The sequence below is a fragment of the Vulpes lagopus genome, chromosome 21, assembly GCF_018345385.1.
Source record: "Vulpes lagopus strain Blue_001 chromosome 21, ASM1834538v1, whole genome shotgun sequence".
NCBI classification, from domain to species: Eukaryota; Metazoa; Chordata; class Mammalia; order Carnivora; family Canidae; genus Vulpes; species Vulpes lagopus.
In genome coordinates, this window is record NC_054844.1 from 18,030,365 (window position 1) to 18,174,543 (window position 144,179).

At 38.4% G+C, this 144,179-nt stretch overlaps 1 protein-coding gene across 3 annotated transcripts; it reads left to right on the forward strand.

Moving 5' to 3' along the window:
* Positions 1-11,166: 11,166 nt before the first annotated feature.
* Positions 11,167-98,593, forward strand: AEBP2 (AE binding protein 2). 3 transcript variants are annotated; one of them, XM_041736139.1, is made up of 9 exons: positions 11,167-11,961; positions 35,798-36,005; positions 44,722-44,829; positions 62,886-63,072; positions 67,501-67,625; positions 72,381-72,448; positions 74,590-74,703; positions 76,920-76,946; positions 97,997-98,593. In XM_041736139.1, the coding sequence occupies exons 1-9, from the start codon at positions 11,300-11,302 to the stop codon at positions 98,076-98,078; spliced, it is 1,581 nt and encodes a 526-aa protein (XP_041592073.1). In that variant the 5' UTR covers positions 11,167-11,299; the 3' UTR covers positions 98,079-98,593. The 3 variants fall into 3 exon arrangements, with proteins under 3 accessions (XP_041592073.1, XP_041592074.1, XP_041592076.1); XM_041736140.1 differs by lacking the exon at positions 97,997-98,593 and adding an exon at positions 81,138-81,299; XM_041736142.1 differs by lacking the exon at positions 97,997-98,593 and adding an exon at positions 77,494-81,105 and having other exon boundaries at positions 11,168-11,961.
* The last annotated feature ends 45,586 nt before the right edge of the window (positions 98,594-144,179 follow it).

Consider the following 144,179-nt stretch of genomic DNA (forward strand, 5'->3'; position numbering starts at 1 on the left):
CTAAGGCAAAGTCCAGAAGGGTCCCAAATGCTGCAGCATCTGTCCCTGCAGAGTTGGGGTACACCATCCTTCTGGCACATGGATGTATTTACCAACCCATAGTTCAGGCATTTTTATGGAGACTTCATCACCTAGGCATGATAAATTACTAACTCAATATCTATTCCCTCTTTTCTCCCCAGAGGATGGGACAGAGGCTGGAAGCTCCAGGCTTCTAATCATGGCTTGGTCTTTGGTGACCAAGCCCCATCCTGAATTTATGGAGCCCACCAAGCATTGCTTCATTAGAAAAAATATGCTTCTATCACCCAGGAAATGCCAAGTGATTTAGGAACTCTGGTTCAGGAACTGGGGTTAAAGACCAAATTTTAGAACAAAAGATGCTTTAGCACCTTTGTTTCCTAGGAAAATTTTTTTTGAAGAGTTTATTTATTTATTCATGAGAGACACAGAGAAGCAGAGACACACAGGCAGAGGGAGAAGCAGACTCCCCACAGGAAGTCTGATGCGGGACTCGATCCTAGGACCCTAGGATCATGACCTGAGCCAAAGGCTCAGTCACTGAGACACCCGGGTGCCCCTATTTCTTAGGAAATTATAAAGGTTTTAGGACCTCTTGGCCAGGAGTCAGGGATGAACACCAGAATATATATTTCTTATTATATCATAATAAGATATGGAAAATGTCATTGCTTTAAAGTAGCAGTTATTAATATTACCGATCATCTGTGGAACTATATATATCTATATATCTGGACCAGAACACATAGCATGTCAAGTATACATTGATACCTCTTTTGATATAAATGATATTATCTACTACAAGTTATTTAATAAAGTCCTGTTTTTTTCCTCAAATAATCTCTATACCCTACATGGGATTTGAATTCACAACCCTGAAATCAAGAGTTACACACTATCAATTGAGCCCACCAGGCACCATCACAAAGTCTGTTTTTACTTCCTTTCCTTTTTTTTTTTTTAAAGATTTTATTTATTTATTTATTTATTTATTTATTTATTTATTTACTCATGAGAGAGAGAGAGATGCAGAGACACAGGCAGTGGGAGAAGCAGGCTCTCCGCAGGGAGCCCGATGCAGGACTCGATCCTGGGTCTCCAGGAATACGCCCTGGGCCGAAGGCAGGTGCCAAACTGCTAAGCCACCCAGGGATCCCCTTTGCTTCTTTTTCTACCCAACTTAAATTTCCTTGTTTAGTCTCCTGCTTATATCTTTAACTCTTTTGTTTCTTTGCCCTTTTGATCTATTCTCCTGGCAAAACCCTGATACTAGAACAATCCAATACGCTTGTCATCAACTCCTAAGAATTTCTCCAAGCATCTCCATCATCCCACTGAAGAAAAATGTAAAGATCCTATAGCCTTACCAATCCCAATCAATTTTGGCATGAATCTCAGACCCAAACTAAGACAGTTATGATTTCTTCCTTGAAGTGTTTGGAGTTGAAATTCAGAGTCTTGTCCATTTCTTCATGCGTAACAATTTGAGCAAGAGTGTTATTGAACATACTCAATGGTTAGAATGGTATGGGCTTTGGCCATTCAGGATGATAGTTTACAGTCATGACTGTATACCACGTTACACTACAATTGTCTGGAAGCCCCTGATATACCATGTGTTGTTCTTATAGTTGCTGGATCATGAGGAAAACCCAGAGGTCCTAAAGGAGATGGTGTCTTTCAGTATTTTAAAACCTGTGTGTGACACTTGAGAGCCCTGTACAACCAAGCTTCTTGCCATGTTATTATATTATTTCTGTTATAATTTACTTTAAAACACTTTCTTATAAACAGTATAATGTCCTAGTGTGTAAATGAGCTTTCATCTACACTCTAGGGAAGGTTAGTTATCATTAGAGTTACCCTATTAGGAATTCACACTCTAGGGGAAGTTAGTTATAATCTGAAGTGCCCTAATCAGGGATCCATACTCCCTAGGTGGCTACTTAAGCATTTCAAGGATCTTTATTGAAATTTATATCAGAAGTTTCATTAATTAGCTAAAGGGATGTTAGAAATATATTTTCATTGGTGAAATAAATGATGGCCCAGATATATGGCTGGCTAGAAAGATTTCTCAGCCCTCTCACTCCTGTGAATGAGATATAAGAAGATGCCTGACCAAAAACCAAACCAAACCAAACAAACAAATAAACCAAGAACACACCTGACCAGAGTATAAGTTTCACAGGAGCTGGGATTTTATTGGCTTTATTCGTAGCTACACACCCAATGCTAAGAACAGTGCCAGACACATAATAGACACTCAATATATTCAATACATGGTGAACAAGTTGGTAGGAAGCCTAGCAATCTACTACCTTCTTGGTCTAAGTTTTATTTGATTCAGTGTTATCCACCTCTCCCTTCTATTCCTTCTATTCAATTTTTTGGAGTTATCTGCTGACAGCCCTGAATAGAAGGCTGGCTGATTCTCTGTTTGGATATTGCTGTCACTACCTCACGGTGAACCTCTCATACAAGATGCTTCTGGGCAAGCCTGAGGACAAAGAGTGAGGATTTCATGATCCTTATATCAACATGTTATGTGACTTTTTTGCCCACTTGCCAATAAAAGTTTATACGTTGGAAGAATTAGGATGAAGTCTTTCCTTGTAATCTACCCTCTGATATTAATGTTGGGAGGAGAGCACATCTAGGTTGCAGCTAGTCCAAATGATGGATGCTGTTGACATTTACTAAGAGAAACTGACAGTTGCTGAAAGGCCAAATGGACTGAAGTCAATTTGCAATACACAGGGAAAACTGAGACAGAAGCACATACCATTTTGTATATTGGTGCCAGTAGAAATCAAGGGTTTTCTACCTCATGACAGAATAAATGCTGTCCAACTGTATGGAGGATGAATCTAGAAGGCGCTCGTCTGAGATCAGAATTAGCAGGACAGATATTATTGCCAGGCAGACTTTGTAGAACAAAAAGGGAATGGGCCAAGGATGTAGACTTGGGAACCAATATTTCAAAAACAGAGAGATCAAGAAGAAACCATGAAAGATATCAGCAATCTAGAAGGTGTGGTGTTGTAGAAATAAGAGAGGAAAGGAGGATGGAGCAGAGGAGAAAATGCAGCAAAGTGCACAATGCAGAATTTGGTCTGAGACTTATTTTCATTGTAATGTGATAGCAAGTTTGTAAATGCAGAACTGAGGAGTACCCTCCAGATTTAGTTAATGGTTTTACTGAAAGTCATCTTAAAAAAATGTGGGGATGGATATCATTTTGCAATGGAAAGGCAGTATATGGAAGGTAAGAAAGTGGAACAAGAAAGTATAGTTAGTATTTTTAGGGTTTGAATGAAAAAGAAAGACATACTTGGTTTGTAAGGATGGAAAAACTTGATCATGGGGGTGCCTGGCTCAGTCAAGTAAGCCGCTGGCTCTTGGTTTCAGCTCAGGTCATGATCTCAGGGTTGTGAGATGGAGCCCCGTGTCAGGCTCCATGCTCAGTGAAAAGTCTGCTTGAGATTCTCTCTCCCTCTGCCCTTCTCTGTACCACTTGCACATACTCTCTCTCTCTCTCTAAAATAAATAAATAGGGCACCCCCGGTGGCTCAGCGGTTTAGCGCCGCCTGCAGCCCGGGGTCTGATCCTGGAGACCCAGGATCAAGTCCCGCCGCGGGCTCCCTGCATGGAGCCCTGCTTCTCCCTCTGCCTGTGTCTCTGCCTCTCAGTCTCTCTCTCTGAATAAAAAAAAAAAAAAAAAAAAAAATCTTAAAAAAAAAAAAAAAAGAAGAAGAAGAAGCAGCTCGAATCTCTCCCTTGTAGAGATGTTTGTGAACTCAGTTTTGTGTCTGTGGATCATAGCCTCCGGCCATAGTCATTGACAACCTCCCCTCTGGCCTGCCTCTGACCCATGGACAGTCCTTGGCCCATACCCAATGGGCATGGGGCCTGCTTAAGATTCTCTCTCTCTCTTTCCCTCTGACCCTCCCCTTTCTCTAAAACAAACAAAAATTTAATTGAGAGTTTATTTGAGCAAAATTGATTCTTGTCAGGCAGCACCAAACTGGAAACTGGAAGTGCTTCAGAACACTATCTATTTGTTAATTTAAGCTGCATTAATTAGGATATTGATCTGGCTGGTTTAGAACACACAGACTACATAAAAGATTTCTTTCTCAGTACAAAAAAATCCAAGTTATTAGTCCAAGGGAGTGGGCGGCCTTGTAAAATGAGACCTTGATTCCTTCATCCTCATCTGGAGACAGGTCTCTTCTCTCTGTGGCTCTGTTATCCTAGGGTGTGGTTCTGGTATGCATAGTTGTATCCATGAATCACCCCCACATTCAAGTCTCTGCCCCAGCCCAAGAACAAGACACAGGAAGAGTGAGAGGAGGGAGGGCCACCAGCTTTCCTTAGGAGGATGTGATTCCTCTGCTCAGTGCTCATTGGTCAGAACTTAGTCACATGGCCAGATCTAGTTATAAGTGATGCTGGGAGGTCTAGATACCCACAGTGGGAAGAAGGGTGAGAAGGATTAACAGGTTCTGCAAAAACAAAAACACAATAATCCAACTAACCTCGCTTTAAAAATTAATTTGGGGGGGTGCCTGGCTGGCTCAGTCAGTGAATATGCAACTCTTTTTTTTTTTATGATTTTATTTATTTATTCATAAGAGATACTGAGAGAAAGAGAGGCAGAGACATGGGCAGAGGGAGAAGCAGGCTCCATGCAGGGAACCCGACCCAGGACTCAATCCTGGGTCTCCAGGATCACACCCTGGGCCAGATGGCAGGCGCCGAACTGCTGAGCCCCCCCCACCCACCTGAATATGCAACTCTTGATCTTGGAGTCCTGAGTTCAAGCCACACGTTGAGAGTGGAGTTTAATTTTTTTTAAAAAATTGAGATAATTTACCAAGATGTCTAAACAGCCACAAAGTAGATATAAAAACAAGTAATAAAATAAGAGAGAAAGAAAGAAATGGGGAAAAAAGTGAATGAGTAAGGTTAGTGGTCAAAATAGATGGCATACATTCTTCAGGAAAAGAAGGATGTGGTTATGCCTGTTTTTGGCTTGAAGTCAAGGTGATTTATCCAAACTGCTGATTTGCTTTTTTAAATATTTCACCCATTACATATTTTGTTTAGATTTTCCCCTGGCTTCGTAGAAATTTGATGGATAAAGTACTAACTGGTACTGTAACCTGTATGCTACAGTAACTAATCCAGCAAACTCAAATGTAATAATCGAGAGCATTTTGAACATTGACAAAAGTTATTTGGTTAGCAAGTCAGATGTAAAATACCTGAAAGGACAAAAAATGTGGTGTTTATTTCACATTTTGCCTACCCGTTGACTGATAGCTTATAGGGAAGCATTTTTACTATATTCAAAATGAAGAACTATCCAGACATTTATCAGACACGTATATGATCTCCTTATTGTGGGAAGTTGCCAGCCAAAAGCAGTTATGTCTCAAAATGGATACACTGACAAATTTTAACTGTAATCTGTATGTGTATATGTAACTATAAAACTATACCCCAAACTATAATCATTATTTGGTTGTGTTTTGGTTGGATTACAATCCACAGGTAGGGGGAAGCTTCATCAGATTTGTAGTTCTTTCCAGCTTTACAATCTTTCTGTATGATGTTCTGTCTTTTTTTTTTTTTTTTTTTTGTTCTGTCTTTTAATGCATACTTTCTTCAGACTCCAAGTCCACCAGAGAATGAGGTCACTGTGCTGCTGAGTGATCTTGTTCACTGTGACTGTATCAACGCGCAGAATGAGGAACCTGAACTAAAGGAGGAAAATGTGCGATGGCTTCAGGTTTTAGAGACGTTGTGTTCAGGAGTCTCTTGCACATGGTGTAGCAGGAATCTCAGCTTGATTCTAAACTGGGTCTGTTGCTGGGTTCAAGCATGTCTGGGCATGTCTGACAAACTGGTGAGGCAGGCCTGAAAGAAACCTGCTGACATGGGGGCTGAGACTGCTTCCTAGAATAGAATTCATTTTAGTGGAAGAGAATTAGACAGAGAAGCTCTATAAGAAAGACTTAGTCATTGGATGGGGAGTAATAAATACAGCTTGGGGTAGCTGTTACTCAAATCTGTCGCCAATCTAGCTAGGCCCATGAAAGCATGTCTGGGTTTCTAAGAGAAAAAGAGCTCTGAGTAAAAACATAAAGAGCTGTTTCACTGAACCTTCCATGATAGCGGGCACAAGCAATCTGCCTCGGGGTTCCCCTAAAGGAGGCCAACACCATGATCTCCATTTCTGCAGGCTACCCCATGGCTGTGGCTGTTTTGCTTGTATCACAGATTCTGGGAAGGAGCCTACAGCACCTAGGAGAGCAGGGGAGGGGGGCAACCAGGAGTGAATGTACTAGAGATCTCACATCCCAGAGGCTCCCGGAAAGCTAGAGGTGTCCTCATTTCCTTAGTAGGCCTGGTAGGCAGAAAAGCAGGGGAAATTCAAGTCATTATTGCTAATCTGACCCCATTAGTACTGTGGTCGATGAGTTTGAATACTATTTCTAATCAAATAGTTCTTAGGCAGTGATGTGTTATTAAGCATAGAATCATGCACTCTCCTAGTGCAGGGAAGCAGGGAACTCTGCAACAGTGATTTTTAATCTGTAAAGGACCAGTATTTTCTTTTTTGAAAACTTCCACTGGACTGATACTTTTTGCTAAATACAGTAAAGGTAGGGATGCCTGGGTGGCTCAGTGGTTGAGCATCAGCCTTCTGCTCAGGTTGTGATTCTGGGGTCCTGGTTTTGAGGCCTGAATTGTGCTCCCTGTAGGGAGCCTGCTTCTCCCTCTGCCTATATCTCTGCCTCTCTCTGTGTGTCTCATGAATAAATAAATAAAATCTTAAAAAAAAAAAAATACTGTAAAGGTAAATTACCAGAATAATAGAAAAAACTGACATCAAAATATGAGCCCCAATTGTTTATTCTTAGATTCAAGTAGGCATAAAATTACTCTGTCAAGGTGTTATAAAAGTTTCCATAAGCTAATTTCAGTACTTGTCTAGCTACAGGCAGGTAACAGTTTATGGGGGTGTTCATGCATGTGCACTGGTTGGTAGGCACTGCTTCTTGCGAGTCATGTTTTCATCCTACCTCTCACCTGATGCCATCTGAAGGAGTACCATCATCCACAAGTCTGTCCTCCAGCCACACACTTCGGTGAGTGGTTACGTAGGAGAGTGGCCTTGTTCTAAGGAGATACATGCAGAGTAATGACCTCTGCACTTGAATCCAGGCCCAGAGACAGACAGACAGAGAGAGGGTGGGTAGAGGTGGAGTTAGAAGAGAGGGAGAGGAAGGGACAGGGGAGAGGGAGGGGTTGGAGAGGAGGGAGAGAACTTCTGGTTTTTGATATTTGCCACTTCTACACGTTTAATCCCCATTCACTTTCACTCTCTTCACATTTTTCTTCTAGGTCCTATACATTACATACCATTACAAATAACTTTAATCGTATCATCATACCTTTTTTTTTTTTTTTTTAAAGATTTTTATTTATTTATGAGAGACACAGAGAGGTAGAGACATAGGCAGAAGGAGAAGTAGGCTCCTTGTAGTGAGCCCCATGCAAGACCCCAGGATCATAACCCAAGCCAAAGGCAGATGCTCAACCACTGAGCCACCCAGGTGCCCCTCATCACACCTTTTGGAAAATATCTCAGTACACGCTAGTTGTCTTTCAAAATTAAATTTTTTATTCAAGATTTTATGTGATCTGGGGATCCCTGGGTGGCGCAGCGGTTTGGCGCCTGCCTTTGGCCCAGGGCGCGATCCTGGAGACTCGGGATCGAATCCCACGTCGGGCTCCCGGTGCATGGAGCCTGCTTCTCCCTCTGCCTATGTCTCTGCCTCTCTCTCTCTGTGTGTGTGACTACCATAAATTAAAAAAAAAAAAAAAAAAAAAAAAAAATTCAAGATTTTATGTGATCTGATCTTTAACTCTTTTTTAGTTTTCCAGATTGCTTTCTCATACCTGATTAACACTATCGTGAATAAATTTTTATTTTTTATTTTATTTATTTTTCATGAATAAATTTTTATGCCTTTCCATGTTATTTCTTCTCAGTCCTAGAATTCCCCCTTAAGCAGAATTCTGTTCACTCTCCAAGATTCAGCTCAAGTTAAACTTACACAGTCATATATTTTTTTTATTAATTTTTTATTTATGATAGTCACACAGACAGAGTGAGAGAGGCAGAGACACAGGCAGAGGGAGAAGCAGGCTCCATGCACCGGGAGCCCGACGTGGGATTCGATCCAGGGTCTCCCGGATCGTGCCCTGGGCCAAAGGCAGGCACCAAACCGCTGCGCCACCCAGGGATCCCTTACACAGTCATATATTTTATTGTATAAATTTGTTCAAATCCTACATTCTTCATGAAATTTTCCTTGATTAGCTCAGCTAAATGTTAACCCCAACTTCCAGGGTTTAATACAGTGCTTGGCACATACACTTTTCAGTTAAACTCTCTGAAAGCACTTACGTTACAATACAGGATAATACACTTCTGGTCTATCTCAAATAGTGGCTTTGAGGTTGAAATGTGTGAGGTGAATATTTTGCATTATATGTGCGTGGAAAGTTAACTGTAAACCATAATGCCCCATACTATTTTTTTTTAAAGATTTTTATTTCTTTATTTATGAGAGACACAGAGAGGCAGAGACATAGGCAGAGGGAGAAGACTATAGGCTTCTGTGAGGAGCCCAATGCGGAACTCCGTCGCAGGACCCCAGGATCAGGCCCTGAGTCAAAGGCAGACGCTCAACCACTGAGCCACCCAGGCGTCCCTAATGCCCCATACTATTATTTTTTCAATTTTTGCTTTCCCTTGAGGAACATATGGGACATATAACAGCTGTCCAAAGGCCAAAGGTAGTGGGTATAATACTTGGGTACTCATAATCTATGAAGCAGGAGACTCTGTTTTTGTTTTATAAAGATTTTATTTATCTATTTGAGAGAGAGAAAGAGAGAGAGGGTGTGAGTGTACATGAGCATGAGCTGAGAGAGGACAAGCAGCTCCCCACGGAGCAGGGAGTCCAACACAGGGCTCAATCCCAGGATCTTCTATCCCAAGCCCCTAGGATCATGATCTGCGCTGAAGGCAGATGTTTAACCCACTGAACCACCCAGGCGCCCCCTAACAGGAGACTGTTTTAATGCAATCAGTTCTCAGATCTGCACTTCCCTTAGGTGGCTGTCCCTAAAAGTGATCTGCCTGAAGATACACCTCTGGTGTCAGAGTGTAAAGTTCTTTCCACCCTTCCTTATCCCAGTTGCCCCTTCCCTACTTTTTTTTTTTTTTTTGCCCCTTCCCTACTTTACAAAAGAAAAGCATAATTCTTCTCCACCCCAAATCCTACCAAGGTGCAATACCCCAGGGGTGAAACAAAAATCTCCAGGATGTCAAAAAAGGAACAATTGGTGAATGAGAATGGATAACACAACCTTAGAAGTCAGATGGTTTTCAACAACTTGCTTTCAACAATTGAAAGAGAACCTAATCAGGGTTGTCAGCTGATGGATCATTAAAAATATTTTTTTTGTTAGATCTTTATGTGATTCTTTTGGCATATAATTTGGAAGGAGTTCAAGTTACTAAAAACTTCATTTTCATCTACTTATTTATTGTGAACAAGTTTCCTCACTGAGTACATCCATGGAATTGAAAACTTGGAATAGAATTGATGTTGAACTTGTTCTCATTCTAGTGATACTCATCCATCAATAAAATAAACTAGTTGGGGGCATCTGGGTGGCTCAGTTGGTTAAAGGTCCAACTCTTGATCTCAACTCACGTCTTGATCTCAGGGTCTTGGGTTCAAGTCCTACCTTGGCCTCCTCGCTGAGTGTGGAGCCTGCTTGAAAAACAAACAAAAAAGTAGTGGGAACTAGCAGTTCTATCTTTGTAAGATGCATTTCCAACAACATTTTACTTCTGTGTTTAATATTTATGTAAGTATTTAAAGATTTATTTATTATTTTAGAAAGAGAGAGAGTACAGGCAGGAGCGCTGAGGGGCAGAAGGGAGGAAGAGAGATTCCTAGCTGAGCCAGGAGCCCCCTACCTAGGCCTCAATCTGAGGACTGAAATCTTGATTTGAGCTGAAACCAAAAGTCAAGGCTTAACGGACACAGCCAGCCACCCAAGCGCATAACTATTTAAAAACGTGTTTTGATCATTCGAAATAATAAAGCTTTAAAATTTTATGATCGCAAGAAATTCAAAAACGATCCTTAATTTCAGTTTATTTCATTTTATTACAAGGGACCAGAAGATGATTAATAAAACAGACATAAAAATCTATTATTAGGATGAAATTCTGGAGGGATGCGGAATGTAAATACGGAAGATAAAGGAAAGATGGACATTGCCCAAGTATCAAAGAAACTGTATTTTAAAAAGTGGATTTGGTGGGTCTCAAAACTGCAGTATTTGGAGTCGGCTGGCTATATTTAAAAGTGTGACAATGATAAAATATTCATAACCAGTTGGGGGAAAAAAAAAAACGTAGATGTCTTTTTTAAACTGCATAAGGATGTACAGAATTTAGGGGGCTCGTTAGCTAAAAAGTTTGAAGATCCTGAACAGAACACACGTTGGCAGGGAGGCGGCTCCGACCGTTTCTTGGGGGGCGCTGAAATCACGGTTGGCCCGAACCTGTGGCTGCGCTGCGCGTGGGTTCAGGGCTCGCGTCGTGCTGCTCGTTTCCTCCCGTCGCAAGCACCTGCCCTCGTGGGCTGCAGCTCTCGGGAGAGCAGGGACTTGTTTGATTCCTGGCTCGCCGCCCGCACCCGGGGGGGGGGGGCACTCCCCAAACATCCCCGGAATGAATGACTTTACCGTGAGAACTCGGAGGGCTGTTAAAATCCCCGGCCAGCGCCCAAGCTTTCGTTCTGCGTGTCCCGGCGGCCGCGAGGCCCGGAGCAGGCGTGGGAAGACCCCGAGGAAAGTCTGAGCCCTCGGCGGGGGGCGGGGCGGGGCGGGGCGGGGCGGGGCGGGGCGCGGGCGCCGCGGCCGGGGGAGGCGCCACCTCGGGCCGCCGCGCAGGCGCGCAGCCGTCTCCGCGTGAGTGCGCGCAGCGGCGCGCCTGTCCCCGCGCGGGCTCCGTAGCGCGTGTGCAGGCTGACGCAGCTCGCGGGCCCTCCTCCTGCTCTGCGGCGGCGGCGGCGGAGTTTTGGGCGTTTGGGAGGGGGCGAGCGAGGGAGCTCGAGTCGGGAGAGGGAGGCGGCGGCGGCGGGGAGGAGGAGGAGGAGGAGGAGCAGGCGCCGCCATGGCCGCCGCTATCACCGACATGGCCGACCTGGAGGAGCTCTCTCGCCTGAGCCCTCTGCCCCCCGGCAGCCCCGGCCCGGCGGCGCGGGGCCGGGCTGAGCCCCCCGAGGAGGAGGAGGACGAGGAGGAGGAGGAGGAGGAGGCCGAGGCCGAGGCGGTGGCAGCGCTGCTGCTGAACGGCGGCGGGGGCGGCGGCGGCGGCGGCGGAGTGGGGGGCGGCGAGGCGGAGACGATGTCGGAGCCGAGCCCCGAGAGCGCCAGCCAGGCCGGCGAGGACGAGGACGAGGAGGAGGACGAGGAGGAGGAGGACGAGAGCAGCAGCAGCGGCGGGGGCGAGGAGGAGAGTAGCGCCGAGAGCCTGGTGGGCAGCAGCAGCGGCGGGAGCAGCAGCGACGAGACGCGCTCGCTGAGCCCCGGCGCCGCCAGCAGCAGCAGCGGGGATGGGGACGGCAAGGAGGGCCTGGAGGAGCCCAAGGGACCCCGGGGCAGCCAGGGCGGCGGCGGGGGCGGCAGCAGCAGCAGCAGCGTCGTCTCCAGCGGCGGCGACGAGGGTTACGGGACCGGGGGCGGCGGAAGCAGCGCGACCTCCGGGGGCCGGCGAGGCAGCTTGGAGATGTCGTCGGACGGGGAGCCCCTGAGCCGCATGGACTCGGAGGACAGGTCAGTGCCCCGGAGGGCGTCCCCTTCCCTTCTCCCTTTTGCGCTCGTGCGCCTCTCAGAGGGGGGCACGAGGGCACTTTTTTTTTTTTTTGACTGGGATCCCCTGCGCCCCGAATCCGCGGCCCCTCCCCCCGGCTCCCAACTCGGAAATCCCTCCTGCCCGCCGCGCCCCTCTCGCCGCGGATGGCCGCCCGCAACTCTCCTTTCCCCCGCCCTCTTTCCCCCCTCGGCTCTGCGCCCCGGACGGACCTACGGACAGCCCCAACTCCCAAACAGCCCTCAAAGTAGGCCCCGACCCCCTGGCGGAGCTACCGAGGGCCTCGCTCGGTCCGACCGTGTTCGCGAACACTTGTCAGAACGGTAATTGACAAGTGTTTTCCAACATGGCTGGTCTCGCCTGGACGTAACAGAACTTCCTTGTTCAGGGAGGAGACCCCCCCCCCCCCCGCCCCAACTATCACTTTTCGCCACTTAGAAGGAAAACGACTGGCCTTTTGTAACTTGGTCAGCGCTTCTAAAATTTCTCACGTGTAGTCATTAAATACGCTCTCCAAAGGGATTTTGCTAACTCGTGTTTTGCTTTGTGACTGAACGTGGGGAGAAAGTTTAAGAACACTTGTAGGAATTGTAGACGAGGATACTGGATTGATGTCCTTTAAGATGATTCGAAGGGACCAAAGAATTGGGAGTCGTAATGAGGTGTACAGCCCGGAAGGCACACCATATTGGTACGTGGTTTATGATCTTTAACAGGAATGTCATGATTTTTTTAGACGGTAATTCTAAAGTCACGGATCGGAGAGAGCTCTGAAGAAATAAGTAGCCCTTTTCTAAAGCTTGTTAGAAATAACATGAATACAGTCGAAAATACGCTTCATTTTTTGGAGACATTAAAATTTATTGCATTAGTGTGTTTCAGTAATTACTTCTCATCACTTTGGAAGACTTCCTATTTTAACTAATTGGTTTTTAATGTACTTTTTTTTTTTTTTTTAAACGCAGAGACAACCATGTCATGCCTATTATACTGCTCCTGGCCTTTATTTTGACCATCTATTAATGTTTTGATGAACAGTAGAATTTTTAACCATCGGTATTGATTTGTCTCTAAAAGTTTAAGTATTCTGAGGTTTTAGGAATTCGGATTGGTAACTAATAAAACGAACACTTTGGTTTATCGTTAATGTTACAAGGAATACAAAACTCTAAATAACATGAAAATATAGCACTAGATTCAGTTCGACATTTACTTTAATATCTAGAGAAGAAAATACCTTGGATGGATGGAGTAAAGCAGACTGTACAAACCCTAGAGAGACTGTGCTGAGCTATGTAGGTATGGCGGGAAGGAGAATCTTTAAGATGATTAAAAATTGATGTGACCCACACAATGAAGCGTATGTTATTTATCATTTTATTATATCCTCATCCATTGGTACCAGCAGATATTTGAAAGTTGACATCAGTTTATACAGTTAACATCTAGCACAGTTCTTCCATTTATCCAGCGTGTGTGGGCACACACAGGTTTAACACTGCACAATTTAAATGTCTCTATTCATTCTCACAACTCTGGTGCAAGATAGGAATTACTTTGACTTCCATTTAACAGGTGAAGCAAATTGTCTTACTCAAAAAGTAAGTATGGAGTGGAAGAGCTGGATCCGAACAAAGGTTCTCAAGCCTCCTACTTCCACTTCACAAGAGTTAGAATACTCAACTCAAATAACAAGCTGTATGTGCCAGGATTTTTTTTTTTTTTTTTTTAAGTTACTATTTGCTACATCCATTTAGGAGATGAACTATTATTGGTCAAGTAATATTTCAGGAAGTGGAGTTTTTGGCTTCATTTCATATTTATAAGATAATCACTGGAATATCTAATTTTTACATCATATTTCAGAGTAAGGACTAAGAGATTAGTGCCACAAGTCCAAATAAGGTTAAAGCTTGATAATCAAACATACTTGCTTTTCTTAATGCTTAAACATTAGAGAGTGCAAAATATTGTAATCTTTTTACTGTTTCAGAGTGAAAGATTATCACTTGTATGAAAATGTTTTGCTAGTGAAACTGGATATGGTAGTCTTAATCTTCATTCTTAAATGCCCCCTTGTTGCCTTTAAGTTTTTTTTTTTCTTTAAGGGTCCTTTTTTTTTATTTTAACAAATTTTTATTTATTTATTCATGAGAGTCACAGAGAGAGGCAGAGACACAGGCAGAGGGAGAAGCAGGCTCCACGCTGGGAGCCCGATGTGGGACTCGATCCCTGGTCTCCAGGATCACGCCCTGGGCGGAAGGCGGCGCTAAACCGCCCAGCTACCCGTGCTGCCCTTAAGGGTCCTTTTAAATTTGGAAAGGATTCACAGTTTTTGGAAAGGATTCACAGTTTTTAGGAACTGTTCTGCAGATTACATTAATCTATGTAGATTTTATAAATTGATTTCATGGTAGGAGGCCGTAATTACTTTTGTAACTGATGTAAGGGTATCGTGATTTTAAAGTGCTTTTAAAAAATTTGGGCATTCCTATAAAAATAATTTTATTATTAAAATTTACTGTTTCTTCTAGAATACCTGTTCAATTTTTCTCTTACTTTGAAATTAGATCATACTTTTGAGTTTAACATACCTTGGAATTTGTTGAACTATCTTAAGTATTTTTAATTGTAAGTGCTTCTTTTTAAGAAACATTTAGATATAAAGACTTAGATATTTAAAGCTCAGTTCCAAGGTGTCAGTTTATAAACATCTAGTGGAAATGTTGTGTGGTGAAAAATGACTGACTTATAAAATGAATAAATGACAATTGCTACAGAAACATTGATTATTTTCCCCATGAGAAAGTGATTCAAAACCAGAATAGCATATTAGTGTGTTTATTTTGGTAAAGTTAGAAAACCTTAATGTTGATATCGAATTTATTTTCTTTAGGGGAATATTTAGCTGTTTGAGACCACTATGAACTAGTTTTTCTTTTACTTTGAACCTAAGCTTAAGTATTTTTTAAAAAATTACCACTTTAAAAAAATACCATCTTTTAAGTTAATTTCAGAGACTAACTTTTAAATAGAATTTTAGAATTTAAGATACTTCTGAAATTTTTTAAGTTCACAAATTCTAGCTATTGAATCAAATTATACACTGGAAGTATTCTTACTTTTTCTGTGTAAGTGAATTGATAATTTCTTTTGTAGTTGTTTCATTCATATATATATATGTATACATGTATACATACATATGAATGGAACAACTACAAAAGAAATTATATATATGTAATTTATATATATAATATATACACATACACACACATATAACAATGTATTATATATATATATATATATATATATATATATATATATATATACACACACACACATATGTATATGTGTGTTCCCCCTTTCCCCTCCAACTAGATAGAATAGAAGCCATGACTTGTTTTGAAAAGCCAAGACCACTATCAGCCACTTGTATCCGCCTTTCTGGATAAATCCATGCCAAGTGAAAAGTGCATGTGTAAGGATGGGGGTAATAGGGAAAGGCATATAAGTATGAAACTTAGTGATCAGGAAAGGCCACAGGCCCTTATCATTTTGTGGGTCAAGATTTGTAATCCCGATCTTGGGGGGTTGCAAACTTTGAGGTGTAACTGATACTGCTCTGATGCTGGGAAAACAGGCTTATATTGCCCAATTTCTCAGTGGTATGACTGGGAAGATCTTCCAATTTGGAGTCTAAATTTTTAAGTCCTGTTCATACCAGAAGGCTGCTTGCTGAAGTTATCATCAAGATTTATTAAGGATCTGTATGGTTGAGGCAATACAATACTTTTACGTAAAGTAATTTTTGCTCATACTTTATGATAAACTCCTTTCAGTATTTACCTCTTCAACTCCGAAGCAGCTGTCCATAGTCTCTAAAGTCATTCTTTTAAATGACCTTTTATTTTGATTAAGTTTAGGGAAAAGAGCTTTTAGTAGGTCTCAGTTTTCTTTGATAACCTGTAACTCCCAGTTAAGTAAGGCATGGTTCTGTGCATGAAACAAATCATGAAAAAACTACAGACTTCAGGACTGAATTTATGGAGAGATTCTAGGGGGTCATTTTACTTTTAAGAAAAGTTAGGGCTACTATGTTGAGTCAGAGAAGCCTGTAAGTTGATTTGCTAACCAAACAGGTATTTACTATGTGCAGGACTCTTTATTGAATATTGTGGAAGACGGGAAGAGAAAAATGCTTTCTGCTTCATCCATCTTGCGTATTGCTGTGAGACTTTTAATTCCAAGGTCTATGTTTTGCCCTAGTTCCTAGCACAAGACTTATTGAGTCTTATATAAACAGAGTCAAGTTTTACACCTTGCCAGTTGTATTAGCTATTATTTATTGCTGTGTAGCAAATTTCTTTCAAATTTAGCAACTTTTAAAGGAAGAGACATTTGTTATCACACAGTGGTTTCTGAGAGTTAGAAGTGGATAGGCTTAGCTGGGTGGTTCTGGCTCAGGGTTTCATGAGATTGTAGTGAAAAGGTTGGCCAGCACTGCAGTCATCTGAAGATTTGACTGGGGCTAGACATGTGTTTCCAAGATGGCTTACTTATTGTAGCTCTTGGCAGGATGCTTCAGTTACTCACCAAGTCAGAATCTGTGTATCCTCATGACACAGTAGCTATTTCCCCTCAGAGCAAGTGGCAGAAGAAGCCACAAAGTCTTTTTATGACCTAAATATACTTATTTTTTATTCTTCTTATGTTTTCATGTAGCAGGTAAGTTTTTCCTTTTTTTTTTTTCATTTATTCCCTGTTACACAATAATTACTTCAGATTTTGTTCACTTAAGGCCCATCAAAATGCCATAACGAATTCTGGCTTTAATTTCTTTTTCCATTTAATTCCTATAGATGTATTTTTTTCCTTCCTGCTTATGGCTCTATTCTAGGTGGTGGGATATAGAATGCTTGTATTAAAAAAAAAATAGAATGCTTGTATAAAGAGTGTGTATCTGAGTCAAAGGTCACAATTTAGATCTTGGTCTTGCTACCTGTGTTATGATTTTAAGTAATATCTTTGAGCCTTGGTTCCTTAACTACGTAAAAAGGTTAGATTTTACCATGAAGGTGTTCTAAAGTGCAAAAGAATCTCTGGTAGAGTCCTGTGAACTTTCTGAAGAATCCATGTTATTTGAATGCTTGCTTTATCCTTTTTGTTGTACAGTGGTGGTTTTGAGAGCAGAAACAGTTTTAGCTCATATAGATCTTTATAGTGTCTAAATACAGTACCTTGGATATGGTGAGTAGTTAATTGTTAGCATTAAATTGAAATAACAATACAATTTATATAAATAAAGGGAACTATAAACTGAAGGCCAGGATTTAGTGCCTTTGGTTGGATCATTGTATTTGATATTGCTAAGTTTAGTCGTTGGGTCAGTGTACTCCAGTAAAGCCAGTGAGAGTCTATGCAAAATTTTATGTGATTTCTCTGAGAAGATGTTGACAACTTCTAGCAGATTTTCAAAGGAATTTGGTCTAAGAGCTACTAGTTTGGGGGCACCTAGCTGGTCAGTTGGTAGAGTATATGATTTTTGATCTCAGGGTTATGAGTTCAAGCTTCATGTTAGGAGGTAGAGTTTACCTTAAAAAACGAAAAGAACAAGGGGCACCTGGTTGGCTCAGTTGGTTAAAAGTCTGACTTGGTTTCCCCTCAGGTCATGATTTCAGGGTTGTGGCATCGAGCCCTGTATGGGGCTCAGCACTAAGTATGGAGTCTGCATGATATTCTGTCTCTCCTTCTCTGTCCCTCCCGTGGCTTGTGCACGTGTGCCCTCTTCTCTCTCATATAAATGAATAAGTAAAATCTTAGAATAAAACAAAAACTACCAATTTAGAGGAGATCCAGAGATACATAATAATTGTTTATTAACTAACTGATTGTGGACAATTCTACCAACAAAAATGATAGGACAATTCTGAAATTGTTAATGTCTGTAAAAAACATTTTTTTAAATGAGTGTGAGTATGGAAAGTCTGAAATGGATAGTCACCAGAGGTTTTTTTTTTTCCCCCTAAATAATTGTTAAGAAGCATTTACTGTATAAAAATGCATAACATTTTATCAAAGTTAAATGGAAATTTTGAAGTTAAGGAGGGAGAAGGTATAGGGAGAACAGTGGTTTGAGACTGTGATTTGAGTCAGAATGTGTGGTTTGAATTCTGGTTTTCACTTAAACTGGGTGACTATGGGACAGTTATTTATTTACCATCTTACTGTTCAGGTTTCTCATCTGTAAAAAAGGGGCAATAATAGTTAACTATCCTATAAGATTGTTAAGGGGATTACATGTAGAGTATTTGGCACACAGTGTATTTTAAATGTTTTTACTGTGTGATAGGTATTTAGCCCACGGGTATACATAGAATCCCTCCGTTATGTGCCAGGTGGTATTCTAGGTACAGGGTACAGAGTAGTGAGTAAAACAGAGCCCCCTGACCTCACGAGTTGGGGAGACAAATTGCACAAATGAGCTAGAAATAGCTGGTAATGATCTTTTGTTGTAATGAAGCAGTATCAGATCTGAATGCCAACAAGTACTAGACCAACTGGTAATTGTGTGGCAAGTATCTGTAAATGAGTGCCACAGAGACTTGCAAAAGGATATGCCAGGCCAAATATTTCATTGCAAAATCTACATTTTAATCAGCTTTCCTTTAACATATATATAATCTATTCAGTGGTCGACCTAAAAGGTCACGTAATAGTTTTTAATATGTAAGTGAGCTACTCACCTATTAGTAAAACTCTTTGGAGTTTATTTTCTAGTACTGGTAATGGACTTGCAGTGATTTACTCACATGTCGAGTTCATTTTTATGACTGTTAGCATGCATTTGTGCAAATCACGGTTATGTTGGTCTTGGAACTAAATGGACAATTTTGGGCATCAGAGGAGATCAGAGGGATGTATGGATGTTTAAAAAAATCACATTTTGAGCATTTACTCTGATGCTTAATTTGGTGTTCTTTCTACTGATAAGAAAGAAATGTGATGATGCCTCCTCAGTTTTTATTTTTATTTTTTAAAGTAGGCTCCATGCCCAATGTGGGGCTTGAACTCACTACCGTGAGATGAAGAGTCACATGCTCTACAGACTGAGCCAGCCATGTGCCCTCAGATACTTCGTTTTTAATGACAAGACTAAAAAAGATGGTTCCGTTGTTTTCTAGTTTTTCTGTAAAGTGTTTGTGACACAGTACATTACATTAAAATAAAAACTGGCAAATATTGTAGTCAGTGGTTAAAATTTTGGTGGGTTTTAGAGTTAGGTGAGTGATGAGAAATTTTTAGAAAGTCTAAATGAAGCATAGGAAAGAGCCTACCATATTCAGGAGACTTCTTTCTAGGTCAGAGGCTTCACATTGGAACTGGGAAATAAGAATGGCTAAAGTGGGATTTCTTATGCCAACACAAATGAAGGCATTTTGTCAGTGTGGATTTGTGAATCAGATTCTTTTGCTGCTCCCCAACTTCTGTTTTTTTAACTCCTAATCACATTCAGGTTTTATCAAACATTTTCATGGGCTAACTATTCCTGATTCTTTGTTGAGGCACATTGCTAGCACTCCCAAGTTTTTTGTTGCCCTTGTTACAGTTTGAGTATTTACTGTTTTCTTTCCTGCTAGAATATATGCTCCTTGAGAATAGGAATCCTGTCTCTTTTGATCATTGTTCTATCCAGAACACCTGGCACAGTGCTTGATACTTATTTTAGGGATTCTTTTTTCTTTTAACATTTTATTTTTCAGTAATCTCTACACCCAGTGTGGGTTTCAGATTTACAACCCCAAGATCAAGATTGCATTCTCTACCTACAGAGCCAACCATGCATCCCTTAAGGTATTCTTAAATGCATTTTGGATGAATGATGAATCTCCTGTGTTATAGGAAAACGTGGCAAAGGTAGAGAGGAAATTATGGGAGCTGCGAGACCAATTAGGAAGTGGTAGGAATAGTACAGGTGTGAAATGAAGAGACTTGAGCTGGGGTAGAAGTTGGGGAAAAAGTCATGCTTAGGAAACTAAATCAAAGGAAAGAAAAACTAATTTCCTGAGTAGCTTATAAGAAAAATATTATGTTATTATTTTTGAGTAAAGTGTTTTTTTTCTTGAGGATTTCATTGGAACAATAGCTTGCTTATTTTTCCAGGCACATCCATCACTGAAATAACTCAAGGAAAAGTTGGGTAGTGAAGGAGCATGAACCTTAACTTAGGAGTTATAATTTACTTCTCAAAAGTTGCTTCCTTACCTGTAAAATAAGATATTTTAGTATTGTGATTAAATGAGATAGAATATGTAAAGGGCCTAGGGTTGTATTTATTTATTTAAAAATATATTTGTTTATTTATTTATTTGACAGAGATAGAGTCAGAGAGCACAAATAGGGGGAATGGCAGAGGAAGAGGGAGAAGCATGCTTCCTGCTGAGCAGGGAGCCCAGTGTTGGGCTGGATCCTGAACCCTTGAGATATGACCTGAGCTGAAGGCAGACGCTTAACCTGCTAAGCCTCCCAGGCTCCCCCCAGGGCTATCTTTAATTCATAGAGTCATTTATGCTTCCATTCTCATGCATATAGATGTGGAAAGAAAACTTGGGTGAGAATGAATGATATTGTAGTACTGGCTTTACTGGAGAAGGCTTGCAAATCATTTTATTTCTCTGAACTTCAGATTAGTTTTTTTTTTTTTTCCTTAAAAGTGAGAATTTAAATGATATAATTTGGAGCTCAAATGTGATGATTCTGAAGTAGACTTGGCAAATGCTCTCTATTTTATCCTTTCGATTTTATCCTTTCGACCAACCCAGAGTATTGCAAGCATGGCTTTCTAATAGCCAGGATCTCAAACATAGTTTAGATAGGTTCTTCTGCTTTCAAAAATCACCATAATTTATGGTATTGTATTAAAATACCCGTTTGTGTTTGTTTTTTCTAGGCTATAACATTTGTAAGGATTAAAATCTGGTTTTATTTATTTATTTATTTATTTAAATATTTTATTTATTTATTCATGAGAGGCAGAGAGGTAGAGACACAGGCAGAGGGAGAAGCAGGCTCCATGCAGGGAGCCCAATGCGGACTCGATCCGACTCGATCCTGGGTCTCCAGGATCACGCCCTGGGCCAAAGGTGGCACCAAACTGCTGAGCCACCTGGGCTGCCCTCCATTTATTTTTTATACTTGCATTGCTTACCAGCTGTATGCGCCTATTGCACTGCCTGTGTTCAGAATTCAATAATTTGTTGAATTCAGCTGAAGGTGGATGTACCTGATACATATTTTTTCTTTCTCACTATCATGACTGTATGAAACAAGGAGAATCATTCTGTGCCTCTTACATTCCCTCAATTCTTTTTTTTTTTTTCGTGTATTTACTCATTTAAGTAATCTCTATACCCAGTGTGGGGCTCAGACTCACAACCTCCAGGATCAAGAGTCTTGTGTTCTTGTAACAGAGCCACTGGGTACCCCTTCCCCCAGTTCTTTTTAACAGCATAGTTAGAAACAGTATTTGAAAAAAGTTGTGGTTTTTGAGTAATGTAAAAAGCAGACATCCCCAACTAATATTTTGTTTCCGAACAAAGAAATAAATTTACATACTATTTTAGGTGAAAACTATTGTGTGTGCTTTGCTTATGAATCTGAGACTCATGAGCTTATTGGAAGGATTTTATGAAGTTCAATTCATTGCATCCTCACAAACAACTGATGAAGCGAGGAAAGCAAGCAGGCATTAGAACTTACCCAGAGTTGCATAGCTCCTTGAGAATGTAGGCAGTCCTGGCGGATGTGCTTTAAGCTCTTATGCTGCCTGTATGACTCTTGTAACCAGCCTTGACTAGGGGAGTTTAATTAAAATAGTATTAAGTCAGTGGCTAGTTTAAATTTCAGCCTCTCTTACAAAGAATAACTTAGGAGCTTGAATTCGTTTACATTTCTGGGCCTGATTTTCATTGGTAATTATATAGCCTCGATTCCTTTGAAGGCTATGAAGTATAAAAGTTGATATTTAAGTGTTGTAGTTACTCAGTCTTCCAGGGAATAGAGTCTTTAGTAGCATTTTCTTTCTTTTTTTTTTCTTTTAAAGATTTTTTTATTCATGAGAGAGACATAGAGAGAGGCAGAGACATAGGCAGAGGGAGAAGCAGGCTCCATGCAGGGAGCCCGCTGTGGGACTCTATCCCAGGACTCCAGGATCACACCCTGAGCCAAAGGCAGATGCTCCATTGCTGAGCCACCCAGGCGTCCCTACTATTTTATTTCTAAATTATAAAATTTTTGTCATTACTTTTTATAAGTATTTGTCAAAGTACCAAGAATGGATGAGTCAGCAGTAGATTTTTTAGTGCTTTACATTTATGTTGACAGTCATTTGAACATGTCTTTTGAGGTGTTGAGGAGTCCTGTAGGCATTTTTGCCAGAAATGTGTGTATGAAATCATCTGATAAAATCATTTTTATGCTTTTACACCAACTTAAAAAAACAAATGTGATTGCTTCTGTATAAAATGAGTGTTATTCTTCATAGCAGATTTTTTTTACATACTGTCTTGGCATATAGGCATTTTCCTGGAAATCTTTTTGAAGGTAAAAGATTTAAAAAAAGGTAAAAGCTAACTCCTTATATAATGTAATTACATTGAAATAGAATGTTTTTAGTATTACAGTCTTTGAACATAATTGCTTGCTGAGCTGGTCTTAAACTGCGAGAAAAATGTGGGTGGAGTAATCTTAAAGAGCAATAGACTAGAAATGAGAAGCAAATTTCAAATGATGTGCATGTAAGAATGCAGCCTACTTGTTTTCCATAGGCTATATTTCATCATTGTTGCATAAAGTCCCTTTTGACCAATTTAGTGAATGCTGCTGGGTCTTGGGGAAAAAATCTTTTGTTTTTATTCAGAGAAATAATTGTAGGGATGGAAAGTAGTCTTTTTCTTGATTAGAAAAACCCATTTTAGCTTTTTAAATTACAGTGATAATAGCTTGTAATTACAGTAACAATAGTAATAATAATATCTTGGTTTTGGCTAATGATTTTTAGTGTGCCTCCAATTAATTTTTATGATTATTTCAGTATGACAAAGCCATATATTTTACTTGCCTTAAAAATGCTACTTAAATTTGTCACTAAAAGTATGTGAGCATTTACTGTGTGCAAGGCACTATACTGCTTAGGTTTAGGAGTTTACTCTAAATGAGAGGCTTATAGGTGATTCATAGTACAATCAATCAGATCAGAAGGAAACAGAATTCTTTCTACCTTAGGTGAGTAGGGAAGGCCTTAAGAATATGTGACTTGAGATATATAATGCATGTAATCAAACAAGCACTTTGGGCAGCCCGGGTGGCTCCGCAGTTTAGTGCCGCCTTCAGCCCGGGGCGTGATCCTGGAGACCAGGGATCGTGTCCCACGTCAGGCTCCCTGCATGGAGCCTGCTTCTCCCTCTGCCTGTGTCTCTGCCTCTCTCTCTCTCACTCTCTCTCTCTCTGTCTCTCATGAATAAATAAAATCTTTAAAAAAAAATAAAATAAGGACTTTTACTTTTTTTTTCTTTTTTACTTGTTTTTTCTAATTGCTTCTGAGTTTAAAGACCTAAAAGCCTGCAATACCATAGCAGTTTGGAAGGCAAAACCAGGTGGCCTTACTGAAATCTGATGTGATCTAAATTCTTTAATCCCATTTAAAATCAGTTTCATCATTTACTATTTGTTCTTGATAAAGAAAAGCCAAAGTCTCTGCCCCTTTATCCCTAGACAAATGAATATTTGGAGTTGGATTTTATGTTGACATTGTAGGCTCGTGTCTGTTTTAGTGGCTTAAGTTCTAAATTTGGGACAAGTTCTACTTGAGGATAGTGTTGCTTTCTATGACCTTGAATTAATTTTTTTATAAAGCTAATTGGCTTGTAGGATTTTTTTTTTTTTTTTAAAGAAATAGGAGGGGCAGAGGGAAGGGGAGAGGGAGAATCTTAAGCTCCATATCCAGCATGGAACCAGATGCCAAGCTTGATCTCACAAGCCTTAGATTGTAACCTGAGCTGAAATCAAGAGTGGGACACTTAACTGAGCCACCCAGGCACCCCAGGAAACTTGTTAGCAAAACTACCTATCTGCCTAAAAACACTTGATCTTAGCCAAAAGGCTGAGAAGTGATTCTGTCTGCCTAAATTAATCAAATTATATCTGAATGTTAAATATCTTTTGTGTTATGAATGTTATAGATGTACAAAAGCAAAGAAACAACTTTTTTTTTTTTTTTTTTTTCAAATTTTTTTTTTTTAATTTTTATTTATTTATGATAGTCACAGAGAGAGAGGGAGAGAGGCAGAGACACAGGCGGAGGGAGAAGCAGGCTCCATGCACCGGGAGCCCGATGTGGGATTCGATCCCGGGTCTCCAGGATCGCGCCCTGGGCCAAAGGCAGGCGCCAAACCGCTGCGCCACCCAGGGATCCCAGAAACAACTTTTTGTATGTGTACACCAAGTGAACCTGTCAGTTACTTGTGATACAGGCTGTATTTCAGTATTTCTCAAATCTGATTTGCTCAAATATTTCCTTTGTATAAATGTGGCTGCTGAGTTGTTTGGCATTTGTGTTTTGTATTTGTGTGACTTTGGGCAAGTCATATAATTTCTATATTTCAGTCTCTTTTATCTGTTAAGATGAGGGTACTGATAGTACCTACCTCATGTGGTTGTTGTAAACATTAAATGAGTTAATACATGTCAAGCATGCTTTCAGTTACTATGGCTGCATGACAACCAACTCCAACATTAATGGTTTTAAACAATTATTTTGCTTACAGATCTAAGATCTGAGCAGGGCTGGGTAGGAGTAGGTCATTCTTGCTCCATTTAGTGTCAGTTTAGAACTACAAGTGAACAGTTTAGAAAAGGTTAGGGACTCTCATCACCAGAAAACTCCCTTAACCACTCACAGGTCTGTCACATGCGTGGTGCCTGGACTATGAAAACTGATACAGCTAAGACTCCCTGGCATCTTTCTCTAGCTCTGTGTACTTTTCACAAGATCTTTTCTGCATGGTAGCTAGGGAAGTTTCTGAAGCTGTGGTAGTTCTGGTTTTTCCTTGGTAGTTCTGGTCTCTCAAGCTGTGTGTCCCAAAGTTAGGTTGAAGCTGTGCTATTGCCTTTTATGACCTCGTCTTGTAAATCTAGCAGTATCACTTTTGCAGTAGTTTCAGGCTTGTTGAGATTCCAGGGGATAGTAATAATGACCCTCCAGCACCTTGATGCCCTCTTGTAAGAAAAAGATGTGGGACAGTGTATATGGTGTAGCTATTTTTGGAAATACATTCAGTAAGTGTTAGCTGTTATGGTAAAAAAATAGGAGCTGAGGTTTAGAGTACCTTACTTTTGTGATGCAAATTTTGTTAAGTTACATGATACTTTTATTTTTTTCCTTGAGAGAAAGCCATAAAATATAACAGGTAGGCAGTTTATAATTTTCTTGAAGTGCCTGTTTCTTTTAACTGGTTTAGTTTTGGCTTTCAGTCCCATTGTCAATGTCTAAAATAAGGAGCAGGGCACAAAATTATAGACCAGTCCAACAAATGGAGGTGAGGAACAGTAAAGTTTCACTCTTTTTTTTTTTTTTTGAGTTTCACTCTTAAAGTTGTATATTATCCATATGATATCAGGTATACAGCTTCACACTTTTCAAGAATACAGGCTTGTCTGAAATGCTTGGCACTCTTTTTTTTTTTTTTTTAAGTTTCTTTATTTATGATAGTCACAGAGAGAGAGAGAGAGGCAGACACAGGCAGAGGGAGAAGCAGGCTCCACGCACCGGGAGCCCGATGTGGGATTCGATCCCGGGTCTCCAGGATCATGCCCTGGGCCAAAGGCAGGCGCTAAACCGCTGCGCCACCCAGGGATCCCCCTTGGCACTCTTTTGAGTTTTAGCCTTATTATAATTTTGATTATAAGTATGGTAGAGACATAGAGTAATCATTCTAGTAGTGAGTGTCAATTTCAGGGATAAGAATATCACCTGTTAACCAAATAACAACTTATCTGTTTTGTGATTAGGAATCCCTGATGTGCAGGTATAATGTTGTTTACCTACAATTTGATAAATACTTTGAAACTAAGTGCAGTATACTTATTTCTCTGAAAAGCTATTACCAGTTACAGAGTTAATAAGTGTATAATGCTTGCTCTGACCCTGTTAAATGTAACATAAATGAGTAGAATTTTTGTTTGCTTTTGTCTCATACCACTTTCTTCAGTACATGTGGAGGACCATGTTCCATTCTTTAAAAATAAGAATTACAGAATATTTGTTTTATAGTAAGCCAGATAGAAGCTTATGAACCTAAGACTTTATAAAGATGATATGGTTTTCATTGAAGGAAAAAAATAAAACATCTTGGATTCTTCAGAGATTAAGGAGGTTCTTTTGTGGAACCTCAATCAGTAACTTCCAAATCCTGAAGGAAGTGGTTAGATCATCCTTTTTCCTACTATATTCTTTTCATTTTTAAGATTTTATTTTTGAGTAATCTCTGCACTCAAGGTGGAGCTTGAATTTGCATCTTCAGGTCAAGAGTTGCACGATCCATGCAGGCACGAACCAGTCAGGCGCCCCTTCTAACTACATTGTTTTTTTTTTTTTTTTTAAGATTTTATTTATTTATTCACGAGAGCCACAGAGAGAGGAAGAGAGAGAAGCAGGCTTCATGCAGGGAGTCCGATGCAGGACTTGATCCTGGGACTCCAGGATCACATGCTGGGCGGAAGGCAGGTCCTCAACTACTGAGCCACCCATGCGTCCCCCAACTACATCTTTAAGTTTATGGCACTTTTTATCCTTTCTGTCACTTACTTCATAATACAGCTCCATGTTTTCTAACTTTTTTTTGGCTTGTTTCTAACTTTTTAATGTAAAACTACTCTCCATTTCACAGCTAGTAGTTTAACAATTTTGAGGTCTGTTCTTGAGAAAATAAAGAATCTAAAAACATTTTTCATTTTTTTCCCCAAATGAATTTTTGTGCAGAACCCCAGTCCCTAAGACATATTAAAATGATATTTTATTAGTACTTACTTTTTATAAGTTCAAAAATTTTACATTAATTTATAAATTGAATCAGAACAGTAAAACTTTTAAGTGAATTTAAATTTGAAGTAGGGGGCAGCCCGGATGGTCCAGCGGTTTAGCGCCGCTTTCAGCCCAGGGCCTGATCCTGGAGACTTGGGATCAAGTCCCACGCCGGGCTCCCTGCATGGAGCCTGCTTCTCCCTCTGCCTGTTTCTCTCCCTCTCTCTCTCTCTCTGTCTCTCATGAATAAATAAACAAAATCTTTAAAAAAAGAATAAATTTGAAGTAGGATTTGTGAACAAGTTTGTTTTTTTTTTTCCTTCTCTAAAAATTTCAGTTATTTGAGAAAGAGAAGAGCACAAGTGGGGGGATGGGGCATAGGGAGAGGGTGAAGCAGACTCCCTGCTGAGCAAGGAGCCCAATGCCAGACTCAGTCCTGGGACCCTGCGATCATGACCTGAGCCAAAGGCAGATGCTCAACCGACTGAGCCACTCAGGCGCCCAGTTTATGTCAGTTTTAGTATTCAAACAAAATTTCCTTGTTCTATTTTGGCAGCTTAGTCTTGAAAATTTGACTTGCAGATATGGGCACCTTGTTTTTCAGTCTTCATAGACTACATTTTGTTCTCCTGATTGAGAGCTATGAAAGAGGATTACTAGTATGGAAATTTGTTTGAAAAATACCAATGATACTTAAAGATCTTAATTGTGTTTATATCACAAATGCACAAGTCACGAGAACCTCAAATTTAAGCAGTAAAACTTTTTTTTTTTTTAAGATTTTATTTATTTAATCATAGGAGACACAGAGAAGCAGAGAAAAATTGGCAGAAGGAGAAGTAGGCTCCCTGCAGGGAGCTTGATGTGAAACTTGATCCCTGAACCCTGGGATCATGACCTGAACCAAAGGCAGACGCTCAACCACTGAACCACCCAGGTGCCCTCTTAGTATTGTTTTATGTTAGCCCTATAATTTGTTATCAGCGCCCTAGGAGAGGAGAGCATGTAGCAAGTAACTGCAAGTCTTGAAAGGTGTTTAATTGGGTAAAGCATAAGGGAGGGTGTGTTTTGCAGATCTAATTTTTATTTATTTATTTATTTATTTATTTATTTATTTATTCATTCATTCATTCATTCATTTATTTAAAAAAAGATTTTATTTATTCATGAGAGACATGGAGAGAGAGAGAGAGAGAGAGAGAGAGGCAGAAACACAGGCAGAGGGAGAAGCGGACTCCATGTAGGGAGCCCGATGTCGGACTCGATCCTGGGACTCTGTGGGATCATGCCCTGAGCCAAAGGCAGACACTCATCCGCTGAGCCACTCAGGCATCCCTTGCAGATCTAACATGTGGAGGCCTAAATCAGATTCTGCAACTTTGCTAATCAGTGACATAGGAAATTCTGATATTTAAAATTTTTTGAGGGATGCCTGGGTGGCTCGGTGGTTAAGTGCCTGCTTTTGGCTCAGGGCGTGATCCTGGAGTCCCACATCAGGCTCCCTGTGTGGGACCTGCTTCCCCCTCTGCCTGTGTCTCTGCCTCTTTCTCTGTGTCTCTCAAGAATAAATATATAAAATTAAAAAAAATTCCTTAAAAAAATAAAATTTTGTGAGTGACAAGAGTATAAATTAAACTTGAATTCAGATTATATACACATATATCTTCAGGCCCCTATTCTCATTGCTCATTTACAGTTAGACATTTTGGGCACCTGGATGGCTCAGCAATTGAGCATCTGCCTTCAGCTCAGGGCGTGATCCCGCGGTCCCGGGACTGAGTCCCACATTGGGCTCCCTGCATGGAGCCTGCTTCTCCCTCTGCCTCTGTCTCTGCCTCCCTCTCTGTGTGTCTCTCATGAATGAATAAATAAAATCTTAAAAAAAATAAAGTTAGACATTTCAGTAACCTAGAAATTAGGAGGGAGAAGAAAAGTATCCATAGCTACCAAGGAAAATCCACAGTACAAATGAATTTCCTTGTAAGTAACTAAAAAGAAGATTCCTGATAAGGCTTCTGTTCATTGGACCTCAGATTCAATGTCAAATTCAGCAATACATTTCAAATAAAATAAAAATGTTCCAGCTCAGAAACATAACTCTTTCCAATCTGTTTTATTTTTTATTTTTATTTTTAAAGTATTTTGTTTGTTTATTCATGAGAGGCAGAGACAGAGGGAGAAGCAGGCTCCATGCTGCGGGGGGGTGGGGTAGGGGGCCTGGGATCACGACCTGAGCCAAAGGCAGATGCTCAACCACCAAGCCACCCAGGCATCCTACATTTTGCTTTTAAAAACTCATTTGCTTCCTTAAATATTGAATATAACTTAGATCTCAGTAAAGCTGTTAAGTTTATGTGAGTTGTATTTATCACTATTCTAGGAATGGAAATTAAGACCAAGAACTTTAGAAGTATTAATTTACAAATAAGCCAATTATATGTAACACTATTTTCTGTCTTTTTTTTTTTCTTTTTAAGTAGGCTCCAGTGCCCATGATCCTGAGTCACATGCTTGGTACACCTGAGCCAGCCAGGCACCTCTAAACAGGATTTTTCTTAATGTAGAATAACATTTCCAGTTAAAAAAAATTGAAAAGTGATGTTTTATATTTAATGTCTTTAAAGATTTTTTTTTTTTTTAAGATTTTATTTATTTTTTCATGAGAGACACACACACACACAGAGAGAGAGAGAGGCAGAGTCACAGGCAGAGGGAGAAGCAGGCTCCATGCAGGGAGCCCTATGTGGGACTCGATCCCGGGTCTTCAGGATCACACCCTGGGCCGAAGGCGGCGCTGAACCCCTGAGCCACCCGGGCTGCCCTAATGTCATTAATACCTGTCTTAACAGCTAGTTTTCCATTTTTTACTTCTGCAGTCTGTTGCAATGAATTGTTTGGTTGAACCATGTGAAGACTATCTGGCCTCATACAGATACTTAGTTGGAAAAAGGAGTGTTTTATTTTTTTTTTAAGTTTTCATTTATTTATTCATGAGAGAGAGAGAAAGGCAGAGACATAGGCAGAGGGAGAAGTAGGCTTCACGCAGGGAGCCCCATGTGGGACTCGATCCTGGGACCCCGGGTTCATTCCCTGAGCTGACGGCAGATGCTCAACTGCTGAGCCACGCAGGCGTTCCAGAAAAAGGAGTATTTTAATAGCCTTTTTAGGTTAATTGTGTAACTATTTGATAATAATACTCAAACTTGACAAAGAATAGTTTTTTTAATAGTGTTTGCAATGTGGAATCTAAACCGTATCAGTGAACTTTTCTTATTCTGTTACATGAAGATCATGGTCTTGTCCTCTATGATGATAATACAGCATCCATGGATTGCTTCCTCTTTTCCTGTATCTTGTCATTTAGCAAGCTGCTCTTTACTTTTCAGTGTTGGCAACCCTGTCGGCTCTTGTCACATCCACCACACAGATGTTTTGCTTGACAGTAATCTGAGTTCTCAAAGAAAGGTTCTCTTCTTATAAGTATGAGTGAGTTGGCCCTTGAATTCTTAAGAGGAAGTCATTTTCATAAAATCTATGTACTTTAGATGTTGGGGTAGAAAAGTCTGGTGTGTCAGGTAGTTTCTTAACAAGAGGAAAATGACCCATGGAAAAGAGGGAAAATGGAATGTTATGTTGAAAGTGTCTCCTGTACTCTCCTAAATCTTGCATTTGAATTTCTAACAACATGTATTTTTTTTTAAATTTAAGAATTTTCTGTTGTCACTGGGAGCATGCGTGTTTTGTGTGTGTGCTTTTAGTCTATCATTTTGCGATATGAGATACTTCTTAGATAGTCTGTCTAATCAGTCTTACTTGGGTAATAAAAGATCTTTTTAGAGTCTTGCTACTAACATCATTGTAGCAGTAGTATCAACAAGTAGGTGTTTTTTTAAAAAATAAAGTATCTCAGGTCCTACTCCCTACCCCAAATCTCCCAAATCAGTATCTGTACTTAGTAAGATTCCAGGTGATTCGTATAACATTGAGAAGTACTGCTTACATTATGGTAGTTATCTGAATAGTAAGAGTGCTTTTTCTGGCTTCTGTTTTTGTCCATATACTAGGCTGCTTTTGTTCACATTTTACAGAATCAATAGGTGTTCACTGGGAAGACCTAATTGAGTAAAAAATTTTAACACGTATGATCCTAGGAATATTACAGGATCAAGTGGAATGTCCCTTTCTAGTTCAGATCATCTTGTTATCTTCCTGTTATAGGAAGAAGGAGGAGGGCACTGCTTTCTTACGAGATCTATAGCTAGCTCAGTGTCCTGTCAAAATAAAAATTAGCTACAACTTGTCTTCCTGTGCTCTTCTGCATCAGAACTGTTGTCTTTTGTCTTTATCAGTCTTAGGAATGGAAGGAACCATGGATTACAAATGTGTCTGGGGCCAGAGGGAGCCTGGGGATGTAGGATTTGGGCGCTTTTTAGAAGTTGGAGGAACCTAAGAGGGTCTATATGTGACAGGGCTCCAGTTGGCCCTGCTAGGGAATGGGAGGCTCTTTGGATACACACATCTGCAAAGGTCTCTTGAGTCTTCTAGGTCATACTGAGATACTTTATTTTTTAAAAGAAGCCTTAGTCTTCTTTCACCATATTTGCAGTTTAGTTGCCAATGATTGACAATTCATGTTCTTAATATCAGCATTATGCTATCTTTTTATGAGGATCTGTATTTACCTGAAGTACTGTTTCAAGTGTGCTTATTAGTGTTTATGGATATTTGGACTTAACAAGGTTCCCCTTCTGTGGTAAAATTAATAAGCAAAAGTACATTAAGCATTGTGTATAACAATTGCTAGTTTATTTTTTATTTTTTTAAAGATTTTATTTATTTATTCATGAGAGAGAGGGAGAGGCAGAGACACGGGCAGAGGGAGAAGCAGGCTCCATGGAGGGAGCCCGACGTGGGACTTGATCTCGGGTCTCCAGGATCAGGCCCTGGGCTGAAGGCGATGCTAAACTGCTGAGCCACCCGGGCTGCCCCCAATTGCTAGTTTATATACAATTGTGTATATTGCTAGTTGGATCTATTACAAGTAGAAGTCTCTTGACCTTTACTTTGTCTAAGGAGAAAATTAGTTTCATTTTCAACTAATTTTGGACTTACTACCTGTAGCAATACAGGTATCCTATTAAAAATTAAATGAAAGATGTATATAGTGAAAGTTTCTCTCCTCCTGACCCTCTGTTCCCCCATCCAAAAAAACATGGACAGTGTTTTGTGTATCTTTCAAAAGAAGTTTTTTCTTTAGACGATAGTTGTGTCTATATTGTCTCTCTCCCTGATCTAGGTATGGAAATTGGAGCATTACTACCCTGCATTTGTGTGTGTATATGTTTTTATTTTTTATTTTTTATACTTTGCTGTACCTTAGAGATTGTATCACAATAGGTCATTGAGATTTATCTCTTTTCCTAAGATCTGGGGACCCTGGGATCATGCCCCGAGCCGAAAGCAAACGCTCAACCACTGAGCCACCCAGGCATCCCCTAAGATTGTTTATAATTTGAATGTGGTTGGTTGTTCACTTAAAACTTAAAAATTTTATTTGCCTTTAGAGTTAATTGGTATGGTTTACAAAAGTATGAGATTTATAGCTAAAATGTTTAAATTTTTAAAATATATGAAACAAGGGATAAGGAAAATAGATAACCAACCATTTCATGGTTAAGGGCCTCATGAAATTTGGAATTTCTAAGGCTCAAATGAAAATATGCATTTCAGTATAGAAAAACTGCCATACTCACAATTTATTCCTGCCAAAATAAATATGAATAAATATTCAGCGATTCAAGAGCTGATTTGCATTTGAGAGTTCAATGGAAATTACAAAAGAAAAAAAAATGTCTACATCCAGTGTAGGGCTTGAAGTAACAACCCTGAGATCAAGAATTTCATGCCCAGGCAGGCTCAGCGGTTTAGTGCTGCCTTCAGCCTGGGGTGTGATCTTTGAGACCTGGGTGGAGTCCCACGTCGGGCTCTCTGCATGGAGCCTGCTTCTCCCTTTGCCTGTGTCTCTGCCTCTCTTTGTCTCTCTCTGTCTCTCATGAATAAATAGAATCTTTAAGAAAAAAAAAAAAAAAGGAATTTGGGCAGCCCTGGTGGCACAGCGGTTTAGAGCCGCCTGCAGCCCAGGGTGTGATCCTGGAGACCCGGGATCGAGTCCCATGTCAGGCTTCCTGCCTGAAGCCTGCTTCTGCCTCTGCCTGTGTTTCTGTCTCTCTTTCTCTCTCTGAATAAATAAATAAATCTTTTTTTTTTTTTAAAGGAATTTCATGCTCTACTGAATGAGCCAACCAGGTGCCCCAAGTTTACAAAGTTTTATTTTATTTTATTTTTTACTTTTGAAAGATTTATTTATTCATCAGAGACATAGGCAGAGGGAGAGAGGCAGGCTTCCCAAAGGGAGCCTGATATGGGACTCAAACCCAGGACCCCAGGATCATGACCTGAGCTAAAAGCAGATGCTCAACCACTGAGTCACCCAGTTGCCCCAAAGTTTTAGAGTTTTTTTTTTTTTTTTAAGATTTTATTTATTCATGAGAGACACGGCGGGTGGGGGGGCGGTGGGGAGAGACACAGGCAGAGGGAGAAGCAGGCTCCATGCAGGGAGCCTGACGTGGGACTCGATCCTGGGTCTCCAGGATCAGGCCCTGGGCAAAGGCAGGTGCTAAACTGCTGAGCCACCTGGGCTGCCCTAAGTTTTAGAGTTTAAATTTATTTATTTATTTATTTATTTATTTATTTATTTATTTATAAGATTTTATTTATTTATTCATGAAAGACACAGAGAGGCAGAGACACAGGCAGAGGGAGAAGCAGGCTTCATGCAGGGAGCCCGACGTGGGACTCAATCCTGGGTCTCCAGGATCATGCCCTGGGCTGAAGGCGGTGCTAACCCACTGAGTCACCCGGGCTGCCCCACAGAGTTTAAATTTAGAACTTACATATTGTCTGGTAGCCAGATAAACTTATGTGTGAATATTCTTTAAAGGAAAATCTTAGACATTTTTTATGTCTAAAATACCATATGAAAACATTTTTGCTAGTTTTTTAAAATATGTGCTTTGGATGTTAGAACTCAAATCATTATTAAGCATACTTAATAAGTGGGGGAGGGAAAAACAAAACACTTAATAAGTTAAAAACTTTTTTAAAAGATTTTATTTGTTAGAGAGCATGAGAGAGCACAAACAGGAGGAGTGGCAGAGGGAGAGGGAGAAGCAGACTCCCCGTGGAGCAGAAAACCCAATGTGGAGCTCGATCCAAGAAACTTGGGATCATGACCTGAGCCCAAAGCAAATGCTTAACTGACTGAGCCACCCAGACACCCCAATAAGTTAAAATTTATTTTGGCTTTTATGTATGAGCAAATAAGGTTGTGGTTATAGGTAAATGTTCTTATTTTTAGAAGGTATATGCTGAAATAATTGTGGTTGAAGTATCATGTTTGCAATTTGCAGATAATGGAGAAAAACAAATTACAACAAATAGGACAAAATGTAAATTGTTAAGCTTTCTGTAATAAAAGCTTGGGAGTAGGGAAGCATATTTCTTAAAAGTTAATACAGTTTTCAAAAATTACTTAAATTGTAAACAGATACATTGCTTTTGATGGATTTAGCCTGCAAACATTCTTGTTGTTGACTGTTGACCCCTCCGTGGTTGAAGCTACTTCCCTGTAATTTCTGTATTGGTAAGATACTGAAAAGAATTTTTTTAATGAATTATTTTTGATTTAAAAAAATTAGGATGACCTGAGCTAAGTTGGACACTTAACCAATTGAGCCAACCAGACACCTCTAAAGATTTTATTTTTAAGTAATCTCTACACCCAGTGTGGGGCTGGAACCTACAACCCGGAGGTCAAGTCACATACTCTACTAACTGAGCCAGCAAGGTGCCCCTAAGTGAATTACTTTGGAAAGGAAAAGTGTGTTACATTTTACTAAGATTTGAAATTTTGAGCATTCAGAATTACTTCTATTTCTACTAATATATAATTTTCTTAATAAAAGGATAACTAATGTGTAATACTTTGTTTAGTAAATAAAAAAAATAAAAAGAATTGATTGATTGGCTTTTCAGACCTCTTTTGTGGATTGTGAGTTTAAAAAAGTTGAGGGCCAGAAAAAGATGTTTTATTTGGACTTCGCAAAATCAGGAAAACTTTATTGTACTGTTTTGTTCTGTTTTTTTATTTAGAAGGGAAAATACACAATGTCCCAAACTTACTTGAGGTAGAAAGAGGTAGGATAAGACAAGAAGTTGTAGCCTCAGATTAGTGAATAGAAGAAAATATTTGGATTAACAAGTGATTTATACTGTAAAGGTACTCTTGATTCTGAATTATTTATAGCTGGAAACTGTTACTCTGTTGGTTTATTGTGCTGCTTAGAACTATGGAAGGGATGAAATGTGTTGAGCTGTGTGTATGTGTTTGTGTTTGGTTTGTTTTCTGTAGATTGTTGCATTGGGGAGTTCATGTCTGCCAAAGTTGCTTAAATTATCTCTTCCCTGTTTTGAGGCTTTTCCCTTGATTTGCACTTTATTGCCAACAATCATCTCAAAACCATGTTGTTTTCTAATAGAAAATATGGTCAGTATGCTTTATATGGAGCATAATGTCAAGTAGTAATCTTAATTGAGTATTTATAAGATCATATTCATGTTAGTGAATTTCTAGGAATAACACAGCCTTTTTTCTTCTTTTGTAGCATAAGCAGTACTATAATGGATGTAGACAGCACAATTTCCAGTGGGCGTTCAACTCCAGCAATGATGAATGGACAAGGAAGCACTACTTCTTCAAGCAAAAATATTGCCTATAATTGTTGTTGGGACCAGTGCCAGGCTTGCTTCAACTCTAGCCCAGACCTGGCCGATCACATCCGTTCCATACATGTAGATGGTCAGCGAGGAGGGGTTGGTTTTGTCATTTCTTTTTTTCACTCCCTGTTTTCATTAGTTTTATTAATTTATTCATGCTAGTTAGGCTTTCTTTCTCAAAGTAATTTGGGATTGTTTTTACACAGGCTCTATTTTTTATAAAGCTTTTGTATTTATTTCCCACATACTTGATGGAATCAAATAGAACATATTGTGTGTTGGATTTTAATTTGCTTTTAGAAGAAATTAGACTTCCTAAAATATAGTGGGAATATAATAAATGAATTCAGCCTATTCCAAGTTTGTGATGTTTTGACTAGAGGACAGCTAGGATTTCTCTTGTTAGAGTGGTCTTAAATTATCCCTGATGGTAAAATTAACTGGAGAGATTGTTGGTACCAGGATTAATATATACAGTTCTGTGAAATGACAGTTTGTACTCATTATTTGTGAAAGTGAATTGATCACCTTTTCCCAGGTCTTAACAGAGCTGGCTTAGACAGAAAGTTATGATTAGTGAGTATTGACCTATATCCTTTTGGGAATACATTTAAATGTGTCAGTTTATATAATTTTTATTGGATAGTGAATTAAGAGCTGAGTAGATTAGGTGAGTCAGTGTAATGGATCAAAGTATTATAAGGTTATAATTTTTTTCGACTTCACTAGGTTTGTCTTGAATAGTTACCACGTTAGTGCATTTTCCAGAAATTAACGTCACATTGTAAGTACACATAATTCTTAGGCCACATATTTCCTATCAGCCTGCCACCACTATTGAGATAAACTGATACTAAAATGGTTAAGATCATTATGGTTTAAGTGAGTGGGTAACTATTTCCAAGGTTGCATTGATATTTAGGTTGCATTATTGATCTTCTTTAAAAAAAACAAAACAAAACACGCAGCCATATAAGCACCTCTAATATTTTAACTAGTGTTATTTGCGCATTGAAATTTCTTTTAAGAAAACTTTGCCATTGTCACAATACGTTGTGATGTGTCAGCAATCTTTTGATTACTTAAATTTGGTAAGATTTGACTTACTAGAGTTGATTTTGACGACAGATGGTATATTAATGAACTTTGCCCATCATATGTTATTTTTACCTCCTAACCCAGCCCTGCTCAATGGTTAGGTTACTTTTGTAATAGTCTTTTCCCTTACCACATGTATCAGATTTTGTGTGAAAACCAAGTCGGTTTCCTAGTTATCACAGAGTTGCCTTTTGTGAGGCAGTGCTTGATGTCACTTGGTATGTATCACTAAGATAGCCTTTTGAGCCATGGCATGATGCTTTTTTAGCCACTTGATTTAGCTGTATATAGGGTCATGAACTATATAGATTATTGGGCATCTCTGGTAGGCGTTAGAGAATTTCATATTTCTAAGCGTTGGATCCTACATGTTGAGGAGTACACAGCCTTATGAGAATGTTTTCAGCCCTTTAAGGATCTGTAGAAAAAAATGGAGGTGCAGACTGAATGTATCTTGTAATCACTGCTGCTATGTTTACCTTATAGATATCAAAGAGCTAGGCATGAAGTCTTGGTATTTTTATAATAAGTATAAACTTGCTGAAATGAACCTGTCCCCCTCATGTCATTTCTTGCTTTATACTTATTCATAAAATTATTTTATTATGAATAGTAAGATTGTCTAGCTAATTTTAAGATTAATGCTGTTTTGACCACAGAAAGAAGGCCTGATCTTTGAATGACATTAGTTGCTGAACTACAAATGTTAAAGAATCAGAGGAGTGGAGAAAAAACATTCAGATTTTTTTTTAACATACCAGTCATTGGTATATAGAATAAGCTTTCAGAACGAAAGTATGAATGAAACTCTGAAAACTATACACGGCTATGTAACAGGAAATCTTGATCTGGTTTTGTGCTTAAAATAGAGTGGGTGTTGTTTGGACATTTTTTTTTTAATGGCCTCTTTAAAGAAAATTAAAAAAAATTGTAAATGTTTTTAAGTGTACAGTTCAGTGGCATTAAGTACATTCACATCGCCGTACAACTATCATCTGTGTCCATCTCTAGAATTTTTTCAATATCTCAAAACTGAAATCTACCCATTCAACAATAACTTCCTAATTCTCCCGAGCACCTAGTAACCACTCTTCTACTTTCTGTTTTCGTAACTTTGACTGTTGTAGATATCTCATATATGTGGAAAACAGCTAATTTCAAGACAATTTTTTTAAGATTTGTTTTATCTCTTCTTCTTCTTAAGATTTCTTCTTATTACTTCTACCCCAAGTGTTAAACTGTCCTGATGGAACAGAAAGAAATGAGGAAAATATTGGTACCTCTAGAGGATTTTATGCTTCTTAAAGCATATTATTAAAAGATGACAGTTTTATTGGAGCAGTAAGTTAGTAAGATCTAAATACTATATTAATTCCTGTTCTTGTTCTCATCCCACTATGAAAGTCACTGTGGGAAAACAAAACCATAATGTAACAGCTTAGAAAACTTCTTTCCCCCTCTTTAAGCTTTTTATGTTGCCATGTCACATGGACTATAATTACATTTAGAGGCTGAAATTGGATACGTTAGCTTTTTCTGACCTTTTTATGTATTAAAATGGGTAGAATCTTCTATTTCAAAAGTTAAACTAACCATTTAAATACCAATTGTGAATGTAACTTTTACTTTTTTAAAGATTTATTTGAGGGGGAGGGGCACAGGAAGAGGAAGAGAGTCTCAAGCTGACTCCATGCTGAGCACAGAGCCTGATGAGGGCCTTGATCTCACCACCCTGAGATCATGACCTGAGCCAAAACCAGGAGTCAGACACTTTTAAGCGAGTATGCCACCCAGGTACCCCTGAATGTACCTTTTTAAAGAAGACTCCTGAAAGTGTTTTCTACTATTTAAAAATATAAGGAGAAAGAAGCAAAAAAAAAAAAAAAAATTAACCTTTTTTGTTAGGTATAGTAGAATTGTGTTCTTGGGTCCATACTTGCATGCATGACTGGATTTCAAAACCTAGGCTGAGCTATTTTACTAATCAAATCTCAAATCCCCGTGTCCTCTTAATTTACACTGAAGACTCGGTAGGCAGGAAACTTCGTCTTGTAGGATTTCAGTGGTTCAGTAACAATCCGTTAGTGTTCTTTCTGTTTTAACTATTTCTCACTTTAAAAACAGTTGTCGGAAAAAAATGTGTTTCTTGATGCAGGAATTAGTTTGCACATGTCATTTTGTTAAGTTTATTTTTATATATATTCTTTGGTGTTTGAGGGCAGAGGGCCCAAGGAAGATTTGGGGAGAGGGCTGATATTCAAAGACTTGAATAAAGTCACTTACTTTTATATGCCATATAAAATGACATTTGTAGACACTCAGGGTTAAATTGGAAAGTTACTAGAAAGTGAAATCAGTCTTAGGAGGTCACACTGAGGCTGTTTTGTTTTGCTTTTTAAGATTTTATTCATCTCTTAGCATGAGTGGGGTGAGGAGTAGAGGCAGAAGCAGACTCCCAGCTGAGCAGGGAATCTGATACAGGGCTTGGTCCCAGGACTCCAGGATTATGACCTGAGCCAAAGGCAGACACTTAACTCACTGAGCCACCCAGGTGCCCCTCACATTGAGTTTTGATTGCCTATCTGGTATCTCCTGAACACAACATGAAATTGGCCATATATTTTGTAATAAAGGAGAAATGCTTAATTCATGTAATTTGAGTGTTCTATTAAATATTTTTGTTCTCTGTTTTAGTAAATATGCTTTAACAGAAAATTGAAAATACTCAATGTGACTCAGAATAGTAGGATACAGAATTATAACTGTCATTTTAGGTCTTAGAAGAGCAAACTGATTTGAGACCAAATAAATTATTTTGTTCAAACATTTTGTAAAAGAGTGAGATGGTTTTTTTTCTAAGAAATATTAAAGCTTAAGGGATCATCCAACACCTTCTTGAATTTAGATGGTGTATCTCTTGCTTTTTTTTTTTTTTTTTTAAACAGATTTTATTTATTTATTAATGAGAGAGACACACACACACAGAGAGGCAGAGACACAGGCAGAGGGAGAAGCAGGCTCCATGCAGGGAGCCCGACATGGGACTCGATCCCAGGATTCCAGGATCACGCCCTGGGCCAGAGGCAGGCGCTAAACCGCTGAGCCGCCCAGGGATCCCTCTCTTGCTTTATATAAAATCTTTTTGTATGATTTTAATTCATACAAAAATTCTTTGGTAAAACCGGCCCCTTTCCCCATGCCTACTTGTAAATTATGTTGCCTACTAGCTCTACTTAGAATATACTTGGTGATTTTAATTTACCTTACTACTAACTGAATTTTCCTTATACATACTTAGATTTTGTCAAGTTTGCAGTAGATTTTACAATTTACTTAAAATTTTGTTGGATTCATTTGTATACTTCCAAGAGTGAGATGTTAGTAACTAGATAGGGAGACTTACACTGGCCTTGGTTCCCAGGGTTGTATCAGTCTTTTTCATTTGGGGCATTTTGGAGGACTTCCCTTAAAGTAAAATTGACCTATTCTGACAGTAATGAGAAAGGTTTTCTATAGGGCTTCTCGATTGAAAGCCCAAACTTCCTTGTACATTGAAATTTAGACTGCTACATCTTTATAAGTTAGACTGTTACACATTTAAAGATTCTTTTAATAACTACATCTTCTCTCCTCTCTCTTTTCTTTAAGACGGGCAGAAAAATTTGGTGGCAGTTAATTTTGAGAAGGGACCTCCAATTATTAACATAAACCCAATTTTTCTGTTAAATAGTCCTACTGAGAGAATATATTATCTTGCATTTCATCATATTTTGGAGTTAGCAAATGTGTGCGCACAGTGTTTGATGAAAAAGGAAATAAAGGCTTAGATAAGTATCTTCCATGATTACATCACTGTAAAGTGTGAAAGCTCTGGGTTAGAGTTCAGATCATTTACTTTCGTGCTATTTCTATACATTTTTTTTAAAAGATTTTATTTATTTATGAGAGAGCACATAAGCAGGAGGAGGAGGGAGGATGGAGAGGGAAAGTGAGAATCTCTCAAATAGATTCTGCACAGAGCCCGACCCCCAGACTCGATCTCAGCACCTTGAGGTCATGAACAGACACTTAACTGACTAAGCCACCCAGGCACCCCTAATTTTGTTACCTCTAATTACAAACCTAATATAAATCTATCATGAGAGGGTACACTTGAACCTCTGTGCCTCAGCATTCTGATTAGTATTGCTAAAGCTTAATTCATTTTAAGATAATATAGAGGAATGACGGGTTTTATTTTATTTTTTAATATTTATTCATGAGTGACACAGAGGCAGAGACACAGGCAGAGGGAGAAGCAGGCTCCTTGCAGGGAGCTGGATGTGGGACTCGAGCTCAGAACTCTGGGATCACGCCCTGGCCGAAGGCAGTGCTAAACTGCTGAGCTACACAGACGTCCCGACAGATTTTATTCTTGAATAATTCCTTTCACATTTGGGTTGGATTCCAGTGGTGTTTGGTCAGTTTTCAGGGTTAATTTTTATAATGAGACAGTTTCTAAAAATTGGGTATGAAAACAATTTTTCACATATTGTGCCTCTAAAAACTCTCGTTTGAAGATGATCCTTTTGCCAGAGTTTGAACTCTTTTTTTATCAAAGTGTCTTTTTTAACATAGATTAGGAAATGAAATTCAGCTTTTAAACAGTTTTGTGGTTTTTGTGGATCCTTGGTTGGAGTTCTGGTGCCTCTTTTGTCCTTGTGCCAGGTTAGTGCTTCCTCTTCCCCTGCCCTTGCTCTTGGGAATCATTTTCCAAATATTTCACTCCATTATAGCTGAACATAGTTAGCTTCAGTCTCTTTACACTTACTTCATTTCCTATAAAATTCATTAGGTTGAAAGTTACGGTTTTTCTTTGAACCTGAAGGTGTTGCTCTAATAGTGTTACTAGACATTATTCCATCTAGAGTCTAGACCGTACCTACTCATAGTGAAGGCTATTATATCCAGTGAAATTACAGTGTGCCATTATCTCCATATTCATATTTATTCCTAGGAAAAAAATTAAAAGTCAGAGATTGTTGTTTTCTCTCAAATACAATGGTTGGCTAATGTTAGGTAGGGGCAGTGTTTGAGTATTTACCTTAATTGTTTCTTTGAGAATAATTCAGCACAGATGTTATTTAAGAGTTAAGAGACAGCAGAACTCTTCACTGTTATAGAAATTATTACATGAATGACGTTAATTTTGTTTCCAGTTACTTTTTAAGGCTTTTTTTTTTTTTTAATGTGGTATGGCTTGTTGAGGAAATTTTAAATCAACCTCTGATTCCCGAGAATTGAATATTTAAGACTCAGAGTCTAGTAGTCTTTTTTTTTTTTTTTAAAGATTTATTTATTTATTCATGATAGACACACAGAGAGAGAGAGAGAGAGAGAGAGAGAGGCAGAGACACAGGTAGAGGGAGAAGCAGGCTCCATGCACCGGGAGTCCGACATGGGATTCGATCCCGGGTCTCCAGGATCGCGCCCTGGGCCAAAGGCAGGCGCCAAACCGCTGCGCCACCCAGGGATCCCAGCACTAATCATTTGTATGTGATTTTTAAACATTACTGAACTAATTTCCACAACATAACATGAGTAGTTTTAAGAACTTTCTTTCTTTCTTTTTCTTTTTCCTTTTCTTTTCTTTTCTTTTCTTTTCTTTTCTTTTCTTTTCTTTTCTTTTCTTTTCTTTTCTTTTCTTTTCTTTTCTTTTTCTCTTCTCTTCTCTTCTCTTCTCTTCTCTTCTCTTCTCTTCTCTTTTCTTTCTTTTCTTTTCTCTTCTTTCTTTCTTTCTTTCTTTCTTTCTTTCTTTCTTTCTTTCATTTATTTTTAAAAATAGCTTTTAATTCTGGTAACTTGAAGAATCGTATTGTAAACATACATTAGTCTCAGGGATTTGAAGTGTGAAGGGGGAAAGGTTATGATTTCTGTATCTGCTTACTAAAAGAAATCTGTACAAAAATCAGGATATGTGATAACTCTAGTCGTGTCAAACAGCAATAACAGTATTGCCTTGTTAGACCTGATATAAAATGGTTTTAGTTATCACTAAAAACTGAGTTATTTTTAAGATAGCTGATTTTTCTAGACTTTAAAAAAAAGTTTATTTTTAAAAGATTTTTTTTCTTTTTCTTTTTTTCTTTTAAAGATTTTATTTATTTATTCATGAGAGACAGAGAGAGAGAGGCAGAGACACACACAGGCAGAGGGAGAAGCAGGCCCCATGCAGGGAGCCTGACGTGGGACTCAATCCCAGGTCCTCAGGATCCTGCGCTGGGCTGAAGGCAGCGCTAAATCGCTAAGCCACCCAGGCAGCCCCCCCCATATATATATATATATATATATATTTAAGCCACCCAGGCAGCCCCCCCCATATATATATATATATATATATATTTAAAGATTTTATTTATTTATTTGAGAAACAGAGAGGCAGAGACACAGGCAGAGGGAGAAGCAGGCTCCATGCAGGGAGCCTGATGTGGGACTCGATCCCGGGACTCCAGGATCATGCCCTGGGCTGAAGGCGGCGCTAAACCCCTGAGCCACCCAGGCTGCTGCCCTCGATTTTTTTTTTTTTTCCTTAAGATTTTGTTTATTTACTCATGAGAGACACAGAGAGGCAGAGACATAGGCAGAGGGAGAAGCAGGCTCCCCCTGGGGAGCCCAATGCGGGACTCAATCCCTGGACTCTGGGATCATGCCCTGAGCTGAAGGCAGATGCTTCGTCACTGAACTACCCCGGCACTCCTCTCTCCCCCTCCAAAAAAAAAGTGTATTTTAAACTCTTTAATGATTGTTTTCAGTTCTGTGTCCAAGTTCATTCTATTAGATGTGTAGTCTTCAAAATGTGGCTCTATTTATAATTGCTCTTCCTTAGAAAAGAGCAGAGCCTATTAATGATTCTTTGAAGATTATGATTACAATGGATTCATACTTCTACTGATATTGGGGTACAGTTTTCAGTGTTCAGTTTGATGGAAATATAATGTTAGAAAATTGGTATTTTATTAGTAAGAAGATGATAAAGATTAGATTGTTAGTTGTTAGATTAGTACTTTCTAATCCCAATCATACTCAATTATGTGAATCCAAGTATGTGGGTCTTTCATGATGATAGAGCAGTTTATGCCCATTTGCTTTTGCATTTGTTTAATTTAACATTTTGTATTAGATTTTGCTTTATAATGAAGATAAGTGGAAATAATTTTTAATGAATAGAACAATGTAAAAATAAGTATTAGTATGCATGTGAGAATAAGGAATCAAGAGCAGAATAATTTAATTTGGTAATTTAATAGCTTTACTCATTTTTTGAAGTTCCATCTTCAATTAATATTTGATTATTTTGATTTATTTTCATTGTTTCTTTATACCCCTATATTTTCCTGGTATTTCTAATTAATAATGCTTGTTCTAAAATAATTGTGTATAATCCTAGCTCTTAGGGATATGTTGTTAATATTTTGTATATTTCCTTCTGAATGACCTCTTGGGATTGGTTTGTCGTTCTCATTGAAGGAATTGGACAGTGGCCTTAAGGGGAAAGGGTTTAAAACCATATCTCTCATACCGGAAGTTCAGAAAGTTTAACTATTAAGCCTTTTTGATTGATTCATACATTAATGGTTCTTTTTGTTAAGACTTGCAACATGTTCATTTGAACTTACAAGGAATAAAACTTTGTTGAAATAAGTGACGAAAATTATTATGGCTCTTCTTTTAACAGGTATTTGTTTGCTTATGGAAAGGTTGTAAAGTATATAACACTCCGTCAACCAGTCAGAGTTGGTTACAGAGGCATATGCTGACACACAGTGGAGACAAACCTTTCAAGGTAAGTAAGCATATGTGCGTTATTTTATTTGACTTTTGGTTGTATATTTCTTAATGGGCATACTTTTGCCCTTCTAAAGATTTTTTTTATTTTAAGATTTTATTTATTTGAAGGTGAGAGAGAGAGAGAGCAGGAGCATGAGTTGGGGGAGGACCAGAGAGAGAGAGAAAGAGGGAGAAGCTGATTCCCTGCTGAGCAAGGAACCAGATGCAGGGCTCTTCCTGGGACCCTGGAATCATGACCCCAGCTGAAGGCAGATGCTTAACTGACTCAGCCACCCAGGTGCCCCCCCCCCGCCCCACTTCTAAAAATAGTTTTTTTTTTTTTTTTTAAATTTTTTATTTATTTATGATAGTCACAGAGAGAGAGAGAGAGGCAGAGACACAGGCGGAGGGAGAAGCAGGCTCCATGCACCGGGAGCCTGATGTGGGATTCGATCCCGGGTCTCCAGGATCGCGCCCTGGGCCAAAGGCAGGCGCCAAACCGCTGCGCCACCCAGGGATCCCCCTAAAAATAGTTTTTTTAAAACTTGTTTTAGCATTCCTGTGGATGCATGGAATTTAAAACAATAGATGGAGATGAAAATAATACCCAATTTTTAAAATTTGGAGAACAGAAAGAAAACTACTGAGGTGTAGGGTCTTGAAAATAGCTAATGAACAGACTGATACGAATACATACATGTCTTTAAAATTGGTGGCTTTTAAACCTTGTGCTTTTTTTTCTCACTGCCATAGTTTTCAGCCTTCTTATTAGCAAATAACTCTGATTATTATACAAAAAAGTGAAATTGTACAATATTGAGGCGTTTGATTGTTTTCATTCAGTTTTGAGGTCATATTACTGAGCTTTGGTAAATTATGTCAAATGATGTGTTCTGAAAGATTGTATAAAGAACAAGTGTCTATAAAAGCTATTTTTCTATTTATCTTCATTAAAAATTAAAATATTTTGGTTTTTAATTATGGAAAGCATATACCATAGAGGTTAAAATTTGTGTTTAGAGGTTTAATAGTAGTTAAACCATAATCTTCTGGTATGTAAATACTGTGCCAGAAACTTCCCTTGGGTTTCATTAGAGGAGATAATTCTTGTGGAGCTGCTTTTTAAAAATTACCCAGTTTTTTGAAAAGACCATCTTTAACAAGTTAAAAAAAATTTTTACATTGAGATATTTTGCTCCTTTTTTTCTTTCCTTGTTCCTTCTCCAAATATGTAATCACTATTATTAGTTTCTTTTTTTTTTTTAAGATTTTATTTATTTATTCATGAGAGACACACAGAGAAGGGGGGGGCAAAGACACAGGTAGAGGGAGAAGCAGGCTCCATGCAAGAAGCCTGATGTGGGACTCAAACCCTGGAATCCGGGATCATCCCTGAGCCAAAGGCAGATGCTCAACCGCTGAGCCAACCAGGCATCCCACTATTACTAGTTACTAGTGAATTCTTCTAGTATTTATGAAAGTATAAGCAAGTAGATCTGTAGTTTCATTCACCTTTCTTACACATAATTCAGTAAACTATATACTCTCAATGCCTTATTTTTTAAATGAGCTTTTTATTTTAAGATTTTATTTATTTATATTAGAGAGCATGAGTGTTGGGGAGGGACAGAGGGAGAAGGAGAAGCAGACTCCCTGCTGAACAGGGAACCCGACTCAGGGCTTGATCTCAGGACCCCAGGGTCACAAGCCAAAGGCAGATGCCTAACTGACGCCACCCAGGTGCTCTGAGCTTTTTATCTTAGAGCAGTTTTAGATTTACAATAATATTAGAAAGATTATAGAGGGTTCCCTTACACCCTATACCAAATTTTTCCCACTGTTGACATCTTTGTTTCATGTATGTGTACCTTGCTTTTTAAACTTACTTTATGCTAAAGATCTTCTATATTTGATCATAAGAATATTCTTTTAGTTTATTTAACCAAACTTGTATAGATACTTGGGTTATTTCTAGTCTTTGGCTATTTTAAATTGTACTGCAGTGATAAATCTTTAAACATAATGTCATTTTGTACATGCATAATTATATTTGTAGGAAAAATTCCCAAAAATCATATGAGAGGGTAGATCAAAGGCTATATAATAGAAGTATTGGTGATTTTGTGTTTTGTTTTTTGTTTTTTTAAAGATTTTTATTTGAGAGAGAGTGTAAGCGTGACAGAGACCATGAGTGGGGGAAAGGGGGAGGGTAGAGGGAGAAGCACTTTCCCCACTGAGCAAGGAACCTGATGTGGGATCTATCCCAGGACCCTGGGATCATGACCTGAGCCGAAGGTAGCCGCTTAACTGAGTGGCCATCCAGATGCCTAAGTATTGGTAATTTTGATAAATATTGCCAAATTGCCCTCCATAGGGTTTGTGTCTTCATCATCATTGTTAGAGCATCTGCCTTCTCAATAGCCTTGCTGAGAAGGTGTTATCAAACTTTTGAATTTTTGCCAATCTAATAGATGAGTTGTATCCTACTGTGTTTTAGTTTGCTTTTCTTTTTGCATCTTTTCATATGCTTAACTATTCGGGTTTTCCTTTGTTTTAAATTATATTTTTTATTTTTAAAAATTTACTTATTTATATTAAGCCAGCTCTGTGCCCAATGTGAGCCTTGAACTCACGACCCTGAGATCGATCAAGATTTGCATGCTATACTGACTGAGTCAGCTAGGTCTCTCTCTTCATTCATTCATTCATTCATTCATTCATTCATTCATACTGTGAAAGTTTTACTTAATCATTAAAGATTTTATTTATTTATTCATGAGTGACACAGAGAGGCAGAGAGAGAAGCAGGCTCCTTGCAGGGAGCCTGATGTGGGACTGGATCCCAGGACTCCAGGGTCACGCCCTGAGCTGAAGGCAGATGCTCAACTGCCACCTGGGTGTCCTGGAATACAAATTTTTTTTTTAATACAATTTTTTTTAAAGCACATTATTCAGCTGCTATTTAAGTAGTTTTATAAACAGTTTTTAAACTCCCCATCTAAAAAATAAAATAAAAAAAACTCCCGATCTAAGATGTAGCTGTTTTAAGACTAGTTACCCCATAGAATTACACAGTATGTATCCAATAAATGTAAGAGCTTATTGTTGTTAAACAATAGAATCATTTACTTTCTCATTGTGTGTATTTCCATTTATTTTTCTTTAGGGCAGCAATTCTGCTGGTTGATTATGATGTGCAGATTCATTTCAAAGCCTGTCAAATGCATTTTTCTCCCAGATCCTCTTTTTGGAAACTGTAGAAGATTCCCATTGGAGAGGGGGAAAGAAATTATCTTTAAAAGACAAAAATTAAGGGGTATGATTTAGCGAGGCATTGTTCTAGAAGTCATAGGAATCCTTGAAATCCAGAAAACATTTATTGATGTCTACAGTACATGGCAGTGTGCTAGGTACTTTGGAAGCAAGGTGAATAAGAAAGCCAGGCCTCAGCTCTTCAGGGAACTTAACATTCTTTAGGTGTGTACAGATCTAAATGGATTTAAGTAATGAAATGTTTTAAATGCTTTAATAGTGACCTATGAAAGGTTTCTGGGAACATGGATTAGGGATAAGTTAAAAGTATATAATGACTGAGAAGGAGTAGTAGGAAGTAAATGGGAGTCAGTTAGAGAGAGGAGGTCGTGAGGTGATGATGTTTTAGGGAGTCTTTTATTTATTTATTTATTTTTTATTTTATTTTATTTATTTATTTATTTATTTATTTATTTATTTATTTATTTATTTATTTATTTATGATAGTCACAGAGAGAGAGAGAGAGGCAGAGATACAGGCAGAGGGAGAAGCAGGCTCCATGCACCGGGAGCCTGACGTGGGATCCAGGATCGCGCCCTGGGCCAAAGGCAGGCGCCAAACCGCTGCGCCACCCAGGGATCCCTTAGGGAGTCTTTTAAAAAAATTTTTAGTTGTAATGTACAATAAAGTTTCTAAAGTATGCTTAAGTGTTCAGCAGTGTAAAGATTGTTTCATATGTTTGTATGCACCTGTGGCACCACCACCTGATGAAAATATTCTTAATAAAACAGAATTTCTTAATGTCCCTTTCCAGTCTATTATCCTGTCCTCTATTCTCCCCTTGCCATATTACAATTTCAGTCATCTTGGCTTAGTTCCAGCTATAGCATTTTATTTAACCTAACTTCTCTTGGCTGTTTACCTATGAATGGAGTTGCTGAGTCATAGAATAGGGCATTTTTTAGCTTTGGAAACTATAAACTCTTACCCAAATTGATTGTATCATTTTATATTCCCACCAGCAGTGAATTAGAGTTTAGTTGCTGTATATCTTGGTATTATCAGTCTTTTAATTTTAGCTATTCTAGTAGATTTAGATTTGTAGTGGTATTTCATTTTGGCTTTAATTTTTATTTCCCTGATGAGAAATGAGGTTGAGCTCATTTTCATGTGCTTATGGCTATTTGAATTTCCTATTTGAGGGAAGTACCTATTTAATAATAAGCCTTTTATTATTTTATTGAATGGCTTGTCTCATATATATATATATATATATATATATATATATATATATATTGCAGATACTTTCTTCCAGTCTCTATGATGTCCCTTTTTTGTTGTTAAGATTTTATTGTTTAATTTCTACACCTAATGGGCTCAAACTCACAACTCAGAGTTTGAGAGTCACATGCTCCACCAACTAAGTCACCAGGCACTTTTCTGTCTTTGGTTTCCTAATGGGATCTTTTGAATAGTTTTTAATTTCAGTGAAATCTCATTTATCAACTTTTTTTGATAGTACTTCTTGTATGCTAAGAAGTTTTTGTCTACCCTTAGTATAAGAAGGTGAGGGGTGTCTTATTGAAAACCTAAGTTTTGTCTTAGGTTTGTAGGGAGATCATTTCAGGCATATATTTAAATATATTTTGCATACTATAAGGTTTACCAAGGTTTTCAGTGGTTTTTTAGTGTGTTCATAGCGTTCTGCAACCATCACCACTAATTAATTATAGAAATAAGTGCTTCTGAGAGAAAGAAAAGGAGGCATATAAAAGAATGAGTAGGGAGTAGCATTTTTTTTTATATGATTTACTTGAGAGAGCAAGAGCATGTGGGGGCAAGGGTGGAAGGAAAGGGAGAGAGAGAATCTCAAGCTGACTCCCCGCTGAGCGTGAAGCCCCCCCCCCCCCCATGTTGGGGGATAAATCCCATGATCCTGAGATCACAATCAGAGCTGAAACCAATTGCCGGCCTCCTAACTGAGCTACCTAGATTCTCTTGGGTGATACTTTATTGTGGCAATTTGAAAGATTTTTAGAACTATTTCTGTAGATTGGTGAGCTTAGACTGTTTGGAAATTAAATATATAGGCAGTTGATTTCAAAAAGTTTTTTATATTGGCTGTTTTAGTATTTGTTATATAATGAACAAGTGAAGGTAGGGGTCAGAAATAGTCATGATTAGCAAAGGCTTTAATAATGTTATTTTCTGCCTTGCAGGTTACCTACATATTTTATTACATTACCTATTTTAACTAATTTAATTCTTTTTTTTTTTTAATAGACACCAAGCCTCTTTTTTTAAAAAAAATTTTATTTATTTATGATAGTCACAGAGAGAGAGAGAGAGAGAGAGAGAGGGAAAGAAAGAGAGGCAGAGACATAGGCAGAGGGAGAAGCAGGCTCCATGCACTGGGAGCCCAACGTGGGATTCGATCCCGGGTCTCCAGGATTGTGCCCTGGGCCAAAGGCAGGCGCTAAACTGCTGCGCCACCCAGGGATCCCAACTAATTTAATTCTTAAAAAAGTTCTTTGAAGTAATTACTGTTGTTGCTCTCAGTTTAGATATGAGGAGACTGAGGTAAGAAGAGATTAAATATTTTCTAAGGTTATGGGCAGTTAGTGGCAGATGGAAGGCTTCATAGGCGGTATAAATTCAGTCTTTGTCCTTAACCACTTGTGCTCTGGTGCCTCTTGATAATTTATAATGTAGAACAGCCCCTGTGCAATATGTATATTGTATATTGTGTTTAGATTACCGTTATTATCTCTTACTATATGTTAGCCTGCAATTTGATTATGCTATGGAGTTTGCATTGTATTTTTTGGCTTTTTTCTTTTTTTTTTTACAATATTCTTCAAACATTCACTAAAGAGTTCAGTTTTATTCATACCTTAAAAAAGTAACAATGTGGCTGCTCTATTGTTGGTCTTTGTGTGGATAATTGATAAAATCATCTTGATGAATTTCCTAAAATATGCACTGTCTTTACTGAAAATATTTGAAGTTGTTAATTCTTCAGGATGAAGTATGAATAAAGAAGAGGGATTGAGAAGAGGGAAAAAGGGCTTAGTATAGCACCTAATGTTGCCTAATTATGACAGACTTTGAAATTTCACAGCCAACAAAGTTTTTTCTTAATTTCTAGTAGGGTCTTGATCTTCCTCCACTTGGTCACATGGAAATAAGTATGTTAGAAATGTAATACCTGCTACTATTTTAAGAATTTGAAACTAAAAAGCTTCAAGAAGATAATGGAACTATAACACCTCAGAAAATCGTTATTCTTCTGTACATATTGGATTTCTTAACATAAGTTCAAAATAAATTGAATCATTTTGCACCTAAATGTAGCTTGCTTTTTCAGTTCTATATTGGGCAGTGTTTCATGTCAATAAGTTTATTACTTCTTAATGGTTCTACACTATTCCTTTTTTAAAAATTTTAAACTTTTTAAAAAAAGATTTTATTTATTCATGATAGACTGAGAGAGGGGGGCAGGCAGAGACACAAGGCAGAGGGAGAAGCAGGCTCCATGCTGGGAGCCTGACGAGGGACTCAGTCCCAGGACTCCAGGATCATGTCCCGGGCCAAATACAGGCGCTAAACCACTGAGCCACCCAGGGATCCCCCCACTATTCCTTTTAAAAAGATTTATTTGAGAGAGAGTATGAGCTAGCAAGAGCAAGCATGAGCAGGATGAGGAACAAAGGGAGAAACTCCCTGCTGAGCAGGAAGCCTGATGTGGGACTCACTCTCAGGACCTTTGGATCATGACCTGAGCTTGAAGGCAGATGCTTAACTAACTGAACCACCCAGGCCGTACTGGTTGTTTATTATTCTTATGTGATAGTTTATCTTATTTAATCAGTCCTTTTTTTTTTTTTTTAAGATTTGTCAGAAAGTTCGGGGGGGAGGTCAGATGGAGAAGGAGAGAGAAAGAATCTGAAGCAGATTCCCCATGGACCAAGGTGCCCAATGGGCATTGATCTCATGGCCAGGAGATCATGACCTGAGGTGAAATTAAGAGTCTGAGACTTAACTGAGCCACTCAGGTGCCCTTAACTAGTGCTTTCTTGATGTATCTTTTTTGGTCCAATTATCCCCAACATAAAGAACAATGTAATCAATGAACATATTTTTATAAACTGCTTTTGGGAGCTAATATAAATTCCTAGAAGCTATTTCATTAGTTCAAAGAGTAGATATTTAGGTTTGCTTTTTATAGGTATTATTAAACCCCCCTCTGGAAAACTGTAACAATTCATAGTCCAACCTATATATAATATAGTGCTGTTTCCCCAGTCTCCTTGAAGCTTGGCAATAATTATTGACATTAATAATTGGCATTGTTTTATCTTTGCCAAACACATTTTTTTTTATTACTAGCAAGATTTGAATATCTCTAATGTTCTGACTATTGGTTATTTTTTTCTCTAAATTGATTATTTGGTTACTTTGCCCTTTCTTCTGTTGAATTTTTTCTTATTTATATAACTTTAAATGTACATATTTTCTGCATGTAACAGATACTTTGTCATTTCTAATAAACTTCTGTTTTTTTTTTTTAAGATTTTATTTATTCATTCATGGGAGACACAGAAACAGAGAGAGAGAGAGAGAGAGAGAGAGAGAGGCAGAGGCAGAGACACAGGCAGAGGGAGAAGCAGGCTCCACGCAGGGAGCCTGACGTGGGACTCGATCCCGGGTCTCCAGGATCAGGCCCTGGGCTGAAGGTGGCACTAAATCGCTGAGCCACCCGGGTTGCCCCATAAACTTCTGTTTGTTCTATCAAGAAGTTTCTCTGTATTGATATTCCCATAATTTCTACATATATACATGTAGATATATGCAATGTAAACACAATGTAAATATATTTTTTATATATATATAAATATATAAAATTTATATTTTTGTATATTTTCCTATATTTTTCCTATATTTTTGTATATTTATCTTTAAAAGATTATTTATTATTTATTTATTGATTGATTGATTGAATGTGAGCCAGGGGGAAGGGCAGAGGGAGAAAGAGAATTTCAAGCCGACTCCATGCTGAGCTTGGAGTGCACTGTCGGGCTCTATTTCATAGGATCATCATCTGAGCCAAAATCAAGAGTCAGATGCTTGAGTGACTTAGCCACACAGGTGCCCCAAATTTTGTATTTAGAGGATGGAAATTTTTTTAACCTACTCATCTTTATCAAGTAGGAAAAACATCATTTCCTTGCTGTGATAGGAGTTCGATATTTTCTCCATTTTGATGTTTTCCTTGACTTTTTTTTCCAAAAGGCAGAGTTTTTAAACTTAATTTTGGAATAATTTCAACTAATAGAGAAGATGGAAAATTCCTATACCCTTTCTCTGTCACACATGAATGTATAAATTCCCTAACCTGCATTCACTAATTATCTTTGTGCTACATTTGTTCTATATCCATCTATCCATCCATCATCTATCTCTGTCGTCTTTCCTACTCCCATCTCTCCCTCTTTCTTCTTCCCTACCACCTACACACATTTTTTGAAAATTCTAGCAGAATCCCTAGATACTTCACTGTGTGCATTTCCTAAGAACAAGGGTATTCATAACTTTAGAATAATTATCAAGACCCAGAAATTTAATATTGATACTATTAAGTATTGAAGTTGTACTAATTGTCCCAATAATGTCATTCATAGCAGTTTTTATTCTCTACTTAGAATCCAGTTGGGGATCATGCATTGCTTTTAGTTTTGTGACTCGTTTAATCTTAATGTTTCCTCAACATTTTTTTATCTTTCATGTCGCTGATATTTTTGAAGAGTATAAATCTTTTATTTTGTATATTCCCCATTTTGGGGTTGTTTGGTGTTTTTGTAATGATCAGATTTGGTTTATGCATTTGGAGAAAATAGAATAAAATTCTCACTGTATCATGTTAAGGGATACCTGATGACAATTTGTTTGTCATAGATGATGTTACCAGATCACTTGATGAAGGTGGAATTTGCCTTCATATGTATCATATGAAAATAATTGATCATGTTAGCTTATTATGAAATTTTAGTTTTGTAAAATCAGCATATCCCTAAAATGTAAGTACATTTTCTTTGCCAAGGGTTTGTTTAATTAATTAATTAATTAATTAAATTTTATTATTTTATTTATTTTATTTTAGAGAGAGAGCATGAGCAGGGAAGTGGGGCAGAGGGAGAGGGAGAATCAGACTCCTTGCTAAGCAGGGCAGCCAATTTGAGACACTATCCCAGGACCCTGGGGTCATGACCTAAGCTGGAGGTAGATGCTTAACCACTGAGGCACCCAAGTGCCCACCAAGGTTTTTTTTTAATAATATTTATCTTTGATAATTAAAGTGCAGAGATCATTTCTAGATAACATTGTGCCTCCACTCTTCACTTGTCATGTATATATATCTGCCTTATACATTGAAGATTTGTGGGAAGGTGGAGTTGCTGCTGCTGTTCTGCTAATACATGTAGTGAAACATTGTTAAGGGTTTGTAAAACATTCCATGTTTTGGGGGATCCCTGCCTGGCTCAGTTGGTAGAGGGGGTGGGACTCATGATCTTCAGGTTGTAAGTTCAGGTCCCACATTGGGTGTAGAGATTACTTAAAAGAAAAAAAATTACATGTGTTTACAGTAGTAGGATGTGGTAATATTTTAAACTATTTTTAGTCTTTTTTTTTCCTTTTCAATTTTAATTTTGATTCTTGTTAATTATCTGGTATTTATGATTTATGTTTTATGATAGTTAAGTGGCTTAATCCTACCATGCTTAGAAATATATATATTACTTAACTGAAGAAAAGAAAAAGTAGTTAGATATAGAGTGGTGATTGTTTAGATTTGCTTACTTTACTGCTGATGAGGCAGTGGTTTGTCTTGATAGATATGTATGTGTTAAAAATTATGTAGTTGTACTTTTTATTAGATAAGTTTTTTTTTTTTAATATTTTATTTTTTCATGAGAGACATAGAGAGAGAGGTAGAGACACAGGCAGAGGGAGAAGCAGGGTCCCCAAGGGACTCGATTCCAGGACTCTGCAATCATGACCGAAGCCAATGGCCAGATGCTCAATCACTGAGCCACCCAGGCGTCCCTATCAGATAAGCTTATTAGTAATACGTGCTTTTACTTTGCACACACATTTCTCTCCTACTCCAGTATTTGTTTACTTTGAGCATAGTATAGTCATTTACTTGTTTTGGGTTAATTTATTTATTGTAACTTTTTTTCAGCAACTAGCCACCTATAGCTCAGCGTGATCGACTCCATTCACAATATTGACATACGTGAATAACTTCTCATTGTGTTAGAGTAGTGTTTGAATGACTCAAAACTTCTTCCAGGGCTGGTACATAAAATAGCCTATCTTTTCAGGTGTTTTGGAATCAAGACCCCATCCTAAATTGTTGATAAAGAAAAAAGGAATTTTGTCAAACCAAACTATGATATCCTTATAGTTGTACATACAGGCAAATTCTGGTAATTTGTTACCTAGTGAATGATACCATTACTGCGTCATTCACTGTGATGGATGATGAAATAATTTTCTTCTCCTTTATGACTTATTTTGTAATGGTAGTTGAGGCTGATAATTTTATTTATTCATTCATACATACATACATACATACTGCCTGAGCCCCGGCCCACCCTGCCAGCTCTGATGCTGATAATTTTTATATCATTTGCTTTTTAACCCCAACTTTTTTTTTTCTCTAATAAAGATTTTATTTATTCATGAGAGATAGAGAGGCAGAGACACAGGCATGGGGAGAAGCAGGCTTCATGCAGGGAGCCCGATGTGGGACTTGGTCCCAGGACTCCAGGATCACGCCCTGGATCCTGCCACGATCCTGGATCCTGCCCAGGATCACGCCCAAAGGCAGGCCCCAAACTGCTGAGTCACCGTCCCCCCCAACTTTTTTTTTTTTTTTTTAAGATTTTATTTATTCATGAGAGACACAGAAAGAGAGGCAGAAACACACAGGCAGAGGGAGGAGAAGCAGGCTCCATGCAAGGAGCCTGACGGGACTTGATCCCAGGAATCTGGGATCACGCCCTGAGCCAAAGACAGACATTCAGCTGCTGAGCCACCCAGGTGTCCCTGCCCCCAACTTTTTGAGGTATAATTGAAAAATAAAATTTTAAAATATTTAATTAAATTATATGTAATGATGATTTGGTATGTGTATATAGTTGTGAAAGGATTTTCTCCATCTAGTTAATGAACCCATCCATCACCTCATATATACATCTTTTTTTTTTTTTTGTAAGAATCTTTTCAATAGACGTTCTCTGTAGTAACACAAAGCATTAAATACCTTGTTCTGCTATCTTTAATTTGATATTTAGTGTGTCTGTGTGTATTTGAAGCTCTCATGTTCCTTAGCCTCGGTGGCCAGTGTTTAGGATGCTCCTGCTGACCTAACACGTAATGTTTGACTATACATAAGGATAATAACTGCAGTGATCATCATGATACTAAAAGACCAAAAAATGATTCGCTTTCTTCCCCCAAAGAAAACTAATTGGTCACCATAAGAGGATGATAGGGATCTTATTATTTGGAAACTGGTAAGAATCAAGTAGTTCTTCCTTTACGATATGAATTGTGCCACTGGGTGTCCAAATCCTGGTGCTTGAGTTGCAACTATGACCAATTAAATTAGAATTGGGGCATGCAGCCAGGCATTTTGCTATAATTAAAAAAAATTGGGTGACTTGGATGTGCATCTAGGCTTAAGAACCATTGTTCTACAAGGTATTTCTCTTATGGGGTACCCTATACTAAATAGCATTTCTTTGATAAATGTGACTATCAGTTCAGTGGTCTTTGCAAAGGATAAAATAAAAGAGAAGAAAAAGAGCTATGCTGTGTACTGTGTGCTTGTTGCATTTTGGATCTTGTTTTTGTTGATATAAACTTTCTTTTCTAGGCTTCCTTGATACCACACTTGCCTGTTCTTCATCCTTCCCACTCCTATTTCCGAACTCATTGGCTGCTCTCTCTAGTCACCTTTGCTGGCCTCTGCTCTACCTGACTTCTAGGTGTTGGAAAGTGCTCTCTTGAAGGTCTTACCCTAGGTGTCCTTTGGTTTTAAATACTATAAAATACTGTATATTCCGATTATTCTCAGTTGTTTATCTCTAGCCCTACCAATATTCCCGCTTGTATTCTAGAATGGAATATTTCACTTTGATGTCTAATTAGAGTATTTTGAACTTATATGTAGAAAATCTTAAGGTTTTTTATTTCAAATGTGGTTCTACTTTAGACTCAGTAAATAGTAAGATTGTCAAAGGCTCTCACTTTAAGAACCCTGCATCATTCTTGATTCCTCTCTTCTCCTGTACTTCCTTTTTTTTTATTATTATTATTATTATTATTATTATTATTATATATTTTTAAAGATTTATTTATTTATTCATTCAGAGAGAGCGAAGAGAGAGGCAGAGACACAGGCAGAGGGAGAAGCAGGCTCCATTCAGGAAGCCCGATGTGGGACTCGATCCTGGGTCTCCAGGATCAAACCCCAGGCTGCAGGTGGCGCTAAACCGCTGTGCCACCGGGGCTGCCCCTTCTCCTGTACTTGCATAAATGCCTTAGCAAATCCTCTCAATTTGACCCTCAGTATATTTTGAATATGACTACTGCTTCTCTTTCTACTCTTTTATCTTTGATTTATCATCATCTTTTTTTCTTTTTTTAAAGATGTTATGTATTCATTTGACAGAGAAAGAGAGCACAAGCAAGGGGAGCGGCAGGTAGAGGGAGAAGCAGGCAGAGGAGAAATAGGCAGAGGAGAAACACTTCCAAGCTGAGCAGGGAGCCTGATGCGGGCCTTGATCCCAGAACCCTGTGATCATGACCTGAGCTGAAGGCAGATGCTTAGCTGAACCACCTAGGCATTCCCCGCGCCCCACCACGCTGGGAGCCTGACATGGGGCTTGATCCTGGGTCTCCAGGATCATGCCCTAGACAGAAGGCGGTGCTAAACCACTGAGCCACCCGGGCTGCCCTGTTTCTTTTTTTTTTTAAAGTAATTTCTCATTTTAAATTCTCATTGTACTTTTGGGCTTTCTTTTTTAGATTTGTTTATGATTCTTGGTGGATAAATGATCAAAATCCAAGATAAAACTGTTTTCTATTAGAATTCTCATTATTTATGTTCAGAACATTGAAGCATTGCTCATTAAAATACACTTGTGAAATTTACTCAGTTTTAGATGATGTCAGGGCCTATTTGTTGAAGTCTTGAAGGGTTCTAGGACAAAATGAATCTGCTAGCCTCCTAGGATTCTTATAATTAAGGGCAATCCTAGGTGGAGTTCTATCATAAAGTCCTTCTGAATTTAAACCCGAGGGCTTGGATCCGAACTGTTAAAGTTATCTCTACCTTAATTGTAGTCAAGTAGCTTTTTTAAAATTTGAAATACAGAGTTTTTCAACAAATTTGTTTGAATAACCTATATTAAACTGGGAATTCCTGGAGATCCCTGGGTGGCTCAGTGGTTTAGCGCTGCCTTTGGCCCAGAGTGTGATCCTGGAGTCCTGGAATTGAGTCCCACATCAGGCTCCCTACATGGAGCCTGCTTCTCCCTCTGCCTGTGTCTCTGTGTCTCATGAATAAATAAATAAAATCTTAAAAAAAACAAAACTGGGAATTCCGAGGCAAAGACTTATCTTTTTTTTTTTTTTTTTTTTAAGATTTTATTTATTCATGAGAGACACACAGAGAGAGGCAGAGACACAGGCAGAGGGAGAAGCAGGCTCCTTGCAGGGAGCCCAATGTGGCACTTGATCCCTGGACCCCAGGATCATGACCCAAGCCAAAAGCAGATGCTCAACCACTGAGACACCCAGGTGTCCCAAAGACGAATAGTTTATTGTATTCCTTAAAGTCCCTGACACAAGGGCTGCAAAAGACAATGTATGTTTTTAAAGTAGATATTAGGAAATATAGGAGTAATATCTTCTAAAATTGAAAAGTAAGGAAAATAAATACCATATGGCTTTATTCTATGGCAGTATTGTGTAATAGAAATATACATGAACCAAATAGATCATTTTAAATTCTCCAGTGCTTCATTAAAATAATTGAAACAGATGAAAATAATTTAAACATCTTTGACTTAACTTATTGTATTATTATTTCAACATCTTAGCAGTATACAAAATTAATGAATTTTTTTGCTTTTTTGGGTACTGAATCTTCAAAATTCAGTATGTATTTTATTTACTTTTCTTAAATATTTTATTTTGAGAGAGAGCGCACAAGTGAGGGGGAGGGGCAGAGAAGGAGAAGCCAATTCAGCTGAGCAGGGACCCTAAGGGACCTGAGGCTCAGTCCCAGGACCCCAGGATCATGACTTGAGCCGAAAGCAAACACTTAACCTACTTAGTCACCTAGGCGCCCCCAGTATGTATTTTATACTTATAAGTCTTTTCAGTTTGGAATAGTCACATTTCAGGTACTCAGTAACTATATGTGTCTGATGCCTAAAATATATTGGACAGTGTAAAACTAATCCATTAGGGTGATTCTACTTAAGCACTCTCAGTTCAGATGCTAAACCTTTGATCTTTATTTAGATTTCACAAAATTAGCAATTGGAGAGGTAGATTCACATACCAAGCTATTTTAGATACTAAAAGTTTTTTAGTAGTGAAATTAAGTATCAGATAATTAACTGAAAATTAAAATGGAAGGGCTAGTTTTATTATTATAGTAAAAGACATTACCTTTTTAAAAAAATGTAGATGGCAGTTAAGGAAATACTAATAAAAGCCACAATGAGGTACTACTTCATACTAGGATGATTTTAATATATTAAACTGAAAATAACAAATGTTGGCAAGGATATGGAGCTAGCTAATGATTATACAACATTGTGAATGCACTAAAGACCACTGAATTGTATACTTTAAAATGGCATGTTATATGAATTTCACCTCAATTAATAAAAATTAAATAAAATTAAAGTTTGTTTCTTGGTTACAGTAGTCTTTAATTGTTAATAATGGATTTTGTAGTGGATAGTATTCTATTGGTAATCCATAGGATATAAAACTTTCATTATTTCTTTCAAGATTTAATTTATTTGAGAAAGAGAAAGCATGAGTGGGGTTATGTGGGGTAGAGGGAGAAGCAGACCCCCTGCTGAGCAAGGACCACCCCTCTACCCCCACCCCAGGCTCAACCCCAAGACCCTGGGACTGCGACCTGAGCCAAAGACAGATGCTCAACCATTTGAACCACCCAGGCACCCCAAGAGATGGAAACTTTTAAAAAGCATTATTTTTTTCTTGGCACTCAAAATCTACCTAGTAAATTTTTAAATTCTGAGAATTCAGTAACCATTAGATGTTAAACTTGTCATTGTCATAATATATAGCTGAACATTTGATGCAGGCACTCTGAGGACCACATTATTGATAAGGTCATTTTAAGAATTAAATATTAATTTTAAAGCACTGGATATGGCTGATTGCTCCTGTTCAAGGTTCCCATAGCATTTTGTCCCTTACTGCCAACTTTGAAGTTGTCATTTTATATGTCTCCTGACTACATGTAAGCTCTTTAAGGGTGGGAAATTAAGTATAATTAAGTGTAAATTATACTTAAGTATAAGCATTCATCCTTATGCTTTTAGCATCTTACATAGTACTTTGAATATATAAATATTTGAACTAAAACTTTGGATCATTCCTCTGCCTCTTAATGTACACCTTAAAATGGGCAAAGATTTTTATTAGTAATGCTGAGTACCATTAGAGCCCATAAAAAGTCTCTTTTGTATCAAAACAAATAGATTATGAATGGCACTGTATAAGGAGATTGCTGTAAAATGTTTCAGCCAGCATCACTTTTATTAGAATCTGTAAGTAGTTTAGTTTTCAGGTATATTTAGAAATAGCTATGATTTATAAGGTGCTTCTGGATATGTATACATGCATGCATGCATGTGTGTATATATTCATAAAAGTATGTTCTTCAGTATATATAGGGAAAGGATAAATTGGGATAAGTATCTAAATAAGCAGTGAAACTGTCAGGATATCCTTAAAGGAAGATTAGTTAGTTTGGAAGATTAGTTAGTTTGTTTTTAAAAGATTTTTATTTATTTATTCATGAGAGATACAGAGAGAGGCAGAGACATAGGCAGAGAGGGAGAAGCAGGCTTCCTGCAGGGAGCTCGTTGTGGGACCCCAGGATCACACCCTGAGCCAAAGGCAGACAAAGGCAGACACTTAACTGCTGAGCCACCCAGTCGTCCCAGAAGATTAGTTTTTAAAAAATTTGCATAGATTTAGAGGAACTTTGTAAACCAAGTTGCGATCTCTACTAACAGAGTTGTATTGTATTTTTAGAAGTTTAAAATGATAAAGGTCCCTGGATTAAAAGAAAGAGCCTGAAAATTTAAATTTTTTGTGGTATTATCTAGATAAACTCTAAGTTGAACCACCTAGGACTAATGTGAGGATTTATTTGGTATTCAGCATGACAGATTTCTATGCTTGGAGTTTGGTTGTCAAGTCAGAAACTAAGTATATTGGATAAGTTACTACTAGAGAAGCTACTGGAAATTCAGCTGTAGATTTTGCTGTTTGGGGATCATTTTGAAAATGGTGTTTGTTTTAATTAGTAACATTGATTTGTTAGAAGTCACACACTTGGGCAACCCCAGTGGCTCAGCGGTTTAGCACCACCTTCAGCGTGATCCTGGAGACCCGGGATTGAGTCCCATATCAGGCTCCCTGCATGGAGCCTGCTTCTCCCTCTACCTGTGTCTCTGCCTCTCTCAGTCTCCGTGTCTATCATGAATAAATTTTTTGAAAAAGTCACACACTTGTACTATAGCTAATTTTTGTATTATAATTTTAGTAATATCCAAACATTCTGCATTCACTCTTGGAGTAGCAGATCTTCCAGGTGACTTGGGTAGTTAACCTTTCATTTTCTCAATCTGGCAAGTCCAGAAGCCTAAAGAAGCAGTACTTAGTGGAATTTATAGAGTTGTGTAAGATCAACCCTGAACATAAGCCTTCTCTAAGCAACTGGATCTAATAATTAAAAGTCAGTATCACTGTATATCTTCTCTATTTGTTCTAACAGCATAGAAAGTAGGGAGGCTACTGATGGTCTTGATGCAGTATATATTGTTACAATAAAAATAATTTAAAAAATCTAGGAGTCCTAAGTAATTGTTAAGGATATTTAATTTTTCTTTAAGCTTTATTTATTTTAGAGAGAAAGAGCACATGTTTGGCAGGAAGGGCAGAGGCAGAGGGAGAGAGAATCCCAAACAGATTCCTTGCTGAGCGGACATGGGGCTGATCCCACTACCCATTAGATCATGATCTGAGCTGACATAAGATCATGAGCCACTACCTATGAGATCATGACCTGAGCCAGTCATGACACTCAACCAACTGAGCCACACAGGCACCCTAGGATGATATCTGATTCTTTGATTTAAAAACAAGTTACTGTTTTTCTTAGGAAGGTGTTAAATTCAAAACCCAAGTTTTCTGGGAAGAAGATCTCACTATTTTTCCCTTGCATGTAGTGGGAAGAGCAGTAAACTGGAGAGTTGAGAAACTAGAGTTTTATTTTTCATCTCTGCCACTGCCTAATGTGTAATATTTTGGGCAATTTATAACAAGAAGGGGTATAGTAGTCTCTCACAATTTCTATCTGGGATAGTTCCATAGTGTTACTGATTTACTTCCAAAAATATAAAATATTCACTCATTCATATTATTGTGCCCTACATGGCATCCCTGACATCCTTTTTATTTTTATTTAGTGTGTTGTTGGTGGCTGCAATGCCAGCTTTGCTTCTCAGGGAGGGCTAGCTCGCCATGTACCCACACACTTCAGTCAGCAGAACTCCTCAAAAGTTTCTAGCCAGCCAAAGGCCAAAGAAGAATCTCCTTCTAAAGCTGGGATGAACAAAAGGAGAAAATTAAAGAACAAAAGACGACGTTCATTACGTAAGTGTTTCACTAAAAATCTGTATGTATTAGATAGCTTTTGTTTATATCTTGGGTTTTCATGCAAATTCAGATTTTACTGTTCTTTAACTCTGTGTATTTTTGTTAACAGTAATAAACAGATAGGGTCTCTTGGGTGTCAGTGTAAGAGTTCATTAATGTATATTTTATCCTAATTAGTAGTTAAGGGAGGGTAAGTATATGTGGCCATAGAATATGAAATCTGTATAGAAATAACATTTTGAGGGCTCCTTTGATTCTGTTCTAAAATAAGATTTAAAATGTGGCAATGTTGATATTTTAGAAAATTTGAACATGTTAAAGGTAATAATGAAGTAAAAGTAACCAGTCTGCTCCAAAGTGGTAGTATATGTGAATAGTAAAACTGTTTACAGTGTCTCAGTCCTTAATTCTATTGAAATACATGTTGTATGCCAAATTACCAGATTTTGAAGTATATCCTCAATATTTAGGATAGAACACGGACAATAGGTTTATAAATGTGGGGAGCAGGACTTGACTTAGAAACTCCAGAGCCTAGCACTGGTCCTGGTCTTGGTGTCAGCTGGCTAATTAAATATATCCCAAGTGAAGAAATATGATTGACTGCAGCTGTCATTGAAAGTGAGTCCAATGCAAGGGTTGAACTAGAAAGAAAAAAGGAGATCACTATACCCTTTCCCTTGGGATTTGATTAGAGTGCAGAAGAGACTCCAAACACTAATCCAGATTGGAAAACTTGTCTCTAAAATGTTAAAATTTTTGTTATCACAAAGCTACAGCAGACAAAGGAACAAATAGTAGGTGACAAACTTTTCTAAACTCTTAGGCTTCTTATTGTTGAAATAAACATGCATTTTTCAAAGTTGGCTATTGAATTTAGATTATGGATCCATTTTCCTTTTGACTCCATTTATAAAAAAAGAAATGACATCAGTTTTTTTTTTTACTTGACTGATGATCTTGGGTAGCTTGCAGTCACACACAGAAAATTGCTAAATATATATTATGGTATTCAAAACTGAGAATAACTTTCCTACCCATTCCACTTAATAGCCTCATTATTTTCTTCTCAGTTTATATATAGTAATCATTTAAACTTCTGACTTTTTTTTTTTTTACACTATTTGCTTGGTGTAATGTCTATACAGTGTGCTTGTTCTCTTAAAGAGAATGGTTCAGTTAAATATCCAGGCCTTGCTTAGAAATGGAGGGACTAGTGTCTGATTAAGTCAAGACTTCTTTTGAGAATGTTTTTTCCAGTATATAGTAAAATGGGGTATGTAGGGAGAGTGGTGGGGAGGGAGGTTGTGTAGTGGGTGAAAAAAAAAAAATCTTTTTCTTTCCTCTTTGAAGGGAAGAGGATGAGGATAATCCTGAGTATATGAACTTTAAAAAAATCTAAGCTCTTTCACTGTGAGCAGCTACTGTTAAGTGCCGTGATTTGAATGGCAGAGCTGCTGCCATTGTAGTTCATTCTTTCCTTAAAAATAGACATGTTTAAAGCAGTGCACTAAATGATCTCTTTGCTCTAGTACCATCCTCATTTAATTCAGAGAGGTCGTTTTCACTTAACTGAGTGAAAAGTACATTAATAAATGGCAGAACTGCAGCTTAAGTCATTTTTTGTTAGAATTTTTAAAATTTATTTTAAAGCTTTTCTATTTTGATATTTTTGAAAATAAAGTGGAAAGAATAGTATAATAAATACTTGTATGTCCTTCATTTAAAGAATATGCTACATTTACTTCATCTCCATATGTACATACTCTTTTGGTCCTGATTCCAATATACTCTAAGAATGCATCTCCTAAGAATAAAGATATTCTTTTACAAGGCCATAATACCATTCTTGGGGATATACCCATAATACCATACTAAAAGGGCAAAAAGATATCAGATAATATGTATAATTTTGAGCCACAGGAAAGCAGTCTCAATTTTTGTGGTCTCCAAAGATTTTTGATTATGTAGCTTATCAGTTAAAAAAAAAAACCCTTGGGCACCCATTCTCAACATGTGTGCTTATATAATACACACAGGGCTGGTGCACATTATAAAACTGTTACCAAGAAAGATATATTGAAAAACATTGATGAAAAATGAAAATAGTGATAGTATTTTCTTTCCTTACCCTAATGGATCATGACCCAGACCTACTTTAGAGATTATTATTCTAGTTTCTCTTTTCTCTAAGTGCTTATCCTGCTGAGGAGAAAGCATATTTGGAGAGCATGGACAGAGTAGAGTAAACCCCCCCCCCCCCCCCCAAAGCCACGAATCTAATGGGAATGGGATTTGTTTTTCCTTTTGACTTTTTTCTCCTGTAAACATCAAAAATTTTTTTTCTGATTTCCCTTTGCATTCCTAGTCCTGTGGGTTCTGTTAGTTTATTACTTGATGTTGTTTTATTTATTTTCCTTTGAAGAAAAGTCCAATGAAAAAAATAGCTATTTAGGTTGTTTTATTGTCTATGCCAACTGGTGAAAACATTTCTCCACAAAAGCTCTGGTGGATTTGTGTAGATGTTCTGAGGACTCCATGATTAGTAGAGGAAAATTCACTTCACATAGTATTAAAATATGAATTGTGTGGTGAATCAGCATACATGTAATTCAGGATATGCTGTACCAGGAAATCAAGCCATTTCATTTATTGTCAATAAAATTTAATTCTTAATTATAGATGATACTGAAAAATTTCATGCATTAGCCCCCACAATTGTAAAATAAATTCATTTCCTTGAGTAACATTCTAATTAGGAATAAAAAACAGCACAATTTATAATAATACTAGTGGGATGAAAACAGAAATTTTAAAAAATGTTCTTATCAAATTAAATCTTCAGTGTATAGTTTTTTTTTTTTTATTTTTATTTATTTATGATAGTCACACACGGGGTGGGGGGGAGAGAGAGAGAGAGAGAGAGAGAGAGAGAGAGAGGCAGAGACATAGGCAGAGGGAGAAGCAGGCTCTATGCACCGGGAGCCTGACGTGGGATTCCATCCCGGGTCTCCAGGATCACGCCCTGGGCCAAAGGCAGGCGCCAAACCGCTGCGCCACCCAGGGATCCCCTTCAGTGTATAGTTTTGTTGTGATTACACTAAAAGATCACTTACTCCAGGTTTGTAAGTTTATTTCAAAATAATGTAAGCTTAATAATACAGACTGCTTTGTGACTTAAAGGCATTTTTATATACATTTGTTTTGCTTAATAGCCATTGTATTTCCATTTCACAAATAAGGAAACAGGCTAAGTAGATTAAGGAGTTTGCCTAAAGTCAACACAGCTAATAACTGGGGGGGTTGGGAGTAAGAATTTTGGTAGACTCATTGGCATTGAAAAGTGTATTTAGGGGATCCCTGGGTGACTCAGCAGTTTAGCGCTGCCTTTGGCCCAGGGCATGATTCTGGAGACCTGGGATTGAGTCCCACATCAGGCCCCCTGCATAGAGCTTACTTCTCCCTCTGCCTTTGTCTCTGCCTCTTTCTCTCTCTCTCTGTGTCTCTCATGAATAAATAGATAAAATCTTTAAAAAAAATAAAAAAGGAAAAGTGTGTTTATAATTTTCTTAGATTGTTATTAGAGTTATTTTTTTTTTTTCTTTAAAGATTTTATTTGAAAGAGAGAGCAGAAGGGGAAGGGGCAGAGGAGAAGAGCAAATCCCAAGCAGACTCCCTGCTAAGTGTGGAGCTCATGCAGAACTAGGTCTCAGGACTCTGAGATCAGGACCTGAGCTGAAACCAAGTTGGACACCACCTAGGCGCCCTAGAAGAGTTATTTATAATTAAGAAAATACTTGTTAAAACTCTAAAATAATATTACAGGTTTGTCAAATATGGAAAAATAATTTTTTAAAAATTTATTTAAGTAAATACTCAACATGGGTCTTGAAATCACTGTCCTGAGATCGAGTCACATGCTCCTCCAGTTGAGCCAGTCAGATGCCCCAAATCTGGAAAATTTTTGATTCCATGTTAATATAGAATATTCATGGCATATAGTTTATATGTTTGGGTGTGGTGAATTAAATCTCAGCATAGCAATAGGTGAGATACTCATCAGATTGTTGAAAATACAGGACTCGTGCTCAGGAGAGATGCTGGAGTAAAATAGGAAATTATATGGAAAAGATAGTAGTTGCAGTGTGGAATCATGAGGTTGAAGGTTAGAACCGCACACACCAACAGGCACAGTTAGGCCCCTTGTTCACTCATTAGCTGGAAGTCTGCTTTTGTGTATCCTTGCCAGCTAAACCCCATGTTCTAAAAGCAAACTAAAACTTTTTGTTTAAACACCAGATAGAAACTTATGTTAATTGTTTCAAGATCCTTCTTATTGTGTATTTTTGTAGAAAATAGACTGGCTACTTGGCAGATTGTTACATTTTTCTAAATATTCTTTACCTCTTTTATATTGACTTTTAGCACGACCACATGATTTCTTCGATGCACAAACACTGGATGCGATAAGACATCGAGCCATATGCTTTAACCTCTCAGCTCATATAGAAAGTTTAGGGAAGGGACACAGTGTTGTTTTTCATAGTACTGTAAGTATTTGTTATTGGTTTTTTTCAAATTACTTGTGTAGGTTTACAAGAACATGTATTTTGACTTTCACAATCCTATTTCTAAACTGTTCAAAGTCTATGAAAATATATTTTAACAAGATCACAAGTTCTGCTTTATCAGTATTTTAAAATTACATTGTTGGTGATAAAACAAATACAGTTAACTCTTAATATGAACTTGAACTGCACAGGTCCACTTAATTTTTTCGATAAATCACTGTAAATGTATTTTTCTTCCTTAAAATTTTCTTAATATTTTCTTCTAGTTTATTTTATTGTAAGAATATGGTTTACAATACATACAAAGTATAAAATAAGTGTTAATTGACTGTTTATGTTATCAGTAAGGCTTCTGATCATCAGTAGGCTATTGAAAAGTTTTTGGGGAGTTCAATGTGGATTTGTGACAGTGTAGGTGATTGGCAGCCCTAATCTCTACATTGTTCAAGAGTCAACTATATTTCTCACAGTTCAACATTTTGATGATTGAATATTTCAGCTTTTATTTTAAGCTATTTAGGAATATCGGGGTGATGTTTGGGCTTGTAGGCATTTGAGGATCAAGCTGTAACCTTAAACTAGGTATCTTTTCTGGTTTTCTCTTTAATAGAATGAGAATATTAAATTCTTTTTAACTCCCTGCCACTAAGTGCTTACATGCTCGTCCCTCACTCCCAAAACACATCTAACGTTGGTATTAAACAGAAATAGGATAATGGCCATTAAATTAAAGATTTGTGAAGGAGGGAGTTTTTATTTGTTTATTCTACTGAAGTATCCCAAATTTCTGTAATTGTGCCTGATACATAATAGTGTATGTATTTGTTGGATGAGTGACTATAGTATCAAATTTTAAAAAGCAATAAATATTTCATTTTTGGTTAGGAGGTAACAGTTATTCTTTGTTCCCATGCTTCTTGCCATTTTATTATCCAGTCATCCTTAAATTGGTATATTTTGGTATAGGTAAATGAGTAGAGGTAAATTTTAGACCACACCTTGGTGATTTGAATCCCTAGAGAAAGAGATTATTTAATTTTGAGAGTTGAAATATCAAATATACTAAATTTAGGTTTTATTTTTTATGTCCATCAGAATGCATGAGAATTAAATACAAAAGATCAATATTGATACCAGTTTCTCTACTGGTTTGAATATCTATTTTTTCTATCTCCTATAACATTAAGGTTTTATTTATTGCATTGCATTTTTACTTTTTCTTTTATGTACATTTCCAGTGAAAAATTCCCAATTTTGATTGTGATTGCCAGAATTGAAAGCAAGAAAGGTAGAAGATTAGACAGAAAGCAAGGAAACCTTTTCTGAGATTGGAGCACATGATGCAACTTTGGGTTTGAGGAAAGATGCACCATAATTTATTTGCTTTTAAAGAACATTGGATTTAAGAAAAAAAAAAACATTGGAAATATAGTTATCTAAATAAGAATGAAAGAGTTGAAAGGAAAATTAAAGTTTGTGAAGACAAAGTTAAAATGGCTGTACTGGGAATTCTTTTTGGATTCAGCAAGATTAGGGTCTTGTTCAGCAGTGATGGTTGAAGTCCTTTGACATTTGATAACATAGGTTTATGATTTAGTAGGTCTATAATTGTTCTTTTTTTCAAAGATCAATAAGTGAGATGTGGTCACTAGAGCCAGAGTGTGGCATTAGTACTCATTCGTTCATTCGCTTAAATATTGAGCATGATGCAACAGTGAACAAAACCATTAAAACAATAAACTGTGGCTAGTGGAAGAGACATGATAAACAAGATGAAATAGTAGAATTGTAAAAACTTACAAGAAGTGAGGTTATGAGCCATTCAGATATTAGAGGGATGAACATCATAGCTAGAGGGGAAAATCAAATATAAAATGACCAAGTGGGAATATGCCACATATGTTTGAAACTATACCAACTGTGCAAGAAGGCAGAGAGAGTAGGAGTTAATTCAGAAAGGTAATGAGGGAGAGCTTTGTTGAACTTAAGGCTTTGGTTTTTATTCTTTGTCTGATGGGAAGCCATTGAAGAAGTTTGAGTAGCCATGGTCTAATGTGATTTTCTTTTCATAATAATTTTTATTGAGATAATAAATATAAACTGCATCCATTTAAAGTATACAATTTTATGAGTTTTAACAGTTGTATTCACCTATGAAACCACCACTGCCACCTCAGATAAGATACAGAATATTCTCATCACTCAGAAGTTTTCTAGTGTAATTTTGTAGTTCATTTCTGTCCGCATCCCCTGTCCTAGAGAACTCACTGATCTGTTTTCTCTTGTGGATCTTAATATGCTCACTTAGGTTTCTGTGTTGAGAACAGAATGTAGGTCAGGATGGGGGAAAAGAGGATCAGTCTTTTTAGTATCTGAGGTGAGAAGAGGCTGTAATAGTTACAGTGGAGATGCTAAGAAGTGTTATATTCTGGATATCTTTTGAAAGTAGTACTGACCAGAACTATGGATGGATCACATGTCTGGTTTGATAATGAAAGTAAAGGATGACTCTGGTGTTTTTGGTCTGGGCAACTGGGCAAAAGAATGGAGTTACTATTTAATAGAGGATTTGGGGAGAGTAGATTGGGGGAGAGTTGAGTGTCAAGAGCTGTAATTTTTTACATATTCAATACAGAATGTATTGCCTCATTTACTTGGATGGAAGAGTTTGAGCCCAGAGGAGAGGTATGGCTATAGATACAGAGATATTATCAGCATACTTAAAGGTATTTAAAGGAATCAGATTGGATTTATACCTAGGAAATAAGCATAAATAGAGAAGTATAAGGAGTGAGGTTTGGAGACTAATCACTGAATTTACAGGGCAATAAACCTGATGAAATAATGGCTTAGTAATGAGCAGGTATCTCTACATCTTAGGGAATAGTGGTGATGATGATAAATATGGTTGTATTTTAAAAAATGAAGCACCAATGTTCACATGCTTTCATTAGAGCAGCTTCTTGTGATGAAATGCTTAGGTTCACCATGGGAGGAATAGATCTGATCAAAAAATGAAGGAACTAAAAATAGTGGTGATATTAGGAGTCTGGAAAATTTTTTTTAATTCACTCTTAAAATCATGTATAAAGATGAAAATAAGTTTTTAGCTGTAGAAAACATCTGACAAGTTTTAAGAACATGATACTTTGTTTGCCGTACACTAAGAAACTAATGACTCCTTAGTGTCATTAGTGATTTGCACCCCCAAGTGACATCAGAGGGGCAGGAGTACCTTGACTGAGAAAGAGCCACAGAGGTAGAGTGTAATCTGAGGAGTGCTTTTTCCTGAAGAAAGTGGAAGGAAGAGACATCAAATATGAGAAAATGTACTTACTTCGTTGGACACAATAGAAACAAAAGGAGTTAGGTAGACCTCCCAAGTTCCATGACTAGGTTTGGATGGAGGTGTGGTATGTGTTAAAGAGAATCCATTCTTTTAGTAATCAGACTATCCAATACAAACTGCAAATTTAGGTTTCCTAGAAATCAAATAAGCAGTTACAGTCAATAACCATACTGGTAATGAAACAGTTTGCAGAAAAATATATGTGTGATGTACATACTATGCAGTTGGCCTAATTTGTCTTTAATTGAAACATTTTCTTTCGAGCCTTCTCCAGAAGAGGTCAGCAGAATCCTAGTTACCAGTCAGTTGGTTAGCTGTGCTTGGTTGGTTTGCATTGTTTTTATGTCTCACTTTTTTTGGAGTGGTATTTTGTTTCAGCACCTTCATATCTGTCTTTTTGGGCTTTTAAATTCATCACATTGCCAAGTCTAGAATTAGAGAACTATTGGTTTTTTTTACATAATGAGAATAGAATGTATTTTATTTTGCCAAGTCTAGAATTAAAGAACTACTAGTTTTTATGTAACGAGAATAGAAAGTATTTTATTTTTATATAAAGTGCTGTTTTTACTTAGTTCTAACATATTTTGAGGTGGCTGTTTGCAGCTTAAACTAGGTAAAAATACTGAGATTTAGGTTATGAGAACACTAAAGTGCAAATTTTGTTAATATGGAAGTTGTAATAGATTCAAAATGCAATTTTGGTCAGTTATATAAGCATTTCCTTAGTTTTCAGAATCTGGTAACGAATGACAAGCATATTGCCTTTTTTACATTTTTTTTTCTTTTTTTTTTTCTTTTTTACATTTTAGGTTGGTCTTTTTATTCAGGTTGATCCACCTTTTAACTTAGATCTGTAGACTCCTTATAACTGAACCTAAACACTCATTGGCTAATGTTTCATTTAAAATAACAGAAACCAACCAGCAAACAAAAACATCGAAGCAAACATAAATATCTTAGTCATAAAATAGAGATCTCAGCTGTTACTTCTTTTCCTTACTGTTTTATTCTTTAAAAATATTCCAACCAATATGGATTTTTTTGTTGGCAATCTAGTGAATCTTCAGACTTTGATAGTAAAATAAGTAACATTTTCAGGCCCTTAATAAAGTTAATATGGTATTAGCATTTGGCTTTGCAAAACTTCTTCAACTTCTTTTTTCTGTTGTGGGTTTCTTTTCTTTTCTTTTCTTTTTTTTTTGTGAAAATACATGCTCAAAGGTAAAGTTGCTACAAAGCTGGTCAGAACAAAATACTGTGGTAATATCTGGTCTGGGCTATGAACATTTAAAAATTCTTGATTAGGATCAAAAGTGCTTTTTATTGATATATTAAAATAATGTTCTGTGAATCATTTTTATGATCTCTTATTTCATCACTAGGTAATAGCTAAGAGGAAAGAAGATTCTGGAAAGATAAAACTTTTGCTTCATTGGATGCCTGAAGACATGTAAGTATTTGGAATGCTATGTATAATGAATAGACTCTTACTTTTATTAAAAATTTTATACTAAAAAATTACTTAAGTAATTGGATTTGAATGTTAGAAAAGAATTACAGAAATTAAGCTGCAAAACATTTTGACTTGTCAGATTAAAAGGATAATCTCTGAAAGCTTGTATAGTACCTGGCTCAAGGTATAAGCTTTAAAACTTGCTTATTTTTAATAAAACTTGTTATAGCAATTTTTAATCTTTTTTAGGATGTGATTAATTTTAGGACTTTAAAAGACCCTTAGGTAATACGCAAGCAACCTTAGTTGTGCCTTTGTTTGAATCATTTAAAAAATTTCTAAACATTTTCTAGCCACAATGATATTTTATAGAAAAATCAGTTGGCGGGGCACTGGGTGGCTCAGTCAGTGGTTGAGCATCTGCCTTTCGCTCAGGTCATGATCCCGGGGTCCTGGTATTGGACCTCCCCTTGGGGAGCTTGCTTCTTCCTCTGCCTGTGTCTCTGCCTGTCTCTGTGTCTCTCATGAATAAATAAATTAAAAAATCAGTTGGCTGGTTTTCTTTTCTTTTTCTTTTTTTCTTTTTTTTTTGAGTTGGCTGGTTTTCTAGCACCATTATGTTTTTCTGACCCAGATGCTCCTTAATTAAACATTTCATGTTTAATTTTCCTTTTATCTTTTAATTAAAATGTTCCTTCTTGTTAGTAAAGGTAATAAAGATGTATCATAGAAATTTTAGACAAAATTTAAAAATGCCAAGAACAGAATAAACTTAAGTGGATGGAATCTCATTGGGTATACTTGAATTTTCATAAATTAATAGTATGTGCTTAACATTTGTCTTTGTTATTAAATATTTTTCTGTAATATTATTTTTCATTGTGAGATGTTAATGAATGTGATGTAAGAGTCTTTTTTTTTTTTTTTTAAAGAGATGGGAAGAGAGAGAATCTTAAGCAGGTTCCATGTTGGGTGTCACAGGTGTCCCATGAATTAAGAGTTCTTAAATAGATTGAGAGTTTACAATATATGCTTAGCATATTGGTAAAGAAATCTATCTTTTAATCCTGTGACTATCAAATTGCCATTAATATAGAACATATTTTCCATCACTTTCCCCTCCCCATCCAGGTTTTGTGGAAATGCTACTGCAAATACATATATATTTATAATGCTATGAAGTATTTTGAAATGGCTGTGTAAAACTTAATGAGTTCTTTTTTTGCTGAAACATTAAAGTTGCCATTTTTCTCTACTATTAATAGCTGTTAAAATCAATACACAAACTGCAGAATGTTAGATTTTTTTTAATTTTAATTTTTAAAAAAGATTTATTTATTCATGAGAGACACAGAGAGAGTTTACACTCTCTGTAAACTGTTGGTTTGTGTCCTTTGTCTCTCCTATCCCTTCAATGAGCATTCACCTGTTTCATGCTGTAAGAGCTCTTTTTATATATTGAGGTTATAAACATAGTTCCTTTAAGATGTTGAAATATATGTATACTCTTAGTGTTTTGGAAATTGATCAGTCCAGATATCAAAATGCTTTTATTTGAATTTCCCAGTAGGATTAGATTTCTTTGAATTCAGGAGTTGGTGACATGTGCATTTTTTTTTAAGTGGGGCTTTATCTAGTGGGGTGTTTACTTATTTCTTCATTAAAAAACTTGGTGTCAGCATAAGGAATATAGTCAGTCGTACTATAATAATATGGAGTGACAGAGTAATGTCTAGAATTGTTGAATTACTATGTAGTACACCTGAAACAAATATAACATTGGAAATCAATTATACTTCAATAAAAAAATAAAAATAAATTCATTGTCAAATTTCCAAGTCAGGCTCGAGTATGAATTTTACTCAGTGAACTAAAAGACAGGGAGTGTTTGTATAATGTGTGTTTCTAAGTGGCTTTGCCACCAAAATAATTCCTAATTAATTCCCAAATTCATGCCTGAAATTTCAGTGCCATTTTTAGCTGGGACTCTGCATCCCATTGCTGTTCCTTTGCTTCTGACAAGCTTGTTAACCTAGGTGGCTCAGTCACACCAGCAGAAAAGTCTATGTAATTTGAAGTGTGTGAATAAGTTTAAGATAGATGTTATTTAATTTATGACTTTTTTTTTAAACTCATAGTCTGCCTGACGTGTGGGTGAATGAAAGTGAACGACATCAATTAAAAACTAAAGTAGTTCATTTATCAAAGCTACCCAAAGATACTGCCTTGCTTTTGGATCCAAACATATACAGGTAATTTAATTCTTGATTTGATGATTGCAATCTTAAGGTTAGGACTTCTTTTTAAGTATTGAATTTCAGTACCAAGCATAGCTTGCTTTCTGGAGCTTTGTATGTGGAGATTCCATCATAAAGGTTTCTACATTGTAGGATCCAGAAAGATAATGTTTTGGTAAAGTTTATATGCCAATTTAATTCCAGATTTATCTTATGTAGCTTAAATTGTAATGCATATAGTATTTGGAAAATAAGTGCCTTATGTTTAAGTATAATATCAGACTTTTGTGGGTCTGGGAATATATCACATATGCCCTAAAATGCCCCCCAAAAATGGTTGAATTTTTGAACTTAAAATCTACCCAAACATTTTTAGAATAGTAGTTTAAATATTGTGTTTAAGCGGTAGCTCAGTGTTCACAATGCTAATAATTTTCTGATCTGACCTTTGTTTTAGTGTGCTGTGCTTATGAAGGTATGGGGGGGAAAGAGAAGATACCAGCATTTCTGACTATATGCTGAGTCACTTTGCTAGGTGCTTTACATCCTCACAGCAGCCTGTGGAGTAGGTGTTACTATCTCTGTTTTTACAGATTGGAAAACTGAAGCAAGAGTTGAAATAGCTTGCCCAAGGTTACACAGATAGTATGTGACAGTACTGCCTCATCCAAATGACATATACTAGGGTGATTCAAAAAGTGGTGAAAATGCTTAAAAGGCACTCTTCATCAGCAAACTTTCTATGTTTTTAAAATCAATTTTAATTTGATATGTATTTTGCATAGGAATAGGTTGAATAAGATAACATATAATAATTAATAATACCAAATGTGAATTTTAGCTATCACCTTCTGAGAATGAAATTCAAACATAATGGGACTTGCCTCGTGGAAACACCGAGACTCTTGGAGTTGACCCTCCTCCCCCCCAAATTTATTTTAAATATCTTTTGGTGAAAGTGCTAATAAGTACCGTAAAAACTTGTTTTTTTGTGGTGGAATAAGCTACGTTATCAAGAAATTAAGTAGCATAGTAAACAGTGAAATTACCTTAAAGGAGAAGATTGAGGGAAATCCATCACTAAAAATATGAGAAAGTCACAGTTTACCTTTCTCTTTATAAGAAAAATAAATGAATATTCTTTATTTACTGTTACTTAATTTAGGGTTTATTTCTGCTTACGCTTTGAAGGGAGTAATTAAAATTAGCATTCTAAAAGAGTGGTATTTTGGGAAAGTCACCCTGCTATTAGAACTGGTTGTAAACATCCCTTAGGCAGAGAGTTGACAAAGGGGCATGAATCCTAATTATAAGATTCAGACTAACTTCTGTTGTTTCTGCCCTGTGTTCTGTTTCCCCCTAAGAGTCTTCCTTTTTCACACACCAGCTTATTTTTGTAAATCTTGTGTATTTAGGAAGCAAATTTATAGCAAAAGTGACTTAAAAAAAACCATTGAGGTGCAGAAGTACTGTCCAAAAGAGCAATTGCATTGCATGTTTTCAATAGTGTACGTCTACAGTTCTTACTGATTTCAGTCCTGGGTAATGAACATGTTTGTTCTTAAGACATATTAAATGCATCTGTGGAATTAATTTTCTTTAACTGTATTTCACCTCCCCCACTCCCACCTTGGTCTTAACCTGTAATTTTGAGTCTAAACTTTGATGCTTCTACTGTTCTGGAAATGAGAATTGAGTCTTTCCTAAAGTGGTACAGATTAATAGAACTGGTACATTTGCTGTGGTGTAACATGATAGCGAGGCCTGGATTTTGATTTGGAAAACTTGTGAAATTAAGTATAAAAGCAATTATTCTAACTTGTTTTAGAGAAACATTTTGTGGCTTATACACATCTCAAAATGATGAAAGCATGACGGAGCTTCCAAAAAGTATATTAAATGAAACTAAAATTTAGAATGTATTTATTCAGGATTTAAACATCAGTTTTAAAGTCCTAGTTAGTTGAAATGCATGTGTTAGGCATGAGATTCTCTTTTAGAATCACATTAGGCTACATAAAAAGAATTTATTAAAAACCTGCATTATGTAACTGAATTTGTATCCATTAAAGTAGGAATGCTTTGGAAATAAATTTTAGTGATCAATGATTATCACATTGCCTATATCTTATTAATGCTTTTTTTTTCTTATTAATGCTTTTAATGTCTCTTGAAATAACGTGTTTTTTATTCAGTTGAATAAAAGAATATTCCTTTTTTTCTTTTTCTAGAACAATGCCGCAGAAGAGGTTGAAGAGGTAAAAAATAAATAAATACATAAAAAGCAAACAAGCGGGGACACCTGCAGTCTTAGTCACTGACAATGGGTTTAGTAAAAGTTGCACATTAGAGTCAACCCCCTTCCTTTTTTTTTTCTTAAATCCAGTATTTAGAATAATATTTATGCTTAGTGTAAACATTCTGTGAATGAAGTAGGCTCTTCTGTGGAATATATTAATATATTACTGTATATCCACATTTTCATGGAATGGTACTGTGGGAGACTGAGCAAACACTCTTCTGGCAACTTAGTGAAACAGCTTCTTAAAGGCTTTTGCATGCTTGCTGCTTTAAGCTGCTTTTTTTCCCCCTTTAGTGATTATAGTAGTTTATATTGGAAAGAAAACAATTACAACATGTGCCCTTAAAAATACCTAAAGCACTGTAAGGATATTTGTCTTGACAGTGTCTATTGATTTGAAGTCATATTAGGAAATATTTAGACAATGAAAATTATCAAGAGATAATTTACCTTTCAATTATGATAAATAGATGTGATTGGTTGCCATTTGTGTTCTTTTGCAGAACTCTGATAAGAAAAGTGTTCAATTTGTATTTAAGCAAACAGTGAACGACATTTGCAATCAACTAAAAATTCGTCTATCGAATTAGGGCTGAAAATTTCTGTTAAAGAGTGTTGCAGTATGTCTGGTGGCTCCCTTTTCAGGACTAGGGTTTTCTCATGGAGTACAGTATGTTAATATTTACCTATATAACTAATCTGTTAACGGTTTTTGAAAAACCTCTATTTCAAATTATTTGAATAATCCTCATATTTTCATTTTAACCTATATAAGCCTCTAATTTTTTTTTTTCCTGAGGAAAGCATTTGGTTTCTGAGTTGTTTTTTCTTAACGTAAGAAAAATTGTACTTTTTTTTTTTTTAAATATCTTCAAACTGAATCCTTTATGCACCAAAGTTGGTTTTGAAAAGGAAAATAAATCACTTTCTTGCTTGGTAAGCAAGAAGCCATATGGATTTTTTTTAACTTACAGAAATGGAAATATGTGTAACTTGTTAGTATTGTATTAAACAAATGTTGCATAGAGATAATAGAACATTGCTTGTAAATAATTCAGCAGATTTGTAATATATTTTTATATTATGAAATGTACTGTAGATGTTTTTCTAGAGGCATGAAAGTTAAATGTATATATTATGGGTAGAAATAATATTGAAGGATATTGTAATTCACTAGTGCTGCCAGAGGAATTGTTAATAAAGCACCTTCTTTAACAATAAATGTCTTTGCAGACTTAAGGGACTATGTACTACTGTTAATATCTATAAGAACAAAACACATTGAACATCCTTCCAGAAAGTCTTTGAGGGAGGACCTATACCCATAATAGAATTATGGCACTCATTTCTGACAGTGACCGTGAAATCAATTATTTCCTTACTGTTGGAAGGACATATTGTAAAGTATATGTGGTTATATGCAGTCAAACTGCAGAAAATACTCCTGATTGAGGAGTTTTCACTTTACTACAGTGATATAAAAACCAGCAATTTTTACACTAAATTTTTTAAAGAAAAGAATAGACAAAAATATAGAATTAAGCCTTTGGTTCCAAAATGGGAAAGGTTCCATGATACATAAATCATTTCTCATTTACTTTAAAAAATTTTAAAAATAATAAAAATTATGGGAGACTTTATTCGTTAACAGTGGGGTAAAGAGCTATATACATGAAATGAGTCATATAAAATTAAATGAAGTGCAAATAAAAGCACTGCTACTATAAGACATTCTGGAATGGTTGTTTAATAAGGGTATTATCCATTTGATCTGTAGCAAATGTGATTTTATTTTTAAAAAGTAAAGAAAAGCAGTGTGTTTTACTTTTTTTTTGTTTTCTTTTGCTTAAGCACTTCATCAATTGCTTTATTCTGTATCTACGAAGTAATCTGCGATCTCCTTTGTTCTTTTAAAATTTTGATTTGTTATAAAATTGCCAAATAGAAGTGTTTCAGATATATAGTTTGTACCTGTATTTTTTATTTTATTGCCTCATGTTCTTGTAAGTCATTCTTAATTGACCGATGATTGTAGACCTTGCCTGAGTATTTTTTCTAATAAAACAAAGCAAATCACATTTAGCTTCAAAATTGTAACAATTCAATTAAATTTTAAAACGGCTTCTGAAATATACATCTCATATTTTCTTTAAGGGCACAGCAAATAAATTAGTGTTTTCATTGTTTGGAAATATTTAGATGTCAAAACCAAACTTCATGGTTATTGATTAACTAGCTTCTGAGTGCTGGGTCACTTGTGGTACTTTGCTGCTTATCTGACTTTGGTCTGATATATTAACACACCAAAAAGTATATGGAATTGAGATGAAATAGTTTTATAACTTGTATATATACATGTATACACATGCAATTAAAATTGGGAAATAAGTGTGAAAATTCTAACTAAAAATAGTTCATATAGTGATGTTTACCATTTATACTGTTCCTCCTAACCTCCGTATATGGCTTATTTGTAATATGGCACCTGAATTTATCAGTCTCTTATTCAGCATCCATGGTGTAGTTCAGTAGCAGGCAAACTGCAGCCCACAGGAGTATCCATTCATGTATGCGTTGTCTGGGACTGCTTTCTCCCTGTAGTGGCATGGTTGTGTAGTAAGATCTTAAGGCCTGCAAACTTAAAATATTTACTCTCTGACCTTTTAAGGAAGAAAATTTGCTAGTTCCTAATATAGTTGATAAAAATTTTGGAAAAATAAACCTAGGTTACACAAATTTTAACGTACATTTTAATCTGATAGTGTTGAATTTTGACAATAAGCCAGTACAGTAAATTTCAGTGAAAATCATTTATACTTTTCAGTACATATTGTCATATTAGGTATCTGCAACAAATGGTGGTTTGAAAAAATTTTTTATATTGAACTACTTAATAGTTACCAACATTTCACCATTTGTGTTTATGTATCCTTAGGACTAAATGGGATTTTGTAAATAAGATTATGTTTAAACCATAAGGCACATCTGCTTTATATAAGAATTTTGGAAGTGGAAAATACTGTAAAACTTAAAGTTGTTTATTTTTCTAATAAATTTTTTCCTATCTAAATCTTCCCTAAAGTGAATACACATTACTTCTGAATTTCAGATGAAAAGAAATTAAGAGGAACAGTAACTGTTAAAGCATATTTTAAGATTTGTTTTACTCTGATTAAAAGCATTGATAATCATGTCAGTAAATTTTTGCCTGTAAAACTTTTTTCCCTTTCACACCTTAATAAAATGTTTTAAATATACAAGTCCTTTTAAAAGGATAGAATTTGCCATAATTATTTAAAACATTTTTTGTTGTTTGCTATGTGAATTCTTGTTTTAATAATATATAAGTAACAAATAGATATTCAGATAAAATTTAAAATGGGTAAATGTGGTTGAAGTCTGTAAAATAGTGGGGACTTCCTATATACTTAATTTTTTAAAGTATTTAATACCTTCACATCATTCTTTAAAAGGCAAACACAAATTCCTAGTTATGGCAGATTCTCAGTTTGAAAAACATATTTTTTAAGTAATCTCTATACCCAATGTGGAGCTTGAACTTACAGTCGTGTGATCAAGGGTTTCATGCTCCACTAACTGAGCTAGCCAGGCACCCTGAATGTTCAATTTTTTGGGAGAGCTAACAGTATGTTTTGAAAATGAAAAAGATACTCTTGTACAAAATGTAAAGACTATTTCTTAAAAGTATAAAATCTGTTAGAAAATTGCATACTTATTTTTCTTTTTTTAATTCTTAAAGAATTTGTGACCTGGTGGAGGATTTTCTAATTCCAGCACTACAGGTTTATTGTCATTAATTATTATTTTTAAGATTTACTTATTTATTTGAGGAGGGTAGGAGTAGGAGGCGGAAGAGAGAGTCTGAAATAGGCTCTATGGGGCTTGATCTCATGACTCTGATCACGACCTGAGCTGAAACCAAGAGTTGGACGCTTAACTGACAGAGCCAACCAGGCATCCCAACAGCTTTACTAAATAAGGGTCTACAGAGTTCTTCTTAGGCTAGAGTATTTTGTAATTTCTAATGCTTATGAGCCTCAGAGCCTTAAAAATGTAATGAAATGCTGTATTTTTAATTAAAAAAATTTAAAATATTTACATTAGTCCAATTTATTTTCTTAATCAGATTTGCATGGTATTATGGTTCTCTTACTCTGAAAATTAAAAAGGAGTTGTAAGTGGCTACAGCAGGAATTGCAACCCACATTTTTTTCTAGGTCAGTATTATTTTCACCATACCAAACAATGTGAGAGAGGAAATAAATGTACATTGTAATACTACTGTAAAGTTGTTTTCAGCCTTTCTGCTATAGCCAAATCCCTAGCATGACATATGGCACAAAATAGTCTGTAAAATAGTCTATTTGTTGAAAGACCATTATAGGTGAGTACTTGTTACAGGAATATATTTTGGAGAGTTATGTCCATAAAATACTAGTAGGGTTGAAGCAACTTTGCTTTACACCACACTGTGATAATGTTTACCTTTATTTTACAAACCTACAAAAGGAACTATAGTTTGTCTAAATGTTTTCATTGTAAGGGATTATTGATGTTATATTTTTACGTATTCAGTTGTAACCATTTCTGGTTTATTGAATTTTATTTAAAAGAGGCTCAATTTAGTTTTTGGTAGGACTACCTTTTTTTTTTTTTTTTTTTTTTTGAGACCTCAATCATATTTATGATATGAGTAACATTTTTAAATAGTAACACTATTTTGAAGGAGTTACCCAGTATTTGATATTTAAGTATTTTGTCAAGGTCCCAGGGCATTGTCCCCCAAAGGACCTATTTTCCTTTTCAATATTTATATGCCTCTGCTAGAGAAAAACCTATGTGTTACAAATCTTATGAATTTATTAAGAAACTGCCAAGGATTTATATGTTCCTATTAAAACCATTTCAGGAATTCATTTATTCCTAATAGGTCTTGCATATGATTATTACATTTTGGGCCTTTACCTTTTAGAAAAAAATTTTTTGGAGAGTATGAAGCAAGGGAATAATCGTAAAACATGAGCAGTTACTCTTGATAGCTGGGCCCAGTGTAGATAGTTTAGTATAAACATCATCAAGCATTGCAGAGGAGTAGGTCAGAAGATTCCTAGGTTGTATCTTGTTGAATTTCATAAATTAGAGCCTAATTGATTATCTTAATACCTGAATAACTTTTTAAAACCTCATAATAGGATCCCTGGATGGCTCAGCAGTTTGGCTCCTGCCTTCCGCCCAGGGTGTGATCCTGGAGACCCAGGATCGAGTCCCACATCAGGCTCCCTGCATGGAGCCTGCTTCTCCCTCTGCCTGTGTCTCTGCCCCCCCCCCAACCCCCCGTGTCTCATGGATAAATAAATAAAATCTTAAAAAAAAAAAAACTAGTTGGGAAGATTTCTATACTGTAGTCTCCTGGGAGGGACTGTCAGCTGACCTTGTGAGTTGTGTCTTATTTTAAAGTTTTGGTATTGCAAAATGTTTTCCTGAAAAGGTGCTACCAACACAAACTCCCATCAGTTGGATGTGAATGCTTTTTTCCCTGCACTAATTCCAATACTTAGATATTATCAACCTTTACATTTTAGTCAAAGATGGAAAAGTGAGTTAAAAGAATTGCCTGGGTTTGATTCTTCTTTCAACTGAAAACTGATTTTGTGGTTTTGGGGAAATTGAACCTGTTGAACTTGTGCTTGTTTTTTTGTTTGTAAGTGGCATACTGCTATTACTTGATAGGATTTGTATAGTCCTTGTTTTGATGAGCATGGTTTGAAAGTAGAGTCTTAATCTTTGCATCTTCTTATCTCTCCCCCCACCCCACCTTTTAAAGATTTTGTTTTAGGGACACCTGGATGGCCCAGCAGTTGAGCGTCTGACTTCAGCCCAGGGCGTGATCCCGGGATCTGGGATGAGTCCCACATTGGGCTCCCTGCAGGGAGCCTACTTCTCCCTCTGCCTGTGTCTCTGCCTCTCTGTGTGTGTCTCATGAATAAATAAATAAAACTTTTTTTATATAAAGATTTTATTGTAGAGCAGGCAAACGAGTGGCAGGAGGGGCAAAGAGAGAGGGATACAAGTGGACTCCCTGCTGAGCATGATGCCTGGCATGGGGCTTGAGATCCTAGGACCCTGAGATCATGACCTTGAGCTGAAATAAGAGTCTGAGGCTTAACCAACTAACCCACCTAGATACCCATATATCTACATATCCCTTTAAAGCCACTCTAGATAGGATCTTTTCTTGTCATTGAAAGAAATCTCCGTGTATGTTCCTTCATCTTTCTGATTATTCTTGGGGAATAAAGAGCTCTCCAGTATGTGTATTCACAAAAATAATATTTTCATTTTCGTCATATTAAGTATTTTATCTTCCTAATCATTCATTCATTCATTCATTCATTTATATTTGAGAGCACAAGCAGGGGGAGGAGCAGGCAGGGAGAGGGAGAAGCAGACTCCCTGCCAGGAACCCAGGATCATGACCTGAGTCAAAGGCAGACGTTTAATCCACTGAGCCAGCCAGGCGCCCCTAATTTTAATTGTACAATTAAGTGAGTTTTGACAGATGCACATCACCATGAAATCAACAACAATTAAGATAGAACATCTCCATTGCCGCCCATAAGTTTCCTCATTCTTGTCTGTAGTATGTCCTTGTCGACAGCCCAGCCCAGGCACCCACTGAGCTATAATTTCTTAATGTAGATTGGTTTGCATTTTCTAAAATTTAAATAAATAGAATCATACAGAATGTACTCTACTGTGTTTGGCTTTCACTCGGCATAATGGTTTTGAAATGGAACAATAAATAATATATACACATTTTCTGCCTCTACTGATACTGAACATTTTTCTATTTGTATTGTAAGTAGGTAAGTGGGGGCACAAAATTATCTGAACTCTTCTGACATCGGATGATTATTTCTGATCATTACTTCAGATTTACTAAATACAAAAGACTTCTGGGATGTGATTAGGCAGTGTAGAGATATTTTTAAGGCAGTTTTTAAAAATCCGTTATCTTTAATCAGTTTATTGTCAGTTTTTAAGGTAGTTATGTGACTTAAGATGGAAGTCTTTTAGGTAATTATACTGGAGATGTTAGAGGAAGTATTTCTAGCAAAGAAATTTGTTGTACTTAGGATGTCCTGAAGTTAACTGTTAGCTTTCAATTTTAATATTAATGGAATGCAGAATCGTAGAGCATCTGCAAAGTGCAAGGCACTGCCCTGGATCCTAGGGATTCAGCAATATACAAAATACTCTTGATCTCATGGAACTTAAAAGTGTATGAATAGGAGATGACAGGCAATATTTAAATGAGTAATACAGAGAGGGTGAGGTTGTGAGTTCTGTGAAGGGAAATAAAATGGAGGGAGGGATAGAGAATTTGTGATGCAATTTAAGTAGAGTAGTTCATAAGATCTTATCGGTAGGTGACAAAGCCTGGAGGGAGCTGAGTGGGAAGTCACACAGGTATCAGAGAGGTGAGCATTCCTGGCAGAGAACAGCAAGTATGGAAACCCTTGAGTCAAGATCACTTATTTCCATAGACGTTAGTTTCTTACATTGTCCTAGCATGATTCCAGGTATTGGTGTTGCTGCATTTAACAAAACATGTAAAAGTAATTTTATCTTTGAGGACATGGGAAGCCATTGGAGCGATTAAAGCAGAGAAAAGTTATGTTCTGAATTGTTTTTAAAGGGTCATTCTAATGACTGAAGAACTGACTAAAAGGGGGCAAAGGCAGAGGCTGGAAGAGCATTTAAGATAAAGACCATATATACAATCTGCAACCAGAATGCATGGTAGTAAGAAGGCAGAACTTGGAAATTCATTTGAAGGTAGATTTCCTGAGAGTTCAGATGTAGTTAAGAATGACTCCCAAGTTTTTTTTGGTGTGAAATACTGGTCAGATAGAACTACCAATCTCAGTAGCCATGGGAAAGACTGCAATATGAACAGGGTGTGGGGAGAGTTGAGTTAAGCTTTGAATGGCTTATATTGGGGTGCTTATTAGATATCCAAAGCAGAGGTGTTAGGAGTTAGAGGAATTTTATTATTTTGCTATTTTTTGGAAAAGATCTTATTTATGAGAGAGAGAGAGCATGCAGGGGTTGGAGTAGAGGGAGAAGGACAAGCAGACTCCATACTGAGTGATGAGCCTGACACAGGGCTCTATCTCAGGACCCTGAGATCGTGACCTGAGCTGAAACCAAGAGTGGGACGCTTTACCAACTGAGCTACCCAGGTGCCCCGAGTTAGAGGAATTTATAGTGGAAATGATTAAAGGTAGAAGACCAGTGAATGCAATTTACATACTTTCTTTGAAATCTAGGTGAAGTAACACACATCCAATAAAGGGTTTATCAATTCCTTGAGAGCTTGAGCAAGAGCAGGACCCTGGACACTTGAGCAAGCATCAGGCTACAGTGATTCAACCTAAGACCTAGTAGAAACATACTATTTTTTAATAAAGATTTTATTTATTTATTCATGAGAGGCAGAAAGAGAGAGAGAGGCAGAGACACAAGCAGAGGGAGAAGCAGGCTCCATGCAGGGAGCCCGATGTGGGACTCGATCCTGGCACTCCAGGATCACACCCTGAGCCAAAGGCAGACGCTCAACCACTGAGCCACCCAGATGTCCCGAGAAACATACTATTTGATACGCTTTTCAGCTGCCAAATGGTGGTAAAAGAATGATCAATGGCTCAAGTTGCTTGTGGTAAGAAATTTAGGTATAGTAAAACAACTGCTTGCTTATCTTTTACATTCTATGTACCAAACAAATGAGTCCTTTTTAAAAAAACCAACATGGGAATGGTTCATTTTATTTTTAAATGTTTTATTTATTTATACATGAGAGACACACAGAGAGAGGCAGAGACATAGCCAGAGGGAGAAGCAGACTTCTTGCAGGGAGCCCGATGTGGGACTCAATCCCAGGACTCCGGGATCATAACCTGAGCCAAAGGCAGAGGCTCAAACACTGAGCCACTCAGGTGCTCCTTTATTTTTTTATGATTTTACTTATTTATTTAGAGAGAGTGTGAGCACAAGTTGGGGGGGACAGGCAGAGGGAGAAGGAGAAGCAAACGCCCCCCCGAGCCCGAATCAGGGCTTGGATTCCAGAACTCCAGGATCACAACCTGAGCAGAAGGCAGACACTAAGCTCACTGAGCTGCCCAGGCGCCCCTATTTTATTTTTATTTTTATTTTTCTAAAGATTTATCTATTTATTTTAGAGGGGGGAGAGAAGCAGACTCCCCACTGAGTGTGGAGCTAGACTTTGGGACTTGATCCCACCACCCCAAAATCACGACCTGAACTGAAGTCAATAGTTGGACGCTCAACTGATAGAGCCACAGATGTGCTCCGGGATGTTTTATTTTTTATTTTGCATTTCAGCCAGAGATTTTTCAAAAAATTTCAATTTTTAGTTGACATACAATGTTACACTAGTTTTAGGTACACAACATAATGGTTCAGCAATTCTGTACATTATATAATGCTATATTCTCTATGTTGTACTTTTTCATCCCTGTGACTTTTGTCTTTCTCTAACTTATTTCACTTAGTGTAATAAAGTCCCTTGGTCCAACAACATGAATGGCTGAGTAATATTCCGTATTTTTTTTTTATATTCCGTATTTTTACATATAAGTATATATACTAAAGATATGTGCCCATACACACCACAGCTTCATTTTTCTACTGATGGACACTTAAGTTGTTTCTATATCTTGGCTATTGTAAATAAACAATAAACACAGAGATGCATATATCTTTTTGAGTTAGTGGTTTTGTTTTCCTTGGTTTAAATACCTAGCAATGGAATTACTGGGTCATACGGTATTTCTATTTTTAATTTTTTGAGGAACCTCCATAACGTTTTCCACAGTAGCTGCACCACTTTGCATTCCCACCAACAATGCACAAAGGTTCCCTTTTCTCCAAATCTTCACCAAACTTGTTACTATCTTTTTGATAGTAGGCATTGCAACTGATGAGGGGTGGTATACTGCATGATGGTTTTGATGTGCATTTCCCTGATGATTAGTGATAAATGAGCAGTTTTTCATATGTCTGTTGGTCATGTGTGTGTGTCTTTGGAAAAACTTCTATTCAGGTCCTCTGCCATTCATAATATATATATATATATATATTTTTTTTTTTTTTTTTTTTTAAAGATCTTATCTATTTGAGAGAGTGAGCAAGTGAGAGCACGAGTAGGGAGAGGGGCAGAGGGAGAGGAAGAAGTAGACTCCCTGCTGAACAGGGAGCCCAATGCAGTGCTCAATCCAGGGACCAGGGATAATGACCTGAGCTGAAGGCAGATGCTTAACCAACTGAGCCACCCAGGTGCTCCCATCTGCCATTTTTAAATTGGATTATTATTTTTTTAGTTGTATGAGATTTTTATATATTTTGGATATTAACCCCTTATATCATTTGCAGTTAAGCGAATCATCTTAAATCTTTTACTTAATAATATGGGTTAAGTAGGCATTGGCACTACTACTTGGAGTAATAGGAATAGTGAACATTTCTCAAACACCAAGTCCCAGACTCTGTACTGAGTTCTTCAGATACATTAACTCCTTTAATCCTTTTTTTTTTTTAATTTTTTATTTTATTAATGAGAGCACAGCAGAGACACAGGCAGAGGGAGAAGCAGGCTCCGTGCAGGGAGCCTGATGTGGGACTCGATCCCAGGTCTCCAGGATCAGGCCCTGGGCTGAAGGCGGCACTAAACCGCTGAGCCACCCAGGCTGCCCTAACTCCTTTAATCCTTACAATAACTCTGTAAAGTTGGTATTACTCCATTTTATGGTGGAGGAAACAGGTGCAGAGAGGTTAAAAGAGGTTTCCAAGATCCCATAGATAGTGAATATTTGGAGAAATTTCTTGAAAAATTTGTGAACGCTATCCCAGAGAAAATGACTTTCAAACTGGACTTAGAAAAATTTGAAATTTGCCAGAGGAAATGACATGTTCGAAGGGGATAAAGAGTTTAGTATAATTGTGTAAATAATATCCAACACATACTACTTTGAACAAAAGTTAATATTTTCTGTTTATATTTTGAAGACTTTAGAGTAGGAAGATGGCAGTAACCTAATTTCTGTATGGTATGAAGTGCCGTGTTGGAGCTATGCCTGGAGTGTTGTGGAAGCACAGAGAGCATTTGGCCAGTCCTGGAGCATCAGAGCTGGCTCCCCTCAGAGGAGCATTCAGAGTTACCTTTTAAAAATTATGACTGACTTATTGTTGGAGAATGGAGGGGGAGATGGAGTGGTGTAACAGCGGAGGATCTGCATGTGCCACAGCAAGGAACGGCCTGGTGTCGAGAGTCGGGGGTGGTGGGTGGGAAGTCTGCAGAGGTAGGGAGGATCTCCTGGTGAGGACCTTATCTCCATGTGTCACAGTTTGGGCTTTATGTGAAAGATCGATGGGAGCAATTTAAGGTTGTAGGAAGACAACCTAAGATTTGTTTTGGCCACCATGCTTAGTAGTCGATGAGAGGCTGGGCCTGGTGGGGTGGCGATGGGAAGACTAGTCCAAAGGCTGCTGCTCTGCCTTCTTTTCCAGAGTGGAAAATGAGAAAAGGAGTAAATAATAATTTTCAGACATGTTTAAATTTTACTGAAAATTAATTTTCCAACATTTGAAAATAATAGAATTCATTACCGGGAAAGTTAAAATCAGGTTGTAATTGAACTATCAAATAAATTCAGACTTGTTTTGGAGTGAGGTAAGGGGCTAGAACAAGTATCCTTTTTAGCTCTGTGATGACCTGATTATAACGTTCCATTTCAGATTCAAACATTTGAAATTTTTGAATTTCAAATTGAATTTTTGAATTTCAAGTTGATAATCTGATTATAACATTCCATTTCAAATTCAAAAATTTGAAAATTTTCCAAAGACACACACACACACACATGACCAACAGACACATGAAAAGCTGGTCATTTATCATTTTAAAATGGGATGTAAAAAATAATATAGTAATACAGTATAGTACATTGCTCATTTTATCTATGTGAGAGGTAAAACATCAAAAATGTCCTTAAAGCACTTAAAAGTGGCCTTGCCTTGGGGAAGGCAGGGTGCTCAGTTGGTTGAATGTCCGACTCTTGACTTAGGCTCAAGTTGTGATCTCAGATTGTGAGATTGAGCCCCTTATTGGGCTTCATGCTCAGTGGGGAGTCTGCTTGAGATTCTCTCTCTCTCTCTCCTGTGCTCATCTCCATCCCTGTGCATACTCTCTCTCTCTAAAACAAATTACATTTTTTTAAGTGGTCTTTTCCTTATGGTATGTCCATAGGCAGACAAGTCCTACCTAGTTGTATTTCCAAATAGGGAAAAATATAGCCTCATTACCATGGGACAGAGCCAAAAATTGTTTCTTGCCTTCAGCATTATGACTTATTTTTGACATTGTGCAAATCACTTAGGAATTTAGCAACATAGAGAATATTTCCTAAAATAGAGGACAATATTTAGTACAGAGAAGGTAGTTGATATTTATAGTTTATAAGGAAATTTGAACATGAGTCAGAAATTCAAAGCAGATTTAGTTAATATCAGTTCAAATTTTATCATCTTTGCTAGGAAAAAAAAATGGGAAAAGGAAAATACAGAAGTGAATCATAGTGAGCAACAAAGATATGTGTAGTAGGCATTTCCTGTGACTGGGAATATGGGCCAGAGAGTCAACCTAGATGCCATATTATGAAGATTGGAGGTTGAAGTACTTTTAAAATGCACTTCTAGGATCATTTCATCCATCCCTTGGAGAAAATAGAAAATTAATCATTTGTTCTTTACCCTTTTAGTTCCCCTAATGTTTTACTTACTATCTATTTATTTATTTTTAGAGAGAGAGAGAGTTGGTGTGCTTGTGTGTGAGCGGCAGGGGAGGTGGCGGGTGGGGGGAGGAGGGGTGGGAGGAGAGGGAGAGAGAATCTTATGTAGGCTCCAAGCCCAGCTCTGAGCCTGACTTGGGGCTCCATTTTGAAACCAAGAGATCATGACCTGAGCCAAAATCAAGAGTCAAGGGTCAACTGCCTAACTGACTGAGCCACCCAGGTGCTGCCCTATCCCCCTTTTTTTTTTTTAAAGATTGTATTTATTTATTCATGAGAGACACAGAGAGAGAGAGGCAGAGACACAGGCAGAGGGAAAAGCAGGCTCCATGCAGGGAGCCTGATGTGGGACTCGATCCCAGGAGTCCAGGATCACACCCTGAGCCAAAGGCAGATGCTCAACCATTGGGCCACCCAGATGTCTCGAGAGAGAGACTGTTAAGCAGGTTCCATGCTCAGCATGGAGCCTGACATGCAGTCTCATGACCCTGAGATCATGACCGGAGCCGAAATCAAGAGTTGGGTGCTTAACTGACTGAGCCACCCAGGTGCCCCATTACTATGCCTTTTTGATAAGTGGTTAATTATTTGAGTGTATTTGTCAAAGCTCTATTAAAAGCCTTAAATAAGCATCTCAGAAAAAAAAAATTGGTGTCAAGGAAATCTTAACCAAGTTCTCCTTGTCTTCTTGTCTGCTTCTAAACTATTTCCACTTACTAATGCAACTCTGATCGCCTAAGGATTGAAATTACTTAAAAACATTTTTTGAAGTTACTTTTAATTCATGATATATAACAAGCCAAAAATGGTTAAAAAAAAAAAAACAGTGGAAGTATTTTTTCTTCAGTTATTTCTTCTCTAATGTTCTTCCTTTATGCAGATCTGAGTTTCTGATCGATATCATTTCTTTCTCTGAAGAAACTTTTTTTTCCTAGTATGTTATTTATTTTTACGTTAAGCTCTGCACCCACTGTGCAGCTCAGACTCACAACCCCAAGATCAAGAGTCACACACTCAATCACCTGAGCCAGCCAGGTGCCTCTTGAATAACTTTTAATATTTCTTGCAAAGCACATTACTGCCCACAAATTCCCTCAAGTTTTGTTTGTCTGAGAAGGCATTTCAACTTTATTTTTTTAAAAGATTTTATTTATTTGTGAGAGACACACAGAGAAAGGCAGAGAGACAGGCAGAGGGAGAAGCAGGCTTCCTGTGTGGAACCTGATGTAGGACTTGATCCCAGGATCCCGGGATCATGACCTGAGCCAAAGATGCTCAGCCACTGAGCCACTCAGGGGCCCCTGTTTTTTTTTTTTTTTAAATTGAAGTGTAGTTGACATATTATATTATATTAGTATCAGGTATATGACACTGTGCTTCAACATAAATGTATACATTATGAAGTGATCACCATGATAAATCTAGCCACTGTATGTCACCACACAAAAGTGTTACCATATTGTTAAACTGCATTCTCTTTGCTGGACGTTGCACCCCTGTCACTTACTTTATAACTAGAAGTTTGGGGATCCCTGGGTGGCGCAGTGGTTTGGCGCTTGCCTTTGGCCCAGGGCGCGATCCTGGAGACCCGGGATCGAATCCCACACCAGGCTCCCGGTGCATGGAGCCTGCTTCTCCCTCTGCCTGTGTCTCTGCCTCTCTCTCTCTCTCTCTCTCTTTCTGTGACTATCAAAAAAAAAAAAAATTAGAAGTTTGTACTTCTTAATCCCTTCCCTCTATTTTGCCCATCCCACCCCACCTTCCCTTCTGGCAACCAGATTGTTCTCTGTATCTAGGAGTCTGTTTCTATTTTGTTCATTTATTTTGTTTTTTAGATTTCACATCTCAAGTGAAATCATATGGTATTTGTCTCCTTCACTTTTGAAGGATAATTTGAGATTATATAGAATTCTAGCTTTTTGTTTCCCCCAATACTTTTAATATTGTTTTTTTCTCTCAACACTTAAAATATTTCATTCTACTTTCCTTAATTGTGTGGCTTCTGAGGAAATGTCTAATGTTACTCTTATCCTTGCTCCTCTATAGTGAACGTATTCTTTTGTACCTGGCTTCTCTCCAGAGCATTCCTTTATCTTTGATTTTCCACAGTTTGAATATGATGATATGCCTGGCTATAAATTTTTTGGGCATTTATCCTACTTGTCCTTTGAGTTGCCTGTATCTGTGCTTTGCTGTCTGACATTAATGTTAGGAAATTCTCAGTCTCCATTGCCTCATATATTTCTTCTGTTTTTTTCTCTCTCTTCTTGTATTCCCATTACATGTATACTATGCCTTTGTAGTTGTCTCACAGTCCTTGGAAATTCTATTCCCTTTATCTTTTCTTTTTTCCTTTACATTTCACTTTTGGAAATTTCTATTGATATATCCCCAAGCTCACAGATGCTTTCCTCAACTGTGTCCAGTCTGCTAATGAGCCCATCAAAGTCTCTCAGCATTTCTTTTATAGTGTTTTTGATTTCTAGCATTTCTTTTTGATTCTGTTAATTTCCATCTCCTCTTACATTACCCATGTCTTCTTGAATGTTGTCTACTTTTTTCATTAGCATATTAATATGTATTACTTTTTTAGATTTCCCAATCAAATAATTCCAGCATGCTTTCTGTATCTGATGAGTCTGGTTCTGATGCTTGTTCTGTCTCTTTAAGATGTGCTTTTTGCCTTTTAGTGTCCATGTAATTGTTGAAAGCTGGACATGATGTGCCTGGTACAAAGAACTGTGGTGAATAGGCATCAGCAACATGGTAGTGAGGTATGCAGGGAAGGGGGGAGTGTGTTATAGACCAAAGCTTAGGTGACATGTGCCCTAGGCTATGACCTTCACAAGTACTTCGTGTTTCTCCTTCCTCAGGTGGGGCAGGAAGGCTGGAGGAGGCTGGAGTTGGGTATTGACCTTATCCCACCTGGAAGACGTCTCCCAGATCAGTTAGGTTCTTGTAAAACTTTGTACGTTTCGGCTCTGGTAAAATAATTTCCCTTGAGGACAGGTCTTGTTAAGAATTGAACACTGCTGGGGTGCCTGAGTGGTTCAGTCGGTAAAGTGTCTGTCTTTGGCTCAGGTTAGGATCTTAGGGCCTAGGATCGTGCTCTATTTTGGGCTCCCTGCTCCACAGGGGGTCTGCTTCTCCCTCTACCCCTCCTCACTGCTCTGCTGTCTCCTTTCTCAAATAAAAAAAAACATTTTTCTTTTCTTTTCTTTCTTTTTTTTTTTTTTAATATTTTTCTTTTAAAAGAAGAATTGAGGACAGCCTAAGTGGTTCAGTGGTTTAGCGCTGCCTTCAGCCCACAGCCTGATCCTGGAGATGGATCAAGTCCCACGTCGGGCTCCCTGCATGGAGCCTGCTTCTTCCTCTGCCTGTGTCTCTGCCTCTCTCTCTCTCTCTCTGTGTCTCTCATGAATAAATAAATAAAAATCTTTAAAAAAAATAAATAAAGGAAGAATTGAAAAATGCTTTGGGTATATTTCAAAATGTCTACTTTCCCCCTCCTCCTGCCAACAGCAGGAGAGGACTTTTCTCTGTTTTCACTCTGAGAATCTGTTAGAACTCCTGGAGGTAAAACTTAGAAAACTGTGGGAGGGGCTTCCCTAAGACCGGGTCCCCTTGGAGTTTTTATCTCTCAGACTTGTCCACGCTGAGCCTTAGCAATTTGCCAATTATGGTTTAGATTTTTCTACCCCAGTACTCGTTCCCTTGGAGGTTTCTGCTCCACTTAAGTTGTGATTCTGTCTACAGGTCTATCTCTACATTTTTGGGAGCAGTGGCTTCTGTGATCTCACTTCTCTGATGGATCTAAGAAGAGTTGTTGATTTACAATTCAGCTTTTTTACTTGTTAGGACAGAGTGATGACTTCCAAACTCCTTACATGCCAGAATAGAAACCAGAAGTTCAAATAGTTAGAAATAAATAGTAATCTGCTATCGATTTATCCATTGCTTTGGTATCATTACCGTACAAGAGAGTTAAGTATATAGAAGGGTCAGGGATATATTTTTAGTTTGTGTGTTATGTAAATTATATCATTTTACATTAAGCATTCTTGGGCAAAATTAAAGTACAGTAGTCTCATTTTTATGATTTTATGATTTTTTAAATGAGTTTTCTTTTTCTTCTACAATCTAGTCAAAGTAGAGGAACTCAAAGAATAGAGAATCAAATGAGCAAAAAGGAAGTATCAAATGAGGATCAAGAAAATCCAGTTGTTCAGTACTTACTGAATTCCTACTATGTGCAGTGTTCTGGGGATACCGGAATGAATAGAACAGAAAATCTGCCCTCATGGAACTTAATATTCTATGGGGAAGTAAGGTATAAGACAATAACATATATGAGGCCAATGATGAGGGCCATGAAGACAAGTAAACCTGAAGGAGGAGCTAGAAAGGTAGGGTGCTGTTTTCATCAGCACTGTCAGGGGAGTTCTCTTTACAGCAGTGATGTTTGAGCAGAGAGGCCTAACATGGCACATGTGGGAGAAGCATGTTCTGGGCAGAGGCTGTATGTACCCAGGGCTGTAGTGAGAGTGGGCTTGGCCAGCTGTGTGGGGAGAGCCGGCCAGTGTGGCAGGAACATAGCGAGTGAAGGGAGGCCAGAGGCACATCAGACTTTTTTCTTAAAGATATTTGGGTGCTTTCAGGTCTCTGTCATAGCTGCTAATATTTGACCTTGTAGCAGAAAAGCAGCCAAAGGTGTTACATACACAAATGGGCCTGGGTGTATTCCAGAAAAGCCTTTTTTTAACAAAAACATGCCATCGGCCAGATTTTTCACATTGGCCCTAGTTTGCTAACTGTTAATTTAGGGCCTCATAAGCCATTAGAGAGTGCTGTGAGTTTTATTCTCAATATGACCAGAGTCACTGGAGGGTGTTGAGCAGGCGAATAAAGTGATAGGACTTAACTTTAAAAGGATTACTGGTTGCTTCATGGGAAACAAAGTGTGTGTGTGTGTTTAAAGATTTTTATTTATTTATTTATGAGAGACACAGAGAGAGGTAGAGAGGCAGAGACATAGGCAGAGGGAGAAGCAGGCTCCATGCAGGGAGCCCGATGTGGGACTCGATCCCAGGACTCCAGGATCACGTCCTGGGCTGAAGGTAGGTGCTAAGCCACTGAGCCACCCAGGTGTCCCCAAAGTGTATTATTCACACAAGAGTGGAAGCAGGGAGAGCTACTGGGGGTTTTGTATGAGTTGAGGAAAGAAATGATGGCTTCAACAGAGGTTGGCAAGAAGGGGCATGAGATGAAGAGAGAGAGAGAGAGAGAGAGAGAGAGAGAGAGAGTGTGTGTGTGTGTGTGTGTGTGTGTGTGTGTGTGTGTAGGGGTGACTCTAAGGCTATTTGAGCAACTGAGTAAACAGTTGGGGAAGACTTAACAAGAATGAGTTTCGGTGGAGAAATTGAGTTTGGTTAACTTTGTTAGACATCTAAGTGCCAGTAGTGAGTAGGCAGTTGGATGTTTTCCATTCTTCTCTCTTCCAGGAAGAGAAGTCAAGGTCTGAAAATTATCTGGAAGAGTGAATGAAATAAGGAAATGTAATAGAAATGCTAGATAGCACTGAAATAACATGGGGTTTGTCATCCTAACTTTGAAGTGAGAGCAGATCCCATTATTGTGTACATTTTCCAGCCAAGGAGAGCTATGTGGGTACAGGTATGGAATTAGTGGAGGGTTGGTTTTAACTTGAACTTGGATTTTATTAGGCAGGTAGGATGGAGGAGGAGATTCCTAAGAAAATATGTAGTCTATGGAATCCAATTTGAGTAGGGAGTGAAAAATCCAGAGATCATAGGTTTTGGTGAGGTTGGAGAACTATTGGACTCATTGCCTCTAGTGGAAATGAACTGGAAAGGCAGGAGTTTCGTCAGAGGGATGCTTGAAATTAGGACCTTGCTCCCGATCCATCAATTGCTACATTAAATATCCAACCAATCACTCTGAGAGTGGGTGATTGAGGTGAGAGTGAAGATGTGATCCCTGGATGTGAGAAAGTTGGGTAACTGAGAGGCTAGAGTGTGCCGCTAATCCCTTACATGCACTTTGGAATCAGAATGATCATGAAGAGTAGCAGTGGAGATCAAGACTACGCTTTGAGGCAAGTGCAGACCCTTCAGTGAATGTGAATGATGGGGAGTGAGCCCGAAGATAGTTGTAACTGCTAATTCCTGTCAGCTTTGTGACTGAGCGCCATCAGTTAACCCCTCTGGTGTCTGTCTCCTTCTGTTTGTACTGATGGGTCAGTGACTAGCACGATAGTACATAAGGGGCTAGGAAGGGAAAGAATGGAAGTTTCCTTCTGGTGCAGTGATTGTCTTTGAGCATTACTCACTTTATACGTGAGGTTCTTTTTTTTTTTTTAAATAAGATTTTATTTATTTATTCATGAGAGACACGGAGAGAGAGGCAGAGACATAGGCAGAGGGAGAAGCAGGCTCTAAGCAGGGAGCCCAATGCAGGACTTGATCCTGGGACTTCCAGGATTACACTCTGGGCAGAAGGCAGATGCTCAACCACTGAGCCATCCAGGTGGCCCTCTTCATGTGGGAGTTTAATGAATCCATTGATCCAGAACATTCTTCAGTGACACAATCATAAAATTGTCAACAAAGTCAGAAGGCCAAAGTCATAAATATGCTAATATGCTAATGTTATTATTGCTGACTTGTGTTATATTTATCTGTCTTTTTCAGTTTCTAGCATAATGTTTTATATTTTAAAAGATGTTTAATAAATTGTTATTGAAGGAGTATAGAAGACTTCCTCAAATCAACTTTTTAAGAAGCAATTTTTTGCCCTTTATGTAAATTCATGATGAAAATTGAAAATAGTGGTTGTTATTCTGCATATTTTGCTTAAAGTATGAGGCATTACTAATTTTTTAAAAGATTTATATATTTGAGAGAGAGAGAGAGAGAGAGAGAGAGAGCACATGCGTGCATGTGGTGGGAGTCTTTCTTTCTGTTAATAAGAATTTTGTAATCTGGGGCACCTGAGTGGCTCATTGGTTAAGTGTTTGCCTTCAGCTCAAGGAGTGATCCTGGAGTCCTGGGATCGAGTCCCACATCGGGCTCCCTGCATGGAGCCTGCTTCTCCCTCTGCCTGTGTCTCTGCCCCTCTCTCTCTGTGTCTATCATGAATCATGAATAAATAAATAAAATCTTTAAGAAAAATAATTTTGTAATCTGTAATACTGAACAACTAATGTGTGTTATAACTGAAGTATATACATTTTTTTTCTTTTCTTTTTTTTTTTTTTTTGAGAAAGAGAGAGAGTGTGAGCAGGACAGGAGGGGCAGAGGGAAAGAAAATCTTAAGCAGACTCCATGCTCAGCACTGAGCCTGAGGGAGGACCCCATCTCATAACCCTGTGATCATGGTCTGAGCTGAAATCAAGTCGGATGCTTAACTGAGCCACCCAGGTGCCCCAGCTGAAGTCTATTTAAAGTAAGATATTATCAGGCTTATTTAAAACTCAGCTGGGTCAGAAGGAGGCAGGAAAATGAATTCATTTCTGGTAAGGTTTGCAATTTGATCTTTCCTCTTTGAAGAATTTCATAGTCTGACATAGGTATTTCTTGTTTTTTTTTAAGTAGTTCCTAAAAAGTAATGTGTAAAGGAGTATCCTCTATTTTTTTAAGATTATTTATTTATTTATTCATGATAGACATGGGGGGAGAGAGAGGCAGAGACACAGGCAGAGGGAGAAGCAGGCTCCATGCAGGGAGCCCAACGTGGGACTCGATCCAGGGTCTCTAGGATCATACCCTGGGCTGAAAGTGGCACCAAAACCACTGAGCCACTGGGGCTGCCCTATATTTCTTTTTATTTGAGCCCCTTGGTAAAAGAACAAAAAACTAGAATAATTCCTAGCCAATCAAGTACATTTTCCAAAGTATGAAGTAATTTTCTTGAAAATTTCTAAATATGAAAGTAACATATTCAATGTAGAGAATTTAGGAAACACAGACAAAAATAAGCAAAAATTCATAATCTAATCATGTCTAAAATTAAATTTAAAAAAGAGGGAGGGACAGAGAGATAGAGAATCTTTTTATTTATTTATTTAATTTATTTATTATTTATTTATTTTTTTTAGGGAGAGAATCTTAAGCAAGCTCCATGCTCCACATAGAGTGCAACACGGGGCTCAATCTAAGGACCCTGAGATCATGACCTGAGCTGAAATCAAGAGTCGGATGCTTAACTGACTGAGCCACCCAGGCACCCCCTAATCATGTTTTGTTAATATATTAGATATCAATTTATGAGGATGTTTAGATGTATCTACACAGATTTTCTTTTTCCACATTAGGTTAATAAAGGATCATGGATCTGTTGAGCACCTTCACATCAATGAGCTCTTAGTATTGTTAGTGTGTGCAGGTCCCCTGTTGTTATTTTAGTTTCAGTGTCTCACCAGTATAAATACTACTTCCATGAAACATCTTCGAACTGAAAACTTTGAGTATGTATTTGGTTACTTCCCTAAATTAAATTCTTATAATGGGAATTATTTTCTCAAAGAGTAGATGACATATTTTAGTTTTGGTGTTTTTTGTTATTTGCATTCTAGAAATGGTATGTAGCATTGTTTTTTAAATACCCTTCCCATCCTGAATATTATCATTAAAATAAAAAAAAAAGTATAAAGGGCAGCTCATTGCTTTAATTTATATTTATTTTACTTCAATAAAGCTTGGGTATATTATTGTGCTTATTGATCAGTTGTAATTCTTATTTTATTATTCATCTATGTAAGAATATTCATCCTTTTCTCTTGTATGCTGCAGGAAATGTTTATCTAACTTTTGTTATTTTTATGCAGATTTTAAATCAAATCTCTATCTTTTTCATCATGGGTCTTTTCTTGTTAACATGTAGAAAGTGCTTTCCCATCCGATATCAGTAAGTTGTTTACTATAGGTTATTTCTTGGTTTCATTTTGAAAAAAAATTATGTAAAATTTCAAGCATATTTAAGAGTACGGAGAGAAGCATAGTGAATCTGTGGTACCCATCACTCAGCTTTAGTATATATCTATATGTGGCCAATCTTATTCTATATATGTCTGCTTCCAGACCCTCTTGGGACATTTTGAAGCAAATTTCAGAATCTGAATATCATTTAATCTGTTGATATTTAGGGTTGTATCTCTAAAAGATAAGGGTTTCTTTTTCTTTTTTTTTTTTTTTAAGATTTTATTTATTCAGGAGAGACCCAGAGAGAGAGAGAGAGAGAGAGAGAGAGGCAGAGACACAGGCAGAGGGAGAAGCAGGGAGCCCGATGTGGGACTCAATCCAGGGTCTCCAGGATCAGGCCCTGGGCTGAAGGTGGTGCTAAACTGCTGAGCCACCTGGGCTGCCCATAAGGGTTTCATTTTTTTAACACATAACCACAAGACCATTATCACAAGTAAAGAATTTAGGTAAAGAATCCTAATATCCATCATTCAGTGTCATTTTCCTAATTATAATTATTTTCAAAAGTTTGAAATTAGGAATCTAGTAAGATCCATACATTGCTTTTGTTTGTTACAAATTAAAGTTTCTTTTAATCTGTAGATTTGCCCTCCATATCTTCTGTTTCCTTCCTCCCCTTATTTTTTGTTGAAGAAATGGCTTTAAAATTTTTTGACTCTGGAGGCACCTGGTAGCTCAGTCAGGTAAAGCGTCTGAGTCTTGGTTTTGGCATTGAGCCTCCAGATGGGTTCTGTGCTCAGTGTGGACTCTGCTTCAGATTCTCTCTCCCTCTTCCTCCCCATCTGCTTTTCCTCCTGCTTGTGTGCTCTAAAATACATACATAAATAAATACACAAATAAATAAAGTCTAAAAAAATTTTTTTCACTCTGTAATGCAATTGATATTTTTAAAATATATATTTTGAAGCTGGGGTCCACCTCTTGTCCCCTGCTTTTGACAGTTACCCAGTACTATTTAAATTATAAACTTAAATTCTTCACTGAAGTGCCACTTTTATCATATAGAAAATATTATATAAGAAAAGTGACATTTCAAATTAATAGAGAAATACAGTATTTTTACTATGAAAAAAATCCATTGGTTTTTTTAATTAAACATTTTATTTATTTATTCATGAGAGACAGAGAGAGAGGCAGAGACATAGGCAGAGGGAGAAGTGGGTTCCCCGTGGGGAGCCTGATGCGAGACTCGATCTCAGGACCCCTGGATCACACCCTGAACTGAAGGATCACCCACTGAGCCATCCAAGCATCCCCCCATTAGTATTTTAGTTGGAACTGAAATAAATATGTTAATTTGTGCAGGATTCACATCTTGACAATAGTGAATTTTCCTACCCAGGGACATGTTGTATCTTTTTCATTTATTTAAATGTTCTTTTGTTTCTCACAATGAAGTTTTGTTTTTTTCTTCACTTTTTTTTTTTTTTTCATTTTGTCCCACTTGCTTCTCTGTTCTACCCTGGTTTCATATACATAAATTTTGCTGAGCTATTTGAGTGCTATTTGTAGGCATCACCCCTAAATATTTCAGACTGTATCTCCTAAGAAGATAAATTAATTACATTCAAGAAGTTTAATATTAGTGCAACAATATTATCTAATCCTGTTCAATTTCCTCCAGTTGTCCTAGGGACATTTATAGCTATTACAAATTAAAGTTTCTTTTAATTTGTAGATTTGCCCTCCATATCTTCTGTTATAAAAGAAGGACCCAACCAGGAAGCAAGCAGTACATTTACTTGTTATGGCTCTTTATTTTTGTTTATTTATTTTTAAAGATTTATTTATTTATTTATTTATTTATTTATTTATTTATTTGATAATTGAGAGAGAACACACACACAAACAGAAGGAGTGGCAGAGGGAGAGGGAAAGAGAGAAACCCAAGTAGACTCTGCTCCAAGTATGGAGTGGAGCCTGACACAGGGCTTGATCCCACAACCTTGAGAACATGACCTGAGCTGAAATCAAGAGTTTGGTGCCTGACTGAGCCACCCAGGCACCCCTTGTTATGTCTCTTTAAATCCCCTTTAGGCTAGACAGTATAGTTTGGTAGCTTAATTATTATTATTATTATTATTACTACTTTTTGTCTTTCATGACACTGACAGGTTTTGAAGTGTCCAGGCCAGTTATTTTATAGAATACCCCTCAATTTAGATTTGTCCAGTAGCTTTCTTTAGATTCAGCAGCAGCATTTACCTACAGCAATACGTACAGTAATACATAGGTGATGTTTTGGCCATTTCAATGTGATATACAAGGAAGTACATGATAGCAGTTTGTCCAGTTATTATTGATGTTAATCATTCGGCAAGCTGTTGTCTGCTGTGTTTCTTTAAATTCTGTTTTCCATCCGTTTTTTATCCAGTGTTTTTTTTTTTTTTTAAGATTTTATTTATTTATTCATGAGAGACACAGAGAGAGAGGCAGAGACACAGGCAGAGGGAGAAGCAGGCTCCACGCAGGAAGCCCAACATGGGACTTGATCCCGGGTCTCCAAGATCACAACCTGGGCTGAAGGCGGCGCTAAACTGCTGGGCCACCAGGGCTGCCCAATCCAGTGGTTTTAATATCCATTCATAATTATAGCCTGAGTCACTTATGACTATGGTAGTTACAAAATGATAGTTCTCTATTTCTGTCATCTTTATATATTTATTTGTTGGCATTCTTCTGTCTCCTCTCTTTCTTTTTTGACATGTCCCCATTTGGTAAGTACTTCCTTTCTGGCACAAGGAATTGTTCAAGACTCAACTTATACTTTCTTTGTTCACTTTGCACTTTCCCTGAGCATTTTTCTAAGGAGCTCTGCTTCCTTTTAAAGGAGAGAATACTTAGAAACCAAGATCTAGGCCTGGGTGCAGAATGTTTCCATCATCCCAAGAAGTTTTCTTTTCTTTTTTTTTTTTTTAAAGATTTTATTTATTTATTCATGAGAGGCAGAGAGAGAGAGAGAGAGAGAGAGAGAGAGAGAGGGAGGCAGAGGCAGAGGGAGAAGCAGGCTTCACGCCTGGAGCCAATGTGGGACTTGATTCTGGGTCTCCAGGATCACGCCCTGGGCTGAAGGCAGGTGCTAAACCACTGAGCCATCCAGGCTGCCCCTTGTTTGCATTTTTAATTTAACCATTTTAACTGGTGTCTAGTGTGTAGTGTTGTATTATCTTTGCACTTTTATTTTGTACTTCCCTGATGACGAATGATATTGAGCATCTTTTCATATATGTAGTAGCCACTTGTATGCTTCTTTAAGGTTTGTGTTCAAAGTTTTTGCTTATTTTTAAATTAGCTTTTTTGTCTGTTTCTTAATTATTATCTTGTAAGAGTTTACTATATATCTTAGACACACTTTCTTTTTGGTCAGGTGGATATATATATGTAATGCAATTTCTTTTTTTTTATAATATCTTTTGAAAAATGAGTTTTTAACTTTTTGAAATCCAATGTATTTGCTCTTTTTTTTTTTTTTAATGGTTTGCGTTTTGTGTCCTCGTCAAAAATATTTTTGCCTACCTCAGGGTATTAAAGATTTTTTCCTATTTTTTTTCTAAAGTTTTATAGTTTTAGCTTTTACATTTACATTTGACATGCGTGCCATTTCAAGTTAAGTTTTGTGTATAGCATGAAGCCTGAGTTCATTTTTTTCTATTTAATACCCAATTGTTCTAGCATCAATTGTTGAAGACACTATTTTCCTCCATTGGATTGCCTTGACCCCTTTGTCAAAGATCAATTGATCTTGTATGAGTGAATTTATTACTGTACTCTGTTCTATCATATTGATTTTATTGTTTATCCCTATTCCAATACCTCATTCTCTTGATCACAGTAACTTTAGAGTAAATTTTGAAATCAGGTGGTGGAAGTCTTTCAACTTTGTTCCTCTTTTTCAAGATTGTTTTTGGCTATTCTTATTTTTGTGTGTGTTTTGTTTTGTTTGTTTGTTTGTTTTGTATTTCCATATACATTTTAGAGAAAGAGAGAGTTAGTTTGCTTGAGAACAAACTTGTTAGTTTAAACAGACTTGCTATGATTTTGATTGGGATAGTCTTGAATCTGTAGATCAATATTAACCAGTTAACAATATTGGCTTCTTACTGATACATACAACATCTTTCTCTCTCTTTTTAAGAAATTTCTTTTGGTTGTATTTTATGGTTTTCTTTGGCTAAGTTATGTATATGTTTAAATTTATCCCTAAGGATAGTAGAAGGGGGGCGGTGGGCGGGGAGGTTGGGGTGGCTGGCTGGCGGGCACTGGGGTGGGGGGCACTTGTTGGAATGAGCACTGGGTGTTGTACTATATGTTGGCAAGTCAAACTCCAATAAAAAATATACAAAAATAAATAAAAGCTAAAAAAAATTATCCCTAAGTATTTCATGTTTTCGATGCAGTTATAAATGATTTTTAAAAGATTTTATTTATTTATTTGACAGAGAGAGAGAGAGCACAAGCAGGGGGAGCAGCAGGCAGAGGGAGAGGGAGAAGCAGGCTCCCCACTGAGTAGGAGCCCCGATGCAGGGCTCCATTCCAGGACCCAGAGATCATGACCTGAGCCAAAGGCAGACACTCAACCACTGAGCCACCCAGGTGCCCCTGATCACTGTTGTTAATCTCTTGCTTTGCCTAACTAGTAATTAAACTAGATCATAGATACATATGTATAGGACAAAACATGGTATATGTAGAGTTCGGTGCTATCCACAACTTCAGGCATTCCCTGGGATCTTGGAATGTAGCCTCTGCAGGTATAATGTATATATAACTTGTCTTTCAGGGGAATATTAGTAAAAGTTGGATAAGGTCAAAAGACAACAGCAGTTATTTTCCTCTTTGTTAGCCACGAGGAGATGTCATAGACATATGGGTGGCTCATCATTTCCAATTTTGTAGACATATGGCTATGCATCACTGTCTCTCCTGTCCTCCTGAGTGCATGGTGGATTATATTTCATCCCTTTGAATTACAGGTATATGAAATTTGAGTGGAAATAACATATACTTTCAAGTAAACATTTAAGGCGATGTTTCAAGGAAACATTTATTTATTTTTTTAATAAATTAATTTTTTACTGGTGTTCAATTTACCAACATACAGAATAACACCCAGTGCTCATCCCGTCAAGTGCCCCCCTCAGTGCCCGTCACCCATTCACTCCCACCCCCCGCCCTCCTCCCCTTCCACCACCCCTAGTTCATTTCCCAGAGTTAGGAGTCTTTATGTTCTGTCTCCCTTCCTGATATTTCCCACACATTTCTTCTTCCTTCCCTTATATTCCCTTTCACTATTATTTATATTCCCCAAATGAATGAGAACATACACTGTTTGTCCTTCTCTGATAGACTTACTTCACTCAGCATAATACCCTCCAGTTCCATCCACGTTGAAGCAAATGGTGGGTATTTGTCGTTTCTAATGGCTGAAGAATATTCCATTGTATACATAGACCACAGCTTCTTTATCCATTCATCTTTCGATGGACACTGAGGCTCCTTCCACAGTTTGGCTACTGTGGCCATTGCTGCTAGAAACATCGGGGTACAGGTGTCCTGGCGTTTCATTGCATCTGAATCTTTGGGGTAAATCCCCAATAGTGCAATTGCTGGTAGGGCACGTCTATTTTTAACTCTTTGCGGAACCTCCACACAGTTTTCCAGAGTGGCTGCACCAGTTCACATTCCCACCAACAGTGTAAGAGGGTTCCCTTTTCTCCGCATCCTCTCCAACATTTGTGGTTTCCTGCCTTGTTAATTTTCCCCATTCTCACTGGTGTGGGGTGGTATCTCATTGTGGTTTTGATTTGTATTTCCCTGATGGCCACTGATGCAGAGCATTTTCTCATGTGCATGTTGGCCATGTCCATGTCTTCCTCTGTGAGATTTCTCTTCATGTCTTTTGCCCATTTCATGATTGGATTGTTTGTTTCTTTGGTGTTGAGTTTAATAAGTTCTTTATAGATTTTGGAAACTAGTCCTTTATCTGATATGTCGTTTGCAAATATCTTCTCCCATTCTGTACGTTGTCTTTTAGTTTTGTTGACTGTATCCTTTGCTGTGCAAAAGCTTCTTATCTTGATGAAGTCCCAATAGTTCATTTTTGCTTTTGTTTCTTTTGCCTTTGTGGATGTATCTTGCAAGAAGTTACTGAGGCCAAGTTCAAAAAGGGTGTTGCCTGTGTTCTCCTCTAGGATTTTGATGGACTCTTGTCTCACATTTAGATCTCTCATCCATTTTGAGTTTATCTTTGTGTATGGTGAAAGAGAGTGGTCCAGTTTCATTCTTCTGCATGTGGATGTCCAATTTTCCCAGCACCATTTATTGAAGAGACTGTCTTTCTTCCAATGGATAGTCTTTCCTCCTTTATCGAATATTAGTTGACCGTAAAGTTCAAGGTCCACTTCTGGGTTCTCTATTCTGTTCCATTGATCTATGTGTCTGTTTTTGTGCCAGTACCACACTGTCTTGATGACCACAGCTTTGTAGTACAACCTGAAATCTGGCATTGTGATGCCCCCAGCTATGGTTTTCTTTTTTAAAATTCCCCTGGCTATTCAGGGTCTTTTCTGATTCCACACAAATCTTAAAATAATTTCTTCTAACTCTCTGAAGAAAGTCCATGGTATTTTGATAGGGATTGCATTAAACGTGTAAACTGCCCTGGGTAACATTGACATTTTCACAATATTAATTCTGCCAATCCATGAGCATGGAATATTTCTCCATCTCTTTGGTCTTCCTCAATTTCTTTCAGAAGTGTTCTATAGTTTTTAGGGTATAGATCTTTTACCTCTTTGGTTAGGTTTATTCCTAGGTATCTTATGCTTTTGGGTGCAATTGTAAATGGGATTGACTCCTTAATTTCTCTTTCTTCAGTCTCATTGTTAGTGTATAGAAATGCCATTGATTTCTGGGCATTGATTTTGTATCCTGCCACGCTACCAAATTGCTGTATGAGTTCTAGCAATCTTGGGGTGGAGGCTTTTGGGTTTTCTATGTAGAGTATCATGTCATCGGCGAAGAGGGAGAGTTTGACTTCTTCTTTGCCAATTTGAATGCCTTTAATGTCTTTTTATTGTCTGATTGCTGAGGCGAGGACTTCCAGTACTATGTTGAATAGCAGTGGTGAGAGTGGATATCCCTGTCTTGTTCCTGATCTTAGGGGAAAGGCTCCCAGTACTTCCCCACTGAGAATGATATTTGCTGTGGGCTTTTCGTAGATGGCTTTTAAGATGCTGAGGAATGTTCCCTCTATCTCTACACTCTGAAGAGTTTTGATCAGGAATGGATGCTGTATTTCGTCAAATGCTTTCTCTGCATCTAATGAGAGGATCATATGGTTCTTGGTTTTTCTCTTGCTGATATGATGAATCACATTGATCGTTTTACGAGTGTTGAACCAGCCTTGTGTCCCGGGGATAAATCCTACTTGGTCATGGTGAATAATTTTCTTAATGTGTTGTTGGATCCTATTGGCTAGTATCTTGTTGAGAATTTTTGCATCCATGTTCATCAGGGATATTGGTCTGTAATTCTCCTTTTTGGTGGGGTCTTTGTCTGGTTTTGGAATTAAGGTGATGCTGGCCTCATAGAATGAATTTGGAAGTACTCCATCTCTTTCTATCTTTCCAAACAGCTTTAGTAGAATAGGTATGATTTCTTCTTTAAACGTTTGATAGAATTCCCCTGGGAAGCCATCTGGCCCTGGACTCTTGTGTCTTGGGAGGTTTTTGATGCCTGCTTCAATTTCCTCCCTGGTTATTGGCCTGTTAAGGTTTTCTATTTCTTCCTGCTCCAGTTTTGGTAGTTTGTGGCTTTCCAGGAATGCGTCCATTTCTTCTAGATTGCCTAATTTATTGGTAGAGCTGTTCATAATGTTTTTAAAATCATTTGTATTTCCTTGGTGTTGGTGGTGATCTCTCCTTTCTCATTCATGATTTTATTAATTTGAGTCTTCTCTCTCTTCTTTTTAATAAGGTTGGCTAATGGTTTATCTATCTTATTAATTCTTTCAAAGAACCAACTCCTGGTTTCTGTTGATCTGTTCCACAGTTCTTCTGGTCTCGATTTCATTGAGTTCTGCTCGAATTTTAATTAACTCTCTTCTTCTGCTGGGTGTAGGGTCCATCTGCTGTTTTTCTCTAGTTCCTTTATGTGTAAGGTTAGCTTTTGTATTTGAGTTCTTTCCAGTTTTTGAATGGATGCTTGTATTGTGATGTATTTCCCCCTCAGGACTGCTTTTGCTACATCCCAAAGATTTTGAACGGTTGTATCTTCATTCTCATTAGTTTCCATGAATCTTTTTAATTCTTCCTTAATTTCCTGGTTGACCCTTTCATCTTTTAGCAGGATGGTCCTTAACCTCCACGTGTTTGAGGTCCTTCCAAACTTCTTGTTGTGATTTAGTTCTAATTTGAAGGCATTATGGTCTGAGAATATGCAGGGGACGATCCCAATCTTTTGGTATCGATTCAGACCGGATTTGTGACCCAGTATGTGGTCTATTCTGGAGAAAGTTCCATGTGCACTTGAGAAGAATGTGTATTCAGTTGAGTTTGGATGTAAAGTTCTGCAGATATCTGTGAAATCCATCTGGTCCAGTGTATCATTTAAAGCTCTCGTTTCTTTGGAGATGTTGTGCTTAGAAGACCTATCTAGGGTAGAAAGAGCTAGATTGAAGTCACCAAGTATAAGTGTATTATTATCAAAGAATTTCTTCACTTTGGTTATTAATTGGTTTAAATATTTGGCAGCTCCCACATTCGGGGCATATATATTGAGAATTGTTAAGTGCTCTTGCTGGATAGATCCTTTAAGTATGAGATAGTGTCCCTCTTCATCTCTCACTACAGTCTTCGGGGTAAATTTTAGTTTATCTGATATAAGGATGGCTACCCCTGCTTTCTTTTGAGGACCATTTGAATGGTAAATGGTTCTCCAACCTTTTATTTTCAGGTTGTAGGTGTCCTTCTGTCTAAAATGAGTCTCTTGTAGACAGCAAATAGATGGGTCCTGCTTTTTTATCCAGTCTGACACCCTGCGCCTTTTTATGGGGTCATTAAGCCTGTTCATGTTCAGTTACTATTGACAGATATGAGTTTAGTGTCATCATGATATCTCTTCAGTCCTTGTTTTTGTGGAATGTTCCACTGAACTTCTTCTTAAAGGGGAATTTTAAGAGTCCCCCTAAAATTTTTTGCAGAGCTGGTTTGGAGGTCACATATTCTTTCAGTTTCTGCCTGTCTTGGAAGCTCTTTATCTCTCCTTCCATTTTGAATGAGAGCCTTGCTGGATAGAGTATTCTTGGTTGAATGTTCTTCTCATTTAGGACCCTGAATATACCCTGCCAGCCCTTTCTGGCCTGCCAGGTCTCTGTGGAGGTCTGCTGTTACCCTAATATTCCTCCCCATAAAAGTCAGGGATTTCTTGTCTCTTGCTGCTTTAAGGATCTTCTCTTTATCTTTGGAATTTGCAAGCTTCACCATTAAATGTCCAGGTGTTGAACGGTTTTTTGATTTTAGGGGGGGATCTCTCTATTTCCTGGATCTGAATGTCTGTTTCCCTTCCCAGATTAGGAAAGTTTTCAGCTAGGATTTGCTCAAATACATATTCTGGACCTCTGTCCCTTTCGGTGCCCTCAGGAACTCCAATTAAACGTAAGTTTTTCCTCCTCAGGCTGTCGTTTATTTCCCTTAATCTGTCTTCATGGTCTTAATTGTCTGTCTCTTTTTTCCTCAGTTTCCCTCTTTGCCATCAGCTTGTCTTCTATGTCACTCCCTTGTTCTTCCACCTCGTTAACCCTAGTCGTTAGGACTTCTAGTTTGGATTGCATCTCATTCAATTGATTTTTAATTTCTGCCTGATTGGATCTAAATTCTGCAGTCATGAAGTCTCTTGAGTCCTTTATGCTTTTTTCTAGAGCTGTATAATCCAGTAGCTGTATAATCGTGCTTCTGAATTGGCTTTCTGACATTGAATTGTAATCCAGATTTTGTAACTCTGTGGGAGAGAGGACTGTTTCTGATTCTTTCTTTTGAGGTGAGGTTTTCCTTCTAGTCATTTTGCTCAGTGCAGAGTGGCCAAAAACAAGTTGTGTTGGGAAAAGGAGAAAAAGAGAGAGAAGGAAAGAAAAGAGAAAAAGAAAAAAGAAAAAAGAAGAAAAAGAGAAAGAAAAAGAAAGAAAGAAAGAAAAAGGATGGGGGAAGCAAACAGAAGTCAAAAAGAAAAAAACAAAAACAAAAAAAAAGACAAACACGGGGGAGTATCTTCCGATTCTGTGTACTTTAAGTCCCTTGACTTCCCCTGGAACTGGTCCGTCTCGCTGGTCTTCTGGGGGAGGGGCCTGCTGTGCTGATTCTCAGGTGTTAGCACTTGGGGGAGCTGCTCTGCCCCTGCCTGGTGCAGGGCTCAGGGGGGTTGTTTACCCCGTGAGGCCCCAGGAGGAACAACCGCAGTGGCAGGGCCAGCTCTGCAGCCCTGGAGTCAGCCCCCGCAGTAGCTCCGGGGCTCTCCGTCTGCAGGGCCTGGGGGCTCCGGGGCGGGGCCGCTGATCTGCTCAGTTCCAGGCAGGAGCGTCCTTGCTGTCCTGGGCCCTCCCGGCCTCTGCCTGTCCCGGGGGAGGCCGGATCCTGGGCTGTGTCCCGGCGCCCTGTGCTCCGCCTCCTGCGCTGTTGGATTCGTGCTCCCGCCCCGCAGCCCCCTCTGCGGAGCCGCCGCCCGAGCCCCTCCGAGCTGCTCCGGGTCCCGCCGAGCGCTGCAGCCCTAAGGGAGCTCGGCGCATCTCCCGGGGCGCAGGTGCCTGTTAGTGTCCCAGGGAGCCCGAGGGCATCCCCACCCTCCTGGGTCCTGCTCTAACTCCCTGCGGGCCCCTTTCCGCGGGGAAGGTCGGTGCAGCTCCTGCTCCTCCGGGACGGGGCCCTCCTGTCCTGGGGACACTCGCCCCGGCCTCAGCCCGGCTCCTCGCGGGGCCCCTCCCCCTTGGAGGCCTTTTGTGTCTTTATCTCTTTTTCCCCGTCTTCCTACCTTGATAGAAGCGCGAACTCTTCTCACTGTAGCGTTCCAGCTGGTCTCTCTTTAAATCTCAGGCCGAATTCGTAGATTTTCAGGATGATTTGAAGGTTATCTAGGTAATTTGGTGGGGACAGGTGACTTGGGGACCCTACTCTTCCACCGTCTTGCCCCTCGTCCTCAAGGAAACATTTAAAGGCTGGAGCAAAATTTCCCTTTTTCTCTTCTTCCCACTGCTGTGGTGAGTAGCAGGTTTCAGTGGTGGAACCTCTGTGTCACTCTGGGTCCCTGACTGAGGAAGCATGGATCAGAGGCCCCAGTGACAGGCAGTGGATATACAATTTGAATAAGAAAGAAATCCTAATCGTTTTAAGCTACCAACGATAGGGGTTGTTCATTGCTGCAACGTAACCTACCTTTTCCTGACTAATACAGGAGAAGTGTATTAATTTCATGGTGGATATTGGAGATTGGGGGCCTCAGAGAACCTGAACCAAGGGTCTCCGGGAACAGATAGATGTGGAGATCATGGGTTCAGTTTGGGGCCAGAACTAGTAATTAGCAACAATCTGCCTAAAAAGTGAAAAAGGAAAAAAAAAAAAAAAAGTGAAAAAGGTACTATAATATGGATTTATTGCTGTGGAAATGTTAATGAGTTTTTTACTTTTATTTTATTTTATTTTATTTTATTTTATTTTATTTTTAAGATTTTATTTATTCATGACACACACACACACACACACAGAGAGAGAGAGAGAGAGAGAGAGAGAGGGTGAGAGGCAGAGACACAGGCAAGAGGGAGAAGCAGGCTCCATGCAGGGAGCCTGACATGGGACTCAAGCCCAGGTCACCCTGGGCTGAAGGTGGCGCTAAACCGCTGAGCCACCCTGGCTGCCCCTGTTAATGAGTTTAAAATTTAGTTTCTTGTGATGGGAGGGAGCCTATGGAAAGGTGAAGGCTGAAGATTCAGAAATGAGGGAAAATAATTGCTAATATGTCCGTTAGAAGGCTGGAAAACATGGAATCGCCAGAGCACAAGTGGTTTAGATAGGAGGGACGTTACTTTTCTTGTAACAGGAAAAGGAAAGGAAAATTGGTAGGTGCAGATATAGGTAGGTTTATAGATCTGCTGGGAGAGCTTGAGGGATAATAATTATAGTTGTTAACATTTAACACTTTCCACCCTAGTTGCTGATCCAAGCGCTTCAAAAATTATAACTTGTTCAATCTTCCTCCTATGTGATAGATATTCTTATTCTCATTTTACAGTTGAGGAAACTAAAGAAGTTCTTGACTGGTGAATTCACTATATTTTAGAAGTTGAAGGTGAAGTCATTTGCTGAGGTTGAAGGTAGAAATGAAACTGGAACAGCTCTTTCCAAATCCATCCATCCTCACCCCTAAAACTACTTCATATTTTAAAAAATCACATAGTTGACTAGGATAATGGAAATTTTTTGAAAATTATGTGCATTCTAAATGAAAATACCTTTAAATAGCTTTGTCACTTGAATAGACACATAACCTACAATCTAAGTATGAATTGTGAGATTCTGTCCAAATTCAAGCTCAAGATCATTCTTTTAGCCTCTTTACCAATCACATCGCTGTTCCTAAATCCCTCTTATAACAACTCCTGAGCTGCTACTGATGGAGGAATTGTGGAAATTTGGAGAGACTGAGCATGAGAGGTAGCCAGGAAAAACCAGTGTTCCTCTCACATAGGCCAGGACCACCCAGTCCCTGTCTTTAAAGCTGTCTGCCCCTAGAAGTTTTTGCAAAACTGCCCATCTTTGTAAGAAAAGCTACCTATTCTAAGAAATCTTTTAATTCCTAGTTAGTCAAGCCCTCCTCTCTTGGGATCAAAGTTTGTGGTTTTTAAGTGCCTGTGTTTTCTTCTTCTATTTCTTTTCCGTTCACAATTGTCAGGATTTCATCTTACAGAATTTTGGGTTTTGATCTCCTGCCTGAGTGGTTATTTCTTAAGAAATATAGGAGGTCCCACTTTCCTCCAACTAAATGGGTCTCATGTATCAGTTAAGGGAGTAGAGAAAGTGAATATTGGTTCCAGCATTATGACAATTTAGATGCATCTGAATATCTTTCTCAGCATTAAGTTGATGTTGCTCCAGAGAGAGATAGTAGTGGGGGTTTCTGTTGTATGTATGTTTGGGGATGGGGGAAGTGGGATGGGATGTGAGTTGCTCTTGATAATTTAGACAGGACACTTGATTTCTCCCATCTATGAAGGGTGTAGGAGATGAAGGCTTAGCCTAGGTGAGTCAGGGGGTTAGAAATGAGATCCCTGCATCAAAACAGGACTCCTGAAGGCATCTGGAGAGAAATCTCAAAGGAGTAATGAAATCTGCTCCAATGAGGTGCCAGTGGGAAGAATTGAGTACAATAGCCGTGGCAGCTGAGATGGAGAGGGAATGAAAATGAGTTAATGTTTATGTTGAACTAACATGTGACTGTATTTGTGGAAATATACTTTGGTTTGTAGAGAAGTTATTTGGTAGAAAAATTTTGTAAATACTTCTATCACAGTTGTGAATTATTAAAAAAATTAATTGATGCCTTGAGTTTTAATCTTGCTGCCAGGAAGCACAAAGTATCTCCTGTTACTACTCCTACCCCAGAAGATGAGCTTAGTATTGTTTCTTAAAGGTCTGAGTGGTTCTACAACTTGCTTTTATTTTACAGCCCCAATAGGGAAAGTGTTGAGTTTTGTATTTTTTTTTTTTAAGATTTATTTTTTTTATTTGAGAGTGAGAGAGTGTGAAAGTGTGTGCATGGATTGGGAAGCAGTAGGGGGAGAGGGAGAGAGAATCTCAAGCAGACTTCCCCCTGAACATGGAGCCTGGTGAGGGGCTCAATCCTGTGATCCTGAGATCATGACCTGAGCCCAAACCAAGAGTTGAGTACTCACCCGACTGTACCCCCGAGGTGCCCTGGTTTTTGTATTTCAGGGCCATCAATAGGGAAAAAACTGGATAACGCAGAGAATAAGAGGAGGGTGGCAGGGTTGGTTGAAGGCTGATTCTAGGAGGAAACTTCCTTGACTTTGGGAAGTCAGCCTGCAGCACCCATGACTGTGTATAAGAGGGTAGCTGCAGGAAGTCTGTGGAGATTGGAGAGTGAGGCCCTTGATTACTGAGTATCTCTCCAGATAAGCCTAAGAGGAAAGGACAGCTGGGATTTGCATCTCAGAGCTGCCTGGAGGTGATGCTGAGCAGTTTGTCTCATCTTCAGCATAGAAGGAATATGGTTACCACAACAACCACTATGGGCTTTAGTTTGAGCCCCTCTTCTCATTTTCCAAGCACTGTATCCTCTCTAGGAATTCTTGTATGATCTTAGGGAAACAGGTGGAAAGACCTTACCCCAAATACCTGCCTTCCCTCTAAACCATGTTATACTGAATTTTCCATTAATCCTACTAGGTGAAGGTAGGTTGGGACCAAAACCAAAATAATTTGATTTTTAAAAATTAAAAAATGAAACTTTAAGTGTTATTACTGAGCCTCATGAAGCAAATTTATACCTACTCACCTCTTTATAATTAAAACCTATGGGAGTCAAATGAAAAACTGGCTTGCAAACAATGTTTTACAAAGCGCTTCGCTTTTGAAGTATTATTTTTTAATGATTAATTACTTTCTCTCACTCTCTGTAAGAAAAAAAAATCTCACTCCCAGGTATATAATGTAATCATTCAGTAATTTCCAGGCTTATGTGAAACCAGATTATTCTGGTCTATTTTTTTTTTTTCCCTCTATCTTTGGACAGAGAGGTCTCTCTGGCATGTTCATTTGCCAGGTGATCTCAAGTGCCCTGGCATAATGAAGCCTACCAGTGATGCATTTATGTATTTATTTATTTGCTTATTTGCACTTTTATAACACCTGTTATATAAAAAGCTAAGAAGCATTTATAAATAACAGCTTGTTAAAAATCTGACAGGTCTTGGCATGTGGGTTATGTGGAGATTCTTGCTTCTCCACCCTTTTGTCCTGTGTGAATATTTCACTGGTGAAGAGAAGCCATTTTCGACTGATTTCTGTGCTTCCAGCACTCCCTGCCCTCTTGTGCTTTCGTGCCTTTAAACATGGTGTTCCTTCTGTGTGGAACACTGTCCACACCTTTCCTCTTGAATACCCGGCTTTGATCATTCATCCTTTTGATTGTAGCTTGAGCATCACTTCCTCAGAGCAGCCTCCCTTGGTGCCCCTCTAGCTCTCTTAGGCTTCCCTGTTTTAGCTTAGGGTCCTGGAGCACCAGAATACTGATCATATTGGTCTACACTGGTGTCACTGTGTCTTCTTTGGCTAGACTGTCAGTTCCATGGAACCAGGAACCTTATTTCTCTCATCTCCCCTCCCCCATTCCAATGTTTATGTTATGTTTATTATTTTTTTAAATTTATTTTTAAGAAGCCAAAAAGTTTAATGTTATTGAATAAAGGGAGTTCATTCAGGGCTTATACAGATCATAAGAATAGATTATAATAGCTGAGAGATCAATAGCTTATGGGAAGGAAGAAAGCAGTTTATATTTTCAATGTAGAAAAAGAAAATCTAATTGCTACAGATGTCTTGTAAAATTCCCAAAACAAAGTCTTCGCCAAGTTTATTATCTAGTAGGTTTTTTTTTCAAGGGATGAAAAATGAGATTCAATGTGTATACTATTGGTTACAACTAATATAACAGCTTGAAAAAATCATAAAACAGAAGCATAAATATAATATTAAAAGACAAGCTTTTAAAATTGTACTGTAGGAATATTAACTATAATAAGTGGAAAAGATACATTAAAACCAGCCGTGTGTTACACTAGTTCAAAACAAAACTCATAAGGAAGACCAAAACCAATGCTAGTTAAGGAGAAGTGGTCTGATTTTAGGAAGTGTGTCCAGACAGACACCACCACAAAGAAATTCCAACAGTAACTATGCTAACTACCTAATGGACACAAAGAAAACTGATGTGGAGTTACAAATAATGTCATTCTCACATATATTCTTGGCTTTTGTTATGGAGACATTCAAAACTCAGCTTCTAGTTACCACGAACAATAGCAGATGTTTTCTGGCTTCCAAGCCAAAGCTGGGGGTAGGTGTGACCCAACTTTTGTTAAGAAGGATGGGCTACAATTTGATTCTTAGGTCATCCCCTGTGAGAAGTTCACTGATAAGAGAACTGGAGCTGAACCCCCTGATTAACTTGAGCTGAGATGATAATACTGTTGAGAATCCATTATTAGTTGCCGTGATGGGAAAAAACAATGGTGTCTAATTGGTGTTGAGTTTTTATTTGGATAGAATGTATTTTGGTGTCATGTGAGTATTTAAAGAACTGGTTGGTCTATTCCTCAGTAATGAAATTGTCTAGGAATTTATTTATTTTTGTAAGATTTTTATTTATTCATGAGAGACACAGAGAGAGAGAGAGAGGTAGAGACATAGGGAGAAGGAGAAAAAAGGCTCCCTGTGGGGAGCCCAATGTGGGACTCCATCCCAGGAGCCCAGGATCACACCCTGAGCCGAAGGCAGATGCTCAACCAATGAGCCACCCAGGTGTCCTGAATTATCTAGGAATTTAGAAGTCAAAATGTCAGCATGGACTGGGAGCTTGTTGGAAATGTAGAGTTTCAGATTCCACCTTAGACTTACTGACCCAGAATGTACATTTTAACAGGATTTCCTGGTGACTGGTAGATCCCTTAAAGTACGATAGGCACTGCTTTAAGATATTAATTACATCACAGACGATTGAGTGGCTCAATGCAGGAGCATTTGTAAATATTTGTTTATTCATTCATCTGCAAGAAATATATTTTTAGCATGTAATTTTTATTAGGCATTAGTAGTTTGGGCAATAATCACAAGAATAATGTAATAGGCTTTTACATACGCATTATTTCTAATTCTTGCAACAACCTTGAAAGGAAGGGGGTGCCAGACCCATTTTACAGAGAAGTCTCTGGAATTTGGGTAGCATGTCTGTGATAGCTCACCAAGTCTGTGAGTGAGCCATGATTTGAGCCCTGTCCCATCTAACAAGTCCCCTATTTTTCTTTTTTCCTAAGAACAGAGGTGCAAGATCTTACACTTTGACTTCCTTGATAATCTTAACACTTCATTTTTGGTGTACATTTAAAAAGTGAAACATGATCTGGTTACTATGTACTTCGTGTAGTAAGGCTTCTTGTGGAAAAAGGAGGTAGAGAGGAGACAGCAGAAGTTCCTAAATAAAAATGTTTCACTTCTCTGTCCACACCAGATACAACAAATGGAATAATAGACCCATTTGCCTCACAGTCTTTAGTGAAGGAGTAAAATTAATTTCAAACCACTGAGTCTGAAAAATCCCTGGAGAGCTGCATTGCTCCACATTTTGCATCAAATCTTTCATTTGGCCTCAAAAGCCCACAAATGACTTCAGGTGGAAAAACAGGAAAGGGATGCATCTGCGTGGCTGTGAGCCGGCTGCTGATTTACCTGGATCTCAGTGCACATCATCAAGTAGGTGAGTAGACAGGGAATACGACCTGTGGTGTGGGGCAAGATAGCAATTTTTATTCCCTCTCACAAATCATCTTGCTCCATGTCAACAGAATACTGCTTGAGGTCCGGCTCTGTGTTTTTGTTTGCCAGGAGAGAGATTCCAGCCTGGAGTGAGATTCCAGCTGCAGGCAGTGGACGCAGTGAAGTGCCTTTGACTTCTTCTCCAGAGTATTGGGGCAGGTGTGCTTGCTGGGCAGTAAACATAGTTTTTAGTGTCATAGTCATAGTTTCCAATGCAGTGAGAAAGCCCATTTATGATTTTAGCACCCAGAAGCAAAGAAGATTGTTTACTTTTTTGCCAAAAAAAAAAAAGACAGAAAGAAGAAAGATAAAGAAAGAAAGAAAGAAAGAAAGAAAAGAAAGAAGAAAGAGAAAAAGAAGAAAAATTACCATTACAAAATACTGATTCAGGCCAAGCAAGGAAGATCTACTTCAGGCTTTCCTAAGGCTAGAGGGTTGGAATACCCACATGTAGTTTTGTTTAGGATTGCCACAGCTTCCGTGACTTCATTTTGTGTTTGTGAAAGGAAGACTTGCCTTTTGAAGGAATGTGGTGCACACGCTCTTAATATAACATGAAAGGAAAGGTTCTTCATGCCAAGAAATAACTCACGTGAGATGGAATCCTTTTAAACAAATCTGGTGGCAAGCTTTTTCTGGAAGCTTGAAGGAAGAATGAAATAACTTAGGGTTTTGTTCGTGGCAGTCACCCTCAACCTTTCATATGGAGTTCGCAAAGCTGGTCTCAAAACACAAACAACCTCAGCAGCTCTTCTTTTGTGCAACCAAAATGGTGTGCAAAACCCACTCTGGCTAATTTGGATGGTTTTCAGGTGTGGTGATGATTTTTAGATTTATGGCAAGTTCTAGCTCTGACTAGAGACATAGCACATTTGGAAAAATGAGGTGTAAGTAGTCCTGGGCTGGGCAAAACCAGCCAGTGCCTCTCAGGGTAGTGATGTTCGAGTTCAGAGCTGCAAAGGTAGGCAGTTCAGCAATGAGGGAAACAGGCTTCTTTGGAGGGTTTTGTTTCCTCTACAACCAAGGACTGAACTTCTTTTCTTTGTTGCGTTTGGCTCGGTAACTTTTTCTTTACCAGCGGTCCCATTTAAAAGTCATGCTTTGCTTAGGACACCTTGATGCTGCTGGGAGCACCCAAACCTTCACCCTTCTGCTCCCGAGGCTCAGTAAAACTCTCCTGGTCTTCATATGTGCAAGTTTTTCCCATCCCGAGAACATTCCTCTCTAACATGGAAACACACTGTTTCCATCTCAGCCCTGCTCGCTTGACCTTCTATATCACTGATGATTTGCAGACACAAAGAAGGCACCGCTGCCTCTGCATTCTTTCTTCCAATGTGGGTCTTTTCTCCTTTTGGAGAGATGGCTGCCTGTTTGTGAGGCCTCTCTGACCTCAGCCTTTGGAGAGAATTCAACCAAGGCAAGGACTCAGCCAAGAAATAAAACTGGATCAAACTTGTGAAGAGTGTATGCAACACGATATAAGGGTGTCCATCTTCCCAAATAAGGGCCCAAATAACCCCTAAAAGTTACTCCCCTCGGCAACATGAGCATGAAGGGCAACATGAGGATGTTACTACTTTTTTTTTTCTTTTTTACTGGGAATCTCCTAGGATGGAAAAAAAGTAATTATTTTGTTCACATTGGAAGGGGTAGCCATGCTAAGTCCTCCTTTCTCTTGTTCTTTTTTCTTTTTCTGACTCGATAGAACACAACGGTTTGAAGTTTGTTTGCTTTTGCCTTCATAAAGGGCAGAATTCAGCCCTCTTCCCAAACACATGAGAATTGTTTGTAGATTTATGACAAACCCAAGACCTGCCTATGGTAAAGAATGTGTATTTATTTCAATACGAAAGGCAATCCCTTGAGAGCATTGTGTGGGAACCATGCTCTTTAAATATTTTTATGCTGGAAGGCTGTCTTTTTCAAATCATTCTTGGCTTCCAGCCCTGGAGAGTGAAGCCTCATCCAGAGGGGCAGGAGAAAAAGACTGGGTTAGAAATCAAGAGATGTAAAAGCCAGAGCTGGGTCTCTGCTGTGGATTTGCTTTGTCATCTTGAGCATGTCATTTTTCTCTCCCTCTACATCTTGGTGGACTGATGAGTGGAATGGTGTGGTCAAACTGAGGCAGTGAACTTGAGCTTTCTTTTTTTATGTTTTTCACAGCGGTATCCTCCTTTCTTTTTTCTTTTTCTTCTTTTTAAAAAAAAGATTTTATTTATTTGATTGAAAGAGATTGAAAGATATCACGAGGAGGGAGAAAGGGAAGAAGAAGAAGAAGCAGATTCCCCACTGAGCAGGGAGCCCCATGCAGACTTGATTCCAGGACCCTGGGATCATGACCTGAGCCAAAGGCAGTCGCTTAACTGAGTGAATCACCCGGGCATCCCTAACCATTTCCTCTTTTCCAATGTAATCTTACATAAACTCTAGTACGTAATATACATAATAGCTATATTTTATTAGATAATTTATGAATTCTTAATTATAACCTTTGTTAAAAAGTGGGGCGACGAAGATGCCATTTTTGTGTTCATAGATGATTGAAATGGGAGTTGTAATAGTTTCCTGGTGCTGCTGTCTGAAACTACCACTACCAGTGGCTTTATTTTTTATTTTATTTTATTTTTTTTAAATTTTTTTTATTTTTATTTTTTTATTTATTTATGATAGTCACAGAGAGAGAGAGAGAGAGAGAGGCAGAGACACAGGCAGAGGGAGAAGCAGGCTCCATACACCGGGAGCCTGACGTGGGACTCGATCCCGGGTCTCCAGGACCGCGCCCTGGGCCAAAGGCAGGCGCCAAACCGCTGCGCCACCCAGGGATCCCTACCAGTGGCTTTAAACAACAGAAATTTATTCTCATACAGTTCTGGAGGCTAGAAGTCCAAAATCAGGGTGCTGGCAGGCCCACACTCCCACTGAAGTCTCCAGGGCAGGATCCTTCCTTGCCTCTTGCAGCATCTGGTAGCCTCTTGGCCCTCCATGGCTTGAGACAAACTAATTATATATATATATTTATTATAATATATATATATATATATTTAACATGTCACCTTGCAATCCTGATCTCTATCTCTTCACTAAAACTGATCCAGAGGTCTCAAAATGCCATGTTAGGAAATTTACATAGCAACATTAAATTACTGACAGTATCCTAATAAAGACTCATCTTCCTTAACTAATGAGGATGCACTTTTTAAAAGGATTTAATGATTGGATTCCTGAGGTTGCTTAAACCATCAGTGTATCTGGCTGACACTATGTTTTCAAATGTCATAAAACCATGAGTTACTCAGTGATGCCATTTCAAAGCATCTTGTTAGTGGCAAGTTCTGTCTGACATTCCCTTAAAATTGCAAAAGAGTAAAAATAGTGTTACTTTGTATTCTGAGTCTAAATTTGGTTTCAGTTTTGTTGATGACGCTTTCTCTGCTGTTATGAGCATGAACTGGGGACCCTAAACTGCCAGAATGAACCCATTCAGCTGGTTAAAAATAGCATCTAGATACTCCAGCTGGTTACAACTAAATTGCATTGGAGAGATGTTTAATTAATGGAGTTTTTTAAAAAAGTTATTTACATTTACATTTTAATTTGAAATATCTGTAGCAGAACCTTATCTTGGAACTCCTAAAAAACTTTAATGTAAAAACATGCATTCTGGAGTTTACCACTCTTATCATTAAAATAACTGAAAAGTCCCCAGTTGAAAGACTAATGCTTTAATAAATTTGACAATTTTTACAGCTTATCCAACTTCTTTCACAATGCTGTGTAGACAACTATTTGACACACATAAGACCACAGCAAGCATGTCTCAGCAACTGCTTTTATCTTAGCAATTCCTTTTATATCAGAATAGACATGATACATTTTTGACAAGTTATTCAGTGGTATATTATAATCTAATCTAAAAACCTAATTTTTTTCTCCAGTTGTATTTTATCTAGTAAGTCTCCTTTGTGTTCATTTTTTTTTAAAGATTTTATTTATTTATTCACAAGAGATACAGAGAGAGAGGCAGAGACATAGGCAGAGGGAGGGAGGAGAAGCAGGCTCCATGCAGGGAGCCTGATGCAAAACTCAATCCCGGGACCCCAGGATCAAGCCCAGAGCTGAAGGAAGCTGCTTAACTGCTGAGCCACCCAGGTGTCCCCCTTAAAAAATTTTTTTAAAAATTTATTTATTCACAAGAGACACATAGAGAGAGGCAGAGACATAGGCAGAGGGAGGTTGTGTTCATTTTTTTAAAAAAGGAATTACTCGGGCAGCCTGGGTGGCTGAGCGGTTTAGCGCTGCCTTCAGCCCAGGACGTGATCCTGGAGACCCGGGATCGAGTCTACAGTCAGGCTCCCTGCATAGTGTGTGTGTGTCTCATGAATAAATAAATAAAATCTTAAAAAAAAAAGTAATTACTCCTCTCAGGGCACCTGGGTGGCTTAGTGGTTGAGTGTCTGCCTTTGGCTTAAGGTGTGATCCTGGGGTCCTGGGATTGAGTCCCACATCAGGCTCCCCTCGGGGAGCCTGCTCCTTCCACTGCCTGTGTCTCTGCCTCTCCCTCTGTCATGAGTAAATAAATAAAATCTTTTAAAAAAAGTAATCTCCCAATGTGGGGCTCAAACTCATAACCCTGAGATCAAGAATCACATGCATGCGCTTCACTGACTTGAGCCAGCCAGGTGCCCCTGTTTTTAAGGTATTCCTTGTGTTCATTTGTGTAACTCTATATAAAAACAAGCAAAACACAGACAACTGAAAATCTTTATTTTCTTGTATCTGAATCATAAAACCTAGACTTTGAAGGAATTCACTAGATATGTATTTTGTGCATTTCGAAGTTAGATCAGTGATGGTAACCAACATGGTATGGGCTCTCAAAGGTATTTGGAAATATATGGGGGCATTTTTGGTTGTCTCAGTACGTAATGGCACACCTGGCATCAGGTTTTCTGGAGCCAAGGATGCTAAGTGATTTGCACTTGTCTCACCTTAAATGTCAGCAGAAGAGTGATTATGTTTTTGTAAATATCTGATGTTGTAACATAACCCCAACTTTAGCAAGCTCTTTTTTGGTAGAATTTGTCTTTTCCCCACTTGTAACTTTGGATGGGCCTATTAAGGAGATTTCATTGTCAGATTTCAATTTTGTTCATATAAAATTTAGTTGATGACTCTAAGTAGTTCAATTAGGCAGTTAGTTCACAATTAGTTCAAATGTCCAAATTGTTTATTTTTTGGAATGTTTGTGTTTTCTTGCAAAATCATGTGATTTAGGGGGACTAAAATCAGAAGATTTCACTGCATGAATTACAAGAAGTTGAGCAATTTTAGTCACACTAAAATGAGACCAAGTGAGTGCTTTCATTGTACTTTCTTGTCTTCACAAGATTTCATGTGAAACATGTATAGGCACTTGCTTTCATTTCATTGACTATTAGTTGAATATCACTTGGTTTCAAATTGGCTCTTTTTGCAATGAGATGTAATCTTATTTATTTATCAGATTACAATTTCTAACTAATGACTCATGTCTACTTGTAAAGGTAATTGTCACTAGAAAATTTTTTTTAAAAGATTTAAAGTACCCAAAACTTACCATGAGCTATAAGCTCAAATAGTTTTTAAAAAAATATTTTATTTATTTATTCATGAGAGACACACAGAGAGAGAGAGAGAGAGAGAATGGCAGAGACACAGGCAGAGGGAGAAGCAGGCTCCATGCAGGGAGCCTGATGTGGGACTCGATCCCGGGACTCCAGGATCACACCCTGAGCCGAAGGCAGGCAGGCCTCAACTGCTGAGCCACCCAGGCATCCCATGTAAACTCAAATAATTATCATGACATATTTCACTTGTTTGCTGCATGACCTACTGTGGCTTTCTGAAGCTTTCTGACAAGAGCAAGCACCGAGGAGAAGCATCTGAGTCTCGTCAGGCATTTGACGAATTGGATTAATGTGTTCTGGGGTAAGTCTACTTCCCTGTATGATTGTATGGAAGAGGTCATGTGCAAGTCTGACTTAAAAAAAAAAAAAGACTCATGCAGGATTACTACCTATTCAGGGTATTATTTATATCCCAAAGATGGCTTAATAAAAAGCTATAGCTCAAGATCTGCATAAAAGTGAAGAAACTTGAGTACAAGTTAATATGACAGGTCCCAGTGTTTTCAAAGTTGGTGTTTTTAATGACACTTTAAAAATAGTTACCATGTATAATGGTGATTTGTACCTGATGGGATCTCAGCCTCCTAATGGTCTTGTTTGGTCTAGTCCAAGCTAGTTTCATCCTTTTCGTTTTCCTCAGTCCCATCTTATCATTTCTATGTCAGCCTTGTTTAAACAATTCTGATGCAGGCATAGCCCCTTCTCAAGATTTTTTCATTTCCCCGCATCCAGGTCCCAATTCTAAACTCCCGGGGTCGACACAATCTCCATTTGAGATTGTGGAGGAAGGGGACACTTCATTTCTTGGTCTTTCCTTGGCTTGTTTTACTGGGGGGTGAGTGGCAAGTTTGCCTGTGTTTATTTAATTCCCACCAAACAACTTGGCAAAAATGATGGCTCTCTTATTTCCTGTGTTCTCTTTTACTTATGTCAGGAGGCTTATGCCTTAGCTTTGTTTGTCATAGTTTTATTTATTTAAGTAATCTCTAAACCCAACATGGGGCTCAAACTCATGACCCTTGAGATCAAGAGTTGCAAGCTCTTCCAACTGAGCCAGCCAGGTGCCCTCATGTCTTAGCTTTGTAATGTGTGTTCCTTTGGCCTGCAAGTGGCTTCCACACAGGTGGACATCTATGCCCACCCACATGAGGCCCAAGGAAACTTCTAAATCTTCTCCAATCCCCTGAGGAGGGAAACCCAGGGGTTTGTTCTAGCTCCTCTTTGCTGGTTGCCTTCTCTACTGTCTTGCTTCCTTAGAACCCAGAGTGCTCTGTATGCTGTGACTTTCAAAATACTCCACATTTGGAGCTGAACACATGTTCTATTTACTTTGAGATTTCTCAATTAAAGGTTTTCCATAAAGCGTTCTCTGGTGACTGACCCCCACCTGCACTCCCTGACTGTCACTATGCTTCTCCAAAGCTCTCCTTTTCCTATCTCCTGTTGAGAGATTTTTTTGGATCTATTTGTGGCAAGGGGTGGAGGGACAGGTGAAAAATCTGTTCTCCTGGTTTATATCTATTTTTTGTAGTATTTTGTCTTATCTGGGCAAGGGTGGGGGAGGCAATTTCCTTGTGACCTTAGACATGAAGAATGCAGTACCTTGTTCCCTCCCTATTGTGTAGAAAAAATTATGCTGTGAGAGGATCAGCTATTTTACTGAGCAGGTGGGAAAGAGTGCACTATTAATACTTTGAAATATCATCATGCCACACAAATTAAACAAACACAATGAACTCCAAAATTATCACCTTAAAAATCAACCATTTCTTCTTCCTTGAAATTTCTTGGAAAAGTTTGGCTAGATGTTTAAAGTTCCTTCAAAGAAATTCTTCAGTTTTCCAATTGCTGATAGATGATGACAATTATTCTTTGATTTGTCAAAGATTAACACAAACAGGACAGTCACCTGTCATCCCCTTAAACACTGGTAATAGTGAGATTTTCTTATAGAGAAATGTGAATTGGTGGTCTGAAGGAAAGAAGGAAGGAGAAGAGAAATTAAAGAAAAGTTAGAATAAGGGGAGCAGGAATCTTGTCAAGAGGGGAAAAAAGTGCCCTACTCACAGAACAGTTATTTTTTTAAAGATTTATTTATTTATTTAGAGAGCGAGCACATGCTTGAGCTGGGGGGGGGGAGGGGTGATAGTGGGAGGGGCAGAGGGAGAGTATCTCAAGCAGACTCCTTGCTGAGCTCAGAGCCCAATGTGAGGCTCGATCTAATGACCATGAGATGATGAGCTGAGGTGAAATCAAAAGTTGGATGATTAACCGATTCAGCCACCCAGGCACCCCTACAGAACACTTCTGACACCACATGTGTGTGTGGGAGGAGTTTCCCACACCAGCCAATTCTCTAAATCTCTCAAAACCAACTGGGTATCCTACACTTCAATTGACACTACCCAGATATGCAGAGACACCCCCCTCCAAGTCAAGTGCCCATTTCCACAAGACTGCCCCCGCTTCAGAGGCCAATAGCAAGTCCCAAATTGTTGTTTGTACTTCTGACCAACAGGCTATAAATCAGGAGTTTCTACAGCCCCCACTTCGGTTCAATAATTTCCTATATTGACTCACACAACTCAGGGAAACATGCTTACTGGTTTATTATGAAGTATATAATAAAGGATATGGGTGAACAGCCAGATGAAGGGGCATAGGGCAAAGTCTAGACGGATCCTGAGCATGAGGGCTTCTTTACCCTTGAAGTTGGGGGTGTGCCACCTTTCCTGGCACACAGATGTGTTCATTAACCCAGAAGCTCTCTGAGCCGTGTAATTTGGGGATTTCTTTCTTTCTTTTTCTTTCTTTCTTTTTTTTTTTTTTTTAAGTAATCTCTATGCCCAATATGGGGCTTGAACTCATGACTTGGAGATCAAGAGTCGTATGCTTTACCAACTAAGCCCCTCTCTGTAGGTCTGGGGGTTTTATGGAAGTTTCATCATGTAGGCGTGATCAATTATTAACTCATTCTCCAGCGTCTCTCTCCTTTCCATAGGATGGGGCTTGGGCTGAAAATCACAGTCCTCTAATAATGCCCTGCTCTTTCTGACAACTAGCTCCCATCTTGAATTTATCCATGGGCCCACCAAGCATCACCTCACTAGAACAAAAGATGTTCCATTCCTATCACTCAGTAAACTCCAAAAGTTTTAGGAGCTCTGGGTCAGGAACTGGGAACAGAGATCAAATATATATTTCTTATTATGGTATATTTGTGTTAGGTGAGATAACTTGACCTGATGGATGTAACATTCAATATGACAGAGGGAAAAGGTCATGACTGGTAGGATCTAAGGAAGTTTTAGGAAACATCCATATAGCCCTTTTCTTAAGTAGGCAACATGGAAAAGCTACTCTGGCTAATAATTCAGATAAAAAGTGTACTACATAGGTGATCTCAATCTCTGACTAAAAGAAAATTTGGGGAATTTGCAAAAAGGAAAAAGGTCCCGATGAGGGAAGAGATTCCACAGTAAAAACTTTTGTACAAACCTGTGCTGTTTCAGAAGACCCAGAGTGGGGTTCAGATTCAGATGGATATGTGAATATTGTTTCACCATCCTCAGGAGTGAGGAAATGTCTCTTACGATACAAGAAACTACTTGAAGTTTCAAATAAGAGAGAAATATTCTTGGGGAAATCCTAGAGGAATTCCTTCATCTTCCTAACTTCAATTCAAATCTACCAGTCCACCTCCATCTGTTCCTGCAATCTCTGCCTTTCCTCACTTTTTAATGTCCCTGCTCCTGTCCCAGCCAAGTCCTCCACCTGAATTCTGGATTCTTGTCCCTCTCATCTTCCCATGGACTTTTCTGCACATAAACTGCTTGTCCTTCCAGAACAATTCTGTCAGCACATAAACTGCCTAAGTGTCTCCCGTTGGTTGACCCCATGGGTCTCTCTTCTGTTTCCTCATTTTCTCAATTCATTGTGTCTAACCTTCTTATAAACAAAGGGTTGTTTATAATCATTGTGTATACATCCCCTCATCCCATTCTCTCTTAACTATCTCCAGGCAATCATCTAAAATAATAATATTCAGTTGTTTACTTTTTTTCTTTCTTTTTAGAGAGAGTGTGTGCACATGTGCTTGAGTGAGCAGGGATAGGGGTGCAGCAGAGGAAGAGATAGAGAATCTTAAGCAGGCTCCACACCCAGGACAGAGCCCATCTCAGGGCTCCACCTCATGACCCTGAGATCATGACCTGAGTTGAAATCAAAAGTTGGACACCTAACTGACATGAACCACCCAGGAACTCTGTGTTTCTTAACTTGATAAAAATTTAGTTACCCATGTACTGAGCTCCTTTATACCCTTCATGGCCAATGTTCATAAAATAATTAAGAGTTGACTTTATTCACTGTTTCCACATACTCTCCCCACTTCATTGGATTCTAGTTTAACTTCTAGCCCACGAGTGTACTGTGAACTCTATGTTCTAAATCCAAAGTTTTATCAGTCTTTATTGGTAGATTATTAGTATTTGACACTATTAATTACTTTCTTCTTCAAATGCTCCCTTCTATTGTTTTTATGACCCTCTCCCCTTCTAGGTTTCCTCCTGTCTTTCTGGCGCATATATCCTAGCCCTGTGGGCTAATCTTTCTTCATTCTTTAAATATCGATAATTTTTAGGGTTCTATCTGGGACTCTCTTCCTGACACACTTCACATTTCCCCTCAAAAATTTCATCCACTGTATAGTTTCACATATTATCCTTATGTCAAAAATTCCATCCCTTTTTCTCCTGAGCTTCAGACCTATATGTCCACCTAATTGCTTAACATTTCCATTATATACAGTTTGCCCTGCAGCCAGGAACTTATACAAAGCACAAATATGGAAGAATACTTCTCTAACATAATGGGAAAAGAATTGGTGAGAAAAATTTGTTACATGTATGTTAAACCATTGTTTAATAGGTAACCCATTAATTAGAGTGTTAACTATTTAAAGAAAATTCATAAAAAATTAAAGTGGAGTGTTTATTTAAATGTGACATTCTTTCCTTCACGGGCACAGGTAAAACTTTTGTACAATGAAAGTAGAAGAAACAAAATGGCAAATAGGTATGGTGATAGATTAAAGTCTAATATCAAAAATATTTATAAAGAAAAATATTTCCCCCAAATTTATTTATTTATTTAGAGAGCATGTGCACATGTGAGTTGGGGGAGAGGCAGAGGGAGAGGGAGAGAGAGCAAGATCATGACTGGACCCGAAATCAAAAGTTGGATGCTCAGGGGTACCTGGGTGGCTCAGTCAGTTAAGTGTCTGCCTTTGGCTTGGGTCATGATCTCAGAGTTCTGGAATTGAGCCCCATGCCAGGCTCCCTGCTCAGCCGGGAGTCTGCTTCTTCCTCTCCCTATGCCCTCTGCCTGCTGCTCCCCCTGCTTGTGCTCTCTCTCTCTGTCAGATAAATATATGAAATTTTAAAATAAAAAGAGAGAGAGAGAGTTGGATGCTCAAGTAACTGAGCCACCCAGGCACTCCTAATGAAAAATATTTTTAAAGAAATTATTAAGTTCACAATGGAAAAATGGAGGATGGCTGTGATAGTAGAGAAAATCACATAAAATGACATATAAATGTTAATTTAACATTTACAGATTGTTGAGAGGAAAGCAAGATAAGAATAATATAGACAAAAATTAAAAAATTTATTGATAATACTTTGGAGAAACTGGAAAGTCACCATTTCTTGGGAGCACTATTAATTGGTTCAGCCTTCTTGAAGAGCAATTTGGAAATAATGAGCCATAAAATTTTAGACTTTCTTTTCCCAGTAATTGTAATTCTGAGAATTTATTCTACAGAAATAATTCCAAAGAATACATGAACTATGCTTAGAGAGATTATCTTAGTCTATTTATTATAGAAATAAATTCTACATCAAATAGGATGGGGGTATTTGGCTCAATCTGTGGGGCATACAACTCTGGATCTCAGGATTGTGAGTTCTGTCCCTATGTTGTATGTAGAGATTGCTTAAAAATAAAATTAAAAAAAAAAAAGAGGAGGAAACTTAAAAATTTATATTCTGCTGACTTAATGGACTATTTTGCAATCATTAGAAGTAATAGTTATGAAGACTGTGTGTATTTTTTTTTTCAGATTTTACTTTTAGGGGCACCTGGGTGGCTCAGCAGTTCAGTGTCTGCCTTTGGGTCAGGGCATGATCCTAGGGTCCTGGGATCTAGTCCTACAAGGGCTCCTTGCTGGGAGCCTGCTTCTCCCTCTGTGTCTCTGCCTCTTTCTCTGTGTCTATCATGAATAAATAAATAAAATTGAAAAAAAAGATTTTATTTTTAAACAATCTCTACATGAAATAGGAGCTCAAAACTTATAACCCTGAGATCAAGAGTAAGATGCTCCACCAACTGAGCCAGCTAGGTGCCCCTGTATATGTTTTGTATACAAAGAACAAAAGACTTGTATGTATGTAGCAAAAGAATTCTAAGTAAAAAAATGAAAAGATAATTTTTATCAATAAAGATTGTTTATTTAAAACAATACATTTTGAAAAGATCATAAAATGTAATCAGTAGGGCTTACATAAATTGGTTATCAGTATAATTTTTTAAAAGAAATTATAATAATAAAACTCATTAAAAAGATTTATTACTTTGATATTAATGCATATTTTTAAAAGGTTAAATTGAAGGAAAAATTTTCTTTCCTGAGAAGAATAAATAGGTATTATGATGTCAAAAGATAGTCTCTTATCAAATAGCTGCCCAAATAGTGAACAAAACCTAAAATGCTTTCATTTAATTCTTTTTCCTTTTGTTTAATCCATGCATATTTCAGAGAAAAGTTCATCCAAACCTCAGATTCATCTTTTAATTCATAAGAATGCTGATTTGGAAAATTTAGTGTTCTCTGTCCATGCATCTCACTTATTAGATATTCAGTGTTTTCATGTTTTGCTGACAGAAATCACAATTAAACTTCTTATGATTCTAGTTGGGAAAACCATGCCCCCCTTTCATACTGATAAAAAATACTGTGACACTTTGTAAAGGCATAGTGTTCTAGTTACAAGTTTATTCTGTTTTTATGAAGAGAAAAGGGTCAGAGTGAGTTATATAAGTAGGTCTCCTGTGAAAAGAGATTCTAAAATCCTGAAACAAAGAAAAATAGAAGTTATAAACACAACTCATTAAGGCCTATGAAGAATGAAGGGGTAGGTTTTTCAAGGCCATTTAGAGGTGAATTGGGTCTTAATTTTGGCTTAATTAGCAATCAATACCAAACATTTGCTTTTTTTCTTTTCCAAGGCAAGGCGCCAAGGCAAAACATGCAGTTTGGTCAAAGCTCATAGTTTTTTTACTATGGTGCAAATAATGGTAACATAATTACCAAAGATGGTTGTATCATCCCTTTAAACATTCATATTTTCCTTAAGTTTTGATACTTTGACAGTCAACACTAAGTAAATTTAATATTTGTGTAATATGACACATGGTGACATTTAAACTGAAAATATTGAATTTCATTAAGTTTGTTTAAGAACTTGTAATGGGGACACCTGGGTGGCACAGTTGGTTGGGTGACCAACTCTTTGTTTTGGCTCAAGTTGTGATCTCAGGGTCATGATCTCAGGGTTATGAGATTGGACCTGGCATCATGCTCCGTGCTCAGAGCGGAGTCTACTTCAGACTCTCTCTCCCTCTCCTTCTTCCCCTCCCCACTGCACTCTCTCTCAAATAAATAAATAAATATTCAAACAAAACAAAACAAAACACCAAATTTATAATGGTATGACAGTGAAAAGGTCATGTTTCAATCTTTTATGTCCCACTTATTCATGTAAAATGAAATCAAACTTTTGTCATCAAGTGTTTTTCCTCTTAAGATTTTAGTATTTATTTATAATAAATAAATAAATAAATTAATTAATTAAATAAATTAAATAAAAAAAATAAGTAAAGTAAAAAAATAAGTACGCTTCACACCCAGCATAAAGTCCAACACAGGGCTTGAATCATGACCCTGAGATCAAGATCTGATCAAGATCTGAGCTGATGGATGCCTGGGTGGTTGAGCGTCTCTACCTTTGGCTCAGGGATAACCCAGGAGTCCTGGGATCGAGTCTCACATCGGGCTCCCTGCATGAGCCTGCTTCTCCCTCTGCCTATATCTCTGCCTCTCTCTCTGTGTCTGTCATGAATAAATAAATAAAATCTTAAAAAAAAAAAAAGAAAGACCTGAGCTGAGATCAAGAGAGAGTTGGATGCTTAATTGACTGAGCCATCCAGCTGTCCCGATAGATGTTCCTTTTAAAAGACAACAATTCAGTTAAAAGGCTACAAATCATCTTGTTTGTGCTTCCAAATGATAAGATAGTTGTCACAGAAATCGAGACGAGCGGAGATGGCATATTTGCGTATCTGCTTGAGAATTAATCATCAAGAATTTTTGAGAAAACGAATGCCTCTTTCAGGGTCCTTCAAAGGGCAAAGGGATGATTTTCTAGACACTTCCATGTTGGGAAGTGTTAGTTTAGATTGTGATTCACAGTATAGCTGTTTTAAGGCTTCACTTTCCATGAGTATTCTCACCTTGAAAACAACATATGGTCTCCACCTGTGAACAACAGCCAGATCTTTCCTGTTCTTTTTTTTTTTTTTTAAGATTTTATTTATTCATAAGAGACACACAAAGAGAGAAAGAGACATAGGCAGAGGGAGAAGGAGGCTCCCCATAGGGAGCCCGATGTGGGACTTGATCCCAGGACCAGGATCATGCCCTGAGCCAAAGGCAGACGCTCAACCGCTGAGCCACCCAGGTGTCCCTTTCCTGTTCTTTATAGAATTTTTTTAAATGAACATTTCTTTCTCCTCCATCAGCCTTTTTCTCTTCTGAAGTTTTATATGAAGAGAGACATTCTCTAAATCATTTGTCTGAATAAATTTATCAAAAATTGCTTCATACATGCCACATAGTCATAGATATGTCTTCTCAGAAAGTCTGTATTAACATCTAGGAAACTGCTGCCTCTACTCTTTTTCAAAAGAATAAAACAGGATTTTATATCATGTTCAAGAGTAATTCTGAACTGTAACTGTGATTTGGAGAACACAGGTCTGTTTAACGATTTTGTTTGAATGCTTCAATAGATTAGCAAGGCAGGAGAAATTGGTTTTAGAATGGATCTCTTTATTACTGTGTGGCCTACGTTTTCTCTCCTGGAGTGTCATGATCAGGTGGTTGTTTTGTTTTTTTTTTTTAAAGGTTTTATTTATTTATTCATGAGAGACACAGAGAGAGAGGCAGAGATGTAGGCAGAGGGAGAAGCAGGCTCCCTACTTGGAGCCTGATGTGGGACTCGATCCCCAGGACCCCAGGAATCACGACCTGAGCCAAAGGCAGACGCTCAACCACTGAGCCACCTAGGCGCCCCTTGATTGGGTTTTGATCTTGGAGTCTGGGATCCCTCAATCTTATTACAGCATTGGCTTAGATTTTAGTATTTCTTTATTTGATTAGGTTCAAATGTGCTATGGACTGAATGTGTGTCCTCCAAATTCCTAGATTGAAATACAGTCCCTCATGTGATGGTATTTGGAGCTGGGGCATTTGGGAGGTAATGAAGTCATGAGAGCGGAATCCTCATGAATCGGATTAGTGGCTCTATAAGAAGAGGCCAGAGAGCTAGCTTGCTCTCATTCTGCCATGGGAGAACACAATGAGAAGCCAGTTGTCTGAAACCCAGAAGAGGGCCCTCACCAGGATCTGATCATGCTGGCATCCTGATTGTGGCCTCCAGCCTCTGGAACTTTGAGAAATAAATTTTTGTTGTTCATAAGCTACCTAGTTTATGGTGTTTGTTATAGGAGCCTGAGCTAAGACAAAGTGTGGTTTGGATTCCTTGCTGTAGTTCCTTAGAAGGAAAGCCATGTAAAAAAAAAAAAAAAAAAAAAAAAAAGACAAGTTGTCCTCAAATAATAATGGCATAGGGATAGGATAACCATAGTCACAACCTTGTTCAAAAAGGGGTGAAAGGAGGCAGGTAGCAGTTTTAGAACCAAGCTGGCCACGTGCCACCATGTCTTCCCACTCCGAGAACAGGAAATATTCTTTAATTAGGGCTCAGTTCTGCTACTGAAAGTAGTTTCCTGTGGCTCTTGGTTCTGCCTTCTGGGTTCTGAGTCACACTTTTTTTCCTCCCCCACAAGAAATGGCATGTGCTTGCATTTGAGTAGTTTGATTTCTGTTCAGAAGCCTCTTCTTATTTTGAAGTGTTTTTGATCCATTTAACCCAAGCTTTCAAAGATTTCATAGCTTCCTACATACTTCCTATGTAAGTTGTGTATCAAGTTAGGATGTGCTCCTTTAGATAAAAGCCACATTTGTCAATGCCCTTCTACTTTGTGCTGAGACACAGGGTACTGTGGAGGATCTATCAACAACTTATTTCTGAGGTTTAACGAAAGGTCTTATAGCGACATTTTTATTTTATTTTATGTTATGTTATTTTATTTTAATTCCAGTGTAGTTAATCTACAGTGTTATATTAGTTCCAAGTGTACCATATGTGATCCAATGCTTCCATACATCACCAAGTACTCATCATGACCAGTGCAATCCCTATTCCCCATCATTTATTTTCTCCACCCCACCCTCCCCTGTGGTAACCATCAGTTTGTTCTCTACAGTTAAGAGTCTGTTTCTTGGTTTGTCTTTCTCTCCCCCTCTTCCACCCTCACTCTTTTTTTTTCTCAATGTGAATCTCTATTTGCAAAATGTCAACTTCTAAGTAATTTCCCATTCAACCTTCAGAATTTGAATACAAATGTATTTAAATGTTTGAAAAATAAATCTAACCCACATAGCCAAAATACTAAACTTTGATTTTTTTCAGAATGAAGTGAAATATACATATTTATTTCTCAAAATTTTTAGTAATTACTTAATTAATTTTCCAAATCTTTATTTAAATTCATTATTTAAGTGCAGTGTAATATTGGTTTCTGGTGTAGAATTTAGTGATTCATCACTTTTCATAAGACACACAGCACACGTGCACTCCTTTATCTTCATCACCCATTTCTTGCCTTCGCCAACCGACCTCCCCTCTAGCAACCCTCAGTTTGTTCTCTAGAGTTAAGAGTCTGTTTTTTGGTTTGCCTCTCTCTTTTTTTCCCTATGTTAATTTGTTTTGTTTCTTCAATCCACATATGAGTGAAATCCTATGGGATTTGTCTTTCTTGGACTAACTTACCTCATTTAGCATAGTATTCTCTTGCTGCGTCCATGTCCTTGCTCTAGCCACACTCTTGACCTGAGCTTTCCCCTGAGGCTGCATTTTGCTGGCAGTATTATCATCTCCATTTTATTTTTTTTTATTTTTTTATTTTTTTAAATTTTATTTATTTATTCATGATAGTCACACACAGAAAGAGAGAGAGGCAGAGACACAGGCAGAGGGAGAAGCAGGCTCCATACAGGGAGCCTGACGTGGGATTGGATCCCGGGTCTCCGGGATCGCGCCCTGGGCCAAAGGCAGGCGCTAAACCGCTGCGCCACCCAGGGATCCCTCATCTCCATTTTATAGATGAGGAAGCTGAGGCCTTAAATCACTTAACCTTCTTAAATCACTTAACCTTTTGGTTAAGCACATATTGCCAATTTCCTCCCCTTCTTGAAATCTAAAATCAAACAGGAGGAACCAGAAGTGTAGAGGAAAAATAAAAAGAAAAAACCAGGAAGAGTCTGTCTCTAATACAAGTTCAAAATGCTGGGGCATATGAGGGAGAAAGAAGATCAAGCAGGCTTCCTGGAAAAGGCAGCTTGGCTTTGGACACACCCAAGAAGAGGGATGGAGGGGTACTTCAGGCAGAGAAAAACAGAAGAGAGAGGATTGATGTGATGAGGAAGAGAGGCTACTGCTGGAATGTAGGGCCTTCTTTGGGGTGGATGGTGTGGTGGTGATGATAGTGAAGTGTAATGAGATATATGATTGGAAGTGGAGGGTTGAGTGAATTTTGGAAGACTTGGAATCCTGGGCTGAAGAGGTTCGATTTAATTGAACAATGATTCAAGAATTTTTGAAATGATCTGTTGGTTCTACTTGTCTACATAATCATTTTTGTGTCTCTGTGCTTTCATACTCCAGGAGGTTATTGTTCTTTCTGTATTCTAGTCTGAATAATGGACATGAAAACAGTTTAAAATGGAACTAGTATGCCATAGTGGTTGAGAGCTAGAATTCTGGACTCAGGCTGACCTGGATTAAGACCAAGTCTACCACCTCCCATTTGCATCTCTTTGGGCAAAGGTCTTAACATTTTTTTTTTTTTTTTTTTTGAGAGAGAGAGAGAGAATTTGAGCAGGGAGAGGTGGAGTGAGAGAGAGAATTTTTAAGCAGTTTCCATACTCAGCCTGGAGCCTGACATGGGGCTTGATGTCAAGATGAGCTGAGCTGAAATCAAGAGTCACACTGGGTCCTAACTTTTCTAAGCCTCTGTTACCTCACCTTGAATGGGAATACCTATCTCAGAAGTTTGCTATGAACATCACAGGAAATAATATGTACTAACTGCTTAGCATAGATTAGGACACATGGTAAATTATCAGTAAATATTGTTATAAATAATATTATTGAAATTTAAAAATTACTGTATAAGAGTATTCTGTGAATAGAGTGAATAGAGACTCATATTCAGCTTGTGCCTTGCATACTAAACCATAGTGACCCCATGATCCTCCCATAGGTGGTCCTTTAACTAATTCCTACAAATGTGCTAAAGTAGCCCTTCACAAAGGATCCTTAAGACCTCTCAATTAAAGAGAGTATATAAATACCTATTTTCTATCAATTAGCATTTGATGCATACTAAACTTTGTGACTTTGTGGCTTCATGGCTTCACTTATTTAGCTCATTGATTCCATTGTTTGCAGTCTGGGCTGGGCTCAACTAGGTGGTTCTTCTGGTGATCTTGGCTGGGTTCACTCATGTGTCTCCAGTCACTTGGTGAGTTGGCTGTCTATCTGAGGTGACTGAGTCACATATCTTTTATCCTCTGGCAAAATAATCCATGTTTGTTCTCATGGTGGCAGAGTTCCAAGAGCTGCAGGTGACAAACTCCAGAGTGAAAGTACTTTTTAAGTTTTTGCTTGCATCACATTGGCCAAAGCAAATGGTATAACCTACCCAGATTCAAGAGTAAAGAAATAGACTCTACCTTTCGGTTGGAGGAAAAACATTTCTTTTGTAATTTACTGTACTTCTTATGTTGTTTACACAAGACCTTTTGAAGTCTCAGCTAAACTACCTATGTCGAATAGTCCTAGAGCTCTGTAAATTCTTTCAAGTCTTACTAGAGATGCATATAGTTATGAATCTTAAGTCTATCCTCAAATTCCTTTTTCCTATGTCACTAACAAATACTTGATCTTGTTTCTTCAAGAACTGGTAGGAAGACCTTGAATCAACTTCTGAATAATTATTTATTGGTTGTTTTTTAATTTTTTAAAATATTTTATTTACTCATTTGACACACATGCACGCAGAGCACATAAGCAGGGAGAGCAGCACGCAGAGGCAGAGGGAGAAGCCGACTCCTGGTTGAGCAGGGAGACCTAGGAGGGGCTCCATCTGGGGACTCTGGGATTATAACCCCAGCTGAAGGCAGTCACCCAACCAACTGAGCCAGCCATGTGCCCCTGTTTAACTGGTTGTTAATCATGGGAATTAAATGCTAGTTTTACTAGTAAAGATGTTAATAGAATCATGAACATTTAGAGACTCCTCTAAAGCAGATACATTGTCTAATTTAATGGACAATGGAAAAGGGTCTTTGGGCTTTCTTTATTTTATTTTATTTATTTTATTTTATTTTTTAAAGATTTTATTTATTTATTCATGAGAGACACACACAGAGAGAGGCAGAGACACAGGCAGAGGGAGAAGCAGGCTCCGTGCAGGGAGCCTGACGTAGGACTTGATCCCTGGACTCCAGGCTCACACCCTGGGCTGAAGCCGGCACTAAACCACTGAGCCACCAGGGCTGCCCATATTTTATATTTTATTTATTTTATTTTATTTATTTTATTTGGCTTTTATTTATTTTATTTTATTTGGCTTTATTAAGAATAAAATATGCTGGTTCTTTTGGCTTCAGGTATCTCTTTATCAGGAAATAAGTTCGGTCCAAGAATCCTTCCAATCCTAGGGTGCCCAAGGCCTCTCTGGTTATCTGTGAAGCTGACCTGCATTTTAAGGGACTTTAAGACCCAAGTGGATTGATTCTTTTTAATTCTGGTACCTTCTCTGGCTCTGGGCAACAAATGGTCTAAATGTGGTCATGGAGTCACTAAACGTGCTGGAATCCCTGTATTTCGAATTATGTAGTGTGTAGAGAGGAATTTCTTGATGCAAATAGTTTGCAAGCCTTTCTGCCTACTAAAAGCCTTATCTGTTTCCGCATTGCTTGAGAGGAGGGCCCCAGCGGGGGGCAACTGCTGCCTCTGGGCTGCAGGGAGAGGCTCGGGCACAAGGCCTGGCACCAGGGTGATGCCTCAGGGGCCCCTCAGAGGCCGCCGGGCTCCGGAGGCTCCCCAGGAGGCAGAGCCCCCCACCAGCCTGCGGAGGGGAGTCAGGTGGTCGCCACCTGGGCGAGTTTCACCTCCGCACCCAGGAAGCGGCCTCAGGAAGTCGCCGCGACCCGCAGAGGCATCTGCGTGCACAGAATCCAGCCACGCAGAGCAGAAGGGACGGGTTCGGTCCTCCCCCGGGCCCTGGCAGGGTCGGAGGAGGTCAGGGCTTCACCCCGCGGCCCTGGGGCGGCTCCTCCACCTGCAGCGAGAGGCCGCAGCCGGTGATGCGCTGGTGCAGCGGGTCCGCGAACCTGCGGAGGCGGCCGGCGCCCGAGCCTCAGGGTCACCTGTGCACCGGCCCGCGCAGAGGGGGGCTCCTGGAGGTTGCTCAAAAGGCCTCGGGCCGCCCTGGGGGCAGAGGATGGCAGAGAAGGTGGTCCTGGAGGTTGAGCCTGGGAAGGAGGTTGGGGGTGGTCAGAGGCTGGAAGAGGGGGTGACTGGAAGAGGGGGTGTCGCGGAGTCTTTTTTGTCTACTGTTGAAGCAAAGGGACAGATCTACGCGGCTGCCGGGGGCACTGAGAGCTGGAATCATTCTCGAGAAACTTCCTCAAGAATGATCTCACTTATATGGCACAGGAGGTCTCTCTCTCTCTCTCTCTTTATATATATATATATACACACACACATTATATATGTACACATTGTTTATGTATATATACACAGTATACATAAAATGTGTATATAATGTATATTTTGGTAGGTTTGTGTTCTCTCCAGTTGAGGAAGACATTCCAAGTATCTTGCTTTAAGCATTTGTTTAAACACCTCTAGGAAGTGAACTTAGAGAATAGTCTTCTGTGTAGTAAGCACTTTTACTTGATTTGAAAAGTGCTTACACCTTCTTTTGGAGAGAACTGTTGGCAATTCCTTTGACTAAATATGTGATTTTTGGTAAGGCTCTCCCTTCCGCGGGGTTGGCTTCTCAGAGTACCTCATTTTCCTGGCCAGTGCTTGCACAGGGATGGGAGAATTTAGTTGGACCAATCAGAGATCTTACCAGCCTTTATTTATTATTTTTTTTTAAATAAGGGGAGCTCGACCTCTCTTTTCTCTATGATCATTTAAGGATAGTGGTGGATTACTGAAGTGCAACCATTTGATTTCTAGAAACAATAATTTTCATGTTCTTTCCTTTCCACTTCCTTATGTTATATCCACTTGTTACTCTAAAGTGTTCCTCATTGCCTTGAGAAGAGAGCAAGAAATAACAGAATCTTAGGTTTAAAAAAAAACTTTCTTCCTCCAAATGGGGTTTTGAGAGTCAAAAGAGAGGACCCGTGAGGAGGAGACATAGATTTGATACTGTTGTTAGACAGTTAGCAAGAAACTAGAGAATAATGAGATCCTCTCATCTGCACCTCTGAGAAGATCAACGGAGGGATATGTAGGCTGGGAGGGGTGGAGTCTTCCTTGTAGGAGGTCAGAGTGGGAGGATAAGAAGCCCTCATCTGGGGGGTCAGCTTTAGGAGCATGTTGAGTTTCACTGGTGGCTGTGTTGAAGGAGCCAATGGAAGCCAAGCTGGTCCTTGTAGATCATTCATCACCCTTCATGTGTGCCAGCTGTGGATTATACACCAGGAGGTCACTGGTCCATATGGAGACTTTGATAAGCTCTGTTGAAGTTGTCCAGTCTATACATTTCGAGGGTCCAGTACTCCTCTCTATTTTTCCCTCTTCTCTCTAATGACATGAGGGAGAGGAATCTTAAAATCCAGAAGAATGATGTTTTTTTTTTTTTCCATACAGTGAATGGTTTTCTCATCTCCACCCAGCAATCCATTCTTTTCCCAAGGCAGGTGCTAAACGTTGAGCCACCCAGGGATCCCCATCATTAAAAATATTTATTTGACAGAGAGAGAGAGGCAGATACACAGGCAGAGAGAGAAGCAGGCTCCATGCAGGGAGCCCGACATGGGACTCGATCCCAGGTCTCCAGGATCACGCCCTGGGCTGAAGGCAGGTGCTAAACGTTGAGCCACCCAGGGATCCCCATCATTAAAAATATTTATTTGACAGAGAGAGAGAGGCAGATACACAGGCAGAGAGAGAAGCAGGCTCCATGCAGGGAGCCCGACATGGGACTCGATCCCAGGTCTCCAGGATCACGCCCTGGGCTGAAGGCAGGTGCTAAACGTTGAGCCACCCAGGGATCCCCATCATTAAAAATATTTATTTGACAGAGAGAGAGAGGCAGATACACAGGCAGAGAGAGAAGCAGGCTCCATGCAGGGAGCCCGACATGGGACTCGATCCCAGGTCTCCAGGATCACGCCCTGGGCTGAAGGCAGGTGCTAAACGTTGAGCCACCCAGGGATCCCCATCATTAAAAATATTTATTTGACAGAGAGAGAGAGAGAGAGAGAGAGAGAGAGAGAGAGAGAGAGAGAGAGAGAGAGAGAGAGAGAGAGAGAGAGAGAGAGAGAGAGAGAGAGAGAGAGAGAGAGAGAGAGAGAGAGAGAGAGAGAGAGAGAGAGAGAGAGAGAGAGAGAGAGAGAGAGAGAGAGAGAGAGAGAGAGAGAGAGAGAGAGAGAGAGAGAGAGAGAGAGAGAGAGAGAGAGAGAGAGAGAGAGAGAGAGAGAGAGAGAGAGAGAGAGAGAGAGAGAGAGAGAGAGAGAGAGAGAGAGAGAGAGAGAGAGAGAGAGAGAGAGAGAGAGAGAGAGAGAGAGAGAGAGAGAGAGAGAGAGAGAGAGAGAGAGAGAGAGAGAGAGAGAGAGAGAGAGAGAGAGAGAGAGAGAGAGAGAGAGAGAGAGAGAGAGAGAGAGAGAGAGAGAGAGAGAGAGAGAGAGAGAGAGAGAGAGAGAGAGAGAGAGAGAGAGAGAGAGAGAGAGAGAGAGAGAGAGAGAGAGAGAGAGAGAGAGAGAGAGAGAGAGAGAGAGAGAGAGAGAGAGAGAGAGAGAGAGAGAGAGAGAGAGAGAGAGAGAGAGAGAGAGAGAGAGAGAGAGAGAGAGAGATATGGAAAGAAAGTGCACAAACAGGGGGAATGGAAGCACGTAGCCCAATGGGGGGCTTGATCCCAGCACTGGGATCATGACCTGAGCCAAAGGCAGATGCTTAACCAAATTAGCCAGCCAGGTGCCCCCAGATTTTATTTTCTAAAGATGATCAAGAGAAGGGTCTCCTGTCTCACATAACTTTCTCTAAAAAAATTATTTTATTTATTTATTCATGAGAGACAGAGAGAGAGAGAGAGAGAGAGAGAGAGAGAGAGAGAGAGAGAGAGAGAGAGAGAGAGAGAGAGAGAGAGAGAGAGAGAGAGAGAGAGAGAGAGAGAGAGGAGAGAGAGAGAGAGAGAGAGAGAGAGAGAGAGAGAGAGAGAGAGAGAGAGAGAGAGAGAGAGAGAGAGAGAGAGAGAGAGAGAGAGAGAGAGAGAGAGAGAGAGAGAGAGAGAGAGAGAGAGAGAGAGAGAGAGAGAGAGAGAGAGAGAGAGAGAGAGAGAGAGAGAGAGAGAGAGAGAGAGAGAGAGAGAGAGAGAGAGAGAGAGAGAGAGAGAGAGAGAGAGAGAGAGAGAGAGAGAGAGAGAGAGAGAGAGAGAGAGAGAGAGAGAGAGAGAGAGAGAGAGAGAGAGAGAGAGAGAGAGAGAGAGAGAGAGAGAGAGAGAGAGAGAGAGAGAGAGAGAGAGAGAGAGAGAGAGAGAGAGAGAGAGAGAGAGAGAGAGAGAGAGAGAGAGAGAGAGAGAGAGAGAGAGAGAGAGAGAGAGAGAGAGAGAGAGAGAGAGAGAGAGAGAGAGAGAGAGAGAGAGAGAGAGAGAGAGAGAGAGAGAGAGAGAGAGAGAGAGAGAGAGAGAGAGAGAGAGAGAGAGAGAGAGAGAGAGAGAGAGAGAGAGAGAGAGAGAGAGAGAGAGAGAGAGAGAGAGAGAGAGAGAGAGAGAGAGAGAGAGAGAGAGAGAGAGAGAGAGAGAGAGAGAGAGAGAGAGAGAGAGAGAGAGAGAGAGAGAGAGAGAGAGAGAGAGAGAGAGAGAGAGAGAGAGAGAGAGAGAGATATGGAAAGAAAGTGCACAAACAGGGGGAATGGAAGCACGTAGCCCAATGGGGGGCTTGATCCCAGCACCCTGGGATCAGGACCTGAGCCAAAGGCAGATGCTTAACCAAATTAGCCAGCCAGGTGCCCCCAGATTTTATTTTCTAAAGATGATCAAGAGAGTGACTCCTGTCTCACATAACTTTCTCTAAAAAAATTATTTTATTTATTTTATTTATTTTATTTATTTATTTTATTTGGCTTTTATTTATTTTATTTATTTTATTTATTTTATTTATTTTATTTTATTTTTTAAAGATTTTATTTATTTTAGGCATTTAAATTTTCAACTCCTGGATTGTGGGCCCAAGTCCAGCTCCTTAGCCTCACTCACATATAAGGACCATCTGACTCTTATTAACTTTTTTAGGCTCATTTCTCACATTTTCTCCTCTTGAATTTTATGCTGCAAAAATATAGGTTCCCCTAAGACATTGTGTGATTTTACCATTTCCAGTCTTTTCTGTCTATCTGAAAAGCCTTCCCCGCTTACCAAACTATTTTTTCCCTTCTGGAAAGTGTTATCTTGATTTCCTTAGAGTTAACCATTCTTGGAGTTTTTTCTGAGCATTGAATGTATTTCCATGATTGATTATACTATATATCTTACTCATTTGTGTAAAATAAGGAGAAACTTCCCTTTACGAGCTGCAGCTATCAAATTCCTTGTGGGGAGGTCCAAACCTTCGAAGAGGGGTAATTTGGTAAGCTTGCTCCAGAGCTGCGGCTGAGCCCTCAGGACTGAGAAGGCAGTTGTTCCAGGACTCAGAGACCCAGACAATTCTTGGCAGGGGTTCCTCTTGGGCCAGAGGGGGGCAGGTAAAATTGAGAAGACAGAGAGAGGAGACATGGAAGGAGGAGAGAAATTTCAAATGGAGGACTTTCAAGTAAAAACCACCAGAAGAAAATAAATGCAGAATTAATTGAGAAGAATGAAAAGAGGTTGGCTCTTCAGAATAGACTAGGAATGGAAAGCAAGTGGGGCAAGGCAATTGCTTTTCACCACAAGCCAGTAGTGTTTGAACTTTAAAAATCAAATTCGTAAAAAAAAATCAAATTCATGTAATAGTTTGATAAATTAAAAAAAACATATTTAAGAAAACTTTAGTGTAACAATTGATTTTATGTGATATGATCCTTTTCCATGGTCCTATAAATCTCCATAAAGATGTTAACTAATCACCAAATTTGGAGTGATTTTTAAAAAATTTTAATTAAAAATTTTTTTTTAAAGGAAACCAGTGAAGAAGCTGCATTCTAAGCGCTGGCTGATGTGAGACCAGAGTGGTAGCTTGTATAAGTCAAAGAACAGCTCATTTTAACTATATATATTTTTAAATACAATGTTTTAAAAAGGTTTTTAATTTTTTTAACTGATTTCTACACCTAACATGGGCCTCGAACTCACAATCCCCGAGATCAAGAGTTGTATGCCCTACCACCTGAGCCAGCAGGGTGCCCCTCTCAATACAATATTAAAAGAATTTATCAAACTAATACATGCACTTGACTAAAAAGTATTACAGAAGGCATAAGGTAGAAATCATGGTCCCTGTCCTACTGTTGATCAGCCCCAGTTCTATCCTCTAGAATTAATCTCTTTTAATTCTTTTAAACTGATACTGTATTTAGCTCTTTTGATGGTTATCTTAATATCTTCAAAATACTGAGGTCACTGTAGCAGATTATGTTTTCTTTTTAAAATTTTTATTTTAAAAAATCATTATAAATTTTTAAAAAATATTTTATTTATTTATTCATGAGAGACAGAGAGAGAGAGGCAGATACACAGGCAGAGAGAGAAGCAGGCTCCATGCAGGGAGCCCGACATGGGACTCGATCCCAGGTCTCCAGGATCACGCCCTGGGCTGAAGGCAGGTGCTAAACGTTGAGCCACCCAGGGATCCCCATCATTAAAAATATTTATTTGACAGAGAGAGAGAGAGAGAGAGAGAGAGAGAGATATGGAAAGAAAGTGCACAAACAGGGGGAATGGAAGCACGTAGCCCAATGGGGGGCTTGATCCCAGCACCCTGGGATCATGACCTGAGCCAAAGGCAGATGCTTAACCAAATTAGCCAGCCAGGTGCCCCCAGATTTTATTTTCTAAAGATGATCAAGAGAGTGTCTCCTGTCTCACATAACTTTCTCTAAAAAAATTATTTTATTATGAAAAGAACACAACATGAAGTTTACCCTCTTAAGTTTTCAAGTACAGTTATACTATTGTTGATATGTGGATACAGATCTTTGGAGCTTATTCATCTTGCTTGACTGAAAGTGTATATCCTTTGATTAACAACTCCTTGTGTTCTCCTCCTCTCATGACGTGGGAACCACCACTACAGTCTTTGATTCTATGGATTTGACTATTTTAGGTACTTCATATAAGTGGAATTATGTAGTACTTGTCTTTCTGTGCCTGGCATATTTTACTTAGCATTTCCTCAAGTCACATAACTTTCTAGAAACTTGCCGTTCTCCTATCAAGAGGTAGAGTTTCTGTCTCCTCCTCTTGAAGTTTGAAGGGCTTTATTTTTTCCCCCTCAAATCAAAATATTTTTACTTCTTTACATTTATAACTGAAATTTCCATCTAGATTTAGGCAAGACTGTCATGTACACTGATGTCCTTAAATTTTAATTATGCAAATAAGTCCTTTTCAAATACTAATAGATGTGTTCTTACAGCTTTATAGTTGAGAAAATGGGTAATGTAGTGGGTGTTTAACCAGAATGCAGTTCTCTGCAGGTTCAGACTTGGCTCTGCCTCCTACCCACCTAAGCATGGTGGGGTTGCAGCAAGCTCTCCTTTCACCTATCAGCTGCTGCTTCCAGACGGCAGTCAGATACTTGAGGCAACAAGAGTCACTCAAGCTTTGGAGCAGGGGTATCCTGGCCCTAAGCAGTACGGTTATCTCTGGAAATTTCAGTGTGGCACAGAAGAGTTCTCATGAACCGGGAAGTACTAACATGGATTCTGGCAATCAAAGGGATTGAATCTCTGGCCATGCCTGATTGGGCTCTACTTTCCACTCTCAGAATGGACTTGCAGAGCCTGACTGTACTCATTGGCTGTACTGTCCCTTGAGCTAGTTAGTAAGAATGGTCTCCTTCCAGTAGGGTGATGCCAACAAAATAGGTAAAAGAACACAGTGCCCAACACAATCTTATATGTACACATTGGGTGCTTAACAAATATTTGCTTGTTGTTTTACGTGTAAAAAAGTACATAATAAACTCAGTAAATCACTCCAGAGCAACTAAGTCTTTGTAGCCACAATTCAGATCGAGAAATAGCATTATCAGTAACCCAGGAGCCTCCCCAGAGCTCCCTGTAGTCAATACCCATTTTTCTCTTCAAAGGTAAACACTATCCTAATTCTTTTTTTTTTTTTTTTTTAAGATT

What these genes read in the sequence shown, in the direction of transcription:
- AEBP2 (XM_041736139.1), top strand. Translation starts at nt 11,300, where the DNA reads ATGGCCGCCGCTATCACCGACATGGCCGACCTGGAGGAGCTCTCTCGC. An exon ending in GTGGAGACAAACCTTTCAAG is followed by an intron (nt 44,830 to 62,885) that starts GTAAGTAAGCAT and finishes ATTTTTATTTAG; the next exon opens with TGTGTTGTTGGTGGCTGCAA. An exon ending in GTGTTGTTTTTCATAGTACT is followed by an intron (nt 67,626 to 72,380) that starts GTAAGTATTTGT and finishes TTTCATCACTAG; the next exon opens with GTAATAGCTAAGAGGAAAGA.